General features: G+C 45.7%; 1 protein-coding gene across 2 annotated transcripts; it reads right to left on the minus strand.

The window, feature by feature from the left end:
- Positions 1-3378: 3378 nt before the first annotated feature.
- On the minus strand, positions 3379-118789 carry LOC144669553 (ankyrin repeat and fibronectin type-III domain-containing protein 1-like). Of its 2 annotated transcripts, none has more exons than XM_078532036.1 (19): positions 118679-118789; positions 65446-65581; positions 64107-64327; positions 60692-60896; positions 58732-58923; positions 54904-55017; positions 52922-53019; positions 46184-46274; positions 44032-44139; positions 41913-42012; positions 39133-39265; positions 37022-37141; positions 27465-27680; positions 22493-22659; positions 20535-20685; positions 15588-15747; positions 13263-13429; positions 9341-9548; positions 3379-3874 (listed from the first exon to the last, which is right to left on the minus strand). In XM_078532036.1, the coding sequence occupies exons 3-19, from the start codon at positions 64296-64298 to the stop codon at positions 3450-3452; spliced, it is 2847 nt and encodes a 948-aa protein (XP_078388162.1). In that variant the 5' UTR covers positions 64299-64327; positions 65446-65581; positions 118679-118789; the 3' UTR covers positions 3379-3449. The 2 variants fall into 2 exon arrangements, with proteins under 2 accessions (XP_078388162.1, XP_078388161.1); XM_078532035.1 differs by having other exon boundaries at positions 3379-3883.
- Between the last annotated feature and the right edge of the window lie 25390 nt (positions 118790-144179).

Genomic DNA, 144179 nt, shown 5'->3' on the forward strand with positions numbered 1-144179 from the left:
AAATGTTTCCATGAGAGTATTCTGCTTTTTGCCTCCTGCTGCCAATTGCCTAGACCAGAGGGTCCAAGGAGGCATCTAAGAAGCCAGAGCCCCTTCTCTGTACCTCTTCCAGCCATTTCTGTGTTTAGAAGCATTTCCCTGATGTGTCTGTCAGCAGGTTGAACCTCTTCCTCAAGCAGTGTCAGTGAAACCCGATTTCTCACCCCAAACACGTGGAGAGCCAAGGAATACCGTGGGTGATGGCTGGTTACTGTCCTGGATGATTAGGAGGTCCCAGCACCAGTCTCAAGTGGTCGCTGGGACGGGTCAAATTCCAAAACTCTTATTTGTGGTTCCATTTATGCTGCAACTTTCTTTGCAAGAATCAGCGGATGATACAGCACAGAAGGAGACCATTTGGCCCATTGTGCCTCTGCTATCTCTCTGAGAGCTATCAATTAATTCCCTGTTCTTTTCCAATAACCCTCAATGTTGTTATAAATAGGCTTGTATCAATTGTAGATCTATATTGTGCCATTTCTTCTCCTCATTTATCTATTTACTGATTAATACTTCTGGTGGAGGTCTTGTGGTGCAGTGGGTAGTGTCCCTGCCTCTGAGCCAAAAGCTCTGGGTTTGAGTCCCACTCCAGAACTTGATGGCCAAGGAAGGTGAGTTCATAACGCGGCCAAACAGATTGAGTATTAACCTTCAAATCTTTCCAACACAGGCCAATGGTAGGTGATAAAAGTGGGAGAGATTCTTGGTCAGCCATGTGATGGGAAGAACATTGGAGCCTCTACCCATCACTATCCATAGCTCCAGACTACAACATGAATGGAAAAATGCAAGTTGCCACAGCAACTTGGACTCCCGAGTGATCTGTAAAACAAACAACTGATGGGCAGTTTATAGACTCAGCTGCAGCCTGTGTGGTTTGGTGGGTAGAACTCTTGCCTCTGAATCAGAAGCTTGTGGGTTGAAGCCCAATTCCAGAGACTTGAGAACAATATCTAGGCTGAAGGTGCTGTCTTTAAGATGAGATGTTAAATCAAGGCCCCATCTACCCTTTCAGGTGGGTATAGAAGATCTCTTGGAAGTGCAGAGGAGTTGTCCTGATCAATATTTATCTCTCAATAAATGTAACTAAAACAGGTTATCTGGTAATTATCACATTACTGTTTGCGGGACCTTGCTGTGTGCAAATTGGCTGCCACGTTTCCTATATTACAACAATGACTACGCTTCGAAAAATATTTAATTAGCTGGAAAGCGCTTTGGGACATCCTGAGGTTGTGAAATATGTGTCTTTCTTTCTTATTCTGCTGCTTTGTGAAGATCACATGAGAACACCTATTTTAATCAGTAACTAAATCACAACAGCAGGAGTTTTCAGTATAATCCCTGTTGCTGAACTATTAGGCATGTTTTCTGGATCATAGGGACTGAAGGCTTTTCTATGGGAATTGTCTGAGGTGCTAAATCCAAAAACGTAACAGGCACATCTCATTAAAATTCCCCAGCAGCCTTTAAAGAGCTGCTCACTCCTGCAATTTTCCTCACTTTTGGCATGTTCTTGGTGATATGCACAACTGGGGTGGGGAGGCAGCCTGCTATACCTGTACACGGTGTGACGAAACTGTACACAGCCTGACATACATGGTATGAAAAAACTGTACACAGTCTGATGTATCTGTACACGGTGTGACAAAACTGTACACAGCCTGACATACCTGTACATGGTATGAAAAAACTGTACACAGCCTGATACACCTGTACACGGTGTGACAAACTATACACAGCCTGATATACCTGTACATGGTATGAAAAAACTGTATGCAGCCTGACATACTTGTACATGGTGTGACAAAATTGTACACAGCCTGATATACCTGTACTCAGTATGATATACCTGTACACAGTCTCATATAACTTTAGATGGTACAAGAAAACGGTACACAACCTGATGTACCTGTATACAATCTGTCATATTGGTACACAGTCTGTCATACCTGCATACAGCCTGATGTACCTGTACAGAGTCTGTCACAATTGTACACAGTCTGTCATCCTTGTACACAGTTGGCCACGCCTGTACACAGTCTATTACAGCTGTATACAGTCTGTCATACCTGCGTACAGCCTGAGTGTCCCTGGCCTACACTTTGCCCATTATACAGCATCATTAGGTGAGTCCTGTGATTGGGCACGTGCCACTGTGAATGGGGAATAATACAAGGTGTGGAGAAAAATTCATATCCAACATTAGGTGATGACACATCCCTGAAGAGCTGAATATTGGAACCTGGGACCACTTACGAAGTTTCTAACCATAGTCCCATTAATTTATATATTTCTCAAGTTTTGGTCGCCTGCCCTAACATCTCTTTATGAGGCTCGGTGTCAAATTTTGTCTGATCAACGATCCTGTGAAGTGCCTTGGGATGTTTTACAACATTAAAGATGCTATATAATTGCAGGTTGTTCTTGTTGACATTAACCAGTGTTCTGATTTATCCACCAATAAGGGCACAGCATTAACCCTTTCCAAACCTCCAGATCTACAACATGCAAAACAGCAAATAAGGAATAAGCACAAACAGCATTGACTGGCTGGGGCTGTGAGGGCCAAATTGCCAGGGCTCAGGGTTTGCGGACTCCAAACCCCTCGACCCAATATTAAGGTAGCTGGCAAAAGAACCAGGCCAACATGAAGGCTAATTGAGTTGTTGTGATCTGACATGTGCTGCTTGAAAGGGCAGTGGAAGCAGATTCAATGGTAACTTTCAAAAGGGATTTGGATAAATATGCAGGACAATGGGGAAAGAGTAGGGACTAACTGAATGACTCTTTCAAAGAGATAGCAAAAGCACAATGGACTGAATGGCCTCCTTTGGTGCTGATCACTCTCTGGTTCTATATTAAAGCGTCACTTTAAAAATGTTGGGAATCAATAAATGATACAATGAACTGACATCAGAAACTTGCTCTTCAAACACTGATCATCCGGTTCTTCTTGGGCCCATTCCTGAAAACACGCTGGCTTCCCTTTGAAAGCTCGGGTAGACACAGAGCAAAGCTCCCTCAAATCCGCCCCACAAACATGCCTCAGTTCCCAACTTGACAAGGGAGGACAGGGTGTGACTGTCTCCACTCCTCACACCTGTCAACCTTTTCCCTTTGACCATTGAGAAAGCAACTACTGTGGAGTTAGGGTGAGGTTTTACAGTGCAGACTGATGTGTCCCCAGCAGGCTTCCCACACTCACCCCACCGGCAGAGAGAGAATCAACCCCTTTCACCTGGATTGGACTGCAGGTCTTGGGGCGCACAGGCTGGTGCCTAACTCGCTGCCGTACCCAACTGACCCTTCGACTCTTTTCAAAAAACCCCTCAAAGATACTCTATGACTCTTTAATCAGAGCTTTCAATATTTTACATCGGAGTGGTTAGTCCAAGGTAACAGGATTCTTAAGTCCCCTGTGAGGTCTTGATCCACTCAACCAAACTGCATTCAGGTAGACTGATGTGTTGGACAATCTCACTGCTGAAGCTGTAGGACCCTTCATGATCAGACTCCTCTGTGCCTTCTTCCATTGATCCTGGCTGTGACCAGAATTTGCAGGGACTGCCTTCCTTCTGTGTCCGCTCTGTAAATTCCAGGCTCCCAGTCCGGTGGAACTCTTTGTAAGCTCCCTTGTGGCTGTGTTGCTCCCTGTGGAAAGCAAAGTGCTGCCGTGGGTTTTGACTGTCTGTGTCCATTACAGTGCTTGTCCCGGAGTCATGGTGCTCACTGCCCTGGGGGCCCACCGAATCCAGCTGATCGGAGCTCAGGGTGAGTTCTGAATCGCAGTCTCTCTCCAGCGGCCAGAAAACATCATCTTCATCTGTGATTTCTTTACAAACTGAAAGAAATTGAAGGTGATAAATCTGAGTAAATTGGGCCTATATTCTTTGGAAATCAGAAGAATTACAGGCGGTCTCATTGAAAGATACAAGATTCTGATGGGATTTGACAGGGTAGGCACTGAGAGGTTGTTTCCCTTAGCTGGAGAATCTAGAACATGAGGGCACAGTCTCAGGACAAAGTTGGGTGGGGGGCGATAATTTAGGACTGAGATGAGGAGAAATTTCTTCGCTCGAAGGGTTGAAGCTTTGGAATTCTCTACACCAGAGGGTTGTGAATGCTCCATCATTGAATATATTTAAGGCTGCGATAGACAGATTTTTGGTCTCAGGGAATTGAGGGATATGGGAGGTGATTGCATTGAATGGCGGAGCAGGCTCAATGGGCCGTGTGGTTTATTCTTGCTCCAATTTCTTACGTTCTTATGAAATAGTGACACTGTCATGAATTACACAGAAGTTACTCGCCATTCTGTCCAACTGTTTATGCTCCACATCTGCCTCCTCCCATGCTGCTTCAGTCCACCCTATCAACATTTCCTTCTATTCCTTTCTCCCTCATGTGTTTATCCAGTGTTTCCTTTAAATGATCAATGGCATTCACTTCAGCCACTCCCTGCGTTAGAGAGTACCACATTCTCACCACCCTCTGGGTAATGAAATTTCTCCTGAATTCCCCATTGGATTTATGAATGACTTATACTGATGGCCCTTTTGGTTTCCCCTTCAAGTGGACATCCTCTCCATGTTTACCCTATCAGTACTTTCATCGTTTTAAGGACCTTGAACAGGTCACCGCTCAACCGTCTCTTTTCCAGAGAAAATAATCCCAGACTATTCAATTTTACCTGACACTATAATCTGGGATCATCAAAGTAATGGAAATTTCAACAACAAAACAGAAACTGTTGTAAGTCTCCCCCACCATGAAGAAAAACTTGCAAAGGCTTGAGTGGAGCATGAACACCAGCGTGGAGTGTTTGGGCTGAATGGCTTGTTTCAGTGCTGTATATTCCATGAGACTATATGTGCAAGAAGTTGTTAGAATGTGCAGAAAATTCATGTATCTAAGTGATGCCCTTGGATTGTGTGTGTTAGGCTGAGGGAGGTTAAAAAATAAACAAGCATTCTCACTCCTGATTTCTTTTCAGATATTTTTAGTGAGGCTTATGTGTGAACCAGTAATAAAGGCAAGACCAAGATTGAGAGGGGAGGGGAGGGTCGATTGGAGTGGGGAGTGGGGCAGGGTGTTGACCAGGTGGGCTGCAGCTCCTGGGGTCCCATGGGGGAGGAGTCATAGGCTTCAGAGGCAGGAGGTCAAGGATCTGGAGGGAAAGATCGGCAGGAGGAGGGGTGATGGAATGGGAGGCCTGGTGGCGATAGGGGGGTGGAGATTGAGGACCCGGTGTGGGGCGGGTGGGGAAGAATCAGAACCTCGTGGAGGGTTCTGAGGTCTCAGTGGGTGAAGGTCATGGAGAGGTGCCCAATTGTGGAGGCTTCTCGGACTGGCGCCTGGGTCCAGGAGGCACTTACCTCCTGAATCTGCCAAGCCCTCACCTTAATGACGTTGCTGGAATACCAGATATATGGGAACCTGCCTGATCAGAGATAAAGCTGAAAAGTAAAATTACAATGAAACTCGGAGCCTCATTATCATATTTAAAATTCCCACCAGCCTCCTCCAAGTGGGTTGGCAGCCAGTCCACCTCCCAGTTTCAGTTAAAATTGGAAATGGGCTGCTTGGAAGCAGGTTTGAGTCCAGAAATAGATTTTTCAGACGTTAACACCTCACCCAACACAAAATCACTCCTTTTCTTTGGTTAAGACTCCCCCCATTGAATACAAAAGCAAGGAAGCTATGCTAGACTTTCATAACACACTGGTTTCCTCAGCTGGAGCACTGTTGTCCAATTCTGGGCACCGCACATTAGGAAAGATGTCCAGGCGTAACAGAAGTGGCTTCAACCTTTCTCTGGTGAAGGAACCCTATAATATATTGTGAAGCTCTGTGGAACCCCCAACCCTCTCTCCCTCCCCATCTCCTGCCGTATATATATGAAACAAATATTAAAACAAAGTAAAACGCTATTGAACGAATGAACGAAAATACAAAAATTTCAATGATTATTTTTCATTAATAAGAACAATATACCTTGAAAAATTGGGTACAGTTTTCGGAAGACCTGAAAAATTGTGTGGAACCCTTTAGGGATACTCGTAGAACATATGAACAAGGAGTAGGAGTAGGCCATTTGGCCCTTCGAGCCAGCTCCGCCATTCAATAAGATCATAGCTGATCTGATAGTAAAGTCAAATCTGCATCCCGCCTATCTCCAATAGCCTATCATCCCCTCGCTTACCAAGAATCTACCCACCTCTGCCATAAAAATATTCAAACATCCTGCTTCCACCGCCTTTTCATGAAGAGAATTCCAAAGAATCACAACTTCTGAGTGAAAAAATTTCGCCTCATCTCTGTTTTAAATGGATGACCCCTTATTTTTAAATAGTGACCCCCTAGTTCTAGATTCTCCCACAAGAGGAAACATCCTTGCCACATCCACCCTGTCAAGGCCCCTCAGGATCTTATATGTTTCAATTAAGTCGCCTCTTACTCTCTAAACTGCAGTAGATACAAGCCTAGCCTGTCCAAGCTTTCCTCATAAGACAACCTGCCCATTTCAGATATTAGTATGGTAAACCTTCTCTGAACTGCTTCCAACGAATTTATTCCTTAAATAAGGTGACCCAATACTGTACACCGTGCTCCAGATGTGGTCTCACTAGTGCTTTGTGTAACTGAAGTACAAACTCCCTACTTTTGTATTCAATTCCCTTCGCAATAAATGATATCATTCTATTAGCTTTCCTAATTACTTTGCTAAACTGCATACTAGCCTTTTTGCGATTCATACACTAAGACAACCGGATCCCTCTGCATCTCAGAGCTCTGCAATCTCTCACCATTTAGATAATATGTTTCTCTTTTATTCTTCCTGCCAAAATAGACAATTTCACATTTACCCACATTATGCTCCACTTGCTAGATCTTTGCCCACTCATTTACTATCAATAAATTTTTGTAGCCTCCTTATGTCCTCTTCACAACTTACTTGCCTACCTATCTCTGTGTCATCAGCATATTTGGCAACCATCCCATCCATCTCTTCATCCAAGTCATTTATATAAATTGTAAGCAGTTGAGGTCCCAGCACTGATCCCTGTGGCACTCGTTACATCTTGCCAACCTGAAAAAGACCCATTTATGCCTACTCTCTGCTTCCTGTTAGCCAGCCAATCTTCTATCCATGCCAAAATGGTACCCCCTACATCATGAGCTTTTATTTTCCGCAATAACCTTTGATGTAGCACTTTATCAAATTCCTTCTGCAAATCTAGGTACAGTACATCCACCAGTTCTCCTTTATCCGTAACACATGTTACTTCCTCAAAGAACTCCAATAAATTGGTTAAACATGATTTCCCTTTCACAAAACCATGTTGACTCTGCTTGATTACCCTGAACTTATCCAAGTGCCCTGCTATAACTTCTTTAATAATAGCTTCTAACATTTTCCCTACGACAGATGTTAAGCTAACTGGCCAGTAGTTTCCTGCTTTCTGTCTCCCTCCCTTTTTGAATAATGGAGTTGTATTTGCTATCTTCCAATTTAATTGGACCTTCCCCGAATCTAGGGAGTTTTGGAAACCTTTTGGGGTTGCTCGTGGAACCCTTTAGGGATACTCTTGGAATCCTATAGGGATGCTCATGGAACCCTTGGGTTACAGCAAACACTGCCTTAGAAAGGGTGCAGAGGAGATTTACCAGAATGATAACGGGGGTGAGGGACTTCAGTTAATGTGGACAGACTGCGGAAGCTGGGATTGTTCTCCTTGGAGCAGAGAAGGTTAAGGGGAGATTTAATAGAGGTATTCAAAATGATGGGCGGCTTTGTTAGAGTATATAACAAAATATATAGGGAAAGTGGAAGAGGGACACAGATTTATAGGTAGAGGTGAAAAATGAATTTATACAGTGCTTTCCACAGCTCTTGGATGTCCCAAAGCACCACAACCAAGGAAGTACAGTTTGAGACGTTGTCACTGTATAATGTAGGAAATGCAGTAGCCAATTTTCATATAGCAAGCTCCCACAAATGAGCTAAATTACCAGTTAATCTGTTTTGTTGCTATTGGTTACAGAGAATATACAGCACAGAAACAGGCTGGTTTTTATAATCTCCCAAGGATCTCCTCCCATTCCATCCACCTCATCTCAGCCTTTCAGCACCTTCTCCTTTTCCTCTCATGTAATCATCTAGTTTCCTTTTGAAAGCATCTAAGCCTGGGTCTGTCCTGTGGTAGTGTGTTCCACATTTTAACCAGGGATTAATGTTGGTCAGGGCACCAGGAGAACTTCCCTGCTCTTCTTCAACACCTGTGACGGAAAGGCTTAGGCTCACCTGAGAGGACAGGCAGTTAGAGCCTTTGGTTAATGTCTTATCCGAAAGACAGAAACTCTGCTAATGTCGCGTTCCTGCATCGAGTACTCCAGTTTCTGGAGTGGGACTTGCTGAATTACTGACTCAGAGGTAAGGATGCAGGCAAGGCAGACATCAATAACACACAGTTTACCAACACAGAGTGCAAGGAAGCTCCCTATTGCTTATCCAGTTGGGACAAATACTCATCAAAACATGGGTTTGTTGCTTACTTGAAGTCATCTGGGAGGATTCCCAGCCCCAGTGACAGGTTTATCCCTCTAGACTCCGTCAATGAGATAGGCTGGTCAATATTTAACCCCTAACAGCACCAAAATAACAGATTATCTGGTCATTAGCACTTTGCTGTTTTGTGGGAGCTTGCTGTGCACAAATTGGCAGTTGCATTTCCTAAATTACAACGGTGACTACACTTCAAAAAGGTACTTCATTGACTGTATGGTACTCTGGGTATCCTGAGGCCATGAAAGGCGCTATGTAAATACAAAGATTTTCTTCAATGCTCAACTATAGATCGGTCCAGTTCAGTCTGTCTCAGGGACTTGGATCCAATTTCCTGCCACTAGGCACATCAACTCAACTCAAGAGATTCCACTTGCCATCTCCAGAAGGAGGAGGCACTCACAAGTTTTGGTTTTCACTGTCTAGACTCATACGTAAAGAAATATTTCTCCGGTGAGATATTGGAGCAGCTGTAGAGAGGCATTACCTACCAGGGAGGAATGGAGAAAGTTAGTGAGGGGTGGAAATCATTATAAAATGTAGCAAAAACTAGCGTTAAAACGATGGGAGCAATTTTTACTGACGCTGCCTCGGAGTAGCTGGAAAACTCATTTCAGAAGACAAAGGGCAACAAAGTCCTCGGTAAATGTGTTAACCCTGAACCTAGGCCCCAGCAGTAAAGGACAATTCACTGCATCCACCATTTCCCACATGCTTTTTTAATAAACGCACCTGAAGGTTGCTTCTTCCTGTCATAACTGGGAGAACAGACAGTGGAATTCAGGTGATCTGTGACTGGTTCTGGTTTCTCGTTTAACCCCACAATGGTTGACATTTCTAGGATCCAGCATAGAGGTGTCCCAGTGGGAGGCTGTCTGTACCGAGCGTATTGTAGAACATCTGTAATCCAACGAACCTCCCTCCAAATATCATCCAATTGCTAAAAGTGAAACAAACCTAGCTTGTTACTAAATATAGTTTGGAATAGGGAGGGAAAGGGAGGGATGGAGAGAGAGGGAGAGGAAGAGAGAGGGATAAAGAGAGAGAGAGAGCAAGGGAGAGGGGGAAGGGAAGAAAGAGGGAGGGACAGGGATAGAGCGAGGGATGGGGGGAGAGGGAGAAAGGGGGAGAGAGGGAAAGGGAGGGAAGGGAGGCAGAGGGGAGGGAAAGAAGAGGAATGGAGGTAGAGGGAAAGAGGGGAAGGGAAGGGAGGGAAAGGAAAGGAAGAGCTAAGGAGGGAATGGGAAAGCGGGGGTAGAGAGGGAAGGGAGAGGGAGAGAGAAGGAAGGAGGGAGAGAAAGGAAGGGAGGGAGGGAGAAAGGGAAGTGTGAGTGAATGAGGAAGGAATAGAAAGAAACAGAGTAGGTCTTATCAATCTAAGGATAGCTTGATGCTCCTTTAATTTTTAATTCATTTATGGGATGTAGGCGTCGCTGGCTGGGCCAACATTTAATGCCCATCCCTAATTGTCCTTGAGAAGGTGGTGGTGAGCCATCTTCTTAAATCACTGGAGTCCATGTGGTGTATGTACATCACAATGCTTTTAGGGAAGGTGTTCCAGGATTTTGACCCAGCGACAGTGAAGGAACAACGGTATATTTTCAAGTCAGGATAGTGAGTGGCTTGGAGGGGAACTTCCAGGTGGTGGTGTTCCCATCTATCTACTGTCCTTGTCCTTCTAGATGGTAGCAGGTGTGGGTTTGGAAGGCGCTGTCTAAGGAGCCTTGGTGAGTTCCTGCAGTGCATCTTATAGATGGTCCACTGCTGCCATTGTGTGTCGGTGGTGGAGGGAATGTTTGTGGAAGGGGTGCCAATTAAGCAGGTTGCTATGTCATGAATGGTGTCCAACTTCTTGAGTGTTGTTGGAGCTGCACTCATCCAGGCAACTGGGGAGTATTCCATCACACCCCTAACTTGTACCTTGTAGATGGTGGACAGACTTTGCGGAGTCAGGAGGTGAGTTACTCACCACAGGATTCCTAGCCTCTGACCTGCTCTTGTAGCCACAGTATTTATATGGCTAGTCCAGTTCAGTTTCTGGTCAATGATAACCCCCAGGATGTTGATAGTGGGGGATTCAGCAATAGTAATGCCATTGAATGTCAAGGGACGATGGTTAGATTCTCTCTTGTTGGAGATGGTCATTGTCTGGCACTTGTGTGGTACAAATGTTACTTGCCACTTGTTAGCCCAAGTCTGGATATGTCCAGATTTTGCTGCATTTGGACATGGGCTGCTTCAGTATCTGAGGAGTCATGAATGGTACTGAACATTGTGCAATCATCAGTGAACATCCCTGCTTCTGACCTTATAATGGAATGAAGGTCATTGATGAAGTAGCTGAAGATAGTGGGCCTAGGACACTACCCTGAGGAACTCCTGGAACTGAGGTGATTGACCTCCAACAACAACAAACATCTTCCTTTGTGCTAGGCATGACTCCAACCAGTGGAGAGTTTTCCCCCTGATTCCCATTGACTCCGGTTTTGCTAGGGCTCCTTGATGCCACATTCGGTCAAATGCTGCCTTGACGTCAAGGGCAGTCACTCTCACCTCACCTCGGGAGTTCAGCTCTTTTGTCCATGTTTGAACCAAGGCTTGTATGAGGTCAGGAGCTGAGTGACCCTAGCGGAACCCAAACTGGGCGTCAGTGAGCAGGTTATTGCTAAGCAAGTGCCACTTGATAGCACTGTTGATGACTCCTTCCATCACTTTACTAATGATTGAGGGTAGACTGATGGGGTGGTAATTGGCTGGGTTGGATTTATCCTGCTTTTTGGACACCCCTGTGCAATTTTCCACATTGCCAGGTAGATGCCAGTGTTATAGCTGTACTGGAACAGCTTGGCTAGGGGTGCGGCAAACTCTGGAGCACAATTCTCAGTACCATTGCCAGAATACTGTCAGTCCCCATAGCCTTTTCAGTATCCAGTGCCTTCAGCCATTTCTTGATATCATGTGGAGTGAATTGAATTGGCTGAAGACTGGCATCTGTGATGCTGGGGCGCTCGGGAGGAGGCCGAGGTGCATCATCAGCTCGGCACTTCTGGCTGAAGATTGTTGCAAATGCTTCAGCCTTATCTTGTGCATTGATGTGCTGGGCTCCTCCATCACTGAGGTGGGATATTTGTGGAGCCTCCTCCTCCAGTGAGCTGTTTAATTGTCTATCACCATTCATGACTGGATTTGGCAGGACTGCAGAGCGCAGATCTGATCCGTTGGTTGTGGAAACACATAGCTGTCCATCACTGTTTATACTGTTTGGCACGCAAGAAGTCCTGTGTTGTAGCTTCACCAGGTTGACACCTAATTTTTAGGTACGCCTGGTGCTGCTCCTGCCACGCCCTCCTGCACTCTTCATTGAACCAGGGTTGATCCCCTGGCTTGATGGTAATGGTAGAGTGGGGGATATGCCGGGCCACGAGGTTACAGATTGTGGTTGAGTACAATTCTACTGCTGCTGATGGTCCATTGATGAACAGTCTTGAGTTGCTAGATCTGTTTGAAATCTATCCCATTTAGCATGGTTGTAGTGCCACAGAACACAATGGAGGTATCCTCACTGTGAAGATGGGACTTTGTCTCCACAAGGACTGTGTGGTGGTTGCTCCTACCGATACTGTCATGGACAGATGCATCTGCGGCAGGCAAGTTGGTGAGGATGAGGTCAAGTGTGTTTTTCCCTCTTGCTGGTTCCCTCATCACCTGCTGCAGACCCAGTCTAGCAGCTCTGTCCTTTAGGCCTTGGCCAGCTCGGTCAGTAGTAGTGCTATCGAGCCACTCTCGGTGATGGACATTGAAGTCACCCACCCAGGGTACATTCTGCGCCCTTGCCATGCTCAGTGCTTCCTCTGAGTGGTGTTCAACAGGAAAAGTGCTGCTTCATCAGCTAACAGGGTGGTTGGAAGTACATGGTAATCAGCAGGAGGACTCTTTGCCCATGTTTGACCTGATGCCATGAGATTTCATGGGGTTTGGAGTCGATGTTCAGGACTCCCAGGGCAACTCCCTCCCAACTGTATACCACTGTGCCCCCATCTCTGCTGGGTTTGTCCTGCTGGTGGGAGAGGACATACCCAGGGACGGTGATGGTTGTGCCTGGGACATTATCTGTAAAGTCTGATTCCATGAGTATAACTATGTCAGGTTGTTGCTTGACTAGTCTGTGAGACAAACTCTCTCAATTTTGGCACAAGACCCCAGATATTAGTAAGCAGGACTTTGCAGGGTCGACAGGGCTGGGTTTGCCATTGTCATTTCCTGTGCCTTGGTCAATGCCGGGTGGTCATTTGGTTTCATTCCTTTTTATTGGCTTTTTAGCGGTTCGATTCAACTAGGTGGTGATATAACCAGGCCATTTCAGAGGGCATTTAAGAGTCAACTACATTCTTGTGGATCTGGAGTCACATGTAGGCCAGACCAGGTAAGGATGGCATATTTCCCTCCGTAAAGGGCACTGGTGAACCAGATGGGTTTTTAAGACAATCTACAATAGTTTCATGGTCATCATTAGACTTTTACTTCCAGCACTCAGGTCCCCAGCCATTACCCTGGCTCTCTGGATTACCAGTCCAGTGACAATACCACTAGGCCAACACCTCCCCTATCATTACCATCACTGGTGATGGAACATAACGCTTAATGCACCAGTTACCTGAATGAGGTCTGTAATTTGGCCGTGTTTCTCCTTTGCTTCGATCAATTCAGTGTTATCTATAGCTTCCCTCAAAGCTTGCTGGGATAGCAATGAGTCAAGTTCCAATAGAATTGAAGTCTGGCAGTACTTTGTGAAGAGCTCCTGCTCATAGGTGGAGAAATGCACTGTAATGACCAATTGTTAGAGGTTAATAGAATGTATTATCCTTATAAATATTAATGAACAAGAAAGGAGAAATTATTTTGTGCGATGGTGCTTTGAATTCTATACAGTGGCGGTGTTTTGAATTCTATATGGTGGTGCTGTGTGGAATTCTATAAGGTGGTTTTGTTTTGAACTCTATACAGTGGTGGCTGCCTGTAATTCTATACAACAGTGGTGTTTTGAATTCTATACAATTGTGCTGTTTGGAATTCTATGTGGGGATGGTGTTTAGAATTCTATATGTTGGCGATGTTTGGAATTCTATGTGGTGGTTTTGTTTTGAATTCTACACAGCGGCGCTGTTTGGAATTCTATATGGTAGTTTTATTTTGAATTCTATACAGTGGTGATGTTTGGAATTCTATATAATGGTGCTATCTGGAATTCTATATAGTGGTGGTGTTTAGAATTCTATATGTTGGTGCTATTTGGAATCTATACAGTGGCGCTGTTTGGAATTCCAAATGGTGGTGGTGTTTTGAATTCTATACAATTGTGCTGTTTTGAATTCTATATGTTGGTGCTGTTTGGAATTCTATACAGTGGTGATGTGTGGAATTCTATACAGAGGTGGTGCTATTTGGAATTCTATATGGTGTGTATGATCGTGATGAGAGAGACACATTGGATTTCTACATATGGAATGACCTATGAGTTTAGCTACTGTTGACTGTACCAGGATGTGTTAGTTAAAAATAATAATTAAGGAAATTAACAGTATTTAACTGTGTTTTGCATTTACATTAATAAGACTATCTAAACCCGCTTAAAGGAACATCACACACTGACAATGAAATAATTGGGACAATATGGTGAAATTGGCATTAATGAACCAACATTGAGTGTCATGAAGCTGGAATGAATGGATACAACACAGGAGACCATTCAGCACATGCTTGTGCAAAGGTGGGTAGATGGAATTAAGATACAGATCAGCCATGATTTAGTTGAATAGCGGAATAGACTCAAGTGGCTGAATGACCTACCCTTGTCCCTAAGTTCCTATTTTTCAACTCCTCTGATCATCTTAAACATCATAATTAGATCTCCTCTTAACCCTCTATTCACAAGGGAACACAAGTTAGTCCATGCAACCTGTCCTCCTAATTCAACCCTTTAAGCCTGGTATCTTTCCGGAAAATCATGGCTGATTCTCTTCATTGACTTCACTTTCCTGCCCTATTCTCATATCGCTTGATTCTCTCAGTGTTTACAATGAATTGTTCTGTCTTGAATATACTCATCGGCTGAGCATCCACAGCTCTCTGGGGTAGAGAATTCCAAAGATTTGCAACTCTCTGAGTGAAGAAATCTTTCCTCATCTCAGTCCAAAATGGCCAACTCCCTAACCTGAAACTGCGACTCCAGTTCTAGACTTGCCAGAATTTACATAAGGATGTTGTATAGCAACATATCTATTAACTAGTTTTTCTTCAATTTTGTTTTGAGAATGAGGTCAGTGGGACTGATTCAAATATTTTTCCCAATTTCATTCACCCCAGATTGAGAGATGAGAAAGACTCGCATTTATAGAGCGCCTTTCAAAACCTCAGGGTGTCCCCATGGTGCTTCACAGCTGATCAAGTACTTTTGAAGTGAAGTCAACTTTAATATACTATGGTTAGCTGCAAGATAAAGCTCCCTCAACCCCACCCCAACAAATGTGTCTCACTCCCCACTTCCGGGACAGCATTCCATACTGGACTAGGATAACATTTTTCTCTTCTCCACGTTGAACATCCAGAATTCCTGGGTGGAATGCCCAAATTAGGGATTTTTCTTTGCTATAGGCCCATGTGCACCATGAACTGCATTGAAACTGCCAAAAATCGCTTAATATAAAAAGTTCCTGGCTCAGAGAAAGATTGAGAAGTGGAGCCTACAGATGAGGAAGATCTTGTGTTGATCCATCTAGTGCTGCATAAACGTATCTCGGGCATCTAAAAAATTCAACATTTTATGACTTCATGTTGGGCTTGGGTATTAAAGGTTATGGAACAAAGGAAGCTAAGAAGCATGTTTCAATTGAATGGTGGAACAGGCTCAAGGGGCTGAATGGCCTCCTCCTGTTCCTATGTTATATGTGAATATAAATCAGTTCCCAATGGCCTTACCCACCAAGCTCGAAGATCTGAAGTGGCAGGGTAAGAAACCCAGAGGGATGTCCATCCTGTCCTGGGGCCGAACACACATCATCTGAGGGAGGCAGCAATAAAAGGAAGGAGACCGTCTCTCCAAACTCCAGCACTTCCTGTGTGTACAGACGAAAATCTACAGCCTAAAAACCGAGAAAAAATTTCAGGTTACAGTTCTGCTCGGAAGTCTCCATGCCCAAGTTGAATGCGAGTGACACAGCGGCACAAACAGGTATGATTGATAGTAGTTGACCAGAAACTCACCCTGACCAACTACATAAATACCGTGGTTGCAAGAGCGGGTCAGAGGCTGCGAATTCTGCAACGAGTAGCTGACCTCCTGACTCCCCAAAGCCTGTCCACTGTCCACAAGGCACAAGTCAGGAGTGTGATGGAATACTCTCTACTTGCCTGGATGAGTACAGCTCCAACAACACTTAAGAAGCTCAGCACCATCCAGGACAAAGCAAACTGCTTGATCAGTACTACCTACACTCTAAATCTCAAGAAACTTGACACCACCACAAAGCAGCCACTAGATTGGCACCCCATTGACCACCTTAAACATTCACTCCCTCCACCACTGACGCACAGTGGCAGCAGTGTATACCATCTACAAGATGCACTGCAGCAACTCATCAAGGCTCCTTCAACTGCACCTCCCAAACCAGTGACCTCCACCACTTAGAAGAACACCATCATTCTAAAGTTCCCCTCCAAGTCACACGCCATCCTGAATTGGAAATATATCACCATTCCTCATTGTTCATGTGCCAAAATCCTGGAACTCCCTCCCTAATACCCCTTTGGGAGTACCATCACTACATGGGCTGCAGCAGTTCAAGAGGAGCCATTACCACCTTCTCAAGGACAACTAGAGATGGGCAATAAATGCTGAGCTTGCTACTGATTGCCACATCTCATGACTATTTAAAAAGAACACAGGTTCCCTCTAACCCAAAAATATTCAATCTCAGAAAGGGAATGTATCACTTCCATTCCTCCTAACTGGTGACCATTCTGAATCAAATGGCCAACCTCATACCTGTTTGTATTATTGTTGTCAGGTTGGGTTAGAGCAGGCTTGTCCAAGGCCTGGCCTGCGGGCAGAATGCGGCCCCCAAGGCATTTTCATCCGGCCCGCCATGTTGTTGGAGTCAACCGGCCAAGGCAGAATTCTTATTCCCAGACAGAATTTTGAGAAATGCTCAGAGCCTGCTCATCCAATCATAGGCTGGTTCCACCCTACATTGGCTACTCATAGGCAGCCACTAGTGGGCCTATCAGCAGCCCATCTGGGGTGGAACCAGCCTGTGACTGGACAAGTGTCCAGTTGTCAGGTAGGATTCTGATATCTCCGTTTCTGGCTGGGGAGCTCAGAGCCACAGGTAAGTTCATCAGGGTACGGGTGCTAGGTGTGGGGGTGCTCAGAGCTTTGGTGATGGGGGGGGGGTGGGGGCGACGACTGGAGCTGGCAGGCTGGGTGACATCGGCCTCGACCTCAACCTTGGCCCTGAACTCCGGAGCCCCGGAACTCATGAAGCTTCGGGCGGCCTCAATTTTAGTTTTCACTGGAGGGAGATGCTCAGTGATGGTGGCCCCTGCACCTCAGGCAGGCTCCATTTTATTTTTCACCCCGTTCTTGGAGCTGGCGGGGCGGGACCTCAGGTGGTCTCACCGTGAATTTGATCAGGGCTGAGCTGGGCCTTGTTGCCTCTTGTGGAGGGAAGGGCAGAGCAGGGCCTGGGGGTGGGGGGGCAATGCTAAAAGGGATGGGGAGATTCCTCAATCAGGCCCTGCCACTGCTATCTTTGAGGGGAAAGGTGGGGGATTTACTGAGAACTTTATCGCTGGCTATAATGCTGTGCTTTTTCCTACCACTGTTTATAATATACTTTTTCCCTATCCTTTTACAGTGATCACTTGGCTTGCGCTTACTCCCTTGGGTGATTTAGAAAAGCAACATTCCCACTCCAGGACAGTTGATTATCACCATTCCCCATCACAATAGCTATTGATTAATGATGGCGAGCCCCTCAGGACCCTCTGCGAGAAAGGAAAAAGGAGAGGAGAAAGAGAGTGGACTAGGAAGGCCAAGTCTTCAAAGCCTCCTGGACCGATGACTTCTTTACTGTTGAGCACCACGGTCCATAATGTGCCTGATATGCCAGGTGAAGATAGCCGTCTTCAAGGAAGACAACGTCAAGTGGCATTATCTTACAAAACACGCGGGCAGATTTGACAGCGTCAGAGGTCAGGCGAGAATCGACCGGGTGAAATCACTGAAGCAAAACATCATCAGGCAGCGATCCCTCTTCAAGGCTGCAAACTAGGCTTCCGAGCAATTTCAGTTTTTTTAATTGCTGAAGCGATAGCCAAGAAAGGGAAACCATTGTCTGATGGGAAATTTGTGAAAGACTGCTTGGGCCTATTTTGCATCTGTGGTGCGCCCTGATAAATGGTCAATGGTAGAGAGAACTAGCCTTTCGTACCAGAGCATTGCTAGAAGAGTGAATGACCAAGCAGCCACATTCAGAGTTCCCTAGCCAAAAGACTCAATGCCTGTGAGTTTTGCAGTCTGGGACTCGGTAAGCACGGATGTGAGTGATATTACTCAACTCATAATCTTTGCAAGAGGGGTTATGAAAACTTTCAAAGTCATTGAGGAACTGCTGAACTCTGTCCAATGAAAGGCACAACAACAGGCCAAGACATTTTCCATGAAGTGCTCTGTGCCTTGATAAAATTCAGTCTTCCAGAGGACAAACTTTGCGGCCTGACAACCAATGGAGCTCCTTCGGTGAGAGGAAAGCACAATGGATTCGTCAGTCTGATGCTCAAATCATTGCCTCAAGAAGCTATCACACATCACTGCATCGTCCAAGAGCAGCCGCATGCAAAGACCCTGGAGATGAAACATATGATGGAGAAGGTTCCCTCAACAGTCAATTTCATCAGGTCCAAGGGGCTTAATCAGAGACAGTCCCGAGGCTTTCTGACAGAGGTAGGCTCACAGCATGAGGACGTCATTTAATTCAGCCAGGTCCGCTGGCTCAGCAAAGCGGCCACATTCGCCAGAATCTGGGCACTACTTGAAGAGATAAAAATCTTCATGACAAACAGGTAAAGATGTGAGCTTCATGCATGATGATGCATGGCTGAATGACTTGGCATTCATAGTCGACATCACTAGGCTTCTTGTGGGCCTGAATGTGAAACTGCAGGGAAAGGATCAGTTTGTCAACGGACTGTATGAGCACGTCCATGCGTCCTTTCAGAAGTTGGAATTGCTTCAGAAACAAGCTGGCTATGAAGAAAGTTGTCCATCTCTCAACGCTCTCCACCAGGCATGCTGACAGAGTGGACCATGATGACAGAGTGGACCATGATAAGTGTGCTGCACTGATCAGTGGCTTGAGAGATGAATTCAAGCACAGACTTGTGGATTTCAGGGGGCACAGGGACGAGGTGAAACTCTTTGTAGATCCATTTGGGGCTGATGCCGCTGAGGTGTTCAAGATGGAGCTAAGTGAGATACGGAATGACAGTGCCCTGAAGAGAGCTTTTATGTTCCCTCTGATTCCTACCCAAACCTATCAAGACATGTCCGTCGCTTCAGTACATTGTCTGGCAGCACATGTTGCAGCGAGCAGCACTGTTCACAAATGAAAAGCACCAAGTCCAAATCACAATCGCTACTGACAGACGAGCATCCTTCTGGAATACTCCATATCGGCATCTCAAGTGTGAGGGCGGACATCGACTTCTGGTGTAAGCAGAAGCAATATCAGTTGTTTCACTGAATCCTTGTTCACTGTGGTGTAGAAAAGGTAAAGGGATTAAATTAGTCTCCTCATGTAAACCCTGCTCATAAAAGATACAGATTTCTGTTACTGGGTATAAATTTCAAATCATCCGGCTGTTTCCCTTTCCTCCCAGAAGCTGTGCACAGAGACACTGGCGAGCGAGGGAGGAATGGAAATGTGGTCCTACACATGAAGAGGCTGGACAGGAATGCAGCATCAGGATCACCGCTGAGAGATGGGAATCGGGTCTGGGACACTCCATGGTGCTACATCGGGTCCATGGGCAGGCATCGGGTTCTTATGCTGGGAGGAACATCAAGTGAAATGCCAGTTGTCTCACTGAATCAGTGCTGAATGCGGTGTGCAGAAGGTAAAGTGATAAGTTAGTCTTCTCATCTGCAGCTTGATTATAGCGATGAAGATTTGTGCTGTTTGGAGCGACAGTGAGATAAATTTCCATTCCTCTAAGCCAGTTCCCTTTCCTTTTCAAAACTTGTGCTTGGACACACACCCCCTCCCCCTCAAACGAGAGAAAATTCGAAATTTGGCCCTCCGAGCGAAGAGGTTACTCAAGCCTGGATTAGAGTGAACTTCAGGACCAGGGTCAAAGGGCAATGAGGATTAAAAAAAAAATCCAAATCCCTAAAATCTGACAATGGAAAACTCTGGAAATACAGAACAAGTCCATCAGCACTCGAAGAGAATGTAGGAACAGGTGGAGGCCATTCAGCCTCTTGAGTCTTTCCCACCATTCACTTAGATCACAGCTAATCTGCATTTTAACTCTGTCTACCCACCTTAGTTCCATAACCCTTTAGACACTTGCCTGATAAAAATCCATCAATTTCAGCTTTAAAAGTTTCAATTGACCTCCCGCCTCAACAGCCCTTTTTTTAAGGGGGAGAGAGTTCCCGATTTCAGGAGAAAAGATGGTTTGAATCATTTCGGGGGTATTTTGTGCCAGTTCCCTACTGAAGGTGGGTTGAAGGTGTATCCCTCTTATCAGGTGCTGACAGACCTACTGTGTATTTCCCATTCAAACCGACAGCGTTTGAAGTAGCTATACTGTCCAATGCTAAAGGAGGTTGTTGTCGCAATGTGTAAATTGTAGGCAGTGTTGTTACCTGACCAAGAGGCATGTCCAGTTGCTGAAGGAGGCTTTTCACAGCTGTACGTAGGCCATCTAGGAAAGAGCACACTGAGCGCCCTGCGTTTCCCTCTGTGGCGACGGAATCCGTCAGAGATGACACATTTCGTAACCACTCCCACTCCTCCCTGTAATCAGCAAAATGGGATGAGATATGTCACCGGAGTCTAGACCGAGATGCACTGTTCGTCTGCTGGCACTGTGAAGCAAGCCGGTAAATACAATTGCTGAATCGACGGAGTGAGAGGTGGCAGCATTCTTGTTCTTTTGCGTTAGATTGAAATTGCTGTGTAGATACTTGACACAGACTGCCTAATGCAACAGCCTGTTTTCTTTATACCTTTGCAGCACAGTACTTGTGACATATCTTGTCATACACTGATCTGCCAGTTTCATCTGCAGTGCCTTGGGAAGCGATGCAGAGAGATCAGAGGATTCCCCAGAGGACAACCTGTCTGGATTAGGTTGTCTGGAGTTATGTTGGCTGGTGGTGAGAGGGGTAGGTTAACTGGGGGTGATTGTCTAGGCCAAGTCATCTGTGGGCAGGTGGTCTGGGGATAAATGCAAATATATCGCATAATGACAGCATTAAAACAACGCCAAAAAGGAGTTTATGTACCAGTTCAACCTGTGAGCTCATAAGCTCAACATTAACAAATCTTAAGTAATAGAGGGATCTTTAATCTTTCATGGGATATTGGTGTCGTTGGCAAGGCCAGCACTTGTTGCCCATCCCTAATTGCCCTTTAACTGAGTGGCTTGCTAGGCCATTTCAGAGGGCAGTTAAGAGTCAACCACATTGCTGTGGGTCTGGAGTCACATGTAGGCTAGACCAGGTGAGGATGGCAGATTTCCTTCCCTAAAGGACATTAGTGAACCAGATGGGTTTGATGGTTGTCATGGTCACCATTACTGAGACAAGCTTTTAATTCCAGAATTATTAACTGAAATTAAATTCCACCAGCTGCTGCGGTGGGATTTGAACCCATGTCCCCAGTGCATTAGCCTGGGTTTCTGTGTTACCAGTCCAATGACATTACCGCTACACAACCACAATATGAAGGGATACCATTGAGAACCCAGACAATAGAACAAGATGCACGAATTCGCAGGATAAGAAAAGTCATTTGGTCCATCTTGGTTCCTTTGTCTAAAATGACCCAAAGTTCCCCAAATGCAACATCCAATTGCCCCTGAAATGATTCCAGGGATTTTGTTTCCATCACTCTATTTGTAACTTTCTTCCAAATGTTATTGGTTCTGTACGAAGATCTTCCTGATATCAGCCCTACAGTTGCCTTTACTGGGTTGAAGCTATGGCCCTTGTCCTATTTTTGCAATTCAATTTAAAGCAGTCTTACAGATTCTCCAATCTCTCAGGAGCATACAGCACAAACTGAAAAACCCCATGTTTCTCAACTCAGTGAACACTAGGAGCTGTGTCCGGCCAAAGGAAGAGTCCCCAGTCAGCCAGAAGGAGTCCAAGCCATTGAGGTAATGTTGCCAACTCTGGTGGGTCACATGACCCTCCTACCCACTAACTACCCTGCCCTCACCACTGCCACCATTGGTCATTCATCATGTCTGTCCACACTTCAACCCCTCCAAAAGCAGAAACACTTTCCATTAGCCAATTGCTGGATTCTGGGTTGCTGGGAGTAGTGTCCAGGCGATTCCACTTGGTTAGGCAACCCAATGCTGGGATCTTGGACGGGGAAACACTGTCCAGACAATAGGCTCAGCCTTATGATGGGACAGGAAGTGGGTGGGCAGCAACTAAGGTGAGAGCATGAGGAACCGACACACCATGGGACAATCAAAGGAGGTGGCATCAATATCAGAATGAAAGAAAAATGGATTTAAAAAAAAGAGGTTCCAATTGAGGAACTGACGGCCTAAAATTATAATGGGGAAAATCTCGATCATTCCCAATACCTGGATACATTTTTGTTGTCCCGAATCTTGGTGTGACAGAGAATGTTGGGCACCCTGTAAGGGACGAGGACTTTAATCTGATCCACAGAGCTGCAGAGTTTTAGGTAACCGAGGTAGAGGCCTGGAGGTAAGGTCTGGTTGATTCTCAGGTGATAGTCCAGTTTGTCCTGGAGAAGAACAAAAATAAAAGGGTCAATGTGGGCGGCTTATTCTTGTTAACAAATAAATGAGAGAGCCCTTCACCCCACCCACTCCACAAACTCTTCCTGGGCAGGAGAATATGCAGGGCTCATTATAAACCAGCTCACCGGAAGAGGATCCTAGCTGATGGGCCAGTATGCCTGTTTTAATCTTTACCCTGTAACACCAACTGGTGTAAGATCATGGATTCACCTTCTCCTGACTGGAGGCGGGGGTTTAGGATGAAGCTGCCAATTTGTATATCAGCTGCACACACATGGCATCAATTCACAGGAGGCGCAGTTACATCCAGGATACTGAAGCTCGGAATAGATTCCAAACATCGGGGGGGTCCAATTTAATATCAAGCGGCAGAATGAATCTATACCTGCCCATTCTGGAGGAGGGGAGGCACTGGTGGAATGTGTCCGTATCCCACCCGTTCCCTGGGGAGGGGAATCCATATCCGTTCCTGGGAGTGACATAGTTACCGACCGTTGTATGATGTTGTATGTGCCCACATGCCATTGTAATGTAAAGGTGCTCAGCAGAGCAAGGATTAATGTGGAATTGGAGAATGGCACCGCCCACGGTATTATGTACAGCGCCTCATGGTAGTAGACTGAAAGAACAATCTAGAGACTCTGGAACCAGCCTGCATGGAAGTAACAGCGCCATGCATGACAATAACATGGGATCTGTAAATAGTTAAAGGTTAACAATAAAGGGTTCATGTTTAAATATACAAGCCTCAAGATCTCATCACTAAGACACCACCATGCACCTATTACAACTTGGTTGGCAACGGTGGGATATCAGCACTATCAGCATAGTACAACACAGCTGGTAGCGGTAGTCGCTTCTACAAGATATCACATCAGAGATGCTACCACAATCTGACACGGTGATCTGGAGTGTTATGAAAGGTGGCAGCTGAATGTATGAACCCAGAACAGCATCTCAAGGTATGAAACACTAAAGGCAACTGAAGCCTAACTAGAGGGATGTGCAACTAAGAAGAAAACTTGATGAAAAAGTTGAAGAAGCTTCAGGAGACTTGGAAGTGAGGAATCCACAGTGTGAGTGGAAGTCCACTACAGAAAATTGCAAGAACCTGAGTGACTCAGTTCACGGGATAGTGAGCAAAAATACAAATAAGAAGCTGTACTTATGTTAGAGAATGGGTGGTGGTTCCAGGGCTCAGCAGAGTGCAGCAGTGGTGGTCATTGCTGCACTAAAGTTAAAAAAAATTCGGCTGGCAGAGTAAAGAGGAAAAACTGCAGAGCACAGTAAAAAAAAAGTCCCTTTAGAGTTTAAAAGAAAGAGAATTGCTGCTGTTCTGAAGGAACATATAGGAAAAGGCAAGCAGACCAATGGCAAGAAGCACTGCAGCTTTAAGTACAAAAAAAGCGCGCCTGCCGAAACACCCAAAGTGCAAAGTTCACAGGACCTAGAGAGAAAAAGGAAAGAATCACAGAGAAAAGCAATACTCCTACCTTAAAAGTTTAGGAGCTCAAAAACAAAAGCAGCCACAATCGCCACAGAGCCCGAAAGCACAAAAGCGCAGGAAATAACCCTCAATTCCATAGTTGGCAAATCAAAGCAGGAGTTGGGAAAACTCAACCAGATGTACAGCTAAACAAAATAGCAGGCAGAAAAGGCATGCAAAGAATTGCAGCACTAAAAGACTCCTTGAAGAATCAATATGTAGCTATGGAACAACATGAGGAGCTAAAAAGGACGATGAATATTACTTCACACAAAGCTGCGTTGGAAATATCAGTAGCAATAAAACAACGCACTAAAGCCCAGAGTGAGTTGGCAACAGTTGAAAGAACAACTGATTGTCCTTCAAGATCAAATGCAAAAGGAATGCCTAACCATTTAGCAATATGAAGAAATGAAGACTGTCTTAAACAGCAGAATGGAAGCACAGCAGGAGAAACTCAAAGAGACTCTGCTGAGTTACAGGAAAACTCAAGGTGAAGCAAGCAAGCTTCGCAAAGAAAAGAAAAACTTGTTGAAAGATCTTCACACGTTACAAGAATCCCTTTGGTCAAAGTTTATTCCTCTGGAAAATTATGAAAAGAAGCAAAATGAATGTATTGTCACTCTGAACAAGCGAAGAACCAGTTGGCAGAGAAGACTCAGCAATGTTCCATATTCCAGGAGGAAGCTGAAACCTACATGAAACAGACTGAAGAGCTGAAGAAGCAGTTGAATGGAAAAGAGGAGGCATTGAAAGGAAAAACCATGGAATTTTCCGAACTGCGAGCGGATAATGAAGTCAAGTGTAGCACAATTACAGAACTGAAACAAGATAAGACCTTCCCGGAGGCAGACCTGGCCAACAGTGAATCCAAACTGAAGGACAAGGACAATGTTCTGTTGCAGACAGAGAAAGCAAAGACAGAAATAAGATTGGAAAATGTAAATCCGACACTGAAGGGTGAGGAACTAGAAGATATGGAGAATAATACCACCCATGTAATGATGTATAGAGTCACATGGTAATAGACTGAGAGAACAGTCTAGACAGAACACACTGGAACCAGCCTGCATGGAAGTAATAGCACCATGCATGACAGTAACCTGAGATCTGTAAATAGTTAAAGGTTAACAATAAAGGGTTCACGTTAAATATACAAGTCTCAAGATCTCATCACTGACACATCTAAAGAACTCACATTACAACACTGACTACATTGTGAGGCTGTTACTGCCTCAGCAACTTCAGAAAGTTACAATGGACTTCAACCTGTCCAATGATCACCAGTCATACCAGTTGTATCAAGCAACATTGATAGAACAACATGGTTCAGGATGGACAGGGTGAGAGGTGAACGGGACTAGGGTGAGTCAGGAAACAGGTAGCAGAATGAGCTGAAACTTATGGAGGGTGGTAGACAGGAGGCCGACCAGGTGAGCATTGGAATAGTTGAGTCTGGAGGTGACAAAGGTGTGGGTGAGAGTTTCAGCAGCAGATGAGGTGAGGTATGAGCTTAAGTGGACGATACCAGAAAGTAGATGCAGGTCACCACTGTGACAAGGTTCAATGGCTGAATAGGACACTCAATCTGGTCCAGTAGCTAGGGATGGGGATGGAGCTTGTAACAGGGGCTGAAGACAATGACTTTAGTCTTCTCAATGTTTAGCTAGAGGAAACTGTAGCCTTTCCAGGACTAGATGTGGGACAAGCAGTTTGATAGCACAGATATAGAGGAGGAATCAAGAGAAGGGATGGAGAAGTAGAGCTGGATATCATCAATATACAGATGGACACTGCTCCATATCTGTGCATGATGCCTCCAAGGGGTGGTAGGTAGTGGTGGGAGCTGAGGATAATTTTTTGGAAATTTGTGGAGGTAATGGTAAGAAGCCACTGCTGGAGATGCTCTGTCTATGATTGGATAGGTGTAGTACCAGACAAGGGCAGTGACGTTCAGATGGAGGAAGGAGGAGGTGTTGGAGGAAAATTATTGAGTCAACAGTGAAAGAACACTGAGAGGTCAAGGAGGACTCAAACTGCACAACAGTTATAGTCACAATGTATGTCATTAATGACTTGGATTTGGGTTGTTTCAGTCCAGGGTCAGCGGCAGTGACCCAATTGGAGAGATTCAGATATGTAGCTGAATGAAAAAATGAACACTCATTTAGCAAGCAATAACACTTTCAAAAACTTCAAAAACAGAATGAGAGGTTGGAGATAGGTCAACAATTTCTGAGCACAGAGGGGCCAAGGGTGAGTTTTTTTTGAGGGGGGTGAAATGGTGATGACTTTGAAAGGGAGGGTGCCATGCCTGAGGAGAGGGTGCAATGAGTTAGGAGGGACCCCAGGAAAAGAAGTTGAGCGGTCAGCAGTTTAGTGAGAAAGGGATCATGGGAGCAGGACTGCATTCTCATGGCCAAGACAAGCTCAGAAGGAGCCCGAAGGGAGATGGGAGAGAAAGTAGAGACAGAGAAAGAGACACAATTTCAGGGCCAGGGCAAGGGGGAGCATTTTGCCCAATGGGTCTTGGGTGAGGTAGGAGGCAGCACAGATAGCTGGATGGCTGCTTTCAACTTTAGCGGCAAAGAAGTCAATGAGGAGCTCACTCTTATTAGTAACACTGAGGATAGAGGTACAGAGTAGAGAAGTTTAATAAGACAGCTGGGAGCGGAGAGAAAAAGCCAGAGTTATTTTTATATGCAACTGCTGATCCTTCTTTGAGGAAGGCACAGGAAAGCTTTGAAACAGTTTTTTGTTGAAAGTCATGGGGTGAGATGAGTCTGTGACAGAGTGAATTGTATCAGATCTTTGGGAACGATGAGTCTAATGAGTTAATTATTTTCCTTTCTAGAATTGAACATGGGAAGGTGGGAGGGAGAAGGGTTTTCCTCTGTGAGATTGGGCAATAAAACCGTCAATCCAATAGTAAAGAGGTTCTGTAACTTTGTTACTTGAAGCTCAGAGCAAATATTCCTGAATGGGATTAATGTTCTCTGGTAGCAGAGTATCCAGTTTGTTAATATAACACTTTATGCTGCACCATTTTAACCCACTTAAATTAACAGGGGTTAATGATTGTTGTTAAGGGTTGTAATTCAGGTCCATGCTGAAACAAACAATATAATTGGCATCTGGTCAATGAGGGATATAATGAGAAACTAAAGAGGGATATAGTGATAAGATAATGAGGGATAGGTAGTGAGTGATATAACGATAAAGTAATAAGGATAACAGTGAAACTGCAGTGAACACTTGTTAATCCTAGCAGCCTTTGAACATTTCAACAGATAAGATTATTACCTTCAGAGTCATGAAGAGCAGGTCCAGGGCAGTGAAGCTCTCAAAAGCAGAGACAGATTTCCGATAGTTATGAAGCTTTGAAAGTGCAATCCATCGGACGTTCTCCAGCACTTGCGATGGACGCAGCTCCTTGATAGTTAGGATCAAAACATTGCCAAGTTTGTCCTTGACTGGTTCAAAGTGCACCTGGCCCAGATCCAGTGTTCCCAGCGCACCCTGCAGAATGGAATGGCAAAACTTAAGCTCCCTTCCACTGGTGCTGGTGAGGGCTATACTGAAAACTGTGCAGTGAACACCCTGGCTCACTGAGAACAAGAGCTCTAGAAATTTAGAATCAAACCATAAACCCATGTCCCATTAACCAGCACTGTCCAAGTATGCAAGTGGTGTGTTACAGGTCACTCAGGAGCCAGAGTTGCTGAGGCAATGTGCACTTTAGACGTATGTTGTAGTCTGGAGCTATGGATAGTGATGGTCGAGGCTCCAACGTTCTTTCCATCACATGGCTGACCAGGAATCCCTCCCACGCTTACCATCTGCCATTGGTGGGTGTTGGAAGGATTTGCAGGAGGATATTCAACCTGTTTGGCTGCGTTATGAACACACCTTCCTTGGCCATCAAGTCCTGGGGCTTCTGGCTCAAACCTACTGCACCACAAAACCTCTTCTGAGAACGGTTCTGTTGAAGGGTCATGAGGACTCGAAACGTCAACTGTGCTCTTCTCCGCCGATGCTGCCAGACCTGCTGAGTTTTTCCAGGTATTTCTGTTTCTGTTTTTGTTTTGGATTTCCAGCATTCGCAGTTCTTTGCTTTTATTTCTATGGTTAATTATCTATCTAGAGGATTGTTGTCAAGAAGATTTAATAATTCTCATAATGTTATTGAAATTTATTGTAAAATAAAGTAATAGTGGAGTGCATCTATGTGTGTGTGAGATTTAATTGAATTAGAGGCAGCTAGTCTGGGTGCTTTGATCTAAGAAGAGAGGTTAGGTTTGAAATGTTAATTAGACAAACATGGGGAGCTATAGAAACATAGGTGTCAAGGAAACATTTGTATTTTGAAATAAACCAGACTAGAATCACCTAGCCAGGTGAAGTTTAGAAATGGTGTGTTTATTTTTCCCCAAGATTACTGGTAAAACTTAGTACTATGAGAGGGTTTTATTATCAGGGAGATAATGTCCAAAGAAATAGTGAAACATTGGGTATTTGCATTCAAAGAGGAAGATATGTATAAAGAAGGATCAAGGACTGTGTGTAGGGGAAGGCATTTTTAAGATCTTGCAAGTGTGTGAAAAGCCTTTAGCATCTATGCCATAAGATGCTGTCTTCAAACACTAAAGTTAAGAAAACTCACTTGGAAGTTGACTTGTTCAGGGTATCATGTTTCTTTGCCTGGGTCATTTAAAATCTGCGTGTCTTACTGTTGCCTTAACGAAAGTGTAACTGGGAGTTAGATTGATTAGGAGACTTAGAAATTATCATAGTAGTAATTTGTAGATCTATGTATATATTTAAAGTAATTTCTTCTATTAATAAATGTTTAATCTAGTTTTGTAAAAACCTATAAGACTTGGTGGTCTTATTACTACTGAATTCAAGGCACACTTCTAAAAATTTATACAAATTGCAAAACAAGTTGTGGCAGTTGTTTCAAGTTTCCCTTTGGGATTTGAACAATTTCAATTTGTATTTACCATTGGCTGTGCCTTAACAATTGTGGAATGTAAAACCAGAGTTACTGACTGAACCAGAGAGCATTCAACACCTAGAATAGGTTACAAAATTATTTAAAGGGGAATTGGTCAAAGGGATTATGGGAACAGGATGGACACATAGGGCAGAATTCTTACCTCGATGGGCGGGCGGGCCCCACCGGCTCGGCGGCGGGCGGGCAGCCAAACCCCGCTGCCAAAATGGGGCCCACCGCCATTTTGAGTGAGCAGGACAATTAAGGCCCACCCAGCAGGAAGCGCTATGCGCTTCCTGTGCAGTGGGGAGGGTGGTGGTGGTGGAGGGATTCCCCATCTGTCAAAGTGCAAAGTCCTGTCTCAGGGAGATTCGTGAGAGGTAAGTAAACACTAAAAATAGATAAATATTAAAATTATTAACATGTCCCCCTCATGTGACAATGTTACACGAGATGGGACATGTTAATAATAAACACCTAAAATTTATTACATTTTTTAAAAACGGACATGAAACTTCATCCCACTAGTGGATGAAGTTTCATTAATAATCTGCAGCCCGCTGGGGCTCCTGGCCTGCCTGCCAGCCTTAAGGTTGGCCGGGCAGGGTGTTTAATAAGGTTATTTAGCCTGTCAATGGTCTTAATTGGCCATTAACAGGTCGGCGGGCGGACAGCTGATTTCGCTGTCCGCCCGCCTTCGTGAATATTTAAAGGGACCGGGATGATGTCGGGGGTTCCTCCCGACATCATTTTCCCCTCGGCGAGCAGGCCCCGCGCCCAAATCGCCGAGGGGAGGATCCTGGCCATGGGATTAAGATCCTGCTTGGGTGATGGAAAAACACCAACATGGACTGTAATCCCAAAATTTAAATGGCTACAGTACCACTAGGTGACACCTGGTGGCACTACATGCTAGTAATTTGAGCAAATTCAGTGGTAGGATAATCTGAAAACTGTAACATACAGATTATAGGTTGCACATTCAATTAGGAACAGAATCATAGAGATTCACAGCATAGAAGGAGGTTGTTCAGTCCATTGTGTCTATGCTGGTCCTTTGTTACTCTAATCCAAATCTAATTCCACTTTCCTGCTTTTTCCTCAAAGTCTTGTCTGCCCCTGTGTTTTAAACAATTATTGAATTTTCCTTTAAAAGATGCAATGGTCTCTGTTTTGACCATTCTCTGTGACAAAGCATTCTATGCCCCCTTAACCCTCTGTGTGTAGTGATGTCTCACTAACTCCCCAACCAGAGGAAATCATTTATTCCCTTATTCACATTTATCAAAACTCTTCATAATTTAAAAAAAAGACTTTATTAAATCTGCTCATTCTCTTCTCTGCTCTGTCGGGAATGATCTCAGAATCTCAAATCGCTCCTTGTGGTTATATTTTCCCAGCTCTGCCCTGCTCCTAAATCAACACGGTTCACAATGGTTTTAATGATAATAGTGAATAAAACTTCTCACAATGCTGTAGCTCTTAACTGTGGCCTAAACAATGCTTTGTAAAAAAATCATGATTACTTCTTTACTCTGTGCCCCTATTGTCCAACAAGTTCAAGATTCTTGCACCTGTATGAATGAAAGCAGTGGCTGCAGGGTGCAGGTTTATTGCAAGGGGAATGGAATATAAAAGTAGAGATGTATTGCTACAGTTGTACAGGGCATTGGTGAGACCACATCTAGAGTACTGTGTACAGTTTTGGTCTCCTTATTTAAGAAAGGATATAAATCTGTTAGAAGCAGTTCAGAGAAGATTCACTTGACCGATACCTTGGATGGAAGTGGGGATGGTTATCTTATGAGGAAAGGTTGGGCAGGCTGGGCCTGTATCCATTGGAGTTTAGAAGAATAAGAGGTGATCTTATTGAAACATATAAGATCCCGACGGTGTTTGACAGGGGGGATGCTGAAAGGATGTTTCCCCTTGTGGGAGAGACTATAACTAAGGGACACAGGGGTCTCCCATTTAAGAGGGAGATGAGGAGAATTTGCAGGGTCATTGAATTTTTTTAAGGCAGAGTTAGATAGATTCTTAACTGACAAGGGAGCCAAAGGTTATGGGGGTAGGTGGGAATGTGGATTTGAGGTCACAATCAGATCAGCCACGATCTTATTGAACGGTGGAGCAGGCTCGAGGGGCTGAATGGCCTACTCCTGCTCCTAATTCATATGTTTGTATGTCTTATTGATGAAGCCAACATGCTGTTGGTCCTTTTTTATGGCTTTATCTCTTAGCATTCACATCTTCAGAGAATATTGACCTGGATTTTGTGGTTCTAATGATGGTGAAGCTGTCAGATACATAAAAGCAAAATACTGTCGATGCTGGAAATCTGAAATAAAAACAGAAAATGCTAGAAATGCTCAGCAGATCTGGCAGCATCTGTGGAGAGGGAAACAGAGTTAACATTTTGAGTCAAGTAGGACTCTTCTTCAGAACCTAAACTGCGAACCTGTCAGTGTTTGCCGCCATTACAACCGGGAAAGAAACAGTTATTTCTGGTGATAAAAACAAAAAACTACTGCGGATGCTGGAAATCCAAAACAAAAACAGAATTACCTGGAAAAACTCAGCAGGTCTGGCAGCATCGGCGGAGAAGAAAAGAGTCGACGTTTCGAGTCCTCATGACCCTTCAACAGAACCGGTTCTGTTGAAGGGTCATGAGGACTCGAAACGTCAACTCTTTTCTTCTCCGCCGATGCTGCCAGACCTGCTGAGTTTTTCCAGTTATTTCTGGTGTCTGTACATGCACGTTTAAAGGCAGAAATCTAGAAGTTGCTGTCAGTGATTCTCTGCTCCTCCACAGGACATGTTCTTGAAGTCCCAGCAGATGAAAATCTTCTGAAATCACTTGAATTGGTGTGAATTTCTACATCTACACTATTAGTCTCACTGTAAAATCCTTTGAGAAAGTTGCATCTTGTTGAATGAGGTATGAGTGATTTTTTAATGAGGGACTAACTTCATAATTATAGCTGTACAACCTCTCTGGTCCTGAAAAACTAATTTTATATTTGTGGAATATCACATTTTCCATTATGATAAAAATACTACATATTTTTAAAAGGAAAAAAATAATTTTTACAACTTGTATATAATATTTCATAATCCCATGTGTATGTTTCAACCTTTATTTTGCTCTCTGTAAAATAATTTAAAAGGGACGGATAATCTTTTTACATCCTGGTTTGCTGTCTCTTAGAATCCTCCAATGTGACTGGTTGCTTAGCCTGCTTGATGACATCACTGTTGCTGGACACAGAGGGCGGAATTTTATGCCAGCGGGATTTTGTGGTTCCGCCGAAGTCAATGGACTTTTGAACGGCCCACTGCATTTTATGGCCCCGCCTCCGCCGAAACGGGGCCGTGAAATTCTGCCCAGAGATTCCCTTGAATTGACGTTAAAACCAACGTAAGTTTAGGGAAGGCAAAATCTACGCCACATCAATTGCTAGATCTTTGAGGTAAGTGGCAAGAACCATCGTTTTGTTGCTGACCAAGAAATCTAGGTCAATAAATTTGAACTCTTTTAGTTTATCAACACCTTGCAGCACCTCCCCATACCACTAAGTCTACATCTGTGTTTTTTCTCTGAAAATGTATTACCTCACATTTCTCTATATTAACTTGTATCTGACACCAATCTGCCCATTGCACTAACCTACCCGTCTCTTCCTCAACGCTATTACAGTCCTCCTGACTGTTTCCCAAACCTACTTTCAAGTCATTGGTAAATTTTGAGGTGGTGCTCCCTATATCTGAGTCTAAACCTGCGATATATACTGAGAACAATAGTGGGTCCAGCATTAACACCTGGGTACACTTCATCAACCCTTCTCCAATCCAACCAACGCCCATTAACCCCATCTCCTTTTTTCCAGTCCATTAGCTGACTCTCTTTTGGTGCTTTTATATCTCCTCTTATACCGTCTGGATGCCTGGATTTTTCCGACAAGCTTATTGAGGACGACACAAAGAGGCTGCAAAAAGGTATAGACAGGTTAAGGTAAGGGCTCAAGTTGGAAGTATCAGGAAGAGATATTGATGTATATAATGTTATTGGAAATTATTTTTTAAAATAGAGGTTTAGTCTATGTGTGTGTTAATTGGATTAACGCCTGCTAGTCTGGGTGCTTTAATGTATAATAGTTTTGAGATATAAACAGTAGGTAGAGGGGACATTTGCATTTTGTTGAATAGGGCATTCAAGAGTGCGGGTGAAATCTTGCACCTAGCTAGGAGACACCAAGCAATGTTTATATTACGAATAAAACTGGTTCTATGAAAGGGGTTTTATTGTTAGAAGAGGTGGGGTTCAAAGGGCCTGGTGATAGAATGAGAATTTGCATTCAAAAAGTACGGCTGGGTATAACCTGAGAGGAATTTGTGTGTCAGAGGCATGTAAGATCTAAGCTTGTAAGCTACAACTGCCTGCAAAGGAACCAAATTGAAAGGAACCTCATTTTGAATTCGTAAAGTGAAAATGCTTTGCCTGGTGTCTGGTTAAGTCTATTAGTTATTGTTGCCTTAGTGGAAATTAATTTGGGAATTTGTTAAAAGTTATGATAGTAGTAATTTGTAGCCATGTGTGTGTGTTTAACTTGTTGTAAATTAATAAGTGTCTTGTGTAGTTTGATATAAAAACCTCTGGAGAACTGGTCTTATTCCTGAATTTAGAGCTGCAACTCAAAACATACCAATTGAAAATATAGGTTATGACAGTTGTTTAAAGTTTCCCTCTGGGATTTTAAATAACTCAGCCTTTACAAACTGCTGTGTCATAATAGAGGTAATATATTAGCATGGGTGGAGGATCGATTAATGGACAGGAAGCAGAGAGCAGGGATAAATGGGACATTTTCTGGCTGTGACTAGCGGAATGCAGCAAGGATCAGTGCTGGGGCCTCAGCTATTTACAAACTACTGTCAGGAACTAGATATAGTTTTAAGCAAGTTATATTTGTATTTTTGGGTGTTAGGAACAAGAGATAGCTTAAAGTTTAATTTATACTATTTTATTCGTGTGTTAAGAAAGGTGAAACCTGGATTTGATTTCATTTTAGTTTTTGTGAGATGGAGCCGGGAAGTCTCCAGGCCCTGTTTGTATGGAGAATGGATTAAAATCTTGCACCTAGCTAGGAGACACTAAGCAATGTGTTTATATTACTAATAAAATTGGTGCTATAAAGGGGTTTTATTGTTAGAAGAGGTGGAGTTCAAAGACCTAGTGATACAATGAGAATTTACAATCAAAGGGAATGCTGAGTATAAATAGAAAAGAGTTTTATATGTGCAGGTCAGAGGAATGTAAGATCTAAGCAGCCTGAAAGCCCTACAACTGTGTCTGCAAAGGAACCAAATTGCAAGGGACCTCATTTTGAATTCGTAAGATCAACTGTGCTTTGCTTGGTGTCTGTTTGAAGTCTATGGGTAGAATCTTACCTATGGTGGGCTGGCTGGGCGGGGGCGGGGCTGATCGCCGCCCGTGATTGGCTGTGCACCGCCATTTTATGCGGGCGAGTCAAATAAGGCCCGCCCAGCGTAACGCACAGCTGGTAGCGCGCTACCTGTGTGGGCGGGGGGGAGGAGGGAGAGTTGGGGGCCTGCACTCTTATGCGCATGTGTGCGAAAGAGCGCAGCAATCTCCCTGAGGCATGAAGCTGCCTCAGGGAGATTAAGTGGATAATAAAAGTTTTTTAAAAATAAAAAAAAATTATTTAAACATGTCCCCTCATGTGGCAGTGTCACATGAGCTGGGACATGTTTGTGAAGTTGACAAAATGTATTTATTAATTTTATAAAACCTTCAGGAAACCTCATCCTGCCCGTGGATGAGGTTTCCTGGAAAATGCGAAGGCCGCTTTGACTTTAAGATTGGACGGGCAGCGTTATTAATAGGATAAATTGCTTTCTTAATGGCCTTAATAGGCCGTTGACAGTTCGGCGGGTGGGCGCCTGCCAAACGCAATATCGAAATGATGTCAGGATGCACACCCGACATCATCTTGCGTAATTTTACACATCAGACTGCCCCCGCACACTGACGGTAATATTCTGCCCTATGGGTTATTGTTGCCTTGGTGAAGATTTACCTGGGAATGAGTCATTTGGGGATTTGTTTAAAAATTATCATGGTAGTAATTTGTAGACATGCGTATATGCTTAATTTCTTGTTAAATTAATAAATGTTTAATTTATTTTAAATAAAAAACCTCTTGAGGCTTGGTGATTTTATTCCTGAATTCAGAGCTGCATCTCAAACATATCAATTGAAAATATAGGTTATGACAGTTGTTCAGGTTTCCCTCTGGGATTTAAACATCTGAGCCTTTACCAACTGCTGTGTCATAACACAGACACAACTTTCTCTTAACAAGTCTATTCTTTTTGAAGTTGATCAATCCATACATTTTCAAATGCTATTAGAATCATGGAACCATAGCACAGAAAGCCATTTGGCCCAACTTGTCCATGACAGCTCTCTGCAAGTGGAACTCCGTCCCATTTTCCTGATTTTTTTCCCCCATAGCCCTGCAATTTTTCATTACAGGTGCTTATCCAATTCTCTTTTGAAAGCCCTGATTGAATCTGCGTCCACCACTCTCCCAGGTAGTGCATTCCAGATCCAAACCACTCACTGCATAATTTTAGCTCAAATTGCGGACCCCAAGGCCAGGATTTCCTGGTTGGCGAGTGGGGGGGCGGGGGGCGGGGCCCGCTCGCCGACGCATAAAATGACGCGGGATGATGTCGGGTGGAACTCCTGATGTCACTCCGCCCAATTTCAATTTTCAGGTAGGCGGGGGCTCAGCAGAATCAGCTGTGTGCCCACTGACCTCAACTGAGGCCACTGACAAAATCATTAAAGTAACTAGTGGACCTGCCCGTCCAACCTTAACCTGGTGGGCATTAGAAAGAGCATGAAACCTCATCCACGGGCGGGATGAGGTTTCATGTAGGTTTTTAAAAATGTAATAAAAGTGCCTTTGAAAGTGATGGGCATGTCCCAACTCATGTGACAGTGTCACATGAGGCAACATGTCAGGGAAATTTTTTTTTTCTATTTCTAAGATTTTTTAGTGTTAAGCCGATCTCCCTGAGGCAGCACTTAGCCTCAGGGAGATGAGTGCGCTGTTTTGTGCACATGTGCGAAAGAGCGCACTCTTGGCTGAGGGAACTCCCCCCGCCCGTACAGGGCGCGCACAGCGCTTCCTGGCGGACATCATGCTGGGTGGGCCTTAATTGGCCCGCTCATGTAAAATGGTGGTGCCCCCGCCCCCGATTGGGTTGCCGATCGGAGGCGCGCCTCCACGTGCCTGCTCCTAAACCTCCCCCCGCCGACAGGGGGAAAATTCTGCCCCAAAAATCTGTGAACAACTAATGTTATAAAAATATATATTTCAATTTAAGAAGTATACATATCTTGGATACTGCTGAAAAGAGACATGTTGCGAAAACCTTTCGTTTTTCACTCAGCAGGACAAACTCAAGAATTCCAAACGATTACAGCAATTTATACTACAGGAGAATAAGGGTACTGACTGGTTGGCAAGTCAACTTTGATTGACCGAGGCATTGCCATAGAGAAAGCAACCGGGAACTATAGGGCTCCCCAAGCTCCTGGCTAATCAGAGTCGACTTGCCAACCTTTTCTCCTGTAGTATAAATTGTTGTGATCATTTGAAATTTGGTATTCTTGCGTTTGTCCTGATGAGTGCAAGCTGAAAAGCTTTGACAACATGTTCTCTTTTCCACAATATATAATATATATATAATAGTCAGAAAAATTAATAATATTTCTCTGAGATCTTGGTGCTGAGGTGATGGTGTTCTCAACTCTTAATAAACAGCTTCATACCTGGAGTTGGGACACTGCTAATAACATCTTCTGCCTGGTCTGTAGCACTGAGGAGGAGGAGGAGAGTGCAGAATTCAATCCCTGCTGCAGCCACTGGATGTCCTTCCACATACAGGAGAGCTGGAGAGAGAGGCCACAACACAAATCCTCCAATTAAATATTGGGAAGAACACAGCCATTGTCTTCAGTCCCTGCCACATCTCTGTTCCCTAGCCATTGAATCCATTCTTGTCCATGGCCACTGTCTGAGGCTGAACCAGACCATTAGCAAGCTCTGTGTCCTATTCGATCCTGAGCTGAGCTTCTGACCTTATGTACTCTCAATCACCAAGAACAGCAACTCTGAACTCCCTAACATCTCCTGTCTCCACCAAGCCCCAGTCCACGTGCTACTGAAACCCTAATTCAGATTCCACTATTCTAATGCACTCGTGGACAATCTCCCATCTCCTACTCTCTTGTGAAATTCAGCTCATCCAAAACTCTGCTTCACAGGAGCTTTATCGGCTATCTGTTTGCTAACTCACACCGTGTCCTGTGTAGCCATCACTTTGTTCATTGTCCTACATTAGCTCCTGGCCTGGCAACCCTTCAATTTTAACATTTTTATCTGTGTGTTCAAATACCTCCATGGTCACGCTGCTTCCGTCCTGCCCAACAACTCCGAGATCTTTGTGCTTCTCCAATTCTGGCCTCTTGTACATCCCCTTCCCTTCCACCATTAGATGGTCTGTTCCAGTTCACTCAGGGAGTCCAAGTTGCTGCGACAACACACATTTTACATGTCACACCCCGCCTTCCTGTACCTGTGTTTTTGTTTGAGGTGTGACTGTATTCTAGAGTAAACTATCCAGAAATTCTTCCCCCTCCCTTATGTGTTGAAATGTCTCTGACTCGCGCTCCAGTTAAATAATTCTGACCTGACATGATTCGGGACAGAGACATTTCCTACAGAAATGGAAAGTCTCACTGCCCACACCTCCCACACTCTATAGTCTGGACATGTTACCTGCATTGCCATTTCAAATCTCGATTTATTGTTAGCAGTAATTTATTTCTGGAGCAAAAAGAATTGCTTGAGATCTAAATTATAATTAGTGGATGGATTTGGTTTGATTTCAATTAATTAATAATTAATTCTAAGCCTGACTATCTATTGATTAATTAATTAATGTTTCAATTTTTTCATTCTTTGACAGGATGCGAGCATCGCTGGCTAGGCCAGCATTTATTGTCCATCCCTAATTGCCCTTGAGAAGGTGGTGGTGAGCTGCCTTCTTGAACCGCTGCAGTCCATATGGTGTGGGTACACCCACAGTGCTGTTAGGGAGGGAGTTCCAGGATTTTGACACAGCGACAGTGAAGGAATGGCGACATATTTCCAAGTCAGGATGGTGTGTGGCTTGGAGGGGAACTTGCAGATGGTGATGTTCCCATGCGTCTGCTGCCCTTGTTCTTCTTGGTGGATGTCACCGGTTTGTAAAGTGCTGTTGAACGAGTCTTGGCGAGATGGTGTACACTGCTGCCACTGTGCGTCGGTGGTGGAGGGAGTGAATGTTGAAGGTAGTGGATGGGGTGCCAATCAAGTAGGGTGCTTTGCTCTGGATAGTGTTCAGCTTCTTGAGAATTAGAGTGTAGGTAATACATTTATACACTGGCGAGGGGGAGAGATGGTAGCATAGTGGTAATGTCACTGGACTAGTAATCCAGCAGGCCACACTAATGCTCTGGGGATATGAGCTCAAATCCCAACTCCATTTAAATTCAATTAATTAAAAAAATCTATAATTAAAAGCTAGTCTCCATGATGATAATTGATTATTGTAAAAACCCATCTGGTTCATTAATGTCCTTTAGGGAAGGAAATCTGCCATCCTTATCTGGTCTGACCTACATGTGACTCAAGACTCTTAACTGCTCTCATGGGATAGGCAACAAATGCTGGCCTTGCCAGCAGCACCCACATCTCACAAACACATAAGAAGTGCTCAACCCATGTCCAAAGGACCAGTTTGCAAGAGGTGTTGATGAAAGTCCTCCAGCATTGTGGAGCACTGACAAGAGGGCCGGATCCTGTCTTTTGCTCTCACTAAGTAACAGCAGCTTCATACCTTCGAGAACCAGAGGAATTCCTGCATGTCGGAGCCAGAACAGGAGCTGTCAATCTCAACGGTGGGGATTTGATCCTCATTCGTGACCAGAATGTTTTCCTTGTAGAAAAAAATGGCAGCTAAATACACACCCCTAAACAAATAAAAATACAGTGTTAAAAACTGGGTCTTTGCCAGTTAGCAATACCACATCAGAGCCAGAGAACCTCCCTGAGCAAACACAGATGGACTGTTGTCCTGAGATTTGAAAAACAAGGTTGAACCCGCTTTGACTGAGTGACCTAAGAAGTTACTGCTGTCGCGTCCGTCTTATGATATAAAATAGATGGCGAAGCACTAATATGGCAGGAGGTTTGTCCACACGCAGTTGAGGACTCACTATTGAAGAAGACGTCAAGCTTTTTGTTCCAGGCCTGTTGTTAGCCCCCTTTCAGAAATTGGGTTGTGTTAAACAGTCCTAAAGGGACTGAAAACCCCAACAGAAAAGTAATACTTACCTGGATGGTGAGCCAGGATGAGCAGGAAGACAGGAGTATCCCTCCCAAATTTATAGCAGTCATGGACCCCCTCATGGCATTGTCCTCTTCCTCCTGATTGCTCCTCTCCCTCAATCACCAGCCTCTCTCCCTTGATTTCTCCCTCATGGTTGTCCCCTCCCTCTCCAGCCGCTTCCCTCTTCATTAACTCCCTCCCAATTGCCCCCTCTCCCCATCTCCCTCTGTTTCTCCCGATCGCTCAACCACTGATTGTCTTACCCCACTCTTTCCCCCAGCTTGCCTCTCAATTACCCCCTACCGCAACCCGCCCCCCAACACCCACCAGCTACCCCCGGGGGTCGCTGTATGCCACGTGAAAGTTACATCCTCTTCAAAGGCCAGCTGCCAGGGAGACACACTGCAGGCAGCGGGTCTGATTTAAAAGAAACCCAATACTGGGTATGCCTGGACCCTACCTGTTCCTGCCCCCTGTTTACAGACAGGCCTAAGGTCTCCAATTACACCCCCAGTGAGATGATCCAGTGAGTAACTCAGGGACACAGACTCAAGGTTCCAGCTTCAATCCCTGAGACATGGGCAGATTTTCAACTAGCCACCTAATGTGGATTGGAAGTCTGTTATAGAAACTGTCCCATCAATGGACAGACATCAATGGAAATAAAATTGTTTGGTTTCTATAACAGGCGGCTGATCTGCAACAGGTAACGTGTTTAAAATTTCTACCATAATCCATAAAGAAAATAGGAGGTCAAAGTTGCTGAGGTAGTGCTGATGTAGTTTACAAAGGAGGTGGCACGGGCACAGGAAGAGAAATTCATTCACATAGCGTCGCTCCTGATGGCACTATGCAGATTTATGTCAACTCTACAAGGGGGTAGACAGCTCTCTGGGCCGTTCATTGATATCAGTGAAGAATGGCCTGTGGGCCCCCAGAAGTCTGTCATTGGCTGCCCCTCAATTCAAGGATGACATCTACTCAGGGTTGAGAGTTTCTTCCATAGGTTTTCATATGACTGAACAGGCTGGCTTTCAACCTGCAGATCTTTGGGCACAGGGGGCAGGGTGTCCCATGAGCTAGTGGGATCCAGAGTGGAGGATTTGCTTCTTTATATCTCCTTCTCTGCTGCTATTCTGCCTCATCATTAAGACGTTGTGACTCAAAGCGTGATGCAGGACAAGTTGTTGCTGTTTTGAACGATTGGCAGCAAGCTCCTCCCAGCCATTAACATCAATGCTGCCACACTTCAAGAAGAGCTTCCGAGTGTCTTTGAAGCATTTTTTTTGTCCTTCCCTGGAGCGTTGGCCATTTGAGAGTTGAGAAAAGAGGACCTAGCTGGGGAGATACTTTCGACCATATGAACACAGTGTCCAGTCCATCGAAGTTGATTTTGCTGTAGTTTTGCCTGTATGCTTGCCAAGCAGGCTTCATGAGGGAGACAAGTGTTCCACAGTGATGCTTGTCCCATTGAGTGCCTGTGTAGTGAAAATGGTGCTATGCAAGTGTCTTCCCCCAGGATGTCTTTAGAACGTTAGTACATAAGAAATAAAAGCAGGAATTGACCATTCTGTCCCTCAAACCTGCTTATCCATTTAATTTGATCATGACTGATCTTGTACCTCAAATACACTTTCCCGCCCAATCCCCATATCCCTTGATTTCCCTAGTCTCCAAAAACCAATCGGCCCCAACTTGAACATACTCAATGACTGAGCGCTAAGGGGTCATTTTAATTTATTTCATCTGGTAGGAAACCATGGGGAACTCGGTTTTACATCCCATCAAATATTTCTCTCCATTTAAGGAGAGGAAACCAGCATTGCCCCTGATCCTGTCAGTTAAGATTAAAACTTCCACATTTATCTCTGGGTCCTCGTTTTTAATCCATTCCAGACCAAGAGGGTGAAAAACTCTTTTCTCTCTCTGCTGGCTGTGAAATGAGTTCCAATGGACCTCAATCCAGTTCACACTGAGAGCAAAACCCCCGAAAGGAATTAGTGATACTCTGCGTGAGGAAAAAATGCTCTTGTTCTATTCCTATTGACTACTTTCTTTTTAGAATTGACTGCGTTTGGTACCTAAAAGACTTGTCTCATCACACGTATTTACCTGAAGCCTCAAGCCCCCGCCTCCTGTTGCCCCTCCCCACCCCCAACCACCCCCTCTCCGAACTCCTCGTCCCATTCATTCAATTCCTTGCCTTGCTTCCTGATGATTTCCCGAATGGAAACTGTTGAAAACTGTGCATCAGTTGTGGTGCAGTTGGGGACAGTGGCCACACTCACCTCTGCAGGGTCTTGACAAACTTGCTTGTGTTTTGGAAGAGGTACTTGAGGCTGCGGGAGACCGAGAGCTTCTTGCTGGGCGTGTGAACTGTGCCTGTTTCTGGAAAAGATCATGGGGCAGTTTGGCAGCGGCTTTATTGTCAGGGCTTATGCAACATGGCCAAACATGGCCCACAGTGGGCCATATCCTTCAAATAGGAGCTGGAAGTGCATTTGTTCATTATTCTGCTATTAACACTCACTCTGGGCCAATTCTTTGTTTCTTTACTATAACCATTACTATGCCTTTTGTTCCATGACATCTTATTTAATCTCCCCTACCCTCTACCCAATCACAGACCTTGCCTTTGGTTCTTTCTCCCCCTGACCCTTTCAACAGCATAAAACCTATCATATTTCTACCTCCCTTTAGTTCTGAAGAAGAGTCATATTTAACTCAAAACATTAAGTCTGGTTCTCTCACCACAGATGCTGCCAGATCTGTTGAGTATTTCCAGCGCTTTCTGTTTTTATTTCAGGTTTCCAGCATCTGCAATATCTTGCTTATATTATTAAGGAAGTATATCTGGTTGGGAACAGGATTGGAGGAGGTAGGGATTACTCTCGATTAAAATCAGATGTAATTGGACATCACAGCAGACAAACAATCAGCCGCCTGGTCTAAGCCCAGTCCTATAACGAATGATGATCTCTGTGCTGGGTGAGTGAGGGAGGTGGAGGCAGGTGGAAAGAAAACGCTGATTGTAAGGTGCAGCACCACTTTGAAAAAGTTAATTTTGTTTTACTTCTCCTACTTTTCACCACCAATTATCTAGAACGTAAAGCATAGAAACAGATCATTCTGCAAAAATGTTCTATGTCAGTGTTTATGTCCCACACCAGTCTCCTTCCACGTTATTCTAACTCACCCCCACCAACGTACCCTTCTATTCCTTTCTCCACACGCATATTTATAGCTTCCTCTTAAATGCATCTATACTAGTCGCCTTAATTACACCATGTGGGAACGATTTCCATAGTCGCACCATTCTCTGGGTGAAGAGGTTTCTCCTGAATTCACAATTGGATTTATTAGTGACTATCTTATATTTATGACCCCTAGTTTTGGGTTCCCCCATAAGTGGAAACCTTTTCTCTATGTCTACTCTATCAAACATAATTTAAAAGACCTCAGTTAGGTCACTCTCCAGAGTGCTCCTTTCAAGAGGAAAGAACCCCAGCATGTCCTGACTTTCCTGATAGTTATAACTACTCAGTTTTGTTATTATGGTTTTAACTGGAGAGCCCCCAACTAATTTTCTTCCATCCTCATGTGTAAGGCTTTGTCTCAGGCAGTGGACAGTTTCAAGGGTGTCTCTAGAATACCAGTCTAGTGCCATCCTTCATCAATAAATCCTTCACCAATAAACCTGGAATATAAAAGTTAGTCACAGTAATGGTGACCATGACAAGTCTCATCAATTGTTGCAAAGACCCATTTGGTTCATTAATGTCCTTCAGGGAAGGAAATCTACCATCCTTACCTGGTCTGGTCTACATATGAACCCAGACCCACAGCAATGTGGTTAACTCTTAACTGCCCTCTGAAATAGCCTAGCAAGCCACTCAGTTCAAGGGCAATTAGGGATGGGCAGCAAATGTTGGCCTTGCTAGTGATGCCCACATCCCATTAAAGAATACAGAATAAAATAAAGGCATGAGTGTCAATAGAACAATCGACCGTGTGGGCCAGCACTAATCAGTCTTTGACAGAAATTGTTTCTTCCAAGGGACTAGTGGTAGCATTCCAATTTCAGGCCTGGCTGATGATCAATTCAGCTCAGGCTGGAGGTCACATCTGGGATCTTCCTTGTCAGGGCCACGTGGGACAGTGTAATCACCCAATAAACTCCCAGGAGGGAACAGTATAGTTTTCAGCAGGGACTAACTGTCCAGTGAAGTCCAACTAAACATACCTGTTGACCTGCTGTTGTGCAAAGGTTTTATTATGTACCACGTCAGCCAACAGACATCTGGGTCCGGTCATCTGACCCAGTTGGTGAGATGTCAGGGTTGGGGATGGGGTAGTGGTGGGTGTTAGACCATGATCAATAATGAAGTTTAGATTCTCTGCACTTACCCAAGAAGAATCTACGATGCTGTGGAGCCTTGACCTGGTCCAGGAGCTGCTGCACCGCTTGGCTTTGGTCCTTCTTCCTCAGCTTAACTTCACTGCACTCCTTCCAACCTGCACGAGGATAAGAGGCCACCTTTAAACATCCACAAATCTCCTGAGAATTCTCAGTTTTTAGAATAGGTACAATGGGGGTAATATTAACTTGGGGCAATAATGTAAAATGGGGGATGGCGCATCAGCTGTGCATTAGACAACACTCCTAATTCTCATTTCCATATAATAGGCGGCAGTTTCAACACTATCTCCCAAAGTCCAAATTACACCCGTTTACGTTTTTATAAATTCATAGATTTTTATCTGCTTCTTAACAAGTGTCAAACTAGAAAATGTCCTACCTTTTAGCCCTAGTGTAGCATCAAGCATTCCAACATCAGTGACAGTATGGGTAGAAGCAAAGAAAAACTCCATCTCAGCAACCTGCCGACTATTTCATATACAAGGCACCCAAGTGAACTGCAGAGGACTGACAATCACTGTTGAACTTTAACTGCGTTTTGTCTTATGAACTCACAGGGGATAATTTTCGAAGGCTCATTTGGCACCGAAAAGCCTCTAAACTGGGATCTTAAGCTGAAATGTTTATTTTCCACTCCAGATCATGAGCCTTGGCTGAAGATAAGAGTTACTCCACATTTAAATCATTAACCTCACTAGACTCCTACATGGACAATGGCTATTGTAGCGAGATCCCAGAGGGCTAATATGTTTATAGGGCCTGGGGCTGCATCTTACAAGGGAGGGTGGAAGGCGGGGAACTTGCTGGGAGTGAGCCTGCCCCTGCTTGGCAGTCGGGCTGTTAATTGGCTAGAGGTGGGCCTTCTTCCCTCATCTGCGGAGGAAGTTCTGCCTCCAAGAGCTGCTGGGAGCGGTGGGCATTGCTGGGACTGCACTGAGTCCCAAAGAACGCCTACCAGTGAGGGAACTGGACTTTAAGGTCCATTCAGGGTCTCTCTAGGGCCAGGCTGGCAGGCCATGGTGAGTGGGGAGAGTGGGAGGGCGGCGGTGGGAGCCACGATGGATAGGGCAGAGGAGGGAAGGGAAACACAAGTTGGGAAGAGATGGTGGGGGGGGGGTAGCCTCTGATAGGCATACGGTGCCTGGAGAGGTGGTTCCCAACCCCACCCCCACTTGACCGGCCAATTGCCCAAGCTGTGAAAGCTTGTAGGGCTGCGCACTTGGCATGGGTCTCTCCCGACGTCGGGTAAACTGCAGCTGGGGCAGGACAAAGCTCTTAAGTGGCCATTACTTGGCCATTTAAGGCACTCAACTGGCCCGTGGATGGGCTGGGAGCAGATGAGTGCCGGAATGGCACCCATGGCATGGGGCCCAATTTTACGGCCTGTCTCTGGGGAAGCTGTAAAATTCAGCCCAAATCATCAGCAGAGTAGGGAGTTAAAGGCAAAAAATAATTTCACAATAAAGAGACAGTAGGGTAGAAATTTGTCACAGGTGGTAGTGTAAAGCAGGCGGTATAACTACAGCACGTCAACCACCCCCCCCACCCCACAAACCCCAAATGATACTGTATTCTATTGACAGGAGGCTGAAGTGAAACCTCCTGTTATGTGCTGCCCACCAGGATGAATTTCTACCCCTATTACTTTGACCACTAAAATACCCTCTGTACCTAAGAGACAAATACTGAATGCTAACCGAATTGTGCTGCGCTGAGGCTTGGGGGTCTCACTATCACCTCTGAGTCAGAAGGTTGTGGGTTCAAGTCCCACACCAGACACTTGAGCACAAAAATCTAGATTGAAAATCCCACTGGTGTACTGAGGGGGTGCTACACAGTCAGAGGTGTCAGCTTTCAGATAAGAAACAGGGGCCCTCTCGGGTGGATGTAGAAGATCCCGTGACATTATTTCCAAAAAGACCAGGAGAGTTATCGCCAATGTCCTGGCCAACAATGCTCCTTGAACCAACACATAAAACAGCTTATCTAGTCATTATCACATTGTATGTGGGAACTTTCTGTGCACAAGTTGGCCTTATTCCCTTTAAAGTGCTTTGGGACATCCTGAAGTTGTGGAAGGCAATATATAACTGTAAACCTTTCTTTCTGAGTTTAATCAACAATAATCACACTACTTACTGGATGGAGTAGCACAGGGAGGAGTTGATACCTTTGATGGTCCCCAGCCTTTCACGTTGTAAGCTGAAACACGCACATAGTAGAGAGCTCCCTGAGGACAAGAGAGAAGAGGGTAAAAGTTACGCAACTCCCATTCGGTGTTGCTATATTGATTTCAGCTGGGGTTGCAATTTGGGCACACGTGTCCATGGGAGAGGGAGGGAAGATGTTTTAACTGCTGGCATCTGTGATGCTGTGGAGCTCCAGAGGAGGCCGAGATGGATTATACATTCGGCACCTCTGGCTGAAGATTGTTGCGAATGCTTCAGCCTTGTCTTTTACACTGATGTGCTGGGCTCCTTCGTCATTGAGGATGGGGATATTTGTGATGCCGCCCCCTTCAGTGAGTTGTTTAATTGTCCAACACCATTCACGACTGGATGTGGCAGGACTGCAGAGCTTAGATCTGATCTGTTGGTTGTGGAATTGCTCAGCTCTGTCTATCACTTGCTGCTTACGCTGTTTGGCACACAAGTAATCCTGTGTTGTAGCTTCACCAGTTTGACACCTCATTTTCAGGTATGTCTGGTGCTGCTCCTGGCATGCCCTCCTACACTCTCCATTGAACCAGGGTTGATCCCCTGGTTTGGTGGTAATGGTAGAGTGGGGGACATGCTGGGCCATGAGGTTAGAGATTGTGGTTGAGTACAATTCTGCTGTTGTTGATGGCCCACAGCGCCTCATGGTTGCCCAGTCTTGAGTTGCTAGATCTGTTTGAAATTTATCCCATTTAGCATGGTGGTAGTGCCACATAACACATTGGAGGGTAGCTTCAATGTGAAGAAAGGACTTCGTCTCCATAAGGACTGTGCGGTGTTCACTCTTAACAATGCTGTCATGGACAGATGCACCTGCGGCAGGCAGTTTGGTGAGGATGAGGTCAAGTATGTTTTTCCCTCTTGTTGGTTCCCTCATCAGCTCTGCTGACCCAGTCTAGCAGCTATGTCATTTAGGACTTGTCCAGCTCAGTCTGTGGTGGTGTTACTGAGCCACTTTTGGTGATGGACAGTGAAGTCCCCAGAGCACATTCTGCAGTCTTGCTACCCTCAGTACTTCTACCAAGCGGTGTTCAACATGAAGGAGCACTAATTCATTAGCTGAGCAGGTGGGGAGGGCAATGGGGTATATAGTAATCAGCAGGAGGTTTCCTTGCCCTTGTTTGGCTTGATGCCATGAGACTTCATGGGGTCCAGAGTTGATGTTGAGGGCTCCCAGGGCAACTCCCTCCTGATTGTATACCACTGTGCCACCACCTCTGCTGGGCCTGTCCTGCTGGTGGGACAGGACATACCCAGGGATGATGATGGTGGTGTCTGGGACATAGTCATACTCACAGAATTACACCTTATAGGCAATGTCAGGCAGCTGCTTATATAGTCTGTGAGACAGCTCTCCCAATTTTGGCACTAGCCCCCAGATGTTAGTAAGCAGGACTTTGCAGGGGCGACAGGGCTGAGAATGCCGTTTCCAGTGCCTAGGTCGGTGCCGGGTGGCCCATTCGGTTCTATTCTTTTCAGATTAATGCCACTGGTAATGCTCTATGAACTTAACCAGGGATCATCGGTGGATTCCTGGACTCAAGTGAGTGTGTGGGGGATGGGAGTTGTGGGGAGGGAGTCACGGGGAGGGAGGGCCACGGGCGTTAGAGGGAAGGGAAGGGGAGTGACTTTCAGCACCCCTCCCTTCCCAATACCGGATTCCTTGATTGGGCATAGAGTGCCCGAGAACGACACAGCCCCCTGGTAGGCTGCTGGGGGCTGGCCTTCAGGAGGCACGGTAAAGCCACGTGACTCCCATCTAACTCCTGAGCCACCACTAAATTCCGATGGGCTCAGGGATAATTGGCGTCAGTTGGCTCATTAATGACCCTTATTGAAATCCTGCCACAAGCAAATGAACTTCCGACATGGACCCATTCCCACCTCCAACTTAACTGGGAGAGGTTTTCCCAACGCCAGGGGACTGATGCACGGCCTCTCCTGTGATTAAGTGGGCACGGCTGCCAAGCTTTCTACGGTGAGGGGCTGGATTAAATTCAACCCACTGTCTTATTTTTCCCACTTGGACTGAAAGGTGACCAATTGTAGCCCCCCCTAAACACCACACGCCCGCCACCCCCACCCCCGACACTGTTAACTAGAAATCCCTCACCAAAACCGTCCAGATGAAGACCACACTGCATTTCAGAAAAAAACATCCCACCACAACAAGGTTATCTGAAGGCTGTAAATTTTATCTCCAGGCTCCGATAACCAGATATCCTTGAGTCACAATATCTGGACTCCCTGATAGAGCCAGTCTTACAATTACTCCAAGGCACTGACAGCTCTCTCTCTATGACAAATGTATGTGAGTGTTTGGAAAGCAGCGTCAGAGGACATCTGAAACCACAACTGGAAAGCTTGCAAATTTTATCAATGTCACCGAGACTCGTGGATATGCTGCTGCTCAAAAATTAACAAACCCAAACTGTGTGCCCGACACAAACTAAGTGCTACAGATGATTTGGTTTTGCCACTTTTTGTCCATGGGCGTTACCTCAGGCTCATGGTTCGACAGCTGGCACCTTAACTCAATGTCCACTCTTCATTCACCCTAACATCACTCTGGGTGTACCTCCACCAAATGGACTGCAGCGGTTGAAAAAGGTGGCTCATCACCACCTTCTCAAGGGCAATTAGGGATGGTCAACAACTGCTGACCTGGCCAGCGATGCCCACATCCCATGAAAGAATAAAGACAAACTAAAACGAGACCATGATTTTTTTTTTTATTCGTTCACAGGATGTGGGTGTCGCTGGCAAGGCCAGCATTTGTTGCCCATCCCTAATTGTCTTTTGGAAGGTGATGGTGAGCTGCCTTCTTGATCTGCTGCAATCCATGTGGTGTAGGTGCGCCCAGAGTGATGTTAGTGAGGGAGTTCCAGGATTTTGACCCAGCGACTGTGAGCCAATGGTGATACATTTCCAAGTCAGGAGTATTCCATCACATTCCTGACTTGTGCCTTATAGATGGTGAACCAGTTTTGGGGAGTCAGAGGTGAGTTACTCGCTGCAGGATTCCCAGCCTCTGACCTTTTCTTGTAGCCACAGTATTTATATGGCTGGTCCAGTTACGTTTCTGGTCAATATAACTCCCAGGATGTTAATGGTGGGGGATTCAGCGAAAGTAATGCTGCTGAATGTAAAAAAGAGATGGGCCAGAATCTTTGGGTCGGCGAATGGGGGCGGGGCCCGCTCACCGAAGCGTAAAATGACGGGCGTCCCAAAGTCACGGCGCGTCATTCAGATCTTGAGTTCGACGAGCGCGCACTGCAGTCGGCTGCGCACCTGCCGTACTGTCAAAGGCCTATTAAGGCCATTTAAACAGCAATTAAACTAATTAACTGAGCTGCCTATCCAGCCTTAAGGTTGGCGGAGGGCAGGCAAAGAGCCCAGGCGGCCTTCGCATCTATCATAAAACCTCATCCACGGGCGGGATGAGGTTTCATGAAGGTTTTTAAACTTTAGTAAAAATTTTCAAAAAAATCCACAGGCATGTCCCAGCTCATGTGACACTGTCACATGAGGGGACATGTCTTAAAAATTTTTTTTCCCCCTTTATTCAAATTTTTACATATCAAACTGATCTCCCTGAGGCAACTCTGTGCCTCAGGGAGATTTCTGCGCTCTTTCGCGCTCATGCGAAACCGACTCAGCCTCCTCCCTCTGCCCGCGCAGCGAGCGCTCAGCGCTTCTGGGTGCACGTCACGCTGGGCAGGCCTTAATTGGCCCGGCCACGTAAAATGGCAGCGCGCAGCCAATCACGGGTCGATCGGCTGTGTGCCCGCTCCTGTCCAACCCCCCCCGCCCCATGACGGTTAGAAAATTCTCCTCCATGGTTATTCTCTCTTATTGGACATGGTTATTGCCTCATACTTGTGTGATTGTTACTTGCCAATTATCAGCTCATGTCTATATGTTGTCCATGGTTCGGGTGAAGGGCAATTTCGAAATCTGAAGAGATAAGTTGAAGCAATAGAACTGTGTGGTGACGTGAGTAAAGACAAGCAGAGTGGATCAGGAAGGGAAAGAGTTTAACAGTAATTGTACATCAGCAAGTTAGGTCCATGCAGGGAATAGTAGTAAAAAATAAAATTAAAGATTCTTAATCTGAACATGCAAATCATCTGCAATAAGATAGGTGTCCTCATGGCACAAATAGAGATAAATAGGTTTAGATCTAATCGCCATTACAGGGACATGGTACAAGGTGATCAAGGTTGGGAGATAAATATTCTAGAGGTACACAACATTTCTAAAAGACAGGCAGAGCGGGAAAGGAGGAGGGGTGGCCTTGATAGTAAATACAATCTATATTAATGACTTAGACGAAGAGACTGCGAGTAATGTATCTAGGTTTGCAGATGACACAAAGGCAGGTTGGAATGCAAGCTGTAAAGGTGACACCAAGAAGTTCAAAGAGATATAGACATGTTAAGTGAGTGGGCAACAAGGTGGCAGATGGAGTATAATGTAGGGAAGTGTGAGGTCATTCACTTTAGTTGTAAGAATAGAAAAGCATAATATTTTCTAAAAAGCATGAACACCAGTTCAGAAGGACTTGGGTGTACTTGTACAAGGAACACAAAAAGTTTCAATGCTAGCACAGCAAGCAAGTAAGAAGGCAAATAGTCTGTTGACCTTTATAGCAAGGCAATTGGAGTACAAGAATAAAGTCTTGCTACAATTGTTTAGGGCTTGGTGAGACCATGCCTGGAATACTGTGTGAAGGTTTGGTCTCCATCTCTAGGGAAAGATATACTTGCATTGGCGACAGTACAGCGAAGGTTCACCTGATTGGTCTGTGTGATGAGAGGGTTGTCCTATGATGAAAGGCTGAGTAATTTGGGTCTATATTCTCTGTATTTTAGTAAAGTGAGAGGTGATCTCAATGAAACATACAATATTCTGAAGGGGCTTGATAGGTTAAATGCTGAGGGGCTTTTTCTCTGGGCTGGGGAATCTAAAACAATGGGGGCACAGTCTCAGGATAAGGGGACAATCATTTAGGATTGAGAAGGAGAGAAATTTCTTTACTCAAAGGCTTGTGAATCTTTGAAATTCTCTATCCTAGTGAGTTGTGGAAGGTTCCATTGTTGAACATAATTAAATCTGAGATATGAGGAGCAGGCAGGAAAGTAGAGTTGAGTCATCATCGAATTGAATGGTGGAGCTGGCTCATTGGGTTGTATGGTCTACTCTTGCTCTTATTTCTTATGCTCTTGATGCTTCATTATCTGAGGAGGCATGAATGATACTGAACATTGTGCAATCATCAGCAAGTATCTCCATTTCTGATTTCATGATAGAGGGAAGTTCATTGATGAAACAGCTGAAGATAGTTGGGCCTAGAACACTACCCTGAGGTACTCTTGCAACAATGTCCTGTGACTGAGATGATTGGCCTCCAACAACCACAACCAAATTCCTTTGTGCTAGGTATGACTCCAGCCCATTGAGAGCTTTCCTCCCGATTCCATTGACTTCAATTTTGCTAGGGCTTCTTGGTATTATACTCGATCAAATGCTGCCTTGATATTAATGGCAGTCACTCTCATCCCATCTCTAGAAGTCAACTTTTTTGTCCACGTTTGGACCAAGGCCCTAATGAGTTCTAGAGCTGAATGGTCCTGCTATTATCAGTAAGGTTACATGTTACATGGAGATTACAACATAGAAACCAGTTTTCTGGCCCAACCATATCCATGCTGGGGTTTAAGCTTCATGCAATCAGTTGCCCAATCCCACATACACATCATGTTCCCATGTTCTTTTATCATCCCTTAAAACATCTATCCTCCGTACTCTTAGTTTTTGACTTGATGTCTACTTCAATCACTGACTCTGGTCATGCATTCCACATTCTCACAGCCCTCTGTATAAAAGTGTTCATCCTGCTCTCTGTCCTAAATCTCAAACATTGATCTTATATCTGTATCTCCTTGTTCTAGACTAGTGTTGGCCAAGCCAATAGCCACATGTGGCTTAAAGGGAATTCAGATGTAGCTAATTGCATTTTTGATTTTAAAATAAAAATAGTTGATAGCCACCATTGTTTCCCGTGTTATCTCAATAGTTATATTCACCCATGTGTACTTCTATATGCTTGTTAGTAAATTGTTAAGGAGGTGTGCAAATGTTTTTTCATTTATCCTGTCTGTTGTCTTTTTTTTAATATTGGGAGTAACCTGAACTCAATAAAACTAAAATTGAGCCATTGGGAGAACTTGCATATATTTACATATGTACTCATATCAAAAATCATGTACACACACATTTCTTCAAAATGTCACATGTCAATTCTTGCACTTCAGATTTTATAGTCCATTGCATCCTCTAACCATGAGTGTTGAAGCATTTGATATCTGAGTAGATTTTAAAATATATACAGAAACAAGTTGTAGATTAGAAGGTTGTAGAACAAACGAATTTGAAGCTCTAGCTGTTCATTAACATGGCACAAGTGAGAATATCAGCCAGCCAGCCAGATCCAGTTTGCTGTGAGGTCAAAGTTTCTGTGAATGCATATCAAAGCACATTCATGTTGAGTAAGGGGTAAGGGGTAGGAATCTAAAGTTACAGTTTCAACACCAACGTCGCTATATATGGATGATATAAGACCAAACATAAGGCAGGAATATATGATGTTATCACTAACCGTGTCAAGGCCTTCCATTGCGTACTGCAGCATCTTCAGATCCTCGACAATAGCAGCTCCAACTCTGGATTCAAAGGTTTCAGAGTAACTCCACTCCACTGAAAGAGATGGACACATTGAGGTTGTCAATCTAGGAAATTCTCTTGCCTGCCTTCAGGGAGCTTTCTGTGAGTGCTCCCGCGCGCCCACGCTGGCTTCAGCGCTCGCCCTCCTCCCACCCCCACCCCGTCAGCGCTGAGCCCTTCAGTGCACCTTTCTCGCTGGCTGGCCGTTAATTGGCCAGTGTGAAAACGCGGCCGGGGGCTTATCGTGGGTGGCGGGTCGTTTCCCGGTGGCTCCTGGTGCCGCCGACCACCCCCGCCTGCCGACCTCAAAATTCTGGCCCATGTGTTAGTGAGTTCCATTCTCTGGGTGAAGAAGTTTCTCCTGTATTCCCTATTGGATTTATTAGTGACTATCTTATATTCATGGCCCCTAGTTTTAAGATGCTCCCTTAAGTGGAAACATCTCTAACTTCATCCTTTCACAATTTTAAAGACCCTTATTAGGTCAGCCTTTTCTGCTCTAGAGAAAAGAGCACCAGCCTGTTCAGGCTTTCCTGATAGGTATAACTGCTCAGTCTTTCCTTTGAAGGGAAAAGGAGAAAGAAGCTGAGGAGTATCGCAGAGGTCAGTGATTGGCAAATCTTATCGCTAACTTCCAGAGGTGGGTTGACCTGCTCAGTTGGTGGCTCCCAGAAAGGATGGCAGCTCACGCTGTATTGGCAGCATTAACACTTTCTGCTGATGCTGGTCCTTGTGCTGGAAGCATCTGTATAAAAAGACTCATCCTCTGTCCCATCCTACAGCTCTTGGCACTCATAAGATCATAAGAAATAGCAGCAGTAGGTCATCTGGCCCATTGAGCCTGTTCCGCCATTCAATATGATCATGGTTGATCTATTGTGACCTTAACTCTATTTTCCTACCTACCCCCCCATAACCCTTGACTCCCTTGTAGATCAAATATCTGTCTAATTCAGTCCTGAATATATTCATTGATCCAGCCTACATTGCTCTTTGTGGAAGAGAATTCCAAAGATTAACAACACTCTGAGAGAAGAAATTTCTCCTCAACTCTGTCTTAATTTAGAGATCTCTAGTTCTAGAGGCCCCCACAAGGGGAAACATCCTCAGCATCTACCCTGTCAAACCCCCCTCAGAATCTTGTATGTTTCAATAAGATCACCTCTCATTTTGCTAAGCTCCAATAAGTATTGGCCCAATCTGCCCAACCTTTCCTCATTAGACAACCCCCTTCATCCCAGCCAAGTGAACCTTCTCTGAACTGCTTCCAATGCAAGTATATCCTTCCTTAAGTAAGGAGACCAAAACTGCACACAATACTCCAGGTATGGTCTCACCAATGCCCCGTACAGTTGTAGCAAGAAGCAGGATTCATGATGTAAAGTGAAGGTTTGACTTGCACTTTTTAATCAAATATATTTTTCCTTCTAACTTTCTCCCCATCTCTTTCGAAGATGGTGCACTCTCTTGCTCAATTAAACACCTGATAGGTGCCCTGCAGTCCCTTGCCCATGTTGCCATTCCAACTGTGACACACAGTGAGTGTGACCTAGTTTTGTGACCACTGGGTCAAGGACCACAACTGAGCACGAACTTGTGCTCACTCAGTGTCAATTACACACATGGGGTCACTTGATAGTGATTAGGAGCTGCAACTTTAGTCAGTTTTCCTCTCCCTTAAGTAGGGGCACTGAGGTCAATTGTAAGGCCAAGACTGACTCCCCAGCTGAGACCAGCTAACTCAGTATATGATATGGATTGATTACATTACTCTCCTGCTCTGTATTACTCAGTTACTCACGGCCTTAACCAGTGCTAGATTTACTAAAGAAAAGAAATTCAGCAAAGCCGAACAGTTGGCAGCTCTACAACAGACAAGTTACAGCAGTCACATCTAAAGCATTTATTGAAGATTACCTTTATATCGGGTGATTATCAAGGTGCTGTTCCTTGCTGGTTCCTGAAATGTGACTCGAAGGGATGTACTGCCAGTTACTGACAAATACACTTTCTCCGGAGAATCAGGGACACCTGTCAAGGAGAGAGATTAACTCAGGTCACCCTGTCTTTTAACGTCAAACTGAATCTGCCCGAGTCTGTTGACACAGACAGAGAGATGGCTGTCCCCTGGGATTGGTGGCTAATGGTCCTTTAATGCAGCTTATGTGCAGCGATACTGAAACAAACATTCACGTTACAGCAATTACAGGGAATGGAGATAAAGAGAGGGTGGCAAATTGGATTAGGAGGAAACAAAGTAGTAGGTAAGGACAGCACCTTCCAAACCCACGACCTCTACCACCTAGAAGGAAAAGGGCACCAGACGCATGGGAACACCAGCACCTGCAAATTCTCTTCCAACCAACACACCATCCTGACTTGGAACTATATCGCCGTTCCTTCACTGTGTCAAAATCCTGGAACTCCCCTGATAACAGCACAGTGGGTGTACCTACACCACATGGACTGCAGTGGTTCAGGAAGGCGGTTCACCACCACCTTCTTAAGGGCAATTAAGAATGAGTAACAAATGCCAGACTAGCCAGCGATGTCCACATCCCATGAAAGAATTGTAAAAAAGGGCAGATTCTCAGAATAATTCTGAATGGTTAGTGGTGCCCCACAGGATTCAATTATGGGACCACTTTACCGTGGATATAGATTGAATGAGACAATATCCCAGGCTGCAGATACTAAAATTGGAGGCACAGTAAGTAATTCTGAAGATCAAATGATGCCACATAAGGACATTGATAAAACAGTGGGATGTGGAAAACAAAAGCAGAGGGAATTAACTATCAGTATATAGGAACACAACAATTACTGGATGAGAAAAGGCCAAGGTCCATGTAATTAATCAGCCACTGTACTGCTGGTTTTCTGATGTAACTGTAATGGAGTTGTTGGCTAATCTTAGTAGTCAATCTGTATCAATTAGTGTACAACAGACACGAGGGATGACACGAGGAAAACCTCAGTGGAGGGACCTTTGGGAATCACAGGTCCAAAGTCACCCATTCCTCCCAGACGCGCTACACTTACCACAGTCTAAAATTACTCATAGGGCAGGGCTTTATGCCCTTCCCCCACTGGCGTATTTGAAGCCTGGGGCTCCTCGTAAAATAAAGCGAGTGACCTTCCCACTGCCTTCCTGCCCATCCCTGACCTGTCTCCCATCATGCAGTAGGCGGAGAAGGCTTCAGACAGCCCGTGTGCCCTTAGATCTATTGAGACCCTTAATTGGCCACTTAAGGGCCTCAACCTGACTTTGCCACTATTTTGCATGCAGCAAGGGAAGGTGCAGCAAGGTGGGCACCCCGGTAGCTTTCACTACATGGCTACTGTTTAGGGGCTCCACTGTGCCCATCCCCAATGCTGGAAAGAGTTAAGTAGTGAGTGGATTTGGGTCACAGAAAGGGGTCACTGGTGATTGGCTAGAAGGGAGTTGGCTGCAAGTACAAGGCTTGGCTTTCAGTGCCCCCCTTCCACTTCCTGATACTGGGTCTCTGGATTGGGCACTGAGTATCGGTGAATGAAGGACCCCCCTGCTATGAGGCCACAGGGTGGGTTTTGGGAGGCGTGGGAGGCCTGTGCGAGTCCCGTTAAATCCCTGTGCCACCATTAAATCCCAATGGGCTCAGGGATAGTTGCTCTCAAGTGACATGTCAATGAGCCTAACCCACCACCAGTATGTGGGATTCCCCCTTCAGGCCATTCCTGCCTCTACTCAGTGCGGGATAGTTCTCCCGCAGCCGGGAATCGGAAACAGGGTCGCCCATCTGATTCTTCCTGACTTCCTCAGCATCATGCCAGGTCCTGCGGGCTCCATTAAATCCTGTCCGATTATTTCCACGGATTACTTATCCCTGTCCAAGCGCAGACCATGTTGATTCTACTTTTAACTCATTTGTGGAAACTCAGTTGGATTAAAACTTCAGGGATGGAGAGAGAAAAATATAGGAGATCAGAAAATTGTTTGACTGGCAGCCAGCCAATAATCATCCATTCAAGTAACAGAGGGCTAGATGTTCCTGTGGGTTTCAAATGAGGTTCCTGAGCCCCGACTCGCCGGCAGCGAGACTAATTATGGAGCAATATTCCTGGAGGTGACCTCTTAATTGGCACCCTCCAAGCTCACCATCTTATGAGGCTTATGAGGCTCTGCAGCCTTGGCAGCCCCACCGAGAGAGGTGGGCACTGTTGAGGCAGGTTGGGATCTGCAAGGGTGCCTCGACATAGAGTTGCCCTTGGAGGTGAAAATTTAAAGGAAAATTTCAGAGATTCTAAGCTGGTAGGACCCTCGGAGTGGAGGAGAAACCCCTCCAACGGACAGGGTCTATCCTGCCTGGGGAACCGCTTTGGGGCCTTAAAGCCTTTGTTCAGCAGGCAAGTGTTGGGGAGCTGTTCCAACATGACTTCTTCCTATTTTCCCAGTTCCCCCCTGCCACCAACCCCCAACTTCATGCCACCATCACGGCCAGGAAAATTCAGCCTGAAGCGTCTCTTTGCTTTACACTTGATGTGGGAAGGTGGTGTGAGGCAAGGATGGTTCTGTTGGGCAGGGGAGTGGGGTCGGTGGGGGTGGTGAGACATGCTTGGAGGCGACAGCTCATGTGGTGACATCTTCAGGATTCCACACAACTAGAGTTGGCAACTCTACCAGGAGACATTGCCAGAGGTGAAATTTTATTTGGTTTCTTTTCTTTGCAGTGAGAGAAGCAAAGGAAAAACCTAGCTAGTAGAAAGTTAAAATCTGGGGCTGGGTTTCACTGGGGGGGGTGGGCTGCCCACCCCCTCTCCGCACCACCACCCCCCCTCCCCCAGAAAAGTTGGTCCCAAACAGACCGTATTTTAAAAAGCTGCCCCACAGCAATAATGCACTGGGGGCGGGCTAAACAGGCTGAGGGTCAGACTTCTGCCAGATCAGTGGACATCTGATTGGCTGCCAGTTCTTGCAGTGCCAGTCGCTCCAGAGCTCACTAGCTCACAGAGCTGGACTGCAAGGATGTCCGGGGAGAAGATAATGGCAACTGGAAACAGATAAGTCCCGGGCTTTTAGGGTGGGAAGGGATTGGGGAGCCTGTGGAGGGAGGAGACGGGGTGGGTGGCTGGTTTTGGAGAGCAGGTAGGGATGCACAAAGAGGGGGGGGGGGCGCGGGGTGGTGATTGAAAAGGTAGGACGGAAAGGGAGCTCATCAAAGAAGCCGTTTCAAAAATAGCCTTTGCACCCTCGCTTGTCTGCCACTGCCCAGCATTTCATGGCAATGGAGTTGGATTGAGGCCCTGAATTGCCAATTAATTGGGCAGTTAAGGGCCTCAATGGGCCTAAAGGTCGGCAGCCCACTGGTTGCCTTACCCACCTCCTGTGCTGTGAGGAACAGATCGGGGTTGGGCGGGAAGGAGGTGAACTGGGTTCCCGACATGTTTTAGGTGCACCCCCGCCCCCTGCCGAAAATACGGCTGACGGTGTGCCATAAAAGCCAATCCCTGGAGCTCATCATGTAGAGAACTACAGAAATAAATTCATGTCGTGTCACCCCCCATTGGAATAGTCCAGCATGTGGCCTTTCAGCAGAATCCCGTTTGGGATTGTGGCTTTCAATGAAAGGTTAACAAGTAACACAGCTTTGCCTATTCTGATGACCAGATTATTGTCCTGGATGTACAATGGACATATATTAAATAATATATTAGAGCAGCGATTCCTCAGCCACTGCTACAGTTTCACTGACTTTAAGTACTTACACGCATTCTCAAAAGCAGCTTTCATCTGCTTATACAGCTTCTGTCTGAACTTCCAAGTCCGAAGTTCCCTGTTCTTACTTTGGAATAAATCAGCCTCTGAAGCTTCAGTCCTGTGTTCCAACAGCTCTGTAACTTTCTGTCCCGCTTTGCTCACTAATGTGGTCAGGTGCATATCCCAGTTTCCTTCATTGACTAGAAAAAGAAACCATCAGTGTGAAGAATGTGGCGATTAAGAGGAAAAAAAGAGAGGAAGCAAACAGAACAGGGCTGAGGATGTTGGTAAAGGCTTTGTCCTAGATTTCTCACCAGCCTCATTCAGTGGTGTGTGCAAAATTATTCAAAGATGCATCACCCTCAATCCCCACTCCACAGGCCAGATAGCAGGAGAAGGAAGCAACGTGCAAACAAGGGAAACACATCCCGACAAACCTTCTATTTGTGTTTGAGCGCGGCTTTCCAGGATCTCCTATTGGCCCCAGGTACCCAATATTCTAAAGTCAGTAGAGGGTGCACAGATGGGTAGGGGCTTGCGATCACTCTCAGACTGATGGAGCACATGGTCTGTCTGCACATGACTACAGTCCTTAATGGCTCTCAAAGCAAAACTCTACCCTGTCTGAGCGAGACTGCCCAGCAGGGGGCCATGGGAGGCTCACCACCAATATTAAAATGACCCTGAAGTATGAGGATTGGCTGGGGTCAGGGGTGAACAACCCTGGTGGCAAGAAGTCTCATTTAACCAGAAAGGCAGCCTAACTCCATAATAGTGGGCATCGTATTATACATGACGTGTCCCATTAGAGCTTACATGACTGGAAAGTAGCATTGTTTTACGTACAAGTCCTACTTCAGAGAACTGTGCATAAAGCCTAGGCTGACTACTCCCATTGCATTACTGAGGGAGTGCTGTACTGTTGGAGTTACTGTCTTTCGGATGAGATATAAACAGAGGTCTCAACTGCCTCAGATCAGTATAAGATCCCATGGAATTTTTACAGAGAAGAGCAGGGAGTGTTCCCTGCTCTTATTTATTTCTCAACCAACATCATGCAAAGAAATTATCTGGTCATTATCTCATTGCTGTTTGAGGTAATTACCATAGTGATTATACTTCAGAAATACCTTTTGAATTTGGTTGTAAGGTGTCATAGAAATGGAGGTCTTGCTTTTTCTTTCACTTTATTCATTTTCACTTTCATTTTATTATCCATTTCCTATCCTCTCCTCCTGAAGGTGCTGTTTCTTACTGGTAGCCCTCCAGCTCCTCAACCAAGGTGTCATTCAACATGCATCAACTTACACAGTGAACATTGGCAGGCTACTTGACCATGGAGGCTATCAAAGCTGTGCTTAAACCTGTCCACACAGGATTCATTGGATCTCAGTCGGAAGTGGGAATCCTGGCTGAATTCTTCCCTGCTTAATTTAGGCTGACTGATGTGCAACTCTAACCCCTAGCACTAACCCTACCCCTAACCACCCTAACCCCTAACCTTACGACTGTTCCAGAAGAGATCAGTTAACTCCGCACAAGCCAGTTTTAACAGTGGGGCCTTCCTGGTTCATAGGGAGCTTCCATTTTAATTTAAGTTCCAGAAGTAGGATTGATCTTTAATAACCTCTTCCAGTTCACACGCCACCCCCCCCCACCCCCCAACTGGATTGATGTCCAGCGATATAAGCAGGAAATGGCATCACTCACCCAACAGTTTGAATGTTGGTTAAGGGAATGAGAGTTTGCCAATTCTTGACCAGGTCACTTGCTAGAGTGGGTCTCAATAATGGAATGCTTGATCTTTGGTAAGAAAAGCAGAAGTTACCCACTTACTGTACTGTGCCAGTACGGTGCAGTGTTGAATCTCACGGTGGTGTTGGTGCAGATTATGGGCTAGCTCCGCCTCAGACAAAAGAAAGCAAGTACAAGAGAATCAAAGTGAAGAATCCAGCGTCCACTACTCACCGTGATGGTTATCCCTGGCTCCAGCATTCATTAAGAGGCTCGCCATTGAGATGTTGTTTGTCAGGACAGCGATATCCAGAGGAACCAGTCCATTGCTGGTAGCCTCATTCAGATCGTCCTGTGTGCCTGGCTGGTCCAGTATCCGTTGAACTGCATCAAGGTCTTCGTGTTCCACAGCATCAAAGATTGAATCATACTGAATATTCTAGAATTTAAAAGGTATATATAAAGGCAGAAAACCCTCATATGGTTTTGAGAGATACCATTCTGTATTCTGACTTGGAGCCAAATTTAGCAATTTCTTCATTTCAAAATATATAATGATAGTACAAGATAAGATCATAAGAAATAGGAGCAGGAGTGACCATTCGGCCCATTGAGCCTGCTTCGGCATTCAATAAGATCATGGCTGATCTGATTGTGGCCTTAACGCCACTTTCCTGCCTGCCCCATAACCCTTAACTCTCTTGTCAATCAAAAATCTGTCTAACTCAGCCTTGAATATATTCAATGACCCAGCCTCCACTGCTCACTGGGGAAGAGAATGCCAAAGACTAACGATCCTTTGAGAGAAGGAATTCCTCCTCATCTCCGTCTTAAATGGGAGACCCCTTATCTTTAAACTGCACCCTCCGATCCTAAATTCCCCTACGAGAGAAAACATCCTCTCAGCATATTGAACTGCTTTGACTCTGAAAAATGCACCTGTTGAAAACAGATACCAAAACTAATCTTGCCAAGGTCCATTTCTGACTCCCTTCACACCTCCTATTGAATAAGCTGGGGGCACAAACATGGGGGCTGCCAGAGCCACTCTGAGTCTTACAGTCATGATCATGTGTTCTGCAGTGATTCACAGACTTTTACCCTCTGCACTTTTCTCATTGTCTCCTTCTTACTATAAAACCATGATTAGTGTCACACAGTTAACATTTACAGCTTGCCCCAGTGGTTGTAAATGTGCTTGTGGTTTGCTATAACAACCCTGCCTCTTTCCGCCAGTTTTAGATCTCAGGATTAGGAAGAAACTTTGTGTCACAAATGGCCTCACAGTATTGTACATTAGATGAATGTGTGAGGTCCCTGCCAGGTTTTGGCAGCCCAGTGCACCCCCACCCCCTCAGGATGAAGAATATAATTCAATATTTCCAGCAGATTAATGATCAAAATTACAAACAGTTCAGATAGAAATTAAACATTTTTGATATGCCACAACCCATACATAAAGAATTCCATGTGCACTATCACTGATACATACTTACCTTCAAACTCCCGTCTCCACCTTAACTGATACTGACCCACAGAGTTCTCTCTGCACCATCACTGATACTGAGCCACAGAGTTTCCTCTCCACCACCACTGTTACTGACCATCAGTGTTCCCTCTCCACTGTTACTGATACTGACCCACCGAGTTCCCTTGCCACCTTCACTGATACTGATCCACCATCACTGATACTGACCCACAGAGTTCCCTCCCCTCCATCACTGATACTGACCCACAGAGATCACTATCACCATCACTGATACTGATCCACAAAGTTCCCTCTTAACCGTCATTGATACTGACCAAAGAGCTCCCTCTCCAACTTCATTGACACTGACCTACAGAGATCTGTCTCCACCATCGCTGATACTGACCCACAGAGTTCCCTCTCCACCCTCACTGATACTGACCCACAGAGTTCCCTCTCCACCCTCACTGATACTGACGCACAGAGTTCCCTCTCGACCATCACTGACAATGACCCACAGAGTTCCTCCTCCAAATCACTGATACTGACCCACAGAGTTCCCTCTCGACCATCACTGACAATGACCCATAGAGTTCCTCTTCCAAATCACTGATACTGACCCACATAGTTCCCTCTCCACTCCCACTGATATTGACCCACAGAGTTCCATCTCGATCATCACTGATAATGACCCATAGACATCTCTCCCCATCATCACTGATACTGACCCACAGACTTCCCTCTCCGCCATTGCATACTGACCCACAGAGTTCTCTCTCCACCATCGCTGATATTGGCCTACAGAGTTCCTCTCCACCATCACTGATTCTGACCCACAGACTTCCCTCTCCACCATTGCATACTGACCCACAGAGTTGCCTCCCCATCATCACTGATACTGACCCAGAGTTCTCTCTCCACCATCACTGATACTGACCCAGAGTTCTCTCCCCACCATCACTGATACTGACCCAGAGTTCTCTCCCCACCATCACTGATACTGACCCATAGTTCTCTCCCCACCATCACTGATACTGACCCACAGAGTTCCTCTCCACCATCCCTGATAATTAATGAGCCATTGAGTTCTTGCCTCCCTTTGACAATTTTGTTTCTTTGAATTATTTTCATTTACAGTGCTCCTCATGTTACTCTGTCAACATCCAATTTATATGGAGCTGACACATTGTAGGAATGCAGGAAAACCTGGCTGTTACTGGTCTCTATAGTAACAACAAGAGACCCCATTCTGTAGAGCTGGTAGTCTAAATGGTGATCGTGCAGGTTCCTTCAACTCACATGAGTCACAATGCGGGTATAGTTTAGCATGTGACTCAGCACTCTGCTATTACTGCAACACTCATAAAATGTCAGTCTGTTCCCTGAGTCCTACTGTGGTGTAATGGAATAGTGTTACACTGGACTTTACAGAGTAATTACATACTGTGGGCTTATCACAATGCAAAGTCTCTACCATCTCAGTATCTGACATGTAGTTTTGTTTCTACTTGATTTACTACATTGACAAGGAATGATGAAATTTTAAATTTTGGGCATTTAAATGTTCTGAGGAAATATTCTGAAGGCGCAGTGCAGGTGAGAACGTACATCTAAATTTTCTAGTTTTTGTGTAGTTCCTTTGCTGGTTACCATGATCATTGACATTGGGTCAAGGCTGACAGTGCTCGAGACATCTTTACCATCGTCAATAGCACACATGTCACATCCCTGATCAGAAATATTGGAGGATACATCAATGTATATGCTAGTATGGAACATAAACACCAGCATCAACTTGTTGGGCCGAAAGGCCTACTTTGGTATTGGAAATACTTTGCATTCCATCAAGAAATTCAATCGAGGCAATCAGGAGGGCATTAGATAATTATTTGAATAGAAACAATGTGCAAGGGTACAGGGAAAAGGCAGGAGAATGGCACTAAATCATTCGGAGAGCTGGTGCAGACACAGTGGGCCGAAGGGCCTCCTTCTGCGCCATAACAATTCTGTGATTCTGTGCTCTTTTCTAGTTCACAGTGACCTTCATGACAAATCCTTTGAATAGTGGTGGCACCGATGATGTCAGTTAGTAAGGAGTGGGATTTACTCTTCGAATTGCACCCCCCTCTTAAACTAGTTAAATAAACCATTGATGATCAGAGTCAAAATGTAAATCCGTACCAGGGATGAAGATTTCTTGCTTCTTTCTTTCTCTATTTTTTTGATGAGGCAGTTCTCGTCTGAGCTGGAGCCGCCCTTTAACCTGAAAGACAGGTTGCGGTACAGTCTCTTGGCAGCATTTGGAGACATGGGCCCAAGTGACTTCCTCCTCTGGAGAGGCTCCCTGATTGGCTGCGTCATTTTACTCAGCATTCACCTGGATGGCAGGAATGCAGGAAAACCTGGACCAGGAAACCAGGAAAAATTAACATTGCTTTAAAAATCATAGAGTTATTGTTGTGCTCCCCCCTCCGAGCGCTCCCCTTTCTCCATCTCTCTCCCCTACCCCACTCCTCTTCCTTCTCCCTCTCCTGCCCCTCCTCTCTCCATCTCCCTCCCCTGCCCCTCCCAACTATCATTCCCTTCCCCTCTTCCTCCTCTATAACCTCCCTCCCTTCTTTCCCTTCTGTCTCCCTCCATCCTCTCTCTTCCTCCGGTCCCTCCTCATTCCCGTCCACACACACAGTTGTCTTTCCTCATGCCCTGAAGGTTGAGATCAAGTGCCATCAGTAGCAGTACCAAGTTTCATCCCTAGCCAATGGGGCAGGCCAATCCTAGACCTTCATCACTGCTGCTCAGAATCAAACTGCTGGACACCTGTGAGCCAAAGTGACTATCCACCTCTGACTTTTCCTCCATTGATGTAAGAAAGGTTGAGCCACAGGTTTGCATCTTTCCACAAGTTCTGGAACTCGATGAGTGGAGAATCTCAGGCGCAGACTAGCCCATGAATACAAGACCATTGTCTTTCCCATTGCAATGAATGGAGCTGCTCCAGAAAGGTCACTTGAGCAGCTTTAAGGTGAGGAGCCCAAGAAGTGAGGTCTCTGCTTTGGAAATAGAGGGGGCCAAGGGCCAACTGATTCACGCCAACCTATAAGCCTCAGAAAAGGGTACAACTCAAAAAGGAGCGTACAACTGAAAAACCCTTTGAATAACACACTGCCTCAAAGTGATTGGATAAGGTAAACTCTTGTAGCTGAATTTGAGGATTTTGATTAGTGTCTCTGGTCACATTCTGCAATTCAGTTTGTTTCTGAAACCCAATGGCTTCACATATGACATATAAAACGAAATACTTACAAAGGGAGTGCAGTGGAGTGTGGATCAGCCATGTATTAAGTGGCAATTACACTCAATATTCCAACAATTGCATTATAACAGAGAGAAAAAATGAAATACATACATTACAATATTTACTGTGGTGGATTTACATATTTTGAAGGCAGTAATGTGCTTTGATTGTGCAGAATTCATCTCTAGTAGAGGTGTTCTTTCAGAAAGGAAAGCAGTAACTCACCTTGTTCTGGCTAAACTCCCATTGATCAAGTTAAACCAGCAGATCAAGGACACACATGGATGGAATCTCCTGGAGCACAATGTCCTTCCTTGAGGTTCAGGGCAGAAACTGGAAGATCGTGTTCCTACACTTGAACCTGAAACAAAACATTTACAAATTGAGGGGTGATGTTCAGCACTCCCATTAACCTGGTGATGATCTTCCTACCTTCATTACTGCTGGTGCAGGCAGGGCAGACAGTTCAGCTCCACATTAAGCTGGATGCTGCTTTGCAATTGTTTGGAAAGGGGTGGGGGAGTGGTGTAGGGGGGGGGGGGGATAGAATCACCAACGCTCCCACTTCCAATCATAATCCCTCCATGGCTTCACCCCTCCCTATCATTATAACCTCCACCAGCCCCAGTTCAAGGGTAAAATTTACAGGGCTACGTGGAAAGAGCAAGGCAGTGGGACGAGTTGGACAGACATGGCAGGCTGAATTACCTCCTGTGCTATAAGGTTCCTTGGCCGGAATATTATGGAGGCGACAGGGATCTCGGCTGCCGGCTGGAGACCCGACAAGAGCCTTACGTTGTCTCTTTTTGGGAAGGCTCGCCGCATCTTGTGCTACTCAGGCGTTTGACAGGCCAACAGCGGCCCTTTCCCTGGGATCAAGGCCCCCGGGGGCAGAAGTTGTACCCGCCAAGAACTGAGAACCAATCAGAGGCTGGCAGCTCTGTTAAATGGCAATGCCACCATGGACACAGTGGCCACTGCTGGTACTACACCCGCCCAAGGCCTAGGATCGTCACTGGATCCCATGCCACAGGTGAACGATGGCAGGAAGTGGGGGTGGGGGGGTCGCAGGTGGGTCGTGGGAGGAGAGGTAGGCAGCAAAGGCAGGGAGGGTGGATCTCAGCAAGCTCCCTCCTTCCCAATGCTGGGGCCCTCGATCAGGCATTGAGTGCTTCTGAGCGAGGGTCCCCACCTCCCCCACCCCCGGAGCCTGCAAACATCCCTGCACAGGTTTGCTTGTTGCGCTCCCCGCATGGCGCTGGGTGAATTCTGCCCTGGGAGGGCAGAAGATTCTGGCCTTTGATTCTATTCTACAAACAACCTATCTCATGTAACACAGGCAACAGAGAAGACTCCAGGCAAAGAAGTTAAAAGTTATGAAAATTCTTCAGTGTCAGCCTGGGTTGCACCCTGACCCAGAAGGCTGTGGGTTCAAGTCCCATTCTGGAGGCTTGAACACATAATCGAGCATGACACTTTACTCCAGTATTAAAGGAGCGCTGTAGGAGGTGATGTCTGTCGGGTGGGAAGTAAAACCAACATCAAACCCGTCTGCCCTCCTAGATGGACATAAATGATCTCGTAGCACAATTTAGAAGGACAGATGAGCATTGTTCTTCTTCAAGTACTTAGTACATGTAGCCCTTGGATGCACCTTGTTCTATTTCATACATATAAAAGAAAGCAGGGCTCACACAGGCCTTGCATCTCTCGCCTCAAGCGGTTCACATACAATGAAGTACTTTTCAAGTGCAATGGCCATTATATCAGCAAACATGATGCAACAAAATCCTGCAAACACGTTGAGATGAGTGATAGGGTTAATCTTTCTGCAGCATTGCAAGAGATGACCCTGTAATTAGAAAGGTCAGGTGAACCTGCTGTTTTTCCACAGCCAGACTACAAAATGGTAAAATAAAAAAGGAAAGAAGTGTTTTATGGACCTTGAGATAAGCCATTGCTTCTCAGTGGGAAGTCTCAGAGGGAGGTGACTGAAAATGCACTAGCCAGTACTTGGCAAAATTATTTTGCAAGAATATGGATGGGATTATGAAATGATATTTATAACCCAGCTGCCCTTTTACTTATTTATTCTAAATTTACAGCTATGTTACTTAAAGCTAAACACTATTCATAGCCAAGTGTACTTCTGATTGGTATCCATTAGCATCCATTATCCATAAGTGTACTTGTATTAAGTGTGAGCCATTTATATGTACACACACACCACACACAGCACTAAACTGCCCATGAGCACACACATGCTGGAACTTCCGGTCAAGGAAACCCAAAAATATCCAGTTTCAGGGGATTATGAACTCCAAGGATACCTGATAGACACCCAACAATACTGTGATACTGTGACCTGGGGTGATTGTGATATACCTGGGGCAGCCACCTAAAACAAATGTGACTGTGAAATGACAGGAGCAAATTATCCCTCCTCATATATCTCAACCTGTCTGCAGCCTTTGACACGGTTGATCACACCAGCTTCCTCCAATGCCTCTCTGCTGTTGTCCAGCTGGGTGGGGCTATCTTCACTTGGTTCTATTTCTCTCTAGCCAGAGACTCACTTGCATTGGCTTTTCTTTTCAGTCCTATACCGTTACTTCTGGTGTCCCCCAAGGATCTAACCTTGGCCCCCTCCTATTTTTTATCTTTTTCGGCACCTTCAGCTGAAAGCATAATGGCAGGCTCTGTATGTACGCTGATGACACCCAAGCCAATCGTGCCCGCACTAGCCTCTCAGATTTGTCATCATGCAGTACTGGATAAGCAGAAATTTCCTCCAATTAAACACTGGGAAATCCAAAGCCAAAGACTGAAGTTAAACCCTGAAATGAGCTTCTGACCACATAACCTGCTCCAGCATCAAGACCACCTACTTCCACCTCTCTAACAGTGCCTGATCTGACACTGGAAGTTTCTCACTCACCATCCTGGCTTGGAAATATATCGCCGTTCCTTCACTGTCGCTGGGTCAAAATCCTGGAACTCCCTCCCTAACAGCACTGTGGATGTACCTACACCACATGGACTGCAGCGGTTCAAGAAGGCAGCTCACCACCACCTTCTCAAGGGCAATTAGGGATGGGCAATAAATGCTGGCCTTGCCAGTGATGCCCACATTCTATGAATGAATAAAAAGAACTGTCTCAGCCGCCTCTCCGGCTAAAGCCCTCATCCATGCCTTTGTTACTTTTAGACTTGATTGTTCCAATGCACTCCTGGACAGCCTCTCATCTTCTATCCTCCATTAATTTGAACTTATACAAACTCTGCTTCCTGTGTCTTAACCTGCACCAGGTCCTGCTCATCCATCGCTCCATTGTATTCTGGTCAGGTTTAAAATTCTCATTCTTATTCTCAAATCCCTTCATGGCCTCACTCCTCCCTATCTCTGTAACCCCCATCAGCCCCACAACCTTCTGAAATCTCTGCGCTCCTCTAATTCCAGCTGCTTGGCATCCCCGATTTTAATCATTCCACATTGGCGGCCGTGCCTGCAGCTGCCTGGGTCCCAAGCTTTGGAATTCCCTCTGCCCCTCTTTCATTATTTTTAAGATACTCCTTAAAACCTATCTCTTTGACTAAGCTTTTGCTCACCTATCCCTAAATATCTCCTGATGTGGCTTGGTGTCAAAGTTTATCTGATAAAGCTCCTGTAAAGCGCCTTGGGATATTTTACCATGTTAAAGGTGCCATATAAATGCAAGTTGATGTTGCTTATGAGGACCCTCAGGGCAATTGGGCTGCCCTGAGCAGAACCTCCACTGGGTCTGATCTACTCACAGAATCACACAGTGCAGAAGAGGCCCTTCGGCCCATTGAGTCTGCACTGACACGTGAGAAACACTCAGGTTTTGTTGGCATGGTCTAGGCTTAGCAAACCAGCAGCACTGGAAAATCAAGTGTAATTTATTTTTAATGTGGAGCCAGAATGAGCAGGCGGTCATTTTCTGGTTCCACCAGATTGTTGTTGGCTGTAACCACCGCCCTCCCCCTTCCCCCCCAACACGCTGTCCTTCTCCCCACTCTCCCCAGATTTCATTTAAGCCACTATCGTCAAATCTCATGCAGGGTGGAGTTGCCGGTGAAAGGGGGATAGGCATTGTCAGCTCAGCCGGAATACTTAAGTGAAGCTCGAGGCTTCATTTTGGTCTGGTCTCTTGGTTTGGGTGTGCACATGAATCTGGACCTAAAAATTAGTCCAGACTTATTTCTATCTGCTGATGTCTATGCACGATATGCGTGGGTTCATCCGTAATTGATTAGTTTGTCACTAACTAACCTCATGGCCCGCAGCATATCCCCCACTCTACCATTACCATTACCATCAAGCTGGAGGATCAACCTTGGTTCCAGGAGCAGCACCAGGCACACCTAAAAATATGCTGTCACCCTGGAGAAGCTACAACAAAATTCTACTTAAGTGCCAAAACAGCGAAAGCAGCAAGTGATAGACAGAGCTAAGTGACCCCACAACAAACGGATCAGATCTAAGCTCTGCAGTCCTGCCACATCCAGTCGTGAATGGCAGTGGACAATTAAGCAACTAACTGGAGGAAGTGGCTTCACAGATATTTCCATCCTCAATGATGGAAAAGTCCAGCACATCAGGGCAAAAGGTAAGGCTGAAGCATTTGCAGCAACCTTCAGCCAGAAGTGCCGAGTGGATGATCCATCTCGGCCTCCTCATGAGGTCCCCAGCATCACAGATGCCAGTCTTCAGCCAATTTGATTCACCCAATGGCCGAAGGCACTGGATACTGCAAAGGCTCTGGGCCTTGACACCATTTCAGCAATAATACTGAAGACTAACCAAGATGTTCTGGCACAGCTAGGACACTGGCATCCACCCAGCAATGTGCCTAGCTATGTCCTTACTACAAAAAGCAGAACAAATCCAACCCAGCCAATTACTGCCCCATCAGTCTACTCTCGATCATCAGTAAAGTGATGGAAGGGATCGTCAAGTGTGGCATCAAGGAGCCCTAGCAAAACTGGAGTCAATGAGAATCAGGGGGAAATCTCTCCGCTGCTTGGAGTCATACCTAGCAAAAAAGAAAATGGTTGTGGTCGTTGGAGGACAATCATCTCAGTCCCAGGACATCACTGCAGAAGTTCTGCAGAAGTTCCTCAGGTTAGTGTCCTAGGCCCAAAAACTTCAGCTACTTCAACAATGACCTTCCCTTCATCATAAGATAGGAACTGTGGATGTTCGCTGATGAATGCATAAAATTCAGCTCCATTTTCAACTTCTCAGATACTGAAGCAGTCGCATATGCAGCAAGACCTGGACAACATTCAGTCTTGGGCTGATAAGTGGCAAGTAACATTCACGCCATACAAGTGTCAGGCAATGACCATCTCCAACATGAGAGAATCTAACCATTGCCCCTTGTCACTCAATGGCATTGCCATCACTGAATCCCCCACTAATGATAATCCTGGGGATTATCATTAACCAAAAACTGAACTGGACCAGCCACATAAATACTGTGGTTGCAACGGCAGGTCAGAGGCTGTGAATTCTGCAGACAGTAACTCATCTCCTGACTCCACAATGCCTGTCTACCATCCACAATGCCCAAGTCAGGAGTGTGATGGAATACTCTCCATTTGCCTGGATGAGTGCGGCTCCAACAACATTCAATAAGCTTGACACCATCCAGGACAAAGCAGCCCCGCTTGATCAACACCCTAACTACTACCTTCAAAATCCACTTCATCTACCACTGACACAATGGCAACAGTGTGTACCATCTACAAGATGCACAGCAGCAATTCACCAAAGACCTTCGACAACACCTTCCAAACCCGCAACCTCTACCACCTAGAAGGACAAGAGCAACAGGTGCATGGGAACACCATCACCTGCAAATTCCCCTCCAAAATGTTGGCATTTATTTCGAGAGGACTAGAATATAAAAGCAGGGATGTGCTGCTGAGGCTTTATAAGGCTCTGGTCAGACCACATTTAGAATATTGTGAGCAATTTTGGGCCCCGTTTTTCAGGAAGGATGTGCTGGCCCTGGAGAGGGTCCAGAAGAGGTTCACGAGAATGATCCCAGGAATGAAAGGCTTAACATATGAGGAACGTTTGAGGACTCTGGGTCTATACTCGATAGAGTTTAGAAGGATGAGGGGGGATCTGATTGAAACTTACAGAATACTGAAAGGCCTGGATAGAGTGGATGTGGGGAAGATGTTTCCATTAGTAGGAGAGACTAGGACCCGAGGGCAGAGCCTGAGAGTAAAGGGAAGACCTTTTAGAACAGAGATGAGGAGAAACTTCTTTAGCCAGAGAGTGGTGAATCTATGGAATTCATTGCCACAGAAGGCTGTGGAGGCCAGGTCATTGAGTGTATTTAAGACTGAGATAGATAGGTTCTTGATTGGTAAGGGGATCAAAGGTTACGGGGAGAAGGCGGGAGAATGGAGTTGAGAAACTTATCAGCCATGATTGAATGGCGGAGCAGACTCGATGGGCCGAATGGCCTAATTTCTACTCCTATGTCTTATGGTCTAAAACACTCACCATCCTGACTTGGAAATATATCGCTATTCCTTCACCATCACTGGGTCAAAACCCTGAAACTCCCTTCCTAACAGCGCTGTGGCTGTACCTATACCATATGGACTGCAGCGGTTCAAGAAAGCAGCTCACCACCACCAGGGCAATTAGGGATGGGCAATAATTCCTGGCCTTGACAACGAAGGCCACATCCCGTGAAAGAATATAAAAAAGACCTGGATTTTCCAGTAATTTGGAGTGAATCGCAGGTGTAATTAAAGCAGAACATCCCCCTTTTAGAGGATTCTGGGGTTTACACTGGATCCTTGCCCAAATTCACCTCCTTTAATTCACCCCTTTTAATTAATCCACCTTCTCAGTCATTCTGTCAGTGCGTTGAGTACACAATGAGTACCATGCAGATGGAATATCTCTTCCTCACCACAAATAGCCAAATTTTTTATCCACTAATAATGGTGTCCATTATTGTCCACCTTGATCTCGCCATTATTTTTCCAGTAACTTCCAGGCCAGTATCTTGCTTTGCTGAGACACTGAAGGGTTGACTGTGTGTATCCAGCATTTCTGCTAGTATTTCAGAATGTTGACATTCACAGGTTTTGCCCTTGTTTTTACCTCTGCACACCCCATTCACATTGGGTGCAGGGTCTACAATTAAACCTTGCAGAGCTCAAGTGGACTAGTTTCCAGTTCCCCACTGGTAGCATCACTAATTAATACCCTTAACTAGCATTCCCAATCAACATCTCTAAAACAACCTCCCTAAACTAATGTTCCTAACATCCCTAAACCGAGATCCCCAAGATACTTAACATCCCTAAATGAATATTCCTAACTAACATGCCTAACTAACATTGAAGGCAAACAGTGCTGTTGGAAGCAAAAAGGCATAAAGTAGGAACCAGTCTGATGTCAGAGCGTAGCCTTTTGAAGCCATTTTGTTTGTGTTCCAATAAAGCATTACTGCCGTGAAAGAGTTAATCATTTGTTGGAGAAGTTGTTAAGTTGATTGTTGCAAAGCTGCCATTTCTGAAAATTGATTTCAGGAGCTGATCTGGTGCTAGCCTGTACTTTTAGGAGTGAATGTCATTAACACCAGATACATATAACATGCTTGGAATAATAATACAAACAGCTATACCTGGCATTTCATCAAAGTAAAAAACAAATGAGCACTATGCAACCATTTCTGACCAAGGATCTCCATCAGAAACATTGACGTGTTGAGCTAGAACTTGCTGGAGTTGGAGTATCTCGCAGTGAGTGCCATGGTTGGACTTGTCCTCACCCTTCAGGTTATGTTTTTGCATCAGCACACAATAGGGAGACTCACAACAAGATGGTACTTTTCTTAATTTTTTTGGAGAGGCAGATATTGTCCAGTTATTTGTGGCAAAATGGGACTAATGGAATATCTTCTTCACCATAAATAGCAGGGTTTTTTACCCAGTAAAAATGGTGGGCACCTTGATCTCGCTGTTATTTTTCCAGCAGTTTAGAATCATAGAAATATACAGACAGATGGAGGCCATTCGGCCCATTGTGTCTGCAATGGCCGACAGTTCTGGGCCAATTCTTTCCTTTGCTTAGACACTGAAGAGCTGTGTGTATCCAGCATTTCTGTTATTATTTCAGACTGTTGACATTTACAGGTTTTGCCCTTTTATGCCTAAGTTTGTTCTTGATGGTTCTCCAGAACAGCAACAGCAGTGTGCCCTACTGTCGATATGGACTCTTCGACTGTGATGAGTGCATGTGTATATAATTAGCACAGATTACAGAGCTATAGACCCAGGAGTCAGCACTGAGATGCAAATCAGCAATCCAGTCATGGCCGGCAATGAGTTGAGTTGGCCTCAGTAATTTCACCACAGTTAACCACAATTTTAGCAAGATTATTATTCCCTTTTATGTTGTCACACAGTATCAGGTCACTGCCGGAAGATTTATGTGTCAACTAACACAGAGAACCAAATGAAAGCAAATTTTGCCTGTGCAAAACTAGCAGATGGAAATGTCGTACCAGCGCACTAAGGCTTTGTACATAAACAGAATATCCCATCGGAAATTGTAGCTGATATGTTTTTGCACACGTAACAAGAATCACAAGGTTGATTTAACAAAAAAATAATAGTGACCCTTTTAATCTGTAATTATCAATCTGCAAAAAGAGTGTGAAAATGCGGTCACTGAGAAGGAGATTTTGTTTGTGGGCAGTTCAGTAAAAGAGAAATGTGCTTTGCTATAAAGAAAGACTTGCATATGTAGCACCTTTTAGGGTGTCCTAAAATGTTTTACAGTTAATGAAGTATTTCATTTTTAGCTGTAGTTACTGTTGTATTGTAGGGAAACACAGTAACCAATTTACACATAGAAATATCTCACAACTAGCAATGATATAAATGGTCCAAGAAGCTGGTTTATAATAATGTTGGTGGAGGAATAAGTGCTGCCTAGGACACTGGGGAAACTCCCAGCTCTTCGCTGGGTAGCTCCATGGAAGCTTTTATATTCACCTGCAAAGGCTGCAGTTTAATGTTTCTTCTAACAATGTAGCACTCCCTCAGTACTACATCAATACTACACTGGAGTGTCAGCCTAGGTTATACAGTCAGATTCTGGAGTGAGGCCTGAACTCACAAACTTCTGACCCAGGGGTGAGAATACTACCAGCAAACTGACACTGTTGCTGCCGAGGGGAGTTTAAAGTAACAATAAGTTTTGATTATTCATTGAATTTTAAATTTCACCACACTTAAAATCATGACGGGATTTTTTGGCTTCGTCTTGGGAGATTTGACGGCCCAGCCAAAAGATCATTGACTTCTGGTGGAACCAGACGATCCAGGCGTCGGGTGGGGCTGGGAAATCCCACCCTATTTCCCAACAGTACAGCAACCGCTTATGAAAGACAATCAGCAATTCAGTCACTAAAAAACGGATATTCTCCCCTTGTTTGTTGAAGGTGTATGGGGACTGGACCCCTTATCCAGCGTACCAAAACCCAGAAGGACCTAAAAACTGGGTCCTACCCTGGAAACTGTAATCCCCATCAGGCACTGCTGTCCGTGTGTGCTGATCCCCTGTTCTTTGGGTCCAGGATTAACGGTGGAAGCCGGTCTGGTCCACCCCTCATCCCTTCCCTTTCCCAGGATGGCTGGGTCCAGCTCAGCGAAGAAATCAGCTCGGCTTTAAATGATCCTATTCCCCCACCTCCACACCCCAGGACCGAAAACCCGGAAAATCCCCGTATCTGGTACACCTCCAGTCCTGAGCTCCCCGGATGTATATCACTGTTCCTTCACTGTTGCTGGGTCAAAATCCTGGAAATCTCTTCCTAAGAGCACTGTGGACGTGCCTACATCACATAGACTGCAGCGGTTCAAGAAGGCGGCTCACCACCACCTTGTCAAGGGCAATTAGGGATGGGCAATAAATGCTGGCCGAGCAAGCAATGCCCACATCCCACGAACAAATAAAAATAGGATACGGGGTCCGTTACCTGTAGTTTCAACAGCTCATTCTCTTTGAGGTGCTGGTAAAATAAATACCATTCACTCCCCGTCAGCATTGTGTGTCCTCCTCTCAGGTATAGGCTCCTCTCAGGAGCACATTTTACAAAACTCATACAGGTTACATGAGAGTCAACATTGAAACAATATCAGTGTACAGTACTAGAGAGGAGTGAGTTGCTCCTGTGTAATCTACCCTCGATTTTAACTCAAAACAGCAATTTGCATTTATACAGAGACTTGAACATAATGAAATGTTTCAGGTGTTCCTCAGGAGTTCTATCAAGCAAGATTTGACATCAAGCTATATAAGGAGATCTTATGATAAGAGACCAAAAGCTTGGCCAAAGAGACAGGTTTAAAGAGAGTCTTAAAGAAGGAGGAAGAGGCTGAGAGGTTCAGGGAGAGAATTTTAGAGCTTAGGGCAAAGGCAGCTGAAGACACAGCCACCAATGGTGGAGCGGCTAAAATCAAAGATGCTCAAAAAGGCAGAATTGGAGGAGTGCAAAGTTCTTGCTTTGTAGGTTTGTAGGTCTGGAGGAGGTTACAGAGATAGGGAGGGGTGAGGCCATGGAGAAAGTTGGCAACAAAGATGAGAACTTTAAAATTGAGGCATTGCTGAATTGAGAGCTATGTAGGTCAGCGAGCACAGGGGAGATGGGTGAATGGGACTTGGGTGTGAGTTAGGATATAGGAAGCAGAAATTTGCACAAGCTCAAGTTTACCAAGGGCTGAATTTTGCCCCCGTCAGGGGGGTTGTGTGGGAGCGAGTGAGAACCCGATCGGGTGCGCTCCACCATTTTACATGGGTGGGCCAATTATGGCCTGCCCAGCGTGACACACACCCGGAAGCACTGTGAGCTTCCTGTGCGGGCAGGGGGGGATTCCCTGAGTCAGGGCCCGCGTGTGAAAGAGTGCAGAAATCTCCCTGAGGCACAGAGGTGCCTCAGAGAGATTAGTTAAAATTTTTGAAATATTTAATAAAGGGAAAAAAAAATTTAAGGACATGTTCCCTCATATGAAACTGTCACTAGAGCTGGGACATGTCCATTAATTTTTTCAAATTTTTAAATTTAATTAAAAACCCTTCATGAAGCCTCATCCCGCCTGTGGATGAGGTTTCATCAAAAATGCGAAGGCCGCCTGGGCTCTTCGCCTGCCCCCTCCGCCAACCTTAAGGTTGGACGGGCAGCATTCTTAACAGCTTTAATTACTTTCTTAATGGCCTTAATAGGCCTTTGACAGTTCGGCGTGCGCACAGCCGACGTCGCTGTGCACCCGCCAAGCTAACAACCTAAATGACATGCGGTGATGTCGGGACGCACGCCTGATGTCACCGCGTGCCATTTTATGCGTTGGTGAGCGGGCCTCGCCCCCACTCACCGACCCGCAAACTCTGCCCCAAGGTTGGAAGTAGGAGGCTGGCCAAAAAAACATTGGAACAGTTGAGTCTGGAACTAAGATTAAGCACTCAGGGTTTGGGCAATCACAGATGTGAACACAGTGAGTTGAAGCTCTGAAAACACCGACTGCTCTTTAAAACCAAAACAATTTATCTCAATACTTGCAATAATTGATAATTCTTCCCATTCCCACTCCCCCTACCCCCATTGACTCCTGCAGCTAAATATACATTTCCTCCCTTTCTGCTTCCTGTGAGGATCTGATTTCATTTTCCCAGTTTCTCCATTGCATCTTACCTGATGATGCCACCTTCCATACCATTGCTTCCTTTTGTCTAAACTGAGGATTCTCCTCCACAGTGGTTGATTGGGCCCTCGAATATGTACCTTCCACGTCCACTTTGTGCGCTTTGTGCACTTCTTCCCTCCCTCTCCTCTTCCCTCTCAGAGTCATGATAGGGTTCCCCTTATCTTCACTGCCACCCCTTCAGCCTCCACATTCACTGGATCACCCTTTGTCATTTCCACCACCTCCAGCCAGATGCCATCACCAAACTCGTCTTTCCCTCCCCTCTCCTTTCAGCATTCCAAAGGGACTGTTCCTTCTGTGATACCCTAGCAACCTTCGCTCCTTCCACGATACCTGCCTATGCTAGCGCAGCAGATGCAACACCTGCCCTTTAACTTCCTCCCTTCTTACCACCCAGGGCCCTGAACAATCCTTCCAGGTAAAAAAGTGATTTACTTGAACTGCTTTCACATTAGTATACTTTATTCGCTGCTCACAACGTGGTCTCCTCTATACTGGGGAGACCAACTTCAGGTGATCACTTTGCTGAACACCTCCATTCATCCGCAGCTGTGTCCCCAAACTTCCAATCACCTATTATTTTAATCCATCCTTCCAATTCTGGCCTTGACCTCTTACACTGTTCCAATGAAGCTCAATGGAAGCTTGAGGAACAGCAGCTCATTGTTTGATCAGGCAATTTACAACCTTCCCAACTCAACAATGAGTTCAACAATTTCAGATCATAATCACTGCCCCTGGTTTTTTTTGGGCAGTAACTGTTGGTGATGATTCTGCTGCTGCTGTTTACACCTCCTCTAGACCCACTGTGTGTTTCTTTACTTATCTCATTTACCGCCCTCTTTCGCTTTGCTCAATCATCACTTTGGTCATTTAATCTCTCCTGCCTTCCACCTTTTCACAGATCTTCCCTTTTGTTATCTTCCCCACTCTGCACCTTTCCCCGCCCTGCGCTCGCTTCAAAGCTGTTACGCCTCTAACTATTGCCAATTGTGACGAGGAGGTCAACAACCTGGAAGGATAACTCTGATTCTCTCTCCATGGATGCTACCTAACCTGCTTCAGCAATTCCAGTGCTTTCTGTTTTTATGATGTACATACATGTCCACAGAATGATGGGGGCGAATGGAAACTTTCACACATCGCATCTGTGTATTGAGTTCCGAATGACTTGGCTTGTGGCCTCATGCTTTATTCAGCATCCTGAAGCCACATAAAGCTGCTTGAGGTACAGAACCACCAGGAGGTTAGCAGCAGCTCAACTGAACAGTGCAACTTCCACTTGCTCAAGAATGATAAAATGCCCTTGAGAATGATTGAGGAGCTGGCAGACTCCCAAAAGGGGTGTGAGCATGGCTCACCTATGTTACATTTTCATTCAGTGTAAAAGACCATCCCTGTTTTTCTTGTGGCAGGAGAGTTGCAAACAGAGGAACGTAGATTTAAGACAAAAGCAAAAAACTGCGGATGCTGGAAATCCAAAACAAAAACAAAAATAAAAATACCTGGAAAAACTCAGCAGGTCTGACAGCATCTGCGGAGAGGAGCACAGTTAACATTTCGAGCCCGTATGACTCTTCAATAGAACTAAGGGAAAATAGAAGAGAGGTGAAATATAAGCTGGTTTAAGGGGGGTGGGGTGGGACAGGTAGAGCTGGATAGAGGGCCAGTGATAGGTGGAGATAGCCAAAAGATGTCATAGACAAAAGGACAAAGAGGTGTTGACGGTGGTGATATTATCTAAGAAATTTGCTAATAGGTGACATTAAAGGTAGAAAGCAGGACGAGCAAGGTACAGATAGCCCTAGTGGGGGTGGGGTGGGGGGAAGGGATCGAAATAGGCTAAAAGGTAGAGATAAAACAATGGATGGAAATACATTTAAAAATAATGGAAATAGGTGGGAAAAGAAAAATCTATATAAATTATTGGAAAAAAAAGGGGGGGTCGGAAAGGGGTGGGGATGGAGGAGAGAGTTCATGATCTAAAATTGTTGAACTCAATATTCAGTCCGGAAGGCTGTAAAGTGCCTAGTCGGAAGATGAGGTGCTGTTCCTCCAGTTTGCGTCGAGCTTCACTGGAACATTGCAGCAGGCCAAGGACGGACATGTGGGCATGAGAGCAGGGTGGAGTGTTGAAATGGCAAGTGACAGGGAGGTCTGGGTAATGCTTGCAGACAGACCGAAGGTGTTCCACAAAGCGGTCACCCAGTCTGCGTTTGGTCTCTCCAATGTAGAGGAAACCGCATTGGGAGCAGCGAATGCAGTAGACTAAGTTGAGGGAAGTGCAAGCTACCTTGACAACAGCACCTCACACCCCGCTTCCACCTTGCTCTTAAATGTATTTCCATCCATTGTTTTTTCTCTACCTTTTAGCCTATTTCGATCCCTTCCCCCCACCCCACCCCCATTAGGACTATCTGTACCTTGCTCGTCCTGCTTTCTACCCTTAATGTCACCTATTAGCAAATTTCTTAGATAATATCACCACCATCAACACCTCTTTGTTCTTTTGTCTATGACATCTTTTGGTTATCTCCACCTATCACTGGCCCTCTATCCAGCTCTACTTGTCCCATCGCCACTTAAACCAGCTTATATTTCACCTCTCTTCTATTTTCCCTTAGTTCTGTTGAAGAGTCATACGGACTCGAAATGCTGAGTTTTTGCATAGAAGCAGAGGCAAGGTTAGATTTTTTTTCTTATGCAGCGAGTTGTGATCCAGAATGCACAGCCTTAAAGGATGGTGGAAGCAGATTCAATAATAACCTGCAAAAGGAAATTGATAAATACTTGAAGTGGAAACATTGCAGGGGAACGGAGGAAGGGAATGAGGTCTTGTGATACATTGGGTGGCGTCCCGGCCTCTGGTGCAGGAGCTCTGAGTTCGAGTCCCACCCCAGGACACTTGGTGGCCAGGGAAGGTGCATTCATAACGTGGCCAAACAGTTTGCATATCAACCTGCAAATCCTTCCAACACACGCCGATGGCAGGTGGTGAGAGTGAGAGGGATTCCTGGTCAGTCATGTGGTGGAAACAAATTGGAACCTCTGCCATCACTATCCATAGCTCCAGACTACAACATGCACTTAAAAGTGTATGTTGCCACAGCAACTCAGACCCCTTTAGGTGGGGGTGAGGGGGGCGGGGGGGTGCGCTGGTTGGCTGGACGGCTGGTGTGGAACAGATTGGTGCTAACAGCATGAGGTTCAATCCTTGTTTCTGGCTGGGGCGTATTCTGCTATGTTGTGATGACACAGAGTCCGATGTCCGGATGGTAGCAGATGAATGTTTAAATAAAATTATTAAGGCCCCCTTGCCCTACCCGTGGTAGAGGTCGTGGTGTTGTGAGTTGGACCTGCCTTTGGGTGGAGAACTGAAGAAGAATGGGGGAAGGGAAAGGGGAATGGAACTAATTGGCCAGATCTTTCAAGGAGCTTTCAAGGTCTCCTGCTGTGTGGCAAGATTCTCTGATTATTGATCCCTCCCCCTCTGCGAACAGTATTTGTTATTATAGCATTGCTCACGTGTCTACTTTGTTACTGTAGTTAACTTACTGACAGAAAGAATGAAAAGATATGCATTGATTTAGCACTTATCAGGATGTCCCAAATCACTTTACAGCCAATGATGTTTCTCTCTGTGTAGTCACTGTTGTAATGTAGAAAACATAGCAACTAATTTGTGTACAGCAATCTCCCACAAACAACAAAATGATAAAGATCAGGAATTCTATTTTAGTAAATGTTGGTTGAGGGATAAATATTGGCCAGGGCAGTGGATGTTACGTGAGGGCTCATGATCCCCTAGACTTTGGAAGAGGCAGAGTTAATACTTTTAAGTGGTGAGTTACAGGATAGATATTTTAAAAATAAATGACAAGCTGCAGCATTGGATAATAAAGTGGATTCGAGCAGTTTACCTATAATTGCCTCTTCTCTTTGCAAACTTTCCCAGTTAGAATGTGGAACTTGCTGCCTGAGATAAATAATGTAGACACACTTGAGGGAAGCTAGATATTTACACGAGAGAAAGACATAGAAGCGCATACTGACAGGGCTGGACGAGATAGGGTGACACTAAATTTAGCCTCAGGGCCCCGGGCTGGGAAAGAGTTCATTGGCTTGGGGTTTTGCATTCTTAATTGCACTGCGCACAGTTCAAGTCCCCATGTTACAGAAGGATATAAAAACTCGAGAGAAAGAGCAAAAAGATTTACAAGGATGCTACCAGATCTGAGAAGCTATAATTATCAGGAAAGACTGAACAGTTTGGGGTTCTTTTCTCTAGAAAAGAGAAGGCTGAGGTATGGTTTGATGGAGACCTTCAAGATTATGAAAGTGTTTGACAGGGCAGACAATGGGCAGGATTTGCACCAAATGCAGTGGTGGGCAGGAAAAAGCCAGTTTTTCCCGCTGATCACAATGGCGGGTTTTTGCACCATATCATCCCAATCCTGCCTCATTAATCTTGTATTCCTGGGAAACACGCTATTTCACTGGCGGGCGGCCTCTGATTTGCCCGCCATGCCGTCAGCTCGTCGCTTCTTCACGCCAGGCGCCATATTTGAAGTGCAGCTGCGCGCACACCTCTCAGTGCTTCTAGTCCAGGAAGGCACTGGTGAAGACACGGCCTCAAAAGCCAAGAAGAATGCAGTCCCCAATTCTGTGACACATTGCTGGGATGCCTTCTGGACACCATTGGAACCTGCCGCGATGTCCTCTACCCCCGCTCTGGCCGCAGGAGGTCCATCAGTATCACCACTCCGGCTTGGAAGGCAGTGGCAGAGGTGGTCAGTGCCAACGCTGCACAGAAGAGGTTTGCCATCCAATGCACACAGAGGATGAATGATCTCATTCGTGCCGCCAGGGTAAGGCAATCATCTCAGCACTCTAAACTCACACACTCACAAGCTCATCACACATTCACTGGCATCTCACTCACTGCCAGCCCAAGGGATATCACCACTCACTCTCTTACACACACCCTCACATCTCCATCTGGCTTCATCTCCTCTGGAGACTGCCTCCTCAGCCCTCACCCTCTTGAGGCTACTTGCACAGATTGACATGCGCCCCCCCCCCCCCCTCCACCCCAACCCACCCCATACCCTGGGATACCCCCCCTTCCCCAGCCATGCAGCCTCTTCCCTTGCCTGAGGCTTCTTCTCCCCCTTTCCCTGGCAAGCCCTAGCCCTGCAGCCGTTGAAAAGCCAGTCCTGCCTTACGGCTATCTTGTAGGTAGAAACCTGTCCGTGAGCCCCCCTAAAAGTGATGTGGTGTTGCCTGCGAAGCCTGGCACTGGTAACTGCCCGTAGCCAGGTAGGCAAACAAACCTCAAAGTCCCAAGCAAAGTGCAACTCACCAGGTGCACGTCGCTTATGTTCAGTTATGAAACACGTTGGCATGGTACCCGGATGATCCAGTGTGACGACATGATTCTGGCGAGCTGGGCTTAATGATATGCAGATGTATTACAATGAAGTTCCCGATGTCCGGTGGCGGGAAATGAGGCCCGCTATTGAAGGGCGGAATGGATGATTGCAAACGGGTTTCACGACATCGGGAAACTGATTTTTGGCCTTCCAGCCATACTGTCTGCTACCGCCGCCAACAGGAGCAGATGATTCCGCCCGATGTTTCCAACTATAAGAGAGATCAAAGCTAGGGGCCATAAATATAAGATAGTTGCTAATAAATCCAATAGGGAATTCAAGGGAAACTTTTTTTATTCTTTCCTGGGCTGTGGGCATCGCTGCCAAGGCCAGCATTTGTTGACCATCCTTAAACTGAGTGGCTTTCTAGGCCATTTCAGAGTCAACCTCGTTGCTGTGGGTCTGGAGTCACATGTAGGCCAGACCGGGTAAGGACGGCAGATTTCCTTCCCTAAAGGACATTAGTGAACCAGGTGGGTTTTACAACAATCGATGATAGTTGTCATGATCGTCATTACTGAGGACAGAATTTTCCGTGCCCACTTGGCAGCATGACCAGGCAATATGACAGGAAGGCCAAAAATCAGTTTCACGCCACCGTGAAACACGCTTGCAACCGTCTGTTTTGCCGGTCAATGGCGGACTGCGTTTCCTACCGCCGCACATTGGGAAATTCATTGTAATACATCTGCATACCGTTATAAGCCCAGCTCGCTGGAATTATCCCCCAACGCTGAATCATCTGAGCAAGTAGGTGTGATTGCACATCGACGTGTTTCGTAACAGCATTTATAAGGCATGCAGCTCACTCGCTGCACTTTGAGGGGAACTCGGAGGTGAGTGCACAGTAACGTTGCGCAGCGCTCGCGAAGGTTGCCTGTTGGACCTCAAGGTTGAGGCGCCGCATGTTCAGGTGAGGGCAGAGGAAAGCCGCTTTTTCCCGGCGGGCTGACAGTGCAGTGATGAGGCGAGGGCTGCCCCGTGGTTGATGGCAGTGCACAAGCACATGCGGGGAATCGGGCCTCTAGCTTATCTGACCACTCAAGAAAGACAGGGGCTTGAAAGTGCCACCAAATGCTCCAGAGCTCTTCACCCCTCGGTCACAGACTACAAACTAATGAGCTTTTTAGTGGACTGCAGAACAGTTGGACGACTGGGTGCGCTGTACAATCTCCTTGCAAAAGCTGGCCATGGAGCAGTCACTGGTGGAGGCGATCACAGCCCCTTGCAATGTCATTATTTAGGTTTGCACCCCTTTCCCCCATGGTTCAAGCTAACAACGCGGACTTGCTGTGCAGGTTAGGAGAATGCCTGCATCTGAGCTGAGAGCACAGCATGCAGTCCACGGGCAAAGCTGCTGCCAATCGGTCAGGTGGAATGGGGCGGAGGTGGGTGGGGTTTCGAGCAGCCATGCAGCGCACTAAACTCTGGCCATCCAAGTGGTGGCCAGCACTCTTTAGCTTTCTGACTTAACCAAGAGAAGTTCTCAGAACACCCAAGCTAACCAACGCGTCTCTCTCTTTCATCCTGCAGGGGGTGTACATCTGGAGCCTGGTGACCTAGCTGTATGCCTTGTGGCATACAGAGAGCAGAGATGAAGGAGAAGAGAGTGATGGAGGTACTTGGCTGGGCAGAGGGAGGAGCAGCACCTTCAGGAAGAAGGGACAGCTGGGGGCTCCTGCTCGCACTGCTGAAGAGCCACAGCGAGCCGTTGCTGGTCGGCGCCTAGCTAGACCCAGGGAATACAGACGCTGCTTTTCATTCCTGCAGATGACCGAGAACCAGGGTCACTGAAGGCTGCGCACGTCTAGGCAACTGATTGGTCACATCTGCCACCTGCTGCAGGATTCGGTGCCACAGGTACATGGAGGGCATCTACTGCCAGTGGCCGTGAAAGTGACCATGGTGCTCAATTCTTACTCCGGTGGCTCCTTTCAGGGTTCCACAGGTGACCTCTGCTGGATATTTCAAGCTTCTGCCCACAAATGCATCCCTGAGGTCACAGACGCCAACTTCCCGAAGGCACATAATTTTGTGCATTTTGCCCAGGATCAGGAAAGCCAGGATGCAAGAGAACTGGGATTTGCCCAGATCTCAGGTTTCCCACAGGTGCAGGGTGCCATCGACTGCACTCACATGGCACTCAGATCTCCGTGGCAACAAGCGGTCAACTATGTCAACCGCAAGGGCTTCCACTCGCTGAATGTTCAGTGGGTCTGCGACCATCACAAACGCATCCTGCAGGTCTGCACACGAGTCCCATGGTGCGTCCATGACTCCTACATACTTAGCAGGTCTCGGATCCCTGACGTCTTCCAGGGACCAAAGAGAGGCTGCAGGGTTAATTCCTCGGGGACAAGGGCTATCCGCAGAGGCCGTGGCTGATGACACCCGTGCGGTGGCCTCAGACTGCAGCAGAGTGAAGGTACAATGAGGCTCATGCTGCAACTCGCACCTGGTGGAGCAAACCATCAGGATGTCGAAAATGAGGTTCTGGTGCCTGGACCGGTCTGGTGGAGCCCCGCAATAAAGTCCACAGAGGGTGTCACACATCATCATCCTCTGCTGCACCCTTTACAACCTGGCGCTGCAATGGGGAGAGGAGCTGGCTGAGGAGAGATGGAGGAGCTGCACATCTTCACTGATGAGGAGAACATCGATGGGGATGAGGGTGAGGAGGTCCTCGAAGACGACGATGAGGCCCTCGCACTGGCCAGACAAGGTAGGCGCAATCAGGAGGCCCTCATAGCTGCTAGATTTGTGAAGGATGATGATGACATGCAGTGAGGAGACACTGTAGATCCTCATATTGTATTGTGAACGTTTGACTCCAGTCTGGCTGTTGGCAGCGCACATACCCTTTGTGATAAGGCTCCTGTCATGGAGACGGAGTGGAGGCCCAAACAGTCGCTCGATTCCAGGAGGATGATGATGACATGCAGTGAGGACACTCCATAGATGGCCTCTGAGAACGTCTGACTCCTGTCTGGCCGAGGGCAGTTCGCTTGTGCTCTGTGATCAGGGTCATATCATAGAGACACAGCTGTGAAACTTTAAATGCACCTGATCCTTTGGCAGCCTTCAGCATCTGTCCCCTTCAGGAGCACAGCGTCACCGGACACAGATGCTGAAGAGATGGGGACCAGCCCCACCTCAAAGGTGCTGAGAGCACACAGAGAGAATGACGGAACTCTGTGACGCCTGCCCACGACATTCTGGCAGCAATGACCAGCACCATTGAGGTGCAGGCAGCATAATGTGTCCAATGAGTGAGAAGCCGGACCATCGCTTTTGGTCTGAAGGTTACACACTGCACAGGGAAGAGGCCCTGGACTGAGTCACCTGCCTTTATCATGTGCAGGAACCAAGGTTTCACGTCTAAGAGACATGAACACTGCTCATCAGAACAAGGAGCCATAGGCAAGGAGACATTCTTGGGAGTTTATTTACAATAGTGAACATTATGTACAAATGATTCACATCCATGCCCAGGCTGTGCAAATGCATCTTCTTAACATTCCTAACCCTGCCGCTCCACAGCGAAGGTGGAGGCAGCCTGCTGACTGCGACGCCCTGTCTGTGACAACCTTGACGTACGTCCTCTGGAGGGCTGAGACCTGGAGGGCCCCGGCCTACTTTCGAGGTCCTGCTGCGTGGCAATGGCTCCCTCCTCAGCCTGTGGAGCTGGACCTGCTGGAGTCACAGGAAGAGGGGATTTGGATAGGCCGGACACTTCCAGAGTCACCTGGATGAATGGCCCTGGGGTGTGCACCTGCTGATCCTCTTCCCTATGGGTGCCCAAGTACCCTTGGCTGTCTCCTTGAGGGGTAGAGGAAGCTGCAGTGATATGGAGCTGCCCCACACCTCTCTTGTGTTAACACTGTTGGAGGCCAACTATGGTGTCAGCGATGGAGTTCATCCCGCGCAGCAATGCAAGACCAATGTCTCGGACCAAGGTCTCCCTAGCGGCCGCCATCCTACCAGTGTTCACCTCGTTGCGTTGGCATGCCAGCGCTACCCACTCAGGCTGAAGGTGGATGGACTCCTCCATCGTGCCTTGCAATCTGAGGAGTGCAGCGGACATCCCTTCCTGATGTTCCTGGGTTTGCCATTGCAGCTCCAGGAATTGAGGTATGACAGAGTCCAGAGGCTCGTCATCTGACTAAGACTCAGCAAATTTCTGGCCAGCAGTCCTCCAAGTGTCAGGAACCTGGCAAGTGTTTGCTACCAAGACGGTGCGATGTGCTCACCAGATTGTGACCTGGAGGCTACTCTATAACTAGGTCCCACTGAGGTGTGTGTCTCTGTGCTGGTGGTGGGTGTGGGTGAGCACTGTGATGGTTCTTTAATTGAGGTTTCAGCAGATTCCTCTTTTGAGGTGTCACTGGGGCTTCAGTAGAGGACCTGGGTCATGAACTCCCTTGGCTGTTTCCCAGATGTGCCTATGAAAGCAGGGAGAGATAATTAGTGCATGGCAGTGGCCTGTGAAACAGGACACATCACTCACGGCATGGTTGTCTGATGGATGTTGCACTGCTGGATTCTCACTTGGTAAAACACCACCGACCTCACCGTCAGCACAGGACCGGTCCAGATCCTCGCCGGCCAACTGGATGACTTAATTTTCAAAGTCTGTGAGGACTTTGATTTCGGGCATTCCTTCACCAGTAAGCAACCTCTCCCTTTTGTTGTGCACCAGCTTGTCCTGCATGAAGACAGATGGAGAAAGTGTAAGCAGGACGCCTGCCAGGCCAGATGATAAGTATGCTTGATCCATGTGGGTGGTGAGTGGTGCCATAGATGGGATGAGGACAATGAAGGTATGTGTGAGAGAGTGAATGGTGATGTCCCTTGAACTGGCAGTGAATGAGATCCCAGTGGATGTGTGATGGGTTTGTGAGTTGAGAGTGATGAGAAGAGTGACTTACTCTGGCAGAACGGAGATCATTCATCCTCTTGAGGCACTGGGTGCTGTCTGCTTTTTCAGGGGGTTGGAACTGGCCACTGCTGCCATCGCCTCACAAACCGGATTGCTGATGTTGCTGCCTCTCCTGCGGCCAGAGTTGGGGCAGAGGACATCATGCTGGGCCTCCATGGCATCCAAAGGGCATTCCAGGGACACGTGATTGAATCAGGGGGCCGTAGTCTCCTTGCCTTTCGGGACCATGTCTTCTGTGCAGCAATCCTGGACTAGAAGCACTAAGAAATGTGTGCACAGCATCACTTTAAGTATTGTGCCCGGCGTGAGGAAGCAGCAAGGTGATGCCGTGGTGGGTGGGTGAGTGAGAGTCTGCCCGCCATTGAAACAGCGTGTTTCCCTGGAATGCATGATTAATGAGGTGGGGTTGGGATGATACAGCGTGAGAAGCTGCCATTACGGCCAACATGTAAAACATTCCTTTTCCTGCCCGCTACCACACTTAGTCCAAATCTGGGACAATTCTGTCCTGAGACTAGCTTTACATTCCAGATTTATCAACTGATTTTAAATTCCACCAGCTGCTGTGGTGGGATTTGAACCCAATGTTCCCAGAGCATTAGCCTGAGCCTTTGGCATGTGTGGGTGGTGAGTGGTGCCATGGACAGGATGAGGACAGTGAAGGTGTGTGTGAGAGAGTGAATGGTGATGTCCCTTCAACATTGGGTTGGATTTTAATCTTCGAGATGGGTAGCGGAGTTGGGAAATTTCCTGGCTCAGTGCCGCCTCGGGAAGAAGCGCCTGCATGGATTGAATTTTTGTTCCGGGGGCGCGGGTACTAACAGGAGTTGGACCCACTGCCCCCAGAAAGAATTTGGAGGCAGCCGCAGAGGCTGCTGAGTGCCAAGGGCCAGCCTCGGCCCTCTAGCCCTCACTACCCACACACTCCCCAGTTCCCATCCATGCCATCTCATTCCACCCCCCCACATTTCCCCATGGCCCCTCATACATCCCAACACGAGCACATTCTAGTGTCGCTATAGGGTTTATTTGGTTCTATTATGCAGGGTATATAGTGTGTAAATGGATATGTAAGTGCCATAGCTTGGCATGGAGGGTATGAGGGTCCATGGGAAGTGGTTGGAGGCCATAAGTTGGCGTGGAGGGGTATAGGGGTCATGGAGAGTGGGTGGAGTGGCAAGCTTGGCATGGAGGATATAGGGGCAACAAGGATGGGTAATAAGGCATATCTTGGCATGTGAGGCATGGGTAAGACCTTTTGAACTTACTTTTCAAAAAGTTTCCTCATCCAGGCTATGGTTCACACCACCTCTGAGGTGCTGTGAGCCACAAGTCCTTTGAAAGCTGGCTGATCCATTAAAATTGTGGAGGACAAGGACATGCCTAGATCCACAATAGAGCCAGCCAGGTTGGGAGTGCAGGGCGTGGGCAAACAACTCAAACCAGCCTGCACCCTTAACCTGCGCAGGTGAAAATTAGGGGCGCCGGGAATGGGGTTGGGAATCTCAAAACAGGTCCTGGCTGCCATTCTCACACCTCCCCGGAGTCTCCCCGACTCCATGAAAATGCAGCCCATTACCACCACGCCACCGTCTCCCTCAGCAGGACAGTAGTGAGAATGTGGACCTGTGAATAGCATAGATGCTTTTAAGGGGAATCTGGATCAACACATAAGGGAGAAAGGAATAGAAGGATGTACTGAGATGAGGTGGGGGGAGGTTAAAAGCCAGCCCTTCCCCCTGACCCATGGCAAGCCTGAGTCACCCCCGGAAAGGCACATCGGTCACCTGCTCTTATACTCCGCCTGTTTCTGCAGCTGATCTTTAAAACAAATTAATACGTTCAGCAAAATATTATATTTTAGGTTAAAATAACACCAGGAGGTAGCAGCAGTAACAGATGATGGGTAATGTGTGCTCAACTCCTACACAAAGCCTTTCTGGGTCTGACTCAGAGTTTCTCAGTACGTATAACAGACCACAATGTTATGGAAAGCGAGGCACTCATTCTTAGAACAAAACAAGAGTCACGAATGTCAGGCCCACCACAGCGATGGGCTGAGAGCTTAAATTCCACCAGCTCCAGTTTTTCTATCCCCATCACAATCACTACTTCTTTTTCTTTTCTTTGTTCCTTCATGGGGTGTGGGCGTCATTGGCAAGGCCAGCATTTGTTGCCCATCCCTAACTGCCCTTGAATTGAGTGCCTTGCTGGGCCATTTAGAGGGTAGTTAAGAGTCAATCACATTGCTGTAGATCTGGAGTCATGTATAGACCAGGGCAGGTAAGGACAGCAGATTTCCTTCTCTAAAGGGTATTAGTGAATCAGATAGGTTTTTATAACAATCGATGATAGTTTCATGGTCACCATTACTGAGACTAGCTTTATATTTCATATTTTATTAATTGAATTTAAATTCCATCAGCTGATGTGTTGAACCCGTGTCCCAAGAGCATTAGTCTGGGCCACTGGATTACTACTCAGTGACATTACCATTGCACCATCAAACTCGCACTATTACACTAGCAAACTTGCACCATTACACCAGCAAACTCGCATTGGTATGCCATTCCCTACCATCTCCCCATGAAGATTCTTAATTCACCTTGTCTTCTGTTCAATCTCTGACCTCCTGCAGTCTGACCCTTTCTTCTGTGTTTCTCAACAGAAAACTGATTATGCTGTGAGATTTCTAACAAGTGTGTTAGTGTAACATTGGGAGTATGTTAGTGTAATGGTGGGGGTGTCCTGGAATAACCGTGGCGAGTGTGCTGATATAACGGTTGGGATTGTGAGTGTAACATTAGGGGTGAAATTTTACCACAGCGGGGATTTTACGGTCTAGACGAAGTCAATGGAGTTTTGAATGGCTTGCCTCATTTTACGGCACAGTCCCTGCTGCGACAGGGCCGTAAAATTCCGTCCTAAGTGTGTGTGTGATCGGCTGTCTGGTGGTGTAATGATAGGGGTAAGTTGATGTAACAGTGCGAGTTTGCAGGTGTAATGGTGCGAATTTGCTGGTGCAGTGGTGCAAGTTTAGTGGTGTAGCCGTGTGGGCTTGCTGGTGTAACAGTGCAGGTTTGCTGGTGTAATGATGGAAGTTTGCTGGTGTAATGGAGTGAGTTTGCTATTACAATAATGTGGGTTTGTTCATGTAAAATTGCGAGTTGCTGATATAACGGTGCGAGATTGCTGGTGTAAAGTTGCGAGTTTGCAAGTGTAATGATGTGAGCTTGCATTTGTATTGGTATGGGTTTGCTTTGTAATGGTGCAAGCTTGCTGGTGTAATAGTGTGAGTTTGCTGGTACAATAATGTGGTTTGCTGGTGTAATGGTGCAAGATTGCTGGTGTAATGGTGCAAGATTGCTGGTGTAATGATGTGTTTGCTCGTGTAAATTTGCTTTTAAAATAAATATTATATTTCATAACAATCACTATATCACCGATCTGATATTGAAAAGTTGTATTTTTGTGAAAATAACTTCCGATTTTCCTTTGCACAGGTCCTTTGTTACAAACACATTGGCTGTTCTAATGCAATCTCTTAAATTGCGCAGCCAGTTGTTATTCCGGGTTTACAAGTGTAAAGTTGCGAGTTTGCTGGCGTAATGATGCGAGTTTGCTGGTGTAATGGTGTGCATTTGCTGGTGCAATGATATGTGTGGGTTTGCTGGTGTAATGATGTAAATTTGCAGGTGAAATGATGCGAGATTGCTGGTGTAATGGTGCAAGTTTGCTGTTGTAATGACATGTGTTTACCGGTGCAATGATATGTGTTTACAGATGTAACAGTGTGGGTTTGCTGGTGTGATGATGCGAGATTGCTGGCGTGATGGTACAAGATTGCTGGCGTGATGGTACGAGATTGCTGGCGTGATGGTACATAACAGAAACCTCATCTCACCCTTGGATGAGGTTTCATCAAAAATACAAAGCCCGCCTGGCAGATTCGCCTGTCCACCAACCGTAAGGTTGGACAGACCACGAAAAATAGGGGACAACTGGAACTCTAATGGGCTTAATTGCCCTCTTAATTGTCAGTGGGCGCGCTTCCGACTTTCTCACGCGCCTGCCGACCGAAATATCACACGAGCGGGTGATGGCACCGGGATGCTCGCCTGATGTCTTTCCGTGCTATTTTATGCTCGAGCCTACCTAAAAATTCTGCCCGCAGTGTTACCTGTTGCAGTGCAGGTGACCACTGCTTTAAAATATTTGCTATTTAATCTGGCAGTAGTGTCAATCACCAGAGGAATCAGATTTAAGTTAATTGGCAAAATACATAGAGGGAAGATGGACAGATTCTTTTTCCGTCAGTGTGTTGTCGCGGTTTGGAATGGACTGCCCGAAAGCGCAGTGGAAGCAGATTCAATAATATCTTTCAAAATATAATTGGATATACACTCGAAAAGGAAAAATTTGTTGGGCTCATTTATGTACTAATTGGAAAGCTTTTTTCAAAGAGTTGGCATGGACACGATGGGCCCAATGGCCTCCTCTGCACTGTATGATTCGGTGATTCTATCTTTGCTGCTGGATGTTTGCAGATAGTCTCAGCTGATCATTATCACATAAGTCAAGAAGCTTACCAACAGTCAGCTGGTAGGACAGAACTTGAGTGAAGCTGAAAAAAGGGACATGTTGCTGAAGCTTTTTGTCTTGAACTCATCAGGACAAACACAAGAATGCCAAATTTTAAAGGGAGCAACAATATATACTGCATGAGAAGAGGGTGCTGATTGGTTGGCACGTTGACTCTGATTGGTTGAGGCATTGCCATGGAGAATGCACCAGGGAACCATTGTCCTCTTGTGCTACCAAGTGACTGTTGGTAAGCTTCTTGAACTAAAGAGCGATGGAGCAGTCTAATTCTATGGACTGGCGGGATTTACAGGGAGTGACTGCCAGAACACGTCATCTTGGGAGCCCCATGTGATTTCTGCCTCTATTTCCATTAATAGGGAAGGGTTTAATCCTCCAACAACATTCAGTTGATGTATGATGCCAGTAACCTTATCTGGCAAGTGAGGACCTGTTACTCAACAACCTGTTACGACACTTTTATCATGTAACAATCCACTATACCAGTCTCGATAATTCCAAACTACTTATCAGGATGGTTGAATGGCAATGAGGTTTATCACTCATGGTGATAAACACATCACATCACAGATAATGAGGCCCATGGGTTTTCAAGATGAGTGATAACATCAACCTTTAGCATTCGAAAGATGCCTGGACAAATCTGACAAAGCCCTGCAGTCCAGCCCAGCAACAGTGTCTTCACACCAGCCATAGTAGCTTGCTTTGGAGCTGCATGCTATCACTGCGCCACTTTCTGAAGCTGAAGAGGATGATGATGATGCTGGAGAAGACTAAATAGAAAACTCTCTGCACTCCCACATCACGAGGAAGTTGCACGGGAAGAGAAGGGGCTGGAGCAAGAAAGACAACATCACACAGCCAGAGTAAGGAGGCAGCAGCTTATGGCTGACTTTTTTCATTAAAAATAAAGTTGTGGAGAGAGATAAAAATGTTTCCTTCATTGCTGTTCCCTCCTACACATGCATCATTAAGATGTACATTCTTCAAAGGCAGCTGTACCTTGTCTCATTAATGGGCTTTTCATACTCTCACATTTCATCAACTCCAGCTAAAAAATTTAAGACATCCAAAAAAGTCAGCGTGTCAATCAATTTTTTCCTTCCAGTACAATGGTCACAATAATTTCCAACACTAACTATTGTTAACTTGTTTTTTTTGTGATTTTGATTGAGGGACAAATACAGGCCAGGACACAGGGAATAACCCTCCTGCTCTTCTTTGAAATTGGGCCATGGGATCTTTCACATCCACCTGAGAGGGGAAAAGTGTTCAGTTTAACGTCTCATCCAAAAAACAGCAGCACCAATAATGCAGCACTCCCTCAGGACTATACTGGAGTGTCAGCCTGCAACTGAGCCATGGCTGACACATTGTAAGCAGGTCTGTTCTCACTATTATGAGATAGAGTGACATTTGTTAACAATGATGGTGTGAGGTAGAGTGTTTCAGGATTTTGACCCAGTGATGATGAAGAAAGGGGATGTATGCCCAAGTCTGGATGGTGTGTGACTTAGTGGTGATGCCGTCCCTACATGGCTGTTGTTGCCAATCTTGGTGGTAGAGGTTTCAATTCCACCTTAAGCATTCACTCCCTCTACCACCGATGCACAGAAGCAGCAGTGTGTACCATCTATAAGAGGCACTGCAGCAACTCACCAAGGATCCTTCAACAGCACCTTCTAAACCCACAACCTCTGCCACCTCAAAGGATAAGGACAGCAGATACACGGGAACACCACCACCTGGCAAGTTCTCTAAGCCACACACCATCCTGACTTGGAATTGTATCACCATTCCTTTACTGTCACTGGGTCAAAATCCTGGAACTCCCTTCCTAACAGCACTGTGAGTATGCCTACATCACGTGACTGCAACGGTTCAAGAAGGCGGCTTACAGGGCAATTAGGGATGGTCAACAAATGCTGGCCTAGCCAGCAATGCCAAGATCCTGTGATAGAATAAAGAAAAGGGAAGGCTCTGCAAGAAATAAGTTGGATGAATTGCTGCACTGCACCCTGTAGATTGTAAATACAGCAACCACTATGCACCAGTGATGAACAGGGTGGATATTAAGACAAGTGAAAAGGGGCAACAATTGAGCAAATTACTGTGTCTTGCATTGCATCAAGCTGCTTGGGTGCTGCAGTAACATTGGGCATGGGCTGTTTCACTATCAAAATAAATTGTGAATGGGGTTATGTAAATGCGATCACCCGACCCCTGGCCTTATGACAAAGGGAAGGTCGTTGATGTCATACCTGAAGATATTTGGGCCAAAGGCACTGGGCCTTTGATGTCCTGGGCCTTTGACAATCACAACCATCTTCCTTAGTGTCAGGTCTTCTCTTTGGTCTCCAGTGAGCTCAGTTATTCTGCGGCTGGCTTGGTGCCATATTCAGTCAAAGGCTGCTTGATGTCAAGGGAAGGTTTTCATTCATATCTGGATTAAAGCTGTGATGAGGGTCTAGAGCTGATTGGTTCTACCAGAGTCAAATCTGAACTTTGGTAAAAAGCATAACGTAAAATAACTTGCATTTAGTGTTTATGGTGCCTTTGACGATCTTAGGATGTCCCAAAGCGCTTCACGGCCAATTAATTATTTTTGAAATGTTGCCACTGCTGTAGGAAACATGGCTGTCAATTTGCGCACAGCAGGGTCCCATAAACGAAATGTGATACTGACCAGATAATCTGTTCTAGTGATATCAGTTGAGGGATAATTAACCAGGACATTCTTTACTTTACGCAGTTAAAGTTTTTTTGGCTGAATGAATTCCCATTGAAATGCTTTCATATTCCACATTTCCAGTTCTTCTGTAGCCCTCCCAATAAGCTACAAAGTCTCGTGAGCCCTCAAACTTCGGAAAGTGGGTGCTTCACCTTCTGTCTGACAGAAGTGGCTCAGTGGGGCTCACTTACCTCTGAGTCAGAAGGTTATAGGTTCAAGTCACCCCAGAGGCTTGAGCATAAAATCTAGGCTGATGCTTCAGTGCAGTCCTGAATGAGTGCTGTCTTTTGGATGATATGTTAAACTGAGGCCTTGTCTGCCCTTGCAGGTGGATATTTTGAAGAGAAACTCTCGCTGGTGTCCTGGACAATATTTATCCCTCAACCAGCAATGGTAAAACAGCTTGACTGGTCATTGTTGTTTGTGGGTCCTTGCTGTGTGCAAATTGGCTGCCTCATTTCCTGCACTGCAACAATGACAAGGCTTTTTCTCCTTTATGTCTCTCGTTGCATGCAACCTTTTCCTTTACAAGAGCAGAATACTGAAATGAGGTAATCTGAGCAGTAGTTACATCTTTCCTGAGTATAATGCTTGGAGGTGCAGGTTGTCTTTGAGAAACCTCTCCATCGAGACTAGAACAGCACCTCCGTGGCAGTGTGAGTTTGGATGTAGTATGGAGCTCAAAGGGCGGTTAATGAATGGTGCAGGTTTCTTTCATCCAGATAATGTCACAATTTAATTTCTCTCCATCTCAGTGATGGTGAACTGATGAGCAGCTATTTTATCACTGTAAGATCACATAATTACAGCCATCCTGGAAAAAGCAATGGGTTAAATTAAGAAAAGTTTGCATTAATACACTGCCTTTCAGAACCTCAGGACATCTCAAACTGCCTTACAGGCAATTAAGGATTTTTGAGCTTTGGTCAATGTTATAAGTTTGGAAACGCAGCAGCCAATTTGCACAGAGCAAGATACCTCAAACATCAATCTGATAATGGCCCGATAACCTGTTTGTGTGATCGTTTGCTGAAGGATAAAAACTGTCTAGGTCATTAGGAGAACTCCCCTGTTCTTTGAAATATCTCCATGTACACCTGAGAGCCCAATTTAACTTTTCATCCAAAAGCTGGCACTTCTGACAGTGCAGCACTCGATCTGTACTACACTGAAGCATCAGCCTAATTTTTACACTCAAGTCCCTGGACTGGAACTTGAGTCATTGACATTCTGCCCCAGGGGTGAGGGTATACTACCAACTGAGCTACAACTGGTGCCTGCATTTGCTGCAAGGTCATGCACAGAAATTCAGCCCCATAGCTTTTCTCAAACCTCACCACCTAACAGGCTAATTTGTTGTCAGACATGGGCAGTGGTCTGAAGTATGCATCTGCCTGCTCGCATTAAAGCCCAGAAAAAAGCCAACTTCTTAAACTCTAAATGTCAAGTGGTTTAACCTTCACATTTCAAACAATGGAACTGATGCTTCCAAATTCTACTACTCTAAGCCATGGTACTGATGTACACAGCGGCAACCAGCATTTAACTGTGTCAGACAGACTGCAGAAAATGCAAATACCAGATACAGCTAACTCAGGGTCAATTACACTGAGCAAGGATTATAGCCAATTCATTACTTCACATACAACTGATGTGAGACTGATCTTAAAGCCCCTAAATTTGATGCGATCAATATGATAGTATCCAAGAAATCCACTAGGGAATTCCAAAGAAACATCTATCTGGAAATGGTAAGAATGTGTAGCTCGCTACCACAGCAAACACCTAAGGCGGATAATATAGATGCAGTTAATGGAAGTGAAATCAACAGGAGGGACCAGGGCAGAAGAACTCTAGCTGTCAGAGTTAGGTAAGGAATGATTGGCGGATGTTCCAATGGAACATAAATGCCAGCATGGACTGGTTGTGTGCTGAATGGCCTGTTTCTGTGCTGTATATTCTATGTAAAATGTAGGATTCCCGCTTGAACTTGGGGGAATGGTTTGATTTTCAATTAAGTGTCAACGGAAGAAACAAGTCACAAAAACTGAATTAAATGTTACCTTTATACTACAATGGCAGGAATGATGCCGGTAACATCTCTACAGCAGAAACACCCCGATGCAAACCTGCAGCAATAAGATTGTCCCAGATTGTTGCAGGCATGAAACATAAATGATAAATGCTGGCAGCAGGTCTTCCATTTTAAGGCAAGGTTTCCAATTTCAGTTGCGTGTATTCCTGGAGATATCATCACATGACCCCTTGCCTTCAAGTGCCCCACCCCCAACACTCCCAGGATTGGTCATAAAACATCCATTCTCAAAGTGCAACACCTTCCTAAACCAATTGTGATTTTTGACTCTCAGTCAGTCTTTTTATTGATTTTCAATATTTTAATAACCAATAGACAAAAGCAGCAAAGAAAATTAAAAATAACACTATTTTAATGCCAATCTGATCTTTCTCCTGGGTTGCTCACAGCAGTATCCTGGAGATTCATCTTTAATTTTGGGGAATTCTGGAAGGTTGGTGACCTATTTTGTGGGTTTGACTCTTTTGTCTAAAAATTAAAGCCAGATGTTTCAGGAGTGAAATTAAGAAACACTTTTACACACAAAGGGTGTTAGAAATTTGGAACTCTCTACCGTAAATGCTAGGTCAATTGTTAACTTTAAATCTGAGATTGATAGATTTTATTATTAACCAAAGGCATTAACAGATATGGAGCAAAGGCAGGAATATGGAGTTAGGTTGCAGATCAGCCATGATCTCACTGAATGGTGGATCAGGCTTGAGGGGCAGAATGGCTTCCTCCCGTTCCTATAAACATTCTCCTGACTCTGAGGAAACTTGGTACCTTATGTATGCACAGTTACCCATTGTTGTTGCATAAAAAGGATAGATCAAACTCATCAATAACCAGGACATTACTGAATTGCTTCCAATATAAAGTAATATAAAGGGTAACTGAGTGGAGGCAGCTTTGCTGAGTGTGTGGGTAGGAGGGAGGTACCTGTTGTGAAGTAGTGCACCCTTTCTATCACACCCTCTGAGACTGGTCTTACACTAACAGTTTTGTCACAGTAGCCCCAGCAGTAATCTAAAGGGTTCCAAACCAAATTCCAATGTTGACAGTGGGGGAACAACGGCAATGACTTGCATTTGTGCAGCACTTTTAATATACTAAAATGTTTTAAGGCACTTCACAACTGCGCAATCAAACAGAATCTGACATTGAGCCACATAAAGACATACTAAAACACATATAAGAAGTAGGTTTTCAGGAGTGTTTTAAAGGAGAGACAGGGAGTGATTGTCAATGTCCTATTCTTTACATTGTTAAGGTTTGTTAATGTGAATTACATTGTTAATGTTAAGAGAAACAGGTGATGGGTATTTGAGCACATATAAATAGGGGATAGCTGGGACACTGGGTTGTGTGGGAGGAGAGCTGTGAGACTGAACAAGTCAATAAACTCTCTCTCGATAAAGAAAAGCTCTCTGTCTTGGTTTCTGCTTCATCAACTGGCTTGGACCCTATTAACAGTGGTGGGAGAGGTTTGGGGAGGGATTTCCAGAACTTAGGGTCAAGGCAGCTGAAGGCATAGCCGCCAATGGTGGAACAATTAAAATCTGGGTTGCACAAGAGGCCAGAATTGGAGGAGCGCAGAGATCTAGGAGGGTTGTAGAATGGAGGAGGTTACAGAGATAGACAGGTAAGGACATGGAGGGATTTGAAAAAGGATAAGGATGTTAAAATCATCAAACTTACCTTGTTTGCAGTGCTTAATGGTTGAAGTTCAGAAAAGCATGAGACCAAAACATTTTTATATTAAAACAACGCCTATTTGGTATTAAAATTCAACTGGTTTGATTTTTTTCTTTCTTAGTAACAGGTTGGGGAATTTGTGATGCTTCCTGTAGATACAGGTTTTGTTCTAATTCCAGGCCATATGTGTGAAGCATCTTCCACACTCATCGTTCCAAGCTTGCAGGTGCTAGCGCATGAGGCCAATTTCACTGGCAGCTTCTCAATCAATCTGCTTCTGGAAATTCACTGCCAAGAAGTAGCTCACTGTACTTAACAGCCACATAAATCTTTGAATATGTTATCAGAATATTACCTTAAACTAATCCAGAGGACATCAATTTAAATGAGTTTTAAGGACTTTCCCATGATAGGCTCTTTATTTAAAGGTTATAAATCATGAGGAGGCTGGACAGAGTAGTTAGGGAAAAACTGTTTCCATTGGTGGAAGGATCAAGAACCAGAGGGCACAGATTGAAAGTTATTGGCAAAAGAAGCAACGGGGACATGAGGAAAACATTTTCACTCAGTGAGTGGTTATAATCAGGAATGCACTTCCTGAGAGTGTGGTGGAGGCAGGTTCAATCAGGGCATTTAAGAGGGAATTGGATTATTATCTGAAAAGGGCTACGGGGAGAAGGTTGGGGAATGGCACTAGGCAAACTGTTCCTTTGAAGACCCAGTGCAGACACAATGGGCTGAATGGCCTCCTCCTGTGCTGTAACCACTCTGTGAAACCATTCTATGAATATTGTGCTAGACATGGTATTGGAGCTAAGATAATCTTGGGTGCTTTTCAAATGTATTTGGAAGTTCTAATGGCTGACTTAAGTCCTACAGGGATGGGCCAAATGGCCTCCTCTTGTCCTTGACCTTTCTGAATACAAAGGCAGGGCAAAAACAACTGGGCTTCCTGCTTCAGACTGCTGTCCAGTGATTACTGCTGGGAAGAGCATCTGTGTGAACGCTGGGTTAGGACAGGATCACCCTGTGTGCTGGTGCCTCCTCCTGCAATGTTTTAATAGCATGCTGACAACAGGGCTGCCAACTCTTCTTGGGCGTATTTGCTTGAGGCACAAAAAATTTAAGGGACAAGAGGAGGCCATTCAGTTCATTGTGCCTATGTCAGCTGAACGAGAATTATCCAGTTAAGTCCTGCTTTGTAGCTCTTGGTCTATAGCCTTGTAGGATATGGCACTTCAAGTGCATACCTAAGTCTTTATTAAATATGATGAGGGTTTCTGGCTCTACCACCCTTCCAGGCAATGAGTTCCAGATCTCTACCGCTTTTTGGGTGAAAAAAATTCTCCTCAAATCCCCTCTAATCCATTTACCAATTACTTCAAACCTTTTTTTTATTCATTCCTGGGATGTGAGAATCGCTGGCTAGGCCAGCATTTATTGCCATCCCTAATTGCACTTGAGAAGGTGGTAGTGAGTTGCCTTCTGGAACCGCTGCAGTCCATGTGGTGTAAGTACACCCACAGTGCTGTTAGGGAGGCAGTTCCAGGATTTTGACCCAGCAACAGTGAAGGAATGGCAGTATATTTCCAAGTCAGGTTGGTGAGTGGCTTGGAAAGGAACTTCCAGGTGGTGATGTTCCCATGTGTCTGCTGCCCTTGTCCTTCTAGATGGTAGAGGTCATGGGTTTGGAAGGTGCTGTCTAAGGAGTCTTGATGAGTTCTTGCAGTGCATCTTGTAGATGGTACACACGGCTGCCAATGTGTGCCGATGGTGGAGGGAGTGAATGTTTGTGGACGGGGTGTCAGTCAATCAGGCTGCTTTTCCTGGATGGTGTCAAGCTTCTTGAGTGTTGTTGGAGCTGCACTCATCCAGGCAAGTGGAGAGTATTCCATCACACTCCTCACTTATGCCTTGTAGGTTGTGAACAGGCTCTGGGGAGTCAGGTGAGTTACTCACCGGAGGGTTCCTAGCCTCTGACCTGATCTTGTAGCCAAAGTATTTATATGGCTAGTCCAGTTCAGTTTCTGGTCAATAGTAACCCCCAGGATGTTGATAGTGGGGGATTCAGTGATGGTAATGCCATTGAACATCAAGGGGCGATGGTTGGATTCTCTCTTGTTGGAGATGGTCATTGCCTAACAGTTATGTGGTGCGAATTTTACTTGCCACTTGTCAGCCCAAGCCTGGATATTGTCCAGGTCTTGCTGCATTTGGACATGGACTGCTTCGGTATCTGAGGAGTTGCAAATGGTGCCGAACATTGTGCAATCATCAGCGAACATCCCCACTTCTGACCTTATGATGGAAGGAAGGTCATTGGTGAAGCAGCTGAGGATGGTTGGGCGTTTGGACACTACCCTGAAGAACTCCAGCAGTGATGTCCTGGAACTGAGATGATTGACCTCCAACAACCACAACCATCTCCCTTTTTGCTAAGTATGACTCCAATCTGCAGAGAGTTTTCCCGATTCCCATTGACTCCAGTTTTGCTAGGGCACCTCGATGCCACACTCGGTCAAATGCTGCCTTGATATCAAGGGCAGTCACTCTCACCTCACCTCTGGAGTTAAGGTCTTTTGCTCTATATTTGAAGCAAGACTGTAATGAGGTCAGGAGCTGAGTGGCCTTGGCAGAAACCCAACTGAACATCAGTGAGCAGGTTATTGCTAAGCAAGTGCTGCGTGATGACCCCTTCTCTCACTTTACTGACATTGGAGAGTTTATTGACCTTGGAAATAAGCCCTTTCTATCGACTTTATCTTGGTCCTTTATAATTTTATACACCTCAGTTAAACCACCCCTCTGTTCCAAAGAAACAACTCCAACCTATCCAATCTTTCCTCACAGCTAAAATTCTCTAGTTCTGGCAACATCCTCATAAATCTCCTCTGTAACCTCTCTAGCGCAATTACCTCCTTCCTGTAATGTGGTGACCAGAGTTGTGTGCAGTACTCTAGCTGTGGCCTAACTAGTGTTTTATACAATTCTATCATAACCTCCCAGCTCTTATATTTTAACTCAGTTAATAACTGAAAGTATCCTGTATGCTTCCTTACCCACCTTATCTACCTGGCCTACTACCTTCAGGGATTTGCAGACATACAGTGCAAGGTCCCTCTACACTTCTGATTATCCTATTATATTTTGTACACTCCCTTACCTTGCTTGCTCCCCTGCCCACCTCCAAATACATTACCTCACACTTCTCCGGATTAAATTCCATTTGCTACTTTTTGACCCACCTGACCAGTCCATTGCTATCTTCCTGCAGTCTACAGCTTTCTTCCTCACCCACCAACTACATGGCCAACTTTGTACCATCTGAAAACTTCTTAATCATGCCTCCTACATTTAAGGACCCAGTACTGAGTCCTGCAGAACCCCACTGGAAACAGCGTTCCAGTCATAGGCGACCATGACCCTGGATATTTTATCACATGTCCTCCTGCCTCTAACCGCCCAGCTGGCCGCCAACTCCTGACGTTGGTCACCTGGCACATCCTGGCGATGGGCTGTTTTCCCACACCAATCGGAAAACAGATCCTTTATCTGATTGGATGATTTTTGGCTCTCAATCAAACACCATTTTCTCATCTCAGATATTTGTATTAATAATAGACAAGTGTTGAAAGAAAAACAACATTTTCTTTTAATACCCAGTTATTTTTTTTCTCACAGGTACTGTTTGCCCTGGAGATTAGTTTTTAATTCCTGAAGACTCCAGGGGAATCCTCAAAGGTTGACAATCCTAGTTGACACTCATATCTATTCTCACATATGAAAATTGAAACATGGACAAAGCACTGTATAAGAAGCTTGTAACTCCCTCCCCTTGAAACCAGACACAGCTGCAAAATTGTCCAGAATTAGTTTTACAATTTATAGTGAACTGAAGCTTACATACCAATGTGGTACTGACCACATACAAACCAAAGCTGCGTGTTCATGCTGTGAGGGTTATGTGTATGCGATCTTGCAAGTTCAGTGTTAACCATCATTGCTTCAGCTCTCCCATTCACAGGCTCCAACCTCCAGCTCAGGGGCGGCACGTAGGCAATGAAGCTGATGGATATACGCTTTTGAAAGCTGCAAGTCACTGTAAATTAATTTTGAAGCTTTGACAGGAACAGTGCAAACGCTTTGCTTGTACAAGGCACAAAAACCTGCAAAACAGACTTGTTGCACTTTTGGTGCACTTCTGTGGAATGCCCATCGACCCTGAGCTCTCCGATCTACACTGGCTCCCAGTCCAACATGCCTCGATTTTAAAACGCTCATTCATGCTTTCAAATGCCTCCTTAAATGCAGCCCTACCTTTCTGATTTTGACCCTTCCTAACCCAGGACACGCTAAGGCAGGAATTTTATTGCCACCTAAACTAAGATCATTTTAGAAATGATCCTTTATATGAACAGACAAAAACAGTACTAGCAGAAAAGTAGCTCTATGGGTTCCATTGAAACATTCGCTAGCGTTTTGCATCATGGTCCTAAAATTGGCACAGTTACAATATGGGGGATTGTTTGGCAGGGTAGGGGCACGGGAGACTTTGCGGGCATTTTGGTTTCTCCCCCTCCAAAATGTGAACTTTGTTTCCAAAAGCAGTCACAACATGAACCAATTTCATTCACATTGTCTGTGAGAAAGAGCTCTTATGCCATCAACTGCGGTTTATTAACCAAACTCTTTTAAGTAGTTGGACATGGGAACTCTGAGTAGTTGATTGGAGTCAGATTATCTGAAGTTGTTGAGGGATCTTGGGTCATGAAAAGCTGTATTTTTTTGCCCATCCTTAGTTGCTCTGTAAATATTATGGCCGCCTTCTTCATAACCATTCTTTTTAACATGGAGGGGTTTGTTAGGTCAGTCAGAAGACATTAAGTGTAACCAGGAATTAGTGTGTGATGGTCGGGTGGCAGATATCCTACCCTGAAGGTCATTAGTGAATCAGTTGGATTTGTAGAAGGATCCTGAGGTTCTCTTGGCCATTTTCAAGAACGTAAGAAAATAAGAAATCGGGGAAGTAGGCCATTTGGCCCATTGAGCCTGCTTTGCCATTCAATAAGATTATAGCTGATCTGACTATGGCCTTAACCCCACTTTCCTGCCTGCCCCCATAACCCTTGACTCCCTTGTAGATCAAAAATCTGTTTAACTCAGCCTTGGATATTTTGAATGACCCAGCCTCCACTGCTCTCTGGGGAAGAGAATTCCAAAGGCCCTTTGAGAGAAGAAATTCCTGCTCATCTCCATCTTAAACGGGAGCCCCCCTATTTTGAAACTGTGCCTGCAGTTCTTGATTCATCCATGAGGAGAAACATCATCTCAGCATCTACCTTGTCAAGCCTTCTCAGAAGCTTATTTTCTTCTTTCAGCTTCTCCCATTTTACCTGAGGTCGCCATAATGCTGGTTGATCACCCTCTCCATCTCATCCTGTCAGTTACCCATTCCTCTTCCAATCCCACTGTGTTTAAGTCTCTCGCCATCGCATCTTTCCATCTGGTCTTAGACCTTCCTCTTCTCCTTCTTCCTGGCAGTCCCATCACTCACCTCACCACATTTCCTATCTCCCTGCAACAGATGACCATACCATTTCAATCTCTTCTTGGTTACTTCCTTCGATGTTCCCACAATCTTCACTGATACCCTGATGTACTGATTTTGTCCTTTCTCGTTACTCCACACATCCATCTCAGCATCTTCATCTCAGTAGGTGTCCAGTTGTTGTTCCTCTCTTCTTGGTGTTACCCAATCTTTCTGCACTATATAATAAAGCTGGTTTCATAACTGTCTTGGAGGTTCTTCCTTTCCGTTCCAGCAATACTTTTCTATCACATAACACTCTACTGCACTTCTTCCAATTACTCCAACCAGAGCTAATCCATTGCTTAATTTTCATTTCTATACTTCCATCTTCTGTCACTACTAACCCCAGGTACTTGAAACTGCCCACTTGCTCCAAGTCTTCGCCCAGAATCTTTACACCTTCACTCTGATTCTCTTTGCTAAGCTCAAACTGATGGTCCAGAAATCCCTCAGAATCTTTTATGTTAAACTCCAATGAATATAGACCCAGCCTGTTCAGCCTTTTCCTCATAAGACACCCCTTTCATCCCAGTGTCTGAACAGACTCCATGCAAGTCCTTCCTTAAATAAGGAGACCAAAACTGTATGCTGTTATCTACTGCCAGCTAACAAATTGTCAAATTTATTGAACTAACCATGGTGGGATTTGAACACTTGACCTCTAGGTAGTTAGTACAACAACTAATATATTTGGCTGAGCTCTACATTAAAGCATTTTTAGGGATGAACCTCTCTGGTATCTGAGTATCACCATGGCCAGGATTTTACGGCCTCTCCCGTCTGGTGGGATATTACGGTCCAGCCGAACTGAATGGAGATTTAAATGGCTCGCCGCATCTGCTAGGGGGGGGAAACAGTAAACTCCTGGCCCATATTTTCTCACAAAAATATAGTAATGTTGGGTACTTGTGACAAGTTTGTTCTTATCCATTAGTAAAGCATTAGTAAAGTGACATGCGAGTAACTGATAAGGTAATTGGTTGTTCACAAACACAATGTTTGAACCAAGCAAGACACTCAAGGAAAAATTAACGTCAGACTTCTGTCAGTGTGGCAATTAGTAATTGAACATTACCAAATGCAGTGATATTGTGATGGTTTCATATTCATTACAAACTGCTGCTGTAAGAACAAAGTGGGAGAACAGCAATACAAAAGGAAGGTTCTGCGGATACTGGAATTCTGAAATAAAAACAGAAACTGCTGGAAATACTCAGCAGGCCTGGCACCACCTGTGGTGAGAGAAGCAGAGTTAACATTTCAGGCCAAAGACCTTTGAATTCTGGTAAAAGGTCATCGGCATATGGATTGTGAGATATGAAACCAAAGGTCATCGGCCTGAAACATTAACTCTGTGGGCTGAATAACACGGCGCGTTTCTGTGGGCGGGACTTGTACCCAGAAGTGAGTGGATTGCTGACTCCCACCCCCACCGTCGTAGCAGGCTGCATAAAACAGCAATAAACCAATTAATGGCCGCCGGGTGGGTTTTCAGCTCACAACGTCGCTGGATTGTCGTTCCCCCACCCAATTGGAGATGGAGGATGGGATGTTTAGCAGCCAACATCCGAAGGCCATTCATTTAGAGGGGCGCCTTGCATGGGAAAGTGTCAAGTGATCCAGCAAATTAATGTAGGTAAAAGCAAAGTGTTTGTTTCTCAGCAAGATTTTCAGGCATGTATTAATATTCTGAAAAATGTGTCAAATTCTGCAGAAGCTTAGATTTAAGTGTTTTTGCCAGTGAAAACACGTGGCATGAATTCTGATCGTCTACATAATGTTGAGGTCCGAATATTGAACAGCTGCTTTGTTCTAACATGTTTTGCTCCATAGATGGCCAAGAGAAGGCAGCAGTGGGGAGAGGCAGCGAAGAAGGTCCCAAACCACCCCACATTTCTAAGATGACTCCCCCCGAGTCCTCCTCCAGGCTGTGTCCACAAGGTGAGAGGTCCTGGTGTCAGCTGACGGGAAAAGACATCCCTCAATCACCCAACCTGCCTGGACAGAGGTGGCCACGGAGGTCAGCTGTGTTGGTGTGATGCTTCAAAACTGGAAGCAATGCAGGAACAGGCTAAATGACCTTTTGAGATCTGCAAAGATGAGTAATTCCTCATTCTGTGTATTAGTGTACAAGAAAGGTACAGGGGAGGCTCGATAATACTCGAGCCTTGAGAGTACCTTTGGAGTCCACGGCAGCATTATGCACCAATGTCACTGCTCCTGGCCCCGATGCATCTGTGGAGGTGTCACTGTGGTTCTGGGGGTGGGGGGAAATTACACCTGAGGAAGGTACACAGTGTTTTGCCTGCCAACCATTGTGCAGACTATGCATTCTTCACAGAGCTTGGATGTGTGTAGAAATTAAGTTACCTGACATCCTAGTAATGTGACACCTCATTTCAGGAGAAGCAGGCCCACAATGCCTGGGAGAGAATCAGGACAGGAGGTGGCGTGCCTGATCTGGCAATCCTCACATCGCTGGAGGAGGAGGTTCTGCTCCACAGAATGGAGCCACTCCATTGGCAAAGGCGAAACTGGGGGAAAACCTGGGGCTGGTGAGACTGCAAGGTCTGGTGTACTGAAGGGAAGAGGGCTCCAGAGAGGGTGATTGAGGCCTGGCATGCTTACATGAAGTGCATGTGTGGTTTATGTGTTCAGAAGCTGGGAAGCTTCCTGGTAGAAACCTTGTGAGTTTGTTATAGGTGGTTTAATGTTTGCAAGGTTTCATATCTCCTAGTCCATATGCTGCTAATGGTGTTGGATACTGTGTCCTTACAGACCCCATGAAGGCTGTGGAAGGCCAATTAATACCCTTTCTTCTGTGTGTCTTGCGAACGTGAACCTTCCTCTGCTAACTCCAACAGACCTGAAGGACCCACACTAGCCTCCAAGGAGAAAGAGAAAGCCTCGGACGGTGAAGCATCACATCCTCTCTCTGCGCCAAGCACCAGCGTAGATACTGGTACCTCGGCAGGGATTAGCACAGCAGAATGAGGACAAGCATAATCTGATGTGGACACTTCACATTCACATGTGTAGTAGCTGGAGACTGCGGTGGAGCAGGCATTGGGCAGTTGGAGGAGTGTTCGAGTTGACCATCTGGAGTTGTCCGTGAGGCAACAGATGCTGGATGTCCAGCACGAGGTGCATGGAGGCTTGGCGGATATGCCAGAGAGGTTGCATGCTCCAGCCTGGACTGTGGAGGTGTCCATTAGGCCAGGCGCACTGCGATCACCAACTCTTCAGAATGCCGAGCTTCCTCCACAGACTGGCGACTGTCATGGAGGGGCAAACCCACCAAATTGCAAAAGCAATTGTGGGTATGCGCTCTGCACACCATCGCCCTGGCTCTGATCTCAGAGGTCCAGAGCCGGATCAAAAGGGGGACTGGGAGCCTGGACGCTCAGCTAGCTCCTGGGACCTCCTGGGGAGACAGAGAGGATCAATCAGTCCTCATGGTGGATGATGAGCAGCAGCTGCCAGCATCTGGAAGCACCTCTCAGGGCACTTCTGATGGGGGCAGCCTCTCCTCCTCTCCTCTGCCACAGGCGCAGTCCTCCTCGATTGCCACGTCGACAGAAGCTGTGACTCAGTAGGAGTCTTCTAACGTGGCGGGCCCTCAAGGCCTGAGCCGCACAGAAGACACGAGCCAAAGTCATTCAGGGAAAGGGGACAGGCAGCTCGGTAGCCTCTCTCCAGCACAGATGGAGGGAGCATGTACCACCGCACATGGAAAAGAATTAAGAAAACTCCACAGTCGTCACAAAGCAGGTCACATGAGTGTGTTCTGTAGATGTCCTCATTTGATGGGCCATTGCCCTTTTGTTAATAAACCTTCTATATATTATCCCTCATACAGTGGTTGAGTTTATCTGTGAGCATTGAATGAAATGTATGGAGGAAAGATTCCTCAATTGTTAGTAGTAAATGCTGGTTAAGACGCAACAATACCTAAAGAATCTAGATGGTGCGTGTGCTGACAGGACTTCCTCAGTGAGTTTGCAGTATGGATGGAATGACATTGAGACAAAGGCAGTACATACATCTCAGAGGCCAAGAATGCCTGACCTACTAAAACCTCTACCTTATTAAGGCCTCCCATGTGTCATGGCCATCCATGCGCTCTTGTGTACGCCCTTGCACCTCTCCGTCGGGGTGTTCCCTCACCTCCTCATCGACCTCATCATCGGAGGCATGTCCGCTATCTTGCGTCTTCTCTTCCTCCAGGACATCCTCTCTCTGAATGCTGAGGTTATGCAGAGCGCAGCATGCAACGGCCATCAGTAAAACTTTGGATGGCGTGTACTGCAATGCCCAATTGTCTGCTTAACGATGGCCCTCGTGGTAGTGTGGCTGTCTCTGTGTCTGCTCTAGGGGCCCTCACAGGCGTCATGAGCTATCACTTCAAAGGGTAACCATTGTCACCCAGAAGCCAACCATCCAGTGCATCAGGTCCATTAAAGATGTCTGGCACCTGGGAGTTCCAGAGAATGTAGGAGTTGTGACTGCTGCCCAGATACCTGCATAATTCTTCGATTGTGGTCACATACCAACTGGACATTTAAGGAGTGATAACCCTTCCTGTTAATGAATATACAGGGTTGGCCTGCTGGAGCCTTTATGGCGACATGAGTGCAGTCTATTGCTCCCTAAACCCTGGTGAAACCTGCGATCGCTGCAAAGACTGTGGAAGTCCTGTCAGCACAGCTCATTCAAGTTGGCTGTGGCGGGCCATTGAAAATGCAATGTGCAGATCTGCCCTTCGGAACATTGTATCTGTAAAGACCTTAATGCAGTGACATGCACCAGGCTCTGTAACAACACTAAGGTCTCTACAGACAGCCAGAAAGGATCCAGTGGCAAAGAAATTCATGTTCAGCAGTGGGAAATGTGACCCACCATTGACCACAGGTTTTACGGCAATGTAAAACCGATTTTTGTAGTCTTGAGGTTTTCCGCTCCTGCCCGCTGCAAATGGGAGCGGAAAACTCCGGCTAAAGATTTCAGAAGGAAATTGGATAGTACTTGAGAGAGCAAACTTTCAGGGCTAAGGGGATAGAGCAATGAAATAGGACTGACTGGATTGCTCTAAAGAGAGCCAGCATGAACTCAATGGGCTTAACGGCCTCTTTCTGTGCCATAATGACTCTGACAAATTCAGTGCAACAGTCACCTTTAAAGCTCCTGGCATTAGGTGACCACCCACACAGTTGGAAGCTATCTCCCCTGCCAGCATCTCACAAAGAGAGGTCACTGTGTCTCTGGAGAGCTTTAGTCTCCCCCAACAACGTGTCTCTGACATTTGAAAGTAACTCATTCTCTGCCTATACTCGATTGGCAGCATAAGTCCTTGCTCTGCATCTCCGTGGTTGCGGCATCCTGCCTCCATCAGTTACTTGCTCCAACGCAGGTCTGCCACCCTCATGCACCACCAGTGCATCCTGCCCCTGACCATCTGGCCTTTTTCCTCTCCCTCTCAATCTCCTTCTCACTGGAGGATGTATCTCCCATGGAGACCACTATCCCCATGTTTTTGCAACCAAACAGGCTGGGATGCAGCTGAGGCTCTAAATGCACCTTTCTGCAGGCTAAATGAAGCCTTAAAGCAGCAAAGGTATCCCCCAGAAACACAGTTTCCAATAGCAAATGATAGCAGCATTCACAGCAGCCTGAACTGCTGAGGTCAAACTGAGCACCTAGTGACTTTTAACCTGCCCCTACAATCTTTCAGAACAAAAAACCAAATCCCTACCTGGTATGAATCACACTCTCTAAATGTTTTGTTGCTCCCAGTATGTATTATTCCAGTCAATTGCCACTTTAACAAGCTTAACAAAACAATTAAATTAAATTTGAATAAGGTGGGTGGGCTCCCAATTTCTAGGCCCTCCTGTCTACTGTATTATCGCGCTCTGGTGTAATGATGTCGGGAACACGATCTGAAGTCATCGTGCCTAATAATACTTTGGCACGGGCGTGGTACAGGCCTGTTTTCGTCGCATATTATTCAACCTGAATGTCACTCCACAGATGCTGGAAAAATAGCAATTGACTTTTCAGTATGTATAGCAAGGAACCAACCAAATAACTCACCAAGCAAAAGTCCGTTCTGAGTTTATATAAGGACTAAATGTAACATTACGATAGACTAAATAAATACATCAACAGATGTGATCACATAAGGATTATATTAAGCAAAATGATTATAATGAAAATGATCCTTTGTGTACTAGGGTAGATTTGCTGTTTGTAATCCTTGTATATAGATGATTAAGGGGCGATCTAATTGAGATGTTTAAGATGGTTAAAGAGTTTGATAGGATGGAAAAAGAGAAAGTATTTCCCCCAGTGAGGGAACCTTGAACGGGGTTGGGGGTGGGGAGGTGATCTTAAAATGAGAGCCAGGCCATTCAGACGTGATATCGGGAAGCACTTCTCCACACAAAGGGTTGTGGAAATCTGGAACTCTCTCCCAAAAAGCTGTTGAGGCTGGGGATCAATTGAAAATTTCTAACCCGAGATTGAAAACATTTTGTTAGGTAAGGGGATCAATAGCACAGAACTAAGGTGGGTAGTTGGAATTAAGATATGAGGCATGAGCTAACTGAACGGTGGAACACACTCAAGGAGCTGAATGGCCTCTTCCTGTTCCTATGCTGGCTGCTTGGGTGTAAATTTGGTGCTACCTGTTCCAGGAACTTCCTAATTTTCATCTCCATCAAAATCCATTAGGTTCAGACAGATCCTACAAAGGGTGGTCGATTCACAATGACAAATTTGCAAGTTGACAATCAAGCCATTCACTCCTGGCCTTTAAGTGAAAGATTCCTCTACTTTAACATCAAACTCCTGCTATGGGTTAGAAACCTAGGGTCCTCAGTTCAGAAGTGAGTTTACTAGCACCTTGACGTGGTTCTAGTATGTGGTGGCATCAGAATGACGGTATTTGTGCATATATAAGTTCCCATTTACACTTGTAGCAGCATCCTAGCACACAAGCAGCATCGTAATGCTGCAACACTTAATACAAACATAACGGATTTACATTCATTGCTAAGGCATTCTGATCACAAATCAGAAATTAACCCACTCGTTCCTGCCCTTTGAAGTGGTCTGAAGATAATGGTGTGGGTGGGATGGGGTCTTCCATAAACTCATGGTGCTTTATTTGTGACAGGATATTTCTTCAGGCATAGACAGCTATTACATAATTGAGCACACAGGCAACTGAAAATGCATGGAGAACCTGGCTCATGGTGCTCTCAACTTTGCCTTCAAACAAACACATAGCAAAATTCACCGCTAGCTGGCTGAAAGAGTTAAACTCACTGTCACACAGAATCTTCCAGCGCATGTAGGAGCCATTCGGCCCATCATGCCTGTGCTGGATCTCTGAAAGTTATTTTTTCATTCATTCATGGGATGTTTGCATCACTGGCAGGACAAACATTGATTACTTGGTAGCATAGTGGTAAATTCATTGGACAAGTAATGTAGAGGCCCAGATTAATGTTCGAAAGACATGAGGTCAAATCCCACAATTACTGCTCGTGGAATTTAAATTTAATTCGCTAATAAATCTGGAATAAAAAGCTAGTCTCAGAAATGATGATCATGAAACTACCGGATTGTTGTTAAAACCTATCTGGTTCACCACTATACTTTGGTGGAACAAATCTGTTGTCCTTACTTGGTCTGACCTATCTGTGACTCTGGAACTATGCCAACGTGGTTGACTCTCAATTAACCTCTGGAATGGCCTAGCAAGTTACTCAGTTGTAGGTGGTTCACCACCACCTGCTCAAAGGCAGCTACGGACAAGAAATAAATGTCAGTGGTGCTCACACCCCAGGAAGGAATTTTTAAAAAATTGCCCTTGAGAAGGTGGTGGTGAGCCGTGTTCTTGAATCGTTCAGTCCTTGTGGTATAGGTACATCATAGTGTTAGGGTGAGGTTTCCAGAATCTGGACTCAGCAATCCCGAAAGAATAGTAATATACTTCCATGTCAAGCTTCTGTGCCTTGGGTTGGAACCTGAATGTGATGGTGTTCCCATGTACTTCTTCCACTAGGTGGTAGAGGTCGCAAGTTTGGATGGTGCTGTAAGAAGCCTTAGCAAGTGGCTGCAATGCATCTTGTAGATGGTACACATTGTAGACATGGTGCACTAGTGTTGGAGGAACTGAATGTTTAAGGTGATGAATGGGGTACCAGTCAAGCTGTTTGCTTTGGCCTGGATGGTGTCAAGCTTCTTGACTGGAGCTACATTCTTCCAGGAAAGTCTGGAGTATTCCATCACACTCCTGACTTGTGCCTTGTAGACGGTGGAAAGATTTTTGGGATTCAGGAGAAGAATTCCCAGTCTCTGACTGGCTCTTGTAGCCACAGCATTTATGTAGCTACTCTGCTCCATTTACGTTTCTGGTCAATGGTGATGTTGATAATTGGGGATTCATTGAAGTTAATGCTATTGAATGTCAAGGGGAGGTGCTTAGACTTTCTCTTTTCAGAGATGGTCATTGCCTGGCACTTGTATGGCACGAATGTTACTTACCACTTATAGCCCAAGCCTGAATGTTGTCCAGGTCTTGCTGTCTGTGGACATAGACTGCTTCATTATCTGAGGAGTCATGAATGGTGCTGAACATTGTGCAATCATCTGTGAACATCCCCAGTTCTGATCTTATGACAAAGGGAAGGTCATTGATGAAGCAGCTGAAGACGATTGGGCCTGGGACACTACCCTGAAGAATTTCTGCAGCAATGTCCTGGGGCTGAGATGATTAGTCTCTGATAATTACAGCCAACTTCCTTTGTGCTAGGTATGACTCCAGCCAATAGAGAGATTTTCCCCTGATCCCTACTGGCCTCAACTTTACTAGGGCTCCTTAATGCCACACTTGGTCAAATTTCCCTTGATGTCAAGGGCAGTCACTCTCACCTCACCTCTGGAATTCAGCTTCTTTGCCCACATTTGAACCAAGGCTATAATGGGGTCAGGAGCAGAGTGTCCCTGGTGGAACAAACTGAGCATCAGTGAGCAGTTTATTAGTGAGTAAGTGCAATGTAATAGCACTGTTGAATCACCTTCCACCACTTTGCTGATGTTTGATTAATTGACTGGATTGGATTTGTCCTTCATTTTGTAGTCAGGCCAAACATGAACAATTTTCCACTTTGTCAGTGTTGGAGCTGTACTGGACCATCTTGGCTAGAGGTGCGACTGATTCTTCAGCACTACAGCCAGGATATTGTCCAAGTCCATAACTTTTGCATTCAGTTGTTTCTTGATATCACTGAAGACTGGCTACTGTGATAGTGGGGAGCTCAGGAGGATGCTGAGAAGGACCATCCACTCAGCACTTAAGGCTGAAGATAGTTGCAAATTCTCCAGCCTTCTCTTTTACACTCAAGTGCTCCGCCATCACTGAGATTGGTCACGAAGATGTCTCCTCCCATTAGCTTTCCTCCACTTTTCACGATTGGATGTTGCAGGACTGCAGAGCTTTGATATGATCCAATGGTTGTTGGATAACTTAACCCTGTTTGTAGCATGCTGTTTATGCTGTTTGTATTGTCACCATGTTGGCACTTTATTCTTAGGTATGCTTGGTGCTGCTCCTGGCATGCTCTCCTACACTCCTCATTGAACCAAACTTGGTCTCCTAGCTTGATGGTAATGGTAGATGGAGGGATATGCAAGTCCATGAGGTTACACATTGTGGTGCAATAAAATTGTGCTGCTGCTTATCCACAGCATCTCATGGATATCTAGTTTTAAGCTGCTAGCCCTGTTCTAAATATATTCCATTTGGGTTGGTGGTGATGCCACACAACAAAATGCAGGGTGTCCTCAGTTTGAAGACGGGATGGTTTCTCCAAAAGTACTGTGTGGTGGTCACTCCTACCAATATTGTCAAGGACAGATGCAGCTGCCACAAATAGATTCATGAGGATGAGGTCAAATAGGTTTTCCCCTCTTATTGGTTCACTCACCAATACTGCAGGCCCGATCTGGCAGCTGTGACCTTCAGGGCTCGGCCAGCTTGATCAGTAGTAGAGCTACTGAGCCACTCAGTGATGGACATTGAAATCCCCAATAAAGAGTACATTCTGTGCCCTTGTTACCCTCAATACTTCTTCCAAGTGATAGCTAACATGGAGCTGAGAGATGGCGGCACATGGTAATCAGCAGGAGGATTGATTGCCCATGTTTGACCTGATGCCATGAGAGTTCATAGGATCCAGAGTCAACATTGAGAACTCTCAGAGCTATTTCCCCCTGACTGTACACCATGTTTTGCCACCTCTGGTGGGTCATGCCGGTGAGACAGGGCATATGGTGATGTTGGCATCTGGGAGGGTGGCTGAAAGGGCTGATTTTGAGATGATGTCTGACTTGCTGTTGCTTGAAATCTGTGGGACAGCTCTTCCAATTTTGGCATGTGCCCAGTGTTATTGATGTTTGTGAGGGGGACTTTACAACTATTAATTCGTCCCACTCTCCTGCTCTTTTCCCATAGCCCTGCAATTTTTCCTTTCCATTTTCAACTAATTAACCTGTTCCCTGTGAAAGTTATTATTAAATCTCCATCTACCAGCCTTTCAGGCAGTGCATTTCAGAGCAGAACATGTTTACATTCAAAGGCGTTTTTCCACATAGGTCTACTATGTATCCACATGCTGATTGAAGCAAGGGGTGGACAGGAAGTAGAAAACAAAAGGCAGACAGAATGTGGGTGGGATGGTATTAGTTCACGCATTATTATAGCAAGTGGAGGAGGAAGAGGGAGAGAAGAGGCAACTCAAATTAGAAATATAAATAAAATTAACAGGATAACACCCTTAAGTATTGCAGTGTAATAAATATTCATTTTTTGCTCTTTAGGGTTCTGAAATAACACTGCAATTTGACTGGATACCCCTTTTGTGGTGAGATTGTAATAAAGGAGATTTAACCTCTCCCATCTCTCAAAATGGTTCCCACCCCCTTAATTTGGATCAATTTACATTTCTTTTTTTCGCCTGTAATCTTGGCTCAAATTGTGTGCGTTTTTTTTTACTGGCTGACTCATGCCTGCCGCAAAAATGTTGCTTCACAATAGGATGCTAATTCGTGCATATTGTGAATGAATCATCAAAATGAGGAGTGTTAGTGCTGGGAAACGGATAGTATTCCTACTGTCCTCACCTACTCTGGATATCAAGCGCTTGATGGTCAACTATAACATAGGCAGACAGACATTAAAGCTACTCCTGTTCCAAGAATTATACATCACCATAGAAAACTATCTTCAAGCAGGCCAGTGTCAGATTCCCACTCCTTGGACTATCCATCCTTCTGTCCTGTCTGGGGGAAATGGCTAACTAAATACCAATTATCACTTGTACCAAAGTCAAGGCAATTAACCTTGCCTAATAAAAATCTATCAATCCCAGTTTTGAAATTTTCAATTGACTTCCAGTTTAACCTGACATCGCGCCTGAATGGCCTAGCTCCAATTTTAAGGCTATGCCCCCTTGTTCTGGTCTCCTCCCCCACCGCAGGAAGTAATTTCTCTCCATCTACCCTATCAACTCCTTTAATCGTCCTAAACACTTAAATTATATCGCCCTTAATCTTCTGTATTCAGGAGGATACAAGCTGAGTCTATGCAACCTGTTCTCATAATTTAAACTCTTTTAGCCGTGGTGTCATTAAGGTGCATCGGCAATGCACTCTATCTGGGCATTCTGTGGAATCATCCCCACCTAGGATTGCACTTAACCTCCTGATTCTTGGGTGACTTCTCATCCACACAGCCTCAGAGGGACAGACAGACAGAAAGTGAAAGTGATAAGAGTTGTAGCCAAGGCTCCCAAACGTTGGTTGCAAAATAGGCTTGAATTTTCCTTCCTGGTGGTAGGGCCAGACTTCCTCTTGCTGCTAGTGCCAGTGACGATCCTGGGCTCATCCTTATTGAATTTATTCAGCAGGAATCTTGCCTTGGTTGGGAGTTTGCTGTTCATGGTTGTGGGGTGAAGGCATGCAGTGACCGCTGGATGGATCAGACTTGGAAAATGTAAAAATTGTTGCTGCCTTGGTGGAATGATGAAACTATAATGATGAAAAGTCTACATTGAGGGACTCTCCATTTCTCGTCAAGGTATCTCCAATGATTGTCCAAAGTGACAGGAAAGATTGCTACTGCCACAGAAACATGCAGGGATCTGACTACACAACCCATCCCAATTTTCCTTTCACACCCCTTATTAATACCAGAAAGATGGCAGTACACAAAAGGAACATCCTGCCCATAAATTATATAACTGACCTTGCTCTGCTGGGGCTTATGGGCTGCTGCCAGATTTGCTCGTTCCACTTGAGCTCAGCGCCTGATGAGAACTGGGTGTTAACTGCAAACAGGGGAAAGCCATGTTGGGAGTATGGGGCACATTCCCAAACCCATACTGCAGTGTAAAAGCATCTCCAAATAGATGGCTTTGCTCTTTACCATATTAAACAACCCTTGGCAAAAAGAAATTTGGGTGGGAGAGGACCTGTTAGCAGGGTTAGTCTGAATTACATCCAGAATGGATGAACAATCACACAGACTCCATCGTGCTCAAGCAATCTGGGTGCTCATTTTTTTCTGTATATATATTCCACCTAGATGATGCTAGAGAGGAAAATCATCCTCTCGGTTTGTATTCAAACACGGGTCTTAAGTCTGTTGTTGTTCTCCTTAAAGCTGGAAAGGTAAAGGGGAGATAGAGGTGTTCTAAATTCACAGAATTGTTACGGTGTAGAAGGAGGCCATTCGGCCCATCATATCTGCACCAGCTCTCTGAGCATTTTAACTTAGTACCAATCTCCTGCCTTTTCCCCGCAACCCTGCACATTGTTTCTATTTAAATAATCATCCAATGCCCTCCTGAATGCCTCAATTGAACCTGCCTCCACCACACTTCCAGGCAGTGCATTCCAAACCCTAACTACTTGCTGTGTGAAAAATGTTTTTCTTACCTTGCATTTGCTGCTTTCGCAAAACACTTTAAAACTGTGCCCTCTAGTTCTCAATCAGTTTACGAGCGGGAACAGTTTCTCCCCATCTACTCTGTCCAGACCCCTCATGATTTTGTAAACCTCCGTCAAGTCTCCTCTTAATCTTCTCATCTCCAAGGAAAACAGTCCCAACTTCTCCAATCTTTCCTCATAACTGAAGTGTCTCATCCCTGGAACTATTCTCGTAAACCTCTTCTGCTCTCTCTCCAATGCATTCACATCCTTCCTATAGTGCGGTGCCCAGAACTGTACACAATACTCCAGCTGAGGTCTAACCAGTGTCTTTATAAGTTCATCATAACCTCCCTGCCCTTGTAGACTATGCCCCTATTAATGAAGCCTAGAATACTGTATGCTTTAGAAACAGCTCTCTCTACTTGTCCTGCCACCTTTCATGACTTATGTACGTATACACCCAGGTCTCTCTGCTCCTGCACCCCCTTTAGAATAGTACCTTTTATTTTATACTGTCTCTCCATGTTCTTTGTACCAAAGTACCTCACACTTCTCCGATCCAGGCATAACACTTTATTACCATATGCAATTTCATACTCTGACTCCCATTTTGAACTGATCAGGTTGCAGCTACCACCAATTATGAGGGGTTTTTATAGAGCACATAGGGAGAAACTGTTTCCACCGGAAGGCGCATGGGTAACCAAAGAACACAGATTTAAGGTAATTAGAAAAATATCCAGCTCGGAGATGAATAGAATTTTTTCCCCCTGTGAGTTATGATCTAAAATGAACTACCTGAAAGGGAGGTGGAAGCAGATTCAATAGTAGCTTTCAAAAGGGAATTGGGTAAATATTTGAAAAGGAAATTTCTATCAGAAAAGACCAGGGGAGTGGGATTAATTGGATAGTTCTTTAAAAGAGCTGGCACAGATATGAGGGCTGAACAGCCTCCTTCTGTGTGGCATATGATTACATAATTTGTAAAGTACTGTGATTATGAATTACTGAGTCCCTCATGGAATTATTTTAATAAGAAAATTTGCTCTCCCTCATTACCAGTTCCCTAAGAAAAGAATAAAAGTCACCCTCTATCTTCCACCAGTTACTTCTATTAAAGTGCATTGACTTTTGCAGCTTGCCTAAATGTCATTGTTTGACGTTAGCCGCTCACTCTACGGAGTCAGTTTCTATATCACAGTGGCATGTAATTAGTTTTACTCGGTCAGCAGAAGGTACAAGATTTCATGTACATCTATATATTAATCATGATCTTTCAGATAATTAGGTGCATACATAAGAAACGTATAAACATGCCTCTGACCATAAACTCTGACATTACAGTAACAACAGTACAACATTCAGTATATTACTTCTTTTCAAATACAAAATCCACATAAGCCACTCTCTTGTTAGCAGCCTGCACATTCACACACTCTGAACAGCTCATTGAGTCGACAGAACTGAGAGCCTCTGAATCGTTACAGTACTTCACATTTTGAATTTAGTAATGGATGTTTGCTATTGTGCTTAAACAGCTATCATGCCACAATACTGAAACAGATGTTAACTTTAAAAGGAAATAAAAACAGAAGAAAATACTCCATCCATGGAATAGAGGACCTACCGAATTCTGCCTTTCAGAGTTACTTCCAGCAGACTAGCTTGAAATGTGGATCCTGACAGGTGAGCAGCACAGCCCTTAGCAGATGCAACAGCGTCACAGTAAAGTACAGTTTCCTGCTTTCAGTGAAGCAGAGGGGTTTCAAGCAGGAAGCCTGCATGCTTATCGCAAAAAGTGTAGAATTACGTGGAGGCCACGTACTAAACACTGACTAAGTCAGTGAACAGGCATGTTATGTTTGAGGGAAAATTTGAATTCTAAAATAAACAATTCACTTTGTCTCCACAAGGCTAGTAACCATGTAGGATCATCCTAATTGTAACCCATCTGGTAATGTTTATTAAACTAGATTTTCCTTTTGGCAATCCAAAGTGATTAATCTGGTGGAAATGTAAAGTTAAATTTGCCAGTTTAGTGTCTATTTGAAATTGTGGAACATTTTTGGTGACACGCTAATCATGTTGGGCGTGGTGTCAGTGTTGTGTCTGCACGTGCTTTGTTGTCTTCCACTGCTGTCAGTCACCAATGCTAGGACATGGTCCCATGTACACTGGTCATGCTCTGCCAATTTTCCAAGAACGCCATTCTCCATATGAGCTGGAACAGTGAGCGTCGGGAGGCATCAATTGTCAACATCATTATTGGATATCAATCAAGTGCAGGAATCTAGGGTGATTTTCAAATTCTCTAAGGACCCTGAAGCTAACTATAATGCCCCAACTGCTGACCGGTTGAAATTAACCAACTACATGCAGACTAAGAATTGAATCTTCCTGGTGCATATGTCTTACCATCAAAACCAAATGAGTCACTACGGGCAACTTTACAATCCCCAAATAATATTGATATAATGTTGAAGGCACATGTTGCAATGTCCTAATTCTCATGAAGCCTGACTCATTCTGATTTTTCAGCTATTTCTAAACTGTAGAGTGGAGACAATGAATAGACTGATATCTCAGAGAAGGACACAAGACCCTTGAACCTGTCTGCCATTCGGTAAGATCACTGCTGATCTTCTACCTCTGCACTATCCCCATATCCCTTAATTCCTTTAGTATTCAAAAATTTGTCAGTCTGACTTGAATATACTTAACGACTGAGCATCCACAGCTTTCTGCAGTAGAGAATTCCAGAACTTCACAAATCTTGAGTGAAGAAATTTCTTGAATATTGCTGCAGAGAGACACATAAATTGTTGAGCTTGTTTGAAATTTGACATTCTTGCATTTGTCCTGATGAGCGCAAGATGAAAAGCTTTGTCAACATGTCTCTCTTTTCAGCAATATTCGAGTTCTGCACTGCCATGAGGTTGATTGATTTCTTATCTCAGTCCTAAATGGCCAATCCCTTATTCCGAGACTGTGACCCCCTCATTCTAGACTCCCCAGCTGGGAAACACACCATCATCTTCCTTGATGATAGAGCTGGGTACAATGGAAAAAACCCAAAAGGCCTGAATTTCACATGCTCCTGCTCGTGGGTTTTTAGACAGGGGAGCGTGAAATTGAGGGAATGGGATTCCCTCTGGGTTCGCAGCAATTTTATACGGTGGAGGGCAAGGCCTTGGACGGGATGCCCCTCCTTGCCCCAGTTGAGGCCCTTAAGTGGCCAATTTTTAGTCTGGCAGGAGGATTTACCTGGCATGCGGGAAGCCCAAAAATGAATGGGCTTCGATCTTGACCTGGGCAGTGGTGGGGGGGGGGCGCCTCCATCAGAAACTTCCTTGGGTCTTTGGGCGTCGCCTCCCCGCCCCTTAAGGTCCAGTGGCCACTAGACCTCCCTCCCTACCCCAGCCTCTCCCCTGACACTCCGCACTCCTCCGCCCCACGTCTTCCCTACCTCTCCCTGGGACCCCTTAAACTTATCTTGCCCTCCGCGCCCGGGTCTTAGGTTCAGGCATCTTCCTTAAGTTCCTCTTCAGTCCACTGCAGCTCTTGTTGCTGCAGGGACTGGAGAGCTGCCGGCCAATCAGATTGGCTGGCAGCTCTCTAAGGCGGGACTTCCTCCTGAGTGAGGGGCAGAAGTCCCACATACAGCCAACTGACACTGATTCGAGCGTGAAATGGGTGGAGGGCACTTGGAGTCGGTGGGGATGTGTTCCCCGCCAACTCTTTGGATGGCGGGAAGGGAAACTCTGCCATCCGAGAAATTCAAGCCAAAGCTAAAAGTTATCTATTTAGGAAGTGCATGCTGTAGGCAAGACATTTGATACATCACTAACTGCTCTCCTCTATTAGCGCAGACAATATGTCACAGAACACTCTCTCCTGCTGCTTCTGCTTTCTTCTCTTTTGCTCCCATCTTTGGCTTCTTTCGACCTTCCTTCAACTCTTCCTTTCACTTGTAGATGTGATAGGTAGGATGTCATGATGCAGCAGAGAGAGGAGCTATCAAGGGCAACAGGCTATGGGTGTTTGGGGATAATATGGCTATCAGTGGCTCTCTTCTCATCTCCTACCCAATCACCTGTGTTTCTCCCCTGCCCTACCGTGTTTCCAGTACCCATTCTCCTTCTTACCATACCATCACTCTTATTCCTACACCTCTTTCCCTTTGAACGATCTGTTCAATATCTGTATGATCACCTCCCCCTTATTCTGCTGACTCTCACATCACTTTTAACTTTTCAACCACCCCACTTCCACTTTCTCCTCCAAAGAGTAGATGGAGAGAAGGCAGATGCCACTCAAGTTAATCCTCTCCCTATTTCTTTATGATCCTTTATCTTATCCGTTTCCCTCAAAGAGGCTTTGTTTGCTTTCAAAATTCAACTTGTACTTAATAAAAAATCAAATTAGAATGAGGTTAGGAATCTACCAAAATACCTTTCCCTTTATTCCTATCTTCCTCTCTGACTCTTTGGCTGGTATTTCACAGGGCGGCAGAGGTCCTGTCAGAGGCAATCTCGCCTCCTCCAGTCATGGAAACCTCGACTCTGTCTCTTGTTGATCAGGCAGTTAATTGCCTGTGATTGTGACCTCCCTCACTCTAAGTTAGGATGTCCTGCCCCCAAGAGTTGCTGACCAATCAGATGGCCGGCAGCTCTTCAGTCCCAACTGTTCCATTGGGAGTGGTGGCTACTGATGGGACTGCAGCCAGTCCCAGACCAGCCATGATGGAGGAGGCTCTGGTGTGCATCCCCCTCAGTCTCCCCACCCATCCCACATGCCTCCTCATACCCTCATGACCCCTCCATCACCCCCACATATTCTCCACTGCCACTCACTCAGTATCTACTATGGACAGACCTCAGGAGCCACTTTATAGAAATGGGAAGGCTTTGAAATAGATGTGAAAAAAAAACTATTAACAATCTAATAGAGCTGCCATTCAAATACACTTCATACTGAAAACATACTGCAGACCCAATGAAAAAAAACTTAGATCCCCTCAAGTGGTCATTCAGTTGTAAAATCAAATAACTGTTCAGTTACCACAAAGACAGATTATCCTTTAATAACCTTGTAAACTGTAAATCAAAATGTGTACATAAGCCCTGCTCAGCTCCTGAAACTCAGTCGAGCATTCAACATGGGCTTAGCCCTTAAAACAAACTAATACAACTCAAACTGAGCCAATTGAAATTGAAAGAACAGATCTTTTTAGTCTACTTCAAAGCAAATGGCCCGTCAAGCAAAGAACTCCAGGAGCAAGTGGCTTTTCTTTTTGGTTCTCCATATTTTTACTGAAATTCACTTAATCCCCATCATTATGAGGATTAAATTTGGTGCTCCACTCTCTGAGACAAAGCAAAAAGACAAACGGATGTCAGGGAAATGAAATAACACCAGAGGTGGTGAGCCCACACTGTCTCTGCTGTCAGTGCTGTCACTCACTACCAACGTTGGAGCACAACTGGTTATGCAGAATCAGTTCAAACCTGACTTGAATACAGATTTGCAGATGACCTTTACATCAGGTTACCAACTCTGGTTGGACATAAGCCTGGAGATATAATCACATGACTTCCTGCCTCAAAGTGCCCCAAACCCATGAGTAACTAAGAAACAAAAGTGACCAAAGAATTATTTTTTAAAAACAACTTTTTAATTAATTATTCATGATGTTCTCCTGGGTTGCTTGTAGCAGTGACTTGGAGATTAGTCCTTAATTCTTGGAGACTCCGGGGCAATCCTGGAGGGTTGGCAACTGAACCCTAACCATGAGATCAGCACTACTGCAGGCAGACAACACCAATTCTCAATGAGTGAGTCTACTTGTAGATCAAGCAGGAAAAGGAACAGTAGCATAGGAATTATGTTAATTGACTAGTAATTTAGAGGCCTAGGCTAATGATTGTGGAAACGTTGCTGAAAAGAAAGACATATTGCCGAAGCGGCAAATATTCATACACAGGGACTCATTCTCTGCAAACAAAAAGAATATGTTGAAGTCTTCTGCCTTTTTTAAATTACCCGGGAGCTTGGAAGTCGAGAGTTCCCCATTGCTTTCTCCATGGCAACACCTTGGCTAATCAGAGTTGAATGGCCAACCAATCAGCACCCTTTTCTCCTGTAGTATAAATTGTTGTGACTGTTTGAAATTTGGCATTCTTGTGTTTGTCCTGATGAGTGCAAGATGAAAAGCTTCAGCAACATGTCTCCCTTTTCGGCAATATTTAAGTTCTGTGTGACCGAGTGACTGATTCTGGAAATACGGGGCAGGATTTTGAGTTCGGCGTGTGGGCGCGGTCGGCGGGCCTGGGAGCAGCCGGGAAACGGGTGGCCGCCCGTGATTGGCCCCTGACTGCGATTTCATGATGGATGACCAATTAACGGCCAGCCAGCGCCGAAAGGTGCGTCGAAAGGCTCAGCGCTGATGGGGTGGGGGCGGGAGGAGGGCGAGCGCTGAAGTCAGTGTGGGTGCGGGGAGCGCGCACAGGAAGCCCCCTGAAGGCGAAGAGCTGTCTCAGGGGGCTGAAGAACTCAAAAGCCATAAATAAAGATTTTCGATAGCTGAAAAAGATGTCCACGCACCAGGATCAGTCACCTGAGCATATGGCTGATGTAAATTCTGTCCAAACATTTTTACCTTTGTTTCAATTAATATTGGAAACCTCATCCTGCCCTTGGATGAGGTTTCCTCAAAAAGGCAAAGTCGCCCGGCCGAATTGCCTGCCTGCCAACGGGCAACGAAAAATCACCATTGATTACCACATTAATAGCCTTAATAGGTCTCTTAATTGTCGATGGGCACCCACCGACCAAAATATCGCGCGAGGACATGGTGATGTTGGGACGCTCGCCCGACATCATCACGCGCTATTTCATGCTTGAGCGGGTCGGGCACGTGCCCGCAAGCCAGGCGAAAAATTCTGCCCATGAGTTCAAATCTCACCACTGCATCTGGGGAATTTAAACTGAGTTAAATAAATCTGGAATAAAAAGCGACTATTAGTAATGGTGACCATATAACTACCAGATTGTTGTAAACACCCATCTGGTCAATTAATTCAGCCATGAGGAAGGTGGTTCACCTCCAGCTCCTTAAGGGCAATTAGAGATGGGCAATAAAAGCTGGCCTTGCTGGTGGTGCTCATATCTGGTGAATTAATTTTTTTTAAAAAGCTGGAAATATGAAATAAATATTTAGAGTCAGTTTTTATGAATTATAGTAGAAGTGAGAACAGAGATGAACAAAATAAGGTTTCTTTTATTCATTCTTGCAATGTAGGCATTGCTGGAAAGGCTGGGATTTATCCCTAGTCGCCCTACATGCAAAATTGATCGAACTGAGTAGGTTTCTAGGCTACTTCAGAGGGTAGTCAAAAGTTAACGACATTGGTGTGAGACTAAAGCCACACTATAGGCCAGACCGGGCAAAAATGAAAGGTTTCCTTCCCTGGAGAACATCAGTGACCCAGATGAGTTTTTGTAACAATCTGGATTTTCAAATGCCTGTAGGGGAGAGAATTGGTGTGGGCGTGCATTAGACGGCATCAATGGATCCTGATGTCTAGGGAACATGGTGCGATTTTCAAATGGAGGGCGGGAGGGGGAAATCCGGGAACCTGCATGCTTCCAATCAACAGACTGTTAAGCTCATTTTTTTTTTGTAAAAATATACTTTATTCATAAAATATCTTCAATCACATTCCAAACCATTTCAAAAACAACATTACAAGGGTACAATCCAGGTTACACTTTTACAAGATGTATCACCAGGTGCATCAGTACAAACAATATTACAATCATTTACAGCCTTTCATTTTGATCTGTACAGCCCGAGGGGCTCTAAACAGTTCCCAGTCTCTCGGTGCGCTGTGGTAGAAAGGTCTTAGACAGCGACCCTTCCCCATTGCGCCTTTGCGGCAGCTGCCCCAAGCTTTAGTGCGTCCCTCAGCACGTAGTCCTGGACTTTGGATTGTGCCAGTCCGCAACAATTGGTCGGGGACAACTCTTTGAGCTGGAAGACCAACAAGTTTCGGGCAGACCAAAGCGCGTCTTTCACCGAGTTGATGATCCTCCAGCTGCAGTTGATGTTTGTCTCGGTGTGTGTCCCTGGGAACAGCCCGTAGAGCACAGAGTCCTGTGTCACAGAACTGCTCGGGATGAACCTCGACAGCAACCACTGCATCTCTCTCCAGACTTTCTTTGCAAAGGCACAATCCACAAGGAGGTGAACAACGGTCTCTTCCCCACCACAGCCACCTCGAGGGCAACGTGCAGAGGGGGTGAGCCTCCTGGCGTGTAGGAAGGATCTGACGGGGAGGGCCTTTCTCACCACCAGCCAAGCTACGTCTTGGTGCTTGTTGGAAAGTTCTGGCGATGAGGCATTCTGCCAAATGACTTTGACAGTCTGCTCGGGGAACCATCCCACAGGGTCCACCCTCTCCTTTTCCCTCAGGGCCTCTAGGACGTTACGTGCTGACCACTGCCTGATGGACTTGTGGTCAAAGGTGTTTTTCTGCATAAATTTTTCCACCAGGGACAGGTGGTACGGCACGGTCCAACTACTTGGAGCGTTCCGCGGCAGCGTGGCCAGACCCATCCTTCGCAACACCGGGGACAGGTAGAACCTCAGCACGTAGTGACACTTGGTGTTTGCGTACTGAGGGTCTACGCACCGCTTGATGCAGCCACACACAAAGGTGGCCATCAGTATGAGGGCGATGTTGGGCACGTTTTTTCCCCCTTTATCTAGAGGCTTGTACATCGCGTCCCTGCGGACACGATCCATTTTCGACCTCCAGATAAAGCGGAAGATGGCTCGAGTGATCGCCATCGCGCAGGAGTCTGGAATGGGCCAGACCTGCGCCACGTACAGCAACAGCGAGAGTACCTCACACCTGATGACCAGGTTCTTTCCCGCAATGGAGAGGGAGCGTCGCTCCCACATGCCCAGTTTCCTTTTCACCATAGCCACTCGCTCCTTCCAGTTTCTAACGCATGCCCCGGTCCCTCCGAACCATATCCCCAGCACCCTCAGGCCGTCAGCCCTGACAGTGAAGGGGACAAAGGATCGGTCAGCCCAGTTCCCAAAGAACATGGCCTCGCTCTTCCCACGATTTACCTTGGCTCCCGAGGCCAGTTCGAACTGGTCGCAGATGTGCATCAGTCTGCGCACCGACTGCGGATCCGAGCAGAAGACGGCGACGTCGTCCATGTACAGGGAGGCTTTTACCTGAGTGCCTCCACTGCCTGGGATCGTCACTCCTCTTATGCCCGGATCCTTCCTGATGGACTCGGCAAAGGGTTCTATGCAACACACGAAAAGGACAGGCGAGAGAGGACAGCCCTGCCTGACTCCAGATTTAATCGGAAAGCTATCTGTTTCCCACCCATTGATTGAGACTGCGCTACTGATGTTAGTGTAGAGCAGTTGGATCCAATTTCGAATTCCCTCCCCAAACCCCATTTTGGAGAGCACATCCCCCATGTAGGTGTGCGATATTCTGTCAAAGGCCTTCTCCTGATCCAAGCTGATGAGGCAGGTATCCACACCCCTGTCCTGTATATAGGCAATCGTATCCCTGAGCAGCGCCAGGCTGTCAGAGATCTTCCTGCCTGGCACAGAGCAGGTCTGGTCAGGGTGAATCACCAATTCCAGAGCGGATTTGACCCGATTGGCGATGACCTTGGACAGAATCTTATAGTCCACATTCAACAGTGAAATGGGTCGCCAATTTCTAATTTCCTCCCTTTCCCCCTTGTGCTTGTAGATGAGGGTGATGATGCCTTTCCTCATGGATTCTGACATACTACCGGCCAGGAGCATACTCTCGTACACCCCAAGCAGGTCTGGGCCGATCAAGTCCCACAGAGCCGAATACAACTCCGCCGGCAAGCCGTCGCTTCCGGGGGTTTTACTCTTCTCGAAGGACTCGAGGGCCTTAGTCAGTTCATCAGGAGTTAGCGGTTTGTCCAGGCTCTCCCGCGTACTGTGGTCTAAGACCTCCGTGATAGAGGACAGGAAGGACTGGGAGGCCGTGCTGTCCGTGGGCTTCACGTCATACAATCCGGCATAAAAGGATTTGCTGATCCTCAGAATGTCGGACCGTGATGACTTTACTGAGCCGTCTTCTTCCTTCAGGCTGCTGATAACAGAGCGCTCTCTGTGTACCTTTTGGAAGAAGAAACGTGAGCACGTCTCATCCTGCTCCACGGAGCGGACTCTGGAACGGAAGATGATCTTGGAGGCCTCTGAGGCAAAGTGCGAGGCTTGCTGGCCCTTCACCTCTTGGAGCTCCTCCTTGACATCGACCCCCATCGACTGCAGCCGGAGCAGATTCTGCATCTTTTTCTGGAGTCGGGACATTTCCCTCTGTTCCTTTCTAGCTTTCTGGGTGCCTTTGCGGATGAAAAACCTCTTGATGCTTCCCTTGATCGCTTCCCACCAGTGTGTCAGGGACTCAAAGAGGGGTTTCACGGTTCTCCAACCTTTGTAATCCCTCTTGAGCTCCTCAATGTTCTCTGGGGTCAGCAGTTGCACATTTAGCTTCCATGCCCCCCTGCCCACCCTCAGGTCCTTCTCCAAGTGGCAGTCCGCCAGTAGGAGGCAGTGGTCAGAGAAGAACACCGGCTTGACCTCGGTGGATCTGACTGTGAATGCACGGGACACAAACAGGAAGTCTATCCTGGAACGAATGGACCCGTCTGGCCGCGACCAGGTGTATCTACGCTGCGCTCCGTCTGCAGGGTTGCTGAAGACGTCGTGCAGCTTGGCATCCTTAACTGTTTCCATCAGGGATCTGGACGTAGCGTCCAATCTGCTGCCGGCCCTGCCGGATCGTCCAGCCGCATCGATGATGCAGTTGAAGTCACCACCCAGAATGACCGGCCTGGAGGTCGCCAGCAGCAGTGGGAGCTGCTGAAAAACCTCCAGCCGCTCAGCCCCTTGTGCCGGGCCATACACGTTAATTAACCGGAGTGGAGCGTTCTTGTACATTACGTCTGCTACGAGGAGTCGCCCGCCCACCACCTCCTTGACCTCGGAGACGGTGAAGTTGCCTCCCCGCAGCAGAATACCCAGGCCGGAGGAACGAGAGTCGTTTCCGCCCGACCAGATCGATGGCCCGTGGGACCACCATCGTGACCATTGCCTGTAGGAGCTGAGGTGCGGTATCGCACACTCCTGCAGAAACAACAGGTCAGCTTTGACCTTGGCTAGGTAGTCCAAGGTCGCAACACATCGCGTAGTAGATTTAATGCTACGCACATTGATGGATACAATCTTTAAACCCATTTTAAAGCATTTATTCTCCTACCAAACCCACTGTCTCTGAGAGTCCCAGACCTTTAGTCTGCTCCTTCATACCCGTAGTGAGCTCAAATTCCTTCACTTTGGATGGGCTGAGGTAGATCTCCTTGGCCGTGTTCTGCTCCGGTGGCATCTGGAGGTTCACGTAGAGAGTGGGTTTTGAGATGACCTTTGCTGGAGAAGCTGCTCCAAAACTCACCCCCTCTGGGGTGTTGCTGTTCCCGGCTTCCTGGAGCTGGGATGCGATGATTGCCTCACTGCTCCCAGATTCCAGGGGCTGTGCTGCACTGGCCTCCTCAGGTTGCAGGCAAAGTTGGGGTGCGCTGGTCTCCTTGTTGTCTCCAATTTTCTGGAGCTCGGGTGTCTCGTCCTCCAACGCCCTGGAGCTTTGCCGCCTCTTCTGTCGGTGCCGCTCTGGCACTTCATCATCCGAAGAGCTGCTGCCCTTGTCATCCGTGTCAGATGGGAGACGCCTCTTGCCGCTTCTCTGGGAAACGCCTTTGCTTCTTCTTCGCTCCCTCTTACTTTTCTTGTTCTTCACCGTCCGCCACTCCCCCTGCTGCTTTTCCACTGCTGCCTCCTCCTCCATTGATTCGCTGTCCTGAGGACTGGGAGGTTCAGGGGGTAGTGCTGTTGATTGGCTCTCTGTTGCCTCAATCTCTTTCTCCACCTTGTCTCTCTCTGTGTCCTCCTTTGTCCCATTGAGCTCCCTGGGGGCCTTGGTGGTTGGAGTGACACGGAACATTTCTTCTGCTTCCCCCTGGTCGGCTTTGGCTGCCTGTGCGTAAGTACGGCAGCGTTTGGGGCAGGTCCTGTAGAGGTGACTTGCCTCGCCACACAGGTTGCAGCACTTGGCCTGTTTGCAGTCTTTTGTCTGGTGCCCTTCCTGTTTGCAGATCTTGCAGAGGGAGGCGCTGCAGTTGGCCGCCACATGACCAGCCTTGCCGCATGAGCGACAATGCTTGGGTTGCCCAGCGTAGACCAGGTAGCCACGGTTTCCCCCGATAGCGAAACTGGAAGGAGGGTGGAAAATGGCTCCCTTACCATCGGTCTTTAGCGTGACCTTAAACAGGCGTTTGCCTGTCCAGATCCCCAAGTCGTCTCGAATCTCGGTGCCGCTCCCCACCTTATCGAAGTACCTGGTGAGGAAGGTGACCACGTCGGCGACAGGGACGAAGGGGTTGTACACATGCACCATCACCACACGTTCCCGTTGCAACGGCAGAGAAAAGTGCGGCTCCGCCGTCAGGATCTTCATCTCCGGCAGGTCTCTCTTCTCCTCGAACACCCTCAGGAGCCGGACGCAGTCTGCCACCCGCTTGAACGTCACGTCAAAATAACCACCTTTGCGGGAGTCGTGCAGGGTGAAGATCTCCGGAGCTTGGAAGCCGCACGCCTTCAACAGGATCCTCCTGGTGAAGAAGCCCCGATCCATAGGTGATCCTCCTTCGCTGTGGTTCACCGTGACTCGGACGGTGATAGGTAACCCACGGTATGGATTTGGATTGCGATTGGTTATCGCCCTTCCATCCCGACCTTGCCTTGGCAGGACCATGGTGTCGCCCCTGCAACACTTGATCTTAGCCAAAAGGCCGAGAAGCGATCAGACTGTTAAGCTCATTGCTGAGCCCATCAATAGGCCTCAGAGGAGCAGTTTTGAATTTTCAATCAGGAGACACAGGGAACGTGTAGTGTCTGGAACACATCAGGGTGCAGCTGATGTGAACACAGCAAGGAATTATGAGGGCTAATGGGATGTACTAGTAAACGCAAATAAGCAAACTCATGCTCAGCTGCACAACCAGTGACACAGAGTTATCGTCGCTGGTGCTGAGAGGCTTACATTTGTCAACAGTGAGTGGTGGGAATCCTGAGAGGGAATTGAGGCAGCTGGCATCACCTGGGCAGCAGAGGTTGGCAGAGGAAGACCAGGTGAATGAATGACTGACAGCTAAGGGACTTGATAGGGGAATAGGCTACTCTGGCATTGGACAGAGTAACAAAGAGGAGTTTCAGCAGAGGCATCCCCCTGACCAGGGGGAAATCAGAAGAATACAGCAAGGGGCTGCAAGGAGGAGAAGGCCCTACCCAAGATATTGGGTGTATCGCCCAAGAGTCAGCTATCTACCTGAGTGTCAATGCCAGGGGAGAATATGACTTTTCAGGCAGATGGTCTCAGGCTTTTGTACTCTGGTCCACAATGACCTGATGCCTCGCAGCCCCTATGGCAGTCCCTTATCTGCAGCCATCAAGGTCAATGTTTCCCTGAATTCTGGTTCGTTCCAGGGATCATCTGCAGACCTGGGTGGCATCTCACAGTTGGCAACTCATCACGCCATTAGGCAGGTCACAATTACCCTATTCCAGATGGTGGGGGAATACATCCATTTTCAGAAAGATAGGCCAGTGCAGGCACAGAGGGCATTGGAGTTTGCTTCCATCATTGGATTCCCTCATGTCCAGGGGTCATTGATTGCACCCACACAGCCATCAGGGCACTGACAGACCAGTCAACCAGATTCCTGAACAGAAATGGCTGCCACTCATTGAATGTCCAGCTGGTCTGCGACTATAGGAAGCACATCTTGTAGGTTAGCGTTTGGTTTCCGGGCAGCTGTCATGAATCCTTCATCCTGCTGTCCCAGGTGCTGCATCTCTTCAGGCTGACATCCAGGCTCCGTGGATGGTTGCTGGGGGTAAGGGCTATCTTCCAAGGAGTTGGCAAAGACATGGATGAGGAGGTGCTACAACCAGAACGATCTACTAACACAAACCTGCATTGAACAGACCTTGGTATCTTGAAGATATGTTTCCGTTGCCTTGTTCTGCTGGGTGGTACGCTCCAGTACAAGCCAGCCAGGGTGTCTCATATTGTGGTTGTCTCCTGTAACTATACAAAGTGGTCTAGAACTGGGCGAGGAGGAGGACCTGGTGCACCACTCTTCCTTGAGGATGGGAAGGATGATGAAGAAGAGGAAGAGGAGGATGAATTGCACATTCCACTCATGCATTCCATGGGGATCAGGGGGAAGACTCTCCACTGGTTGGAATTATACCTAGCATAAAGGAAGATGGTTGTGGTTGTTGGAGGTCAGTCACCTCAGCTCCAGAACATCACCGCAGGAGTTCCTCAGGGTAGTGTCCTCGGCCCAGCCATCTTCAGCTGCTTCATCAATGACCTTCCTTCCATCAGAAGGTCAGAAGGAGGGATGTTCGCTGATGATTGTACAATGTTCAGCATCATTCACGACTCCTCAGATACTGAAGCAGTCCATGTCCAAATGCAGCAAGACCTGGATAATATCCAGGTTTGGGCTGACAAGTAACACTCGTGCCACACAAGTGCCAGAAAATGACCATCTCCAAAAAGAGAGAATCTAACCATTGCCCCTTGACATTCAATGGAATTACCATCACTGAATCCCACACTATCAATATCCTGGAAGTTACCATTGACCACAAACCGAACTGGACTAGCCATGTAAATACTGTGGCTACAAGAGCAGATCAGGGGCTAGGAAATCCTGTGATGAGTAACTCACCTCCTGACTCCCCAAAGCTTGTCCATCATCTACAAGGCACAAGTCAGGAGTGTGATGGACTATTCTCTACTTGCCTGGATGAGTGCAGCTCCCACAACACTTGAGAAGCTTGACACCGTCCAGTATAAAGCAGCCCACTTGATTGACACCACTCTCACAAGCATTCACTCTCTCCACCGCCAACGCACAGTAGCAGCAGTGTGTACCAACTATAAGATGTACTGCAGGAACTCACCAAAGCTCCTTAGGCAGCACCTTCCAAACCCATGACCACTACAGAAGGACAAGGGCTGCTGATAGATGGGAACACCATCACCTAGAATTTCACCGTCAAGTCATTCACCACCCTGACTTGGAAATATACTGCCGTTCCTTCACTGTCGCTGGGTTAAAATCCTGGAACTCCCTTCCTAACAGCACTGTGGGTGTACCTACACCACAGGGGCTGCAGCGGTTCAAGAAGGCAGCTCACCACCACCTTCTCAAAGGCAACTAGGGATGGGCAATAAATGCTGGCCCAGCCAGCAGAGCTCACATCCTGTGAATGAATTAAAAAAAACCTTGCAATATCCAGTGTCGCCACCTCCATTGGAGTCAGGTTGACCAGGTCTGACACATGAGATCTCATGATTGTTGTGAACTCTCTTCCTGCAGGATGAGAAACAATGTATGAATAGCCTGGCCTCCGTATTCCAGCATGACACTGACATGATCTGTTATGCACCTCAGTGATGTCCCCTTCTCAATTACACCCCATACGTGAAGGTGGCTGATGTTTCCGTGATAAAGCTGAGCACTTGCTCTGTCAATGTTAGGGAGATCCATAGGCAATCAGTCTGCTGTGCTCGTCTGCATGCTGCTCCCTACAGAGTTAGAGGGCTGTCACCCTGATGTTGTTTGCCACTTACTTTCCCAGATCTTAACAGACCAATGCATGTTTTATGATATTGGGCCCATGTCTTCCTGCTCACTCCTTTACCACTGACCTCTGTAGCCACCTCCATCCAGACCCTTTTGGTCTATCTGGGCAGATTTCTTTTACCTGATGTCAGGAACAATATCTCTTGCCTCTCAGCAACTGCCTCGGTTAGTGTGTCAAGAGGGGCATCAGTGAACCTTGCAGCCACCTGTGGATGCCTTCCCATGCCATGCTGGCCTCTGCAAACCCTCCTGTGTCATCTCTTCAGTGAAAGGGAAATCCAGTCATGGCTGCCCGCTCACTTTTTCAAAGCGCCTTTGGTATCCATGTCCCACCACCAGACTGCTCCCAGCGCCACTAATTGGGTGCCAATTTTGCCCTGGGCCAATTAAGAACTTTGCATTTAAAGATTGTGTGGCGTCACTGACGCTGATGCGACGTGAGGTTGGGACCAAGAAATGTTCCGGGGTTCACAGATTGAAAAATCTATCGTCACTTTTGTTGACATCAGTTTTTTTGTTATCTCCTTTATTTTTAAATTCAGTTCAAATTCTCATACTGCTGTGGTTTGATTCGAACCCATGTTTTTTTGCATTAGTCCAGGCTGTCAGATTGCTAGTGGTTACTCACTTGGGGTTAATCTCATGCACAGTCTTTACTTGTTGCTAGGATACAGAGGCTGTTAAATTATTACCACCTTTGAGCGATGCTCCGCATTCGGTTTTATTGAATTTAAACCTCAACAATGTTCCAGCTTCCATAGAACCACACCACAAGATGAGGCTGTACCTTGGGAATGGACGGAAATTAATTAGGATGATAAAAATGTAGGGTCAATAGTACCAAACATTCCACTTTCTTCCTTGCAACATAAAGGAACAAGGGACGTATCAATTATGGTTCAGTGGTAGCAATCTCACCTCTGAGTCAGAGACTTTGGTCACACAATCTAGGCTGACACTCCAGTACAGTACTTTTGGATGAGACTTAAAACTGAAGCCTCAATTTCCCTCTCAGATGAATATCAAAGATCCCCTGGCACTGTTGCGAAGAACAGGGGAGCTTTCCCTGCGTTCCTGGTCAATTATTTATCCCTCAACCAACATTGCTAAAATGTACTACTTGGTCATGATCACGTTGTTGTATGAGGGACCTCAATGCGCACAAATTGGCTGCTGTGTTTCTCACATTCCAACAGTGACTACAATTCAAAAGTACTTCATTGGCTGTAAAACTCTTTGGGATGTTAAAGGCCTGCATGATAAATGCAAGTTGGTCTTTTTTTATTGTTGATGCAGTGATGAGGCTGCATCATGTACCATAATAACGCACTTCTCTGGGTGCAAGTGTGATAAAGTAACTAACTGTATACTTTGTTCGGAGACACTAACCCTTCAATTTACAACTACCAATAAGTTTTGGTTCAGTGGAAGAAGGATGTCCTGCCTGGGGCACTGAAGCAAGTGCAGAGTTTTTGCTTTCACTGATTTAAAACTCTATTGTACGTGGTTGAAAACAATTCTTTAAGAGGAAGTGAGTGTGTCCTTTGTTTCCTTTTAGCTTGTTATTAAACAGGTTTATTGTTGCAAGGGTCGCAGTGTTCCACCCCTTTTAATAGCACTGTTGTGGTTATTCTCTTACAGGATCCTCACCCACTGCCAGGAGGTGGAGGCTGTGACCTAGATACATTTACAAGCACTTTGAGTGGTACTACTTTTCAGTTTTGTTATGAGATAAGACTCAAAGCAAGAAGTTAAGGAGAATTCCCCTGCTGAATGACAGTAGATCAACTCACAACATTTTGGTGAGTCAGCCTTGGATGGAAAGAGCAATCTAGAGTAAGCTTTATGTTAGTTAAAACCTGTTACAGAAACTAGTTATGTCTGTGACAATAAAGTTGTGGCTCAGTGGGTAGCACTCCAGTTGCTGAAGCAGAAAATTGCAGGTTTGAGCCCTACTCCAGAGATTTAGGGCCAGATTTTCATGGAGTCAGGCCGACGCTGAAGCCATTTTAAAATGGCGGGTGGGTCCCGATTCTGGGACACCTGCTGCTGTTTCTAGCACCAGCAATTTTCACCAGCGTGGCGTAAGGGTGCGGGTAGCAAGCCTGTACCCCCGAACTGACTACTCCCATTGCGGGGGGACAGACATCTCATTGCCCCCCTCAATTTTCATGGAGTTGCGTCAACTTCTCCATGGCACGTGGTTCAAAAGCCACTCAGAGGAGTCGTGAACCCTAGGGCAGAATTTTGCCCTTGTCGGGCAGGGGCAGCAGGGAAGCCGACTGCCGCTCACTATCAGGGCCGGACCGTGATTTCACGCTGGCGGGCCAATTAAGGCTGCCTGTGCGGTGGGGAGGTGGGGGGGGGGTGGAGGAGGACGAGTGGGGAACTTTGTGCATGTGGATGGTTGCATGCTGGAAAAGCTCTCTGAGGCACGGGGCTGCCTCAGGGAGATGAAGGGTTCTGAAAAACAAAGATAAAGAATTTTTAAATGTTATAAAACATGTCCCCTCATGTGAGCAGGGACATGTTATGAATGAGATGTAAAATTTTAAATTTTATTTGCTGTTGGAAACCTCATCCTGCCCGTGGATGAGGTTTCCTAAAAAGTGCAAAGGCCGCTTGGCCTTTTTGCCTGCCCGCCTACTGTAAGGTTGGACGGGCAGCGAAAAATTTAAGCTAACTAATACTTTAATGGCCTTAATAGGCCTTCTAATTGTGGGTGGGCGCGCTGCCGATTCCCATGCAAGCCCACCAACCGAACTATTGCGCGATTGCACGTTGATGTTCGGACGCTCGTCCAATGTGATCATGCATCATTTCCCGCTCGAGCGAGCCGGGTGCGCGCCCACCCGCCAAGGTGGAGATTCTGTCCATGGTTTAGATGAGGGAACCTTTTGAAAGGTAAGGTCAAAACACTTTACCCATTTCCTCCATGGCCCTTCCAGGGCCTCAATGCCCCCTCCATGCCCTCATGCCTGATGCATGCCACCTCCATGTCCACCATGACACCTCCATGCCACCTCCTCGCCCATTCATCTTGTGCACATGCACTATGTACAGAACCAATGAGCCATATAATAACAATGGCAAGAACTGTAATACTGAGGAAAAAAAACACCCATCCAGAAACCCGCTTTGAAAAACTGCTGCTGTTCCTATAACCCTACAATCGTGTCAGTCAGACAGGGCCATTATAGTACCAGTAACAGAAGCTTTATCTACTTCACAACTCTTAATCTTGTCCAAATATACATATAGACATTGACAAAAGAGATCACAAAATAACTTATATGTCCAGGGCCTGAAGAATGAAAAGTTGCCGAAGAGTGCACATGCAGCCCGTTCCTGCCTTGTGCATGCACGGGAAGTCTGAAGACTGTTCGGACTTGGAGTTCCTGATGAGCAGGTAAGTTTAGGTTTTATAACACAATTCATATTAAATTGAGAAACAAAAAGGTGTTCAGCCAATATTTTCCTGTGAACCGTACTTTAAGTGTCAAAGAGCCATATGCAGCATGTGAGCTATGATTGGGTCATGCCTGTATTATAACTTCATAAAGATGTCAATCAAGCAAAGTAAACAGTCCACTTCAGTTTGTCCAAACAGACCCCTGCTGAGATAATGTATTTATGAGGCTTGGAGCTCAGACAAGCATTCATAATGAACTCATCTGGGAACTATATCAGCAGAAACAGATGGCCAGACATCTGATTCTCCACTTGGGCTACTAGAGTACCACTTCACCCCAAGATGGTTCTGGTAACAGCATGGCTCTTCTTATAGGTTGGAAACAATATTGCAAACATTCTGGGGACTTGAGCACATAATTCAGGCTGATACACTGGTACAGAACTGAGTGAGTGCTGCACTATTAGAGGTGCTGTCTTTCAGATAAAATAGTAAACCAAGGCCTTGCCTGCCCTCTCAGTTGGATATAAAAGATCATATGAAGGAGAGCAGGGAAGTTCCCCTGTGTCTTGGACAATATTTATTCCTCAGCCAACATCACTAAAGCAGATTATCAGGTTGTTATCACATTGCTGTTTGTGGGAGTTTGTTGAACGCAAATTAGCTGCCACGTTTCTTACATTACAACAGTGACTACACTTCAAAAAATACTTCACTTACCAGCATCATCTGGTTCCATGCTGGAACCATTACATTTTCGGCCTTCTCCAGTCAGCTCACTGATGGAGTGGTAATAGGATCTGACCATGAGCACTGATTGAGCCTCAGACTGATTTCATCAGGCAAGTGGCTGGACTTTCCCTGCTCGAAGTAATCAGTTACCTGAGAATCACTCCCTCGCAAGATAGTCTCCTTCAGACTTTTTGCAATTAGGTTAGCAACAAAAAAAAATTCTTAGACCTTTCCAATTACAAGGAGCTCTTGCCAGTTTTGGGGGGGGTGGTGGGGGGAGGTGGTGGGGTGGGTGGAATTTGTTAGGAACCAATGGAACCACGTCATGGGATTATTTGCCTTGTTTACCAATGCTTTCTGCTTCATTTTCCATTGTTGGAAATACTGCATGACAGCTTTATGCAAATTTATGTAAAGCAGTTAGTGATTCTACACATATGTCTATTCCTAATGCTATAATTTAAAATTTAACTGGAAAATAAAAAAAAGATATAGGGGCATTGGATGCTCAATTCCAGGGGGCCAGTTGGGAGCCAGTCTCTACACATTTTTATATTTATTTACAGAATTACACATTACAAGCATATACCTCCTAACCTAGCAACCACAGTTTTAATCTATTTATATGAGTTCAAGTGAAACCCTAGTTAATGACCTTCATGAAACTAAACACAATTAATATTCAATTAACACTGGGAAAGGTGCAAAAAAGATTTACAAGGGTGATACGAGAACTGAGAGTTTATATTTATCAGGAAATAGTCTAAGCAGGCTCGGGCTCTTTTCGCCAGGAAAAAAAGACAGAGGTATAATTAAGGGGAAGCTGGATAAGTACATCAGGGAGAAAGCAATAGAAGGAAATGGTGTGAGGGTTTAATGAAGTAGGGTGGGAGGAGTCATGTGGGGAGCATAAATAGACTAGCTGGGCTGAATGGTCTATTTCTGTGTTGTAAATTCAATGTAAAAATTGGCTGTGGAGAGTTACATACTCAGTCAATGGGTTAGATTGCGACTTTCTGCAATGGTGCAGCAGTTTTACACGTCTGCTGATTTTTATTTCCTTTTTATTTCCAACAGCTCCTGACTCTCAACACTCGTTTTACACCAGTGCAGAGTCAAGATCTACATCTGTGCTACAGTCACATTGCTAATTGTTTAGATTCGAGTGTTGAAGAAGGTTGTGAAATGGGTGCCCTACTTGTCCTGTCAATGTTGGAATAGTGGATTGAGGTTGGGGGATGGTCATACTCACGTAAAATATTGTTGTCCACACAAACAGCAAACATTTGAGTTCTAATTGCTTGTGCAAACTGATCTCAATAATCTAATATAAATTTCATTACAAGCATGCTTTGAATAATTAAAGAAAGTACTGCTCAACGGAATAAACAATAATGTCAGTATATGTGAGGGATAAAGTATATTTATCTTGTGATTAGATATAACCCACCCAGCTCACAGATTCCAAGAATAATATACACTCATTAAACCTCTCCTAATCTCTTCTGGTGCAATTAAAATTCATTGCAGTTTGTCTTCACATACTTTTCAGTGAGAATCTCACATCATCACAGAGCAGTCACGCATTTCTGTCCCTAGTGAGATACCATTAAGGACACAAGTGGAGAAGGGACTCCTCTGACTCTGTTGTCACTTAAGAGGACTAGACAAACACATGGCTTTGCATGGCATGTAAGCCTAACAAATTTTAAGGACTAACCATTATTTAAATAAACCTTCAAGGTTCCTTGATGGAATTCTGTATTGGTGAGCGTGCTGCTCAGCTACATGACGCAGTTAGCTGTCCACTATTTAAAGGCACAGTCCACCTGGAGGGAGGCTGAGGAAAAGGACTTTGAAACAGTGAAATAATTGTTAGCAAGTGGAAAGCTTTCTGGCAAGAGGAGGAAGATAGTTCCCATGTTTAACAATGCCTCCCCGGAGGTAATGCTGGTGTTGTTAGTGCCAGGAGAGATGTGCTGGACCCCACAAATGGAGAAAAAAAACAAATATTCAGGCAAATTTCTGGGTGCAAAAATAATAGGGCAATAATAGTTGGGGACTTCAACTACTCTAATATCAACTGAGATACGAACAGTGCAACAAGCACAGAGGGCACAAAATTCTTGAACTGCATTCAAGAAACTTTTTTAGCCAGCACATAACAAGCCCAATGAGAGGGAGTGCAATTATAGATTTAGTCTTAGAAAATGAAGCTGGGCAAGTGAGTGAAGTAGCAGTGGGTGACCATTTTGGAGATAGTGACCATAACACAGCTAGATTTAATATAATTGTGGAAAAGGATAAAGATAGCACAGGAGTAAAAGTTCTAAATTGGGGAAAGACAAATTTTATGAAGCTGAGAGGTGATCTGGAAAAAGTGGACTGGTTACAGCTATTTTAAGGGAAGCCAGTGACAGACCAGTGGGAGGCATTCAAAAGCGAGCTCCTATAGGCAAGTGTAAACGTGTCCACACAAAGAAAAAGGGTGGCACTGCCAAATCTAGAGCCCTCTGGTTATCTAGAAGCATACAAGGTAAGATAAAGCAGAAAAAGAAAGCCTATGACAGTCACAAAAAACATATTACTGTAGAAAGCCTAGAGCATAGAAAGTCCAGGGGTGAAGTAAAGAGGTAATTAGGAAAGTAAAGAGAGGACATGAAAAAAATATTGGCAGGTAAAATCAAAGATTTTTTACGATGTTTTACCAGTACATTAAGAGCATGAGAATAACTAAGGAAAGGGTAGGGCCTCTCAGGTATGTACATGGTAACTTGTGCTCTGATGCTAAAAATGTGGCCAGGGTTCTCAATGAGTACTTTGTCTATGTCTTCACGAAGGAGAGGGATGAAGCAGATAATCTAGTTAAAAAGGATGAGCGTGAAATATTAGATATAATAAGCATAGTGAGAGAGGATGCACCGGAGAGACTGACATCCTTGAAGGTGGATAAGTCACCACGGCCAGATGGATTGTAGCCCAGGCTGTTAAAGGAAGCCAGGGAGGAAATAGCAGATGCTCTGAGGATCATTTTCCAATCCTCACTAGATACAGACGAGGTACCAGAGGACTGGAGGTTTGCGAACGTTGTACCTTTATTTAAAAAGGATGCGACGGGTAGACCAATTAATTATAGGCCAGCCAGTTTGACTTCGGTGGGGAAGGTCGTGTCCTACTAAGCTAATTGGATTTTTTGAGGAAGTAACAAGGAGGATTGATGAGGGTAGTGTAGAGGATGGTGTCTACATGGATTTTAGTAAGGCATTTGACAAGGTCCCACATGGCAGACTGGTCAGAAAAGTGAGATCCCATGGGATGCAGGGGAACGTGGTGAGTTGGATTCAAAATTGGCTTAGTGTCAGGGAACAAATGGATGTTTTTGTGAATGGAAAACATGGTGTTCCATAGGGCTCAGTGTTGGCTCCCTTGCTGTTTGTTGCATGTATTAATGATTTGGATTTAAATGTGGGTGGCATGATTGGTAAATTTGCAGGTGACACAAAAATTGGCCATGTAGTTGATAGTGAAAATGATAGATGTTGTCTCCAGAATGATATCAATTATTTGGTTGAGTGCACGGAACAATGGCAGATGGAATTCAATCCAGAGAAGTGTGAGGTAATACATTTGAAGAAGGCAAACAAAGCTAGGGAAAAAAAACAATAAATGGGAGGATATTTGGAGGAGTAGAGGGAGTGAGAGACCTTGGTGTGCATGTCCACAGGTCCCTGAAGTTGGCAGGACAGGTGAATATGGTGGTAAAGAAAGCATATAAAGAAAGTTTTCTTTTATTGGATGAGGTATAGAATACAAACGCAGGAATGTAATGATGGAACTGTTTAAAATGTTGGTTAGGTGACAGCTGGAATTTTGTGTACGGTTCTGCTCGTCACATTACAGGAAGGGCATAATTGCTCTGGAGAGAGTGCAGAGGAGATTTACAAGAATGTTTACAAGAAAATTGCAGCTATGAGGAAAGATTGGATAAGCTGGGGTTGTTTTCCTTGGAACTGAGGAGGCTGAGGGGTGACCTGATTGAGGTGTACAAGATTATGAGGAGCCTAGATAGAGTAGACAGCGAGGTCAATTACCAGGTGATTGGTAGAAGGATTAGAGGGAACATGAGGAAAAACATCTTCACCCAGAGGGTGGTGGGTGTTTGGAATTCTCTGCCTGGTTTGGTGGTGAAGGCAGAAACCCTCAACTCATTTAAAAGGCATCTGGATCTGCACCTAAAGTGCTGCAACATGCAAGGCTACAGACCAGGTGCTGGAAGGTGGGATCAAAATGGGCAGATAGTTTAAAAAATTTTTTCTTTTTCAGCTGACGCAGACACGATGGGCTGAATGGCCTATTTCTGTGCTGTAACTTTTCTATGGTTCTATGGTGACAACCAAGAGTGCCTGGATTGAGGTGAGAGTCGGAGGATACCGTCCAGGACCTGGATCCAGTGTAGGAAAAGTTTCAGTGAGCTTACCAATTTCCTGCAAATGATCTCCCTCTTGTCACTAATGATCTGCCTCTTGTCCATCCTACACCATTCACACCATGCCTTATTCTGCATCACTTTCCACAATCACAATGGTGCACTGCACCGCCTGTGAAAGGCTGCAAACAGAACAGGCAAGAGATGCCTCCCCTTGCTGCAGGAATCGCTCCGCCCGCTCATCTGTTTTCTGGTATTAGTAAACCCGCTCTCACCTGTCATGGGTCATATGCTTTTCCTGTCAATTCAGTTTGTGCATCATATCTAAACTGTCAATTCTTAATAAACTACTTAATAAATTATTTTATGAGCCTGACCACCTTTTTTGGGTAATTTGTGACTCCTGAACCGAAACCTTATTCCTCTCACACGTGTTCACCTCCTATTTCCTCATTTCACTGCTGCCAATAAACCGAATCCTTACCTAATTTCTGCTGAGCTGCTCAACCTGCACCTCCTCTCAGCAAACATCAATTCATACCGCAGATCATCTCCATAAACCCATGAAATCCCCACTCCTCTGCCTGATTTGCACTTTCACTTGCATTCAGATACAGGGCACACCCCTGGTGCGCACTCATAAGACTGTCCTTTTGCCTTTGCAGATGAAGAGAGTGCAGATTGCCAGGGAGAGGGCCTGGACTGGCAGAGAACCACCAGACATGGTTAGTGACCCTGGCAGAGGAGGTGGTATTGGAGATGAGTGGCACCTCCAGCACTCTGAGCACTGGTGCTGGTGAAGGTTGTGGACCAGTGGACCATGGTGATTACATCCTCTCAACACCTCATCCCACACAAACCAAACTTACCGTCAGTCGAGTTCAGTACACCAACCAGTATTGTCAAGTGTTTCATGTGATCTTTCATATCCTTAAGTACCATTGCTAAAACTCTCTTCTTTCTGAAAGACCATGCACCTGCTCACAGAGGATGCAGACTCCTTGGAGGACCTCATCGCTCCTGAGGATGCAGACTCCAACACAATAAGGTGGCGTGTTACTCAGACAGATGGGCCGGTATCTGGTGAGTCGCACAGGACAAATGAGCAGGAGCAAGGTAATGATATTCAGGAACAGACGAGGAGAATATGAGCCATCTTCTACGTCCTCTGCTCAGCAGTCCAGAGATGTGGAGCCCTGGGATGGGTTGGGGAGGGGGGGGGGGGGTGAGAAAAGGAGACTAGTGGAGATACAGGAACAAATATGTGAGCTGTTGGCAGTCGAGTCAGGCACTCTGTCCATTATGGTAGGGAGGGTGAAGGAGTTCACTTCGGGGAGATGTCGCCGGGGTTCTCAACTCTAGAATCTACCATGGAGCATGTGGCCACCTTCGTGAAACTGGTGACCAGATGCTCACAAGAGGAGCCACTGCTACCATGTAGCCATTGGAGCCTTCCTACAGCTTCAAACCACCACTGTGCAGACTTGGGATACTACATTGATGCCAGCTTAGACAAGCCGGTGGGATTGGAGCTTCCAAGGCATAATGCATCTCCTCCAGGCTGTTCACCCACAGACCTGCAGGACTGATGTCCCGCTACCCTAGGGGGAGGAAGTTGGCGGAACGGGCGAGGCACATGCAAACCTCTTTCAGGATGTCAACACATCTTATTCATTGCCAACTACTCAACCAATACCTGAGATGGTATTTGAACTCCAGCTGGCCCAGACTTCTCTGCAGCAGTACTGGAGGAGCAAGACCCTCTTTGGTTCCAGCACCCAGTGATTGTCAGCTATAAGCACCTCAGAAATCTAAGAAAAAGACACAGCAGCCTTACACCATCTCTCCTCAAACCACTGAGGTAGCACCTTGTAGAAGTAGGATCAAAAGGCTAATTAGATCACAAAGGGTTAACACTTGGATGTTTCAATAATTGGCTTTTGATGATTTGAATTCTGGAGCACCTCACATTATAACCTGCATGAAATAATATTATAGCAGGAATAATTTTCCTTCCCTTGCACCTATGTTGGACAGTCTCAGTCCCTGAACCTTATTCCCCTATCTGATGCTTATTTGCAATGTTTTGATAAGTTAGATGTAAGACGCACATTTGAGTGTTTCAGTATCATAAGTGCATCCTCACAAAATGTAATGGCCTGAAATCATCATTAATTGTCTTTTTTAATAGCATGAATTTTACGTTGCGCTTTGCATAAATGCTACATTGCATTTGTTTTTGAGAAGATCAGGGTGTGAATCATATGGAACAAGTGCATATGGAAGTTTACCTCAGTAATTTCATGTAAAGTAGTTTATGGTGACTTATTTTAAAGGGACAGGCCCAGATTTTCAGCACGATAGAGAGGCTCTCTTGTGGTGAAAATGGTGGACGAGTCTAAGTCTCGGCCCCAAACATAGCACTTCCTATTTTCATGGGGGAGGTTTGGGACTGGAGTCCTGGGGTTTCCACATGCATGGTTTACGGAGGCAGCTGCCCATTTCAATCATCAACTACCTACGCTGAAGTGGGATTTTGGTAAGCCAGGACTGTGAAACCAGACATGTGTAGATTAGTCCAGGTAAGAGCTGCTCTGAACTTGACGAACTTGTTTGGATAGACATGTTGCCCTTTTGGAGACATAAGGTACCCCTTAGGAAGTGATCCCGGGACACCTTTGGCAGAGGCAAGGCACATTTTGGTATCAGTAAGGCACCCTTCAGGATTGTTAAAAGTATGTATGATTTAATGCACTTTTTACACACACT

The sequence above is a fragment of the Cetorhinus maximus genome, chromosome 29 (genome assembly GCF_964194155.1).
Source record: "Cetorhinus maximus chromosome 29, sCetMax3.hap1.1, whole genome shotgun sequence".
NCBI classification, from domain to species: Eukaryota; Metazoa; Chordata; class Chondrichthyes; order Lamniformes; family Cetorhinidae; genus Cetorhinus; species Cetorhinus maximus.

Coding starts and splice junctions, on each gene's coding strand:
- LOC144669553 (XM_078532035.1), bottom strand. CDS start 64,298: ATGCTGAGTAAAATGACGCAGCCAATCAGGGAGCCTCTCCAGAGGAGG. Junction 53,020..54,903: donor GATAATCACCCGATATAAAG/GTAATCTTCAAT, acceptor CATCTCTTTCAG/TGGAGTGGAGTTACTCTGAA. Junction 27,681..37,021: donor TAGCAGTGTCCCAACTCCAG/GTATGAAGCTGT, acceptor TCCATTCTGCAG/GGTGCGCTGGGAACACTGGA.